At 48.3% G+C, this 143,269-nt stretch overlaps 1 protein-coding gene across 2 annotated transcripts; it reads right to left on the bottom strand.

Moving 5' to 3' along the window:
- Positions 1-30,427: 30,427 nt before the first annotated feature.
- WNT3A (Wnt family member 3A) lies at positions 30,428-132,452 on the bottom strand. Of its 2 annotated transcripts, none has more exons than XM_059838080.1 (4): positions 132,126-132,452; positions 78,274-78,515; positions 41,778-42,043; positions 30,428-38,648 (listed from the first exon to the last, which is right to left on the bottom strand). In XM_059838080.1, exons 1-4 carry the CDS (start codon positions 132,194-132,196, stop codon positions 38,169-38,171), a joined length of 1,059 nt encoding a protein of 352 aa, XP_059694063.1. In that variant the 5' UTR covers positions 132,197-132,452; the 3' UTR covers positions 30,428-38,168. The 2 variants fall into 2 exon arrangements, with proteins under 2 accessions (XP_059694063.1, XP_059694071.1); XM_059838088.1 differs by lacking the exon at positions 132,126-132,452 and adding an exon at positions 131,036-131,233.
- Positions 132,453-143,269: the final 10,817 nt, after the last annotated feature.

Genomic DNA, 143,269 nt, shown 5'->3' with positions numbered 1-143,269 from the left:
TGCCTGAGGAGCAGCAAACAGCAGCTGCAAAACAGGAAGGAAACACTGAATCCCATTAGGAGGTGATTTTTTGGGGTCAGAAATGAGGCACCAGGCCCGGGAACGAGGGCTGGAGGCAAAAGTTTGAGCAGTTCCCCTTGGCTGGGCTCAGCAGGGAGGAGAACACTCACTTGGGACCCTCCAGCAGAGCCTTGGACCCCGTGTCCTGCAAAGCCAAGCAATGGTGACACTGTCATTGTCCTTGGGGTGATATCTCTCTTCCCCAAACCACCTCCTCTCTCCCACCTTTTTCTGCTTCAGAGCCTCCCACCACCATTTTTTGGGAAGCACCTGTGGATTTTTCAAAGGGTGGTGGGAAAGGTGTCTTGGGGAACGAGCGCTGCCTGCTCAAAGGCTCTTCAGTCCGCCCAAAAACTGGCAGGGGGAGAGGGAAATGAGGATTAATTTGCCATAGAAATAAGGCAGAGGTGCCCCAGGAGGGAAAACCAGCCCAGCTGATTGCCTCTAGCAGAGAGAAAGATTTGGGACAATCTCCTTGGCCAGGATAAAAGTCCAAAATTTAAGCAGGTGATGTTTGGGATGACATTAAACAGCTAGGGAGAAGAGGCTGAAGCAAAGCTTGGGATCATAAACTGAGCCTTCCTCTGCATCAGCAGCAAAATAAATCCATGCAAAGTAGGGCTTGATGCTTGCCCAAGATCTGAACTTGGACAGGGGGGTCAGGACCACTGAAACAGGAATAAAACCAGAGCTGGTGTTTCAGGCTAAGCATTGATTTCTGCACCTCTGGAATGGGAGATGCAGGTCTGCCCCTCAGCAAAATTATTTGGGTTATTCCTTCTTCCAGACTGGCTGAAATGTTTTTTCCAGGCAGTGGGAACTCAAAACTTGGTATGTGAAATTCAGCTCAAGGGCTTAAAGCCCTCCAGAGGGAGAAGGTGACCAGACTGGAATGGTTTTGCCAACACTCATGTGGACACACCTGAGAGGGATTTTTCTGTACCAGCTTTTGGGAGGGCAGGAAATCTCCTGCTAGACAGCATCTAATCCCTGCTCCTGCACAGCAGAGACTTCCAGGGGAAGCTTTCTCCAAACTCAGAGCTGCATTTTGCCATTTTACCAGCAGGATACAGCTCGTACCTCGGATTTCAAGTGGGAGAGGAAAATCAGATTAAGCCTTCCCAGTAACTCCTATTAAAATTTGTTGGTTTTCTTTCTTTTTTTTTTTTTTTTAAACATAGATCTACACAGTGATGGAATTCCTTTGGCTTTCTGATAAATGCTTTGAACTTCCAGCTGTTCTTGTGAAGAGAAGAAACATCAAAGGCATTTCTGCAAAGGCCATTCATGTACCTGAGCAGCTCAGGGCTCTGTTCTTCTCCTGGGGTGCCTCGAGGAGACTGAGGGGAGGGACTGAGGGGTCTGAAAGTGTGGCTTCTCCTGGGAATTCAGGAGAATTCCCTCTTTTCTGTGATTGACTGGCCTCTTTAAAGCTTCGGTAAAGATCTTTTTCCATCCATTGCTGTTCTTCAAGGACCCACAACATCTCAGTACTGATTGCCCTCAGCCATGTGCTGAGTTCCTTTCCCAGGTCCTTCCAAAATTTGGAACAATCATGTTTCAAACTACCAAACAGCAATCAATTAATTACATGGCATGGATTTATGGGTGAGGGACCCTCAGATGGTGATTTGGTTATAAAAACAGGATCTGGCACTGCTCCCTTGTGGGAAATGGATTTGTAGAGACTCCTCAAAGGTTGATAGAAGGTTGGTATGGTGTCCATCTGTGTGCAAACCTTGAGGTGAGAAATGCTGACTTAGAAATGCCATGGAATGGACAGACATTGCTGAGAGAGAAATGGAACCAGCAACAAGCTTCAAAGGGTGGCCTTGCAAATAAGGCTGGATCCTTTGGAGAAATAGAACAGGGAAGAGGCATTGGAGTGAGACCCACGAGGGGTAATTTTAGATGGTGGCTTTAAGGCGTTTTCAGCACAGTGTGGATAAAGCTGCTAGGCCAAGAAACACTTATAATGTCTTGTAATTAGGGAATAGTTGGGTTCTAACAGTAATGGTGATGCCTTGTGCAGGCTGAGCTAGAGCAGAGGCTGGACAGAGCTAAAGAATAAAGCAGGGATTGATTCCAAGGATCTCCTCCATGGATGCACCTTGGACAGCACCAGAGCCCAGCCAGGGCTGCACCCAAGATGACCCAAAATGGCCCCAAAATGCACGAGCGCTCCCGGGGTCTCTCCCTGGGATCAGCTCTGCTCCATTTGCACCTTGCAGTTCATTGTCCCAGCCCAGCTTTAGCCCAGGCACTCCCACCCTGCTTGTTTTTCTCTCTCCAGCCCACGGGGTTTGTGCTCCTGGGCTGAGATTTGGCTCATTTGTCCTTGGTGCCCAGCTGGAGCAGGAATTGTTTTGTCTCCCTGCTCTGTGCACAGAGCTCACCATGCCCTGATGTGAAGCTCAGCCCCTCACCCTAAAGCAGCACAGAGTCTGAAAATATAAAACCTACACCTGAGGCATCAATGGTGTGAATGATAACATCTGTATTGTCTCACCCTTCACATGAGACTGAAAATGGAATAAAAGTTTTTAAAAGCCTCTCAGTTGCCCAGCTCTGGGGCAGAAAAGGGCTTAATCCAACACTCCCTCAGCCCAGAGAGTTTCCCTCATGCCCTGGTGAGGCTGGGACAGGGAGGGTGGAAGGGCTGTGCAGGGCTCTGGAGCCTGGAGGAACCCCCTCACATTGCATTCTTAATAAACTAAGTGAGTGGGGGGGAAATGGATCAGAAGTGATGGAGACAATGTCAGTTGCATTTTTCTTCTTTTTTTTTTGGCATTTCAAATTTCCATTTGAAAATAAATTTTTGAAACCAACCAAAAATATTTTTGATAACAAACACAGCATTGAGAAGATTTCTCCAATATTCTTCCAACTGAAGACTGGAAACTGCACATCTTCCTTTGGAAACACTGAAATAAAACAGTTCCATTTTCCTCAGACTGGTATTTTTATTTTGTCCTTTACAAGGCAAAATGAAGGAAAACCAGCAGTTAGACTGCCACAAAATCAAAATGAATTTCAGGACCAGGGATATGGGGCCAAAAAAAGAGATGATGGATGAAGAAAAGTGACTTTGCCAGGCTCTTGTTTTCACCAAGGAACCCCCAGAGCCTGTCTGGAGGAAAGCCAGAGCAGCTGGAGAAGGAATGGCACGGCCAAATTTTGGGGCAGCCCAGACAACTCTTCCTGCCTCATCCAGGTCAGAAAGACTTTCCTTTAGATTTCCCTGATAACAGGAATTTTTTACAGCTCTTGCACTGCCTCTTTTCTACAAAACCTGAGGCTTTCCCCAGGAAATGGGGCTGGCACCCCTGCCCTGCTGGGGAGGTTGGAGCAGATGATTTTTAAGGCCTCTTCCAACCCAAACCATTCTGTGATTTTGTGATTCTGTGGAATATCTGCCTGGGTCCCTCAGGAGAACATTTTGGTGGGAGTTTTCTCAGCAGCACACAGGGAATTATCTCCCCTTGGAAAGGGATTTGGTGTTTGAGCCGTGGCTGCAGCAGGGCAGGGAAGTGGATGGTGCTGTCAGGGGTGAGCAGGAGGCACAGTCCTGCAGTGGGGCTGGAGATACCTCTGGGTGTCATCTCAGCCTTGGAAACAGCCATGGAAGGTTCAGAGTCCAGTTTGCCATGACAAAACCCCACTGGGATAAAAAATTATTCAAGTCTGATTCTTCTCCTGCAGTGGGGGGATGCAGGAGGGGAGAGAACATGGTTTGCCATGAAAAAAACCCCAACAGGAATATAAAACTATTCAAGTCTTGCAACCCAAACCATTCTGTGATTCTGTGGAATATCTGCCTGGGTCCCTCAGGAGAACATTTGGTGGGAGTTTTCTCAGCAGCACAATGGGAATTTTCTCCCCTTGGAAAGGGATTTGGTGTTTCAGACAGAAAACAACTGGAATAGAAAATTATTCAAGTGTGATTCTTCTCCTGCACTGGGTGATGCAGGAGGGGAGAGAACATGGTTTGCCATGGAAAAAAAAAAAAAAAGAACAAAAAACTGGAATACAAAGTTATTCAAGTCTTCCAACCCACACCATTCTGTGATTCTGGAGGAAAACAAGAGCAATTTTGCTACAAAGCATGCGGGATGGAGATATCTTTATCCCGGGATGCAGAAGCAGCCGCTGCCCGAAGATGCTGGCAGACATCAAAGGCCGAATGACCCGCCCTGGGCTGTGACCCGTCCCGCTTTTCCTGGGAAAACAGCTCGGCAGGGATGGATATGCAGGAACGCCGTCCCCCCGGGCTGCTCCCGTCGTGGCCGGGGGGTTTGTGCGGGGCTGGGGGCTCGCAGGGAGCTGATTGCCCCCCGAGCCTTTTATATGGTCATTAGGGGAGCAGGAGGAGCGAGGTGCGGGGCCTCCAGCCCCTCTCTCAAGTACCTGCTAACAGGTCCCCTGCCTTTGGTCTCAGCCAGCTCCCAGGGCACCATTTCCTAAGCTAATAGGTGTGAGGGCAGCCAAGAATGTCACTCTTTTTTTTCATTTTTTTTCCTTTTTTTTTTTTTTTTTTATAGGGCTTTTCAAGGCAGGCTGTAAACCCCTTGTTTTCCTCCTCCTCCTCCTCCTCCTCCTCCTCCTCCTCCTCCTCCTCCTCTGGGTTTGTTGCTCTGCTTCCTTCCCCTCCTCCCCTCTCCCAGGTGGTGTTAAAAGTCAACAAGTTCCTTTATCTCGGGGCTGGCTCCTTCTGGGGGATGCTGGAGCAAATCCACATTGCTGAGGAGGTGGCAGTCCCACATCCTTTGGGATTTTCCAGATCACGACTGGGGCTTTCCCCAAGTTGGCTGTAGCAGGAGAAGGTGGCAGTCCTACATTCTTTAGGATTATCCAGGTCACAACTGAGACTTTCCCCATCTTGGCTGTGGCTGGAAAAGGTGGCAGTCCCACATCCTTTGGGATTTTCCAGGTCCTCACAGGAGCTTTCCCAACTTGGCTGTGGCTGGAGAAGGTGGCAGTCCCACATCCTTTGGGATTTTCCAGGTTACATTTGAGGTTTCCCCCAGCTTGGCTGTGGCTGGAAAAGGTGGCAGTCCCATTTTCTTTAGGATTTTCCAGGTCCTCACAGGAGCTGTCCCCAGCCTGGCTGTAGCTGGAAGAGGTGGCAGTCCCCCATCCTTTAGGGTTTTCCAGGTCACAATTGAGGCTGTCCCCAGACTGGCTGTGGCTGGAGGAGTTGGCAGTCCCACATCCTTTGGGATTTTCCAGATCACAACTGGGGCTTTCCCCAACTTGGCTGTAGCAGGAGAAGGTGGCAGTCCTACATTCTTTAGGATTATCCAGGTCACAATTGAGACTTTCCCCAACTTGGCTGTGGCTGTAAAAGGTGGCAGTCCCACATCCTTTGGGATTTTCCAGGTCCTCACAGGAGCTTTCCCCAACTTGGCTGTGGCTGGAGAAGGTGGCAATCCCATTTTCTTTGGGATTTTCCAGGTCACAATTGAGGCTGTCCCCAACTTGGCTCTAGCAGGAGAAGGTGGCAGTCCCACATCCTTTAGGATTTTCCAGGTCCTCACTGGAGCTGTCCCCAGCCTGGCTGTGGCTGGAGAAGGTGGCAGTCCCCCATCCTTTAGGATTTTCCAGATCACAATTGAGGCTGTCCCCAGCCTGGCTGTGACTGGAGGAGGTGGCAGTCCCCCATCCTTTGGGATTTTCCAGCTCCCCACAGGGGCTTTCCCCAGCCTGGCTGTGGCTGGAGGTACCCAGGCTTGGGGCAGGGTCCTTGTTGGGGAAGGTGCAGCCAAAAAGGGCTGGAAATTCTCATTTTCCTTCAGTTTGCAGTGGTGCAGCTCAAGCAATGCTGCAGGACTCGGGCTGGACTGGGTGATCCGAGAGGTGTTTTCCAAATTTAATGATTTTATGGTGAGCTGCAGAAATGCTGAGGACAGCCTGGCAGGGGATGGGAGCTGAGCTCTCCCTCCTGCCCTGGGAGCTTTCTGAGCTGGAGAAATCCCAGTTTGCCTTTTAGCTCCAGCCAGGATTCCAGAGCAGAAAACCCAGAGCATCTGGAGCCTGGCATGGGGCTGATCCTGCTTTATTCCCCCTGGGATAAAAGTGCTGTGAGCTCTGCTCCCAGTGCAGCACAGCAAGGAGGGATCAGCCCCAAATCTGAGGCTGTTTCAGTGGGTTTGGCCCAAATCTCCAACACTTTCTTTGAATTCCAACATCCCAGGTCTGAGGATTTTCTCCCCTCTCAGTGTAACACTGGGGTGAATATCCTTTGCTGTTACATTTTCCCTTTAGGAATTGCTGGATGGTGTTGAGAAAAATTCCTAATTTCCCAACCAGCTTTGCAAAGATCTTCCCCTTCAGAGGAAGTGGATTGGGCTCTGCTCTTTAAAAACCAGATTTTAAACCTGAGGCTGCTGGAAGAGTAGAAAATGTAGTTGCAGGAAAATCTTACAGGAAGAATCACTTTGGTTTCTCCAACCACCACAGTAAGAAAAAATGATATTTATGAGCATTTCTTCAGGTGACAAGGAGCAGGGTGATGTCAGAAGAGTAACTGTGAGCTGTCAGGGGTGTTCTCCTGCTGTCTGAGCAAATTCCCCTGCCTCAGTTTCTCCCTGGAAAAAGAAGGATGGAGAGGCAGAGCTCTGCACTCTGGGAGCTGCAATGTGGCTTTGTCTGAAAGGGCTTTGAGGTCTCTCCCCTCCTGCATCCCCCCACTGCAGGAGAAGAATCACACTTGAATAATTTTCTATCCCAGTGGGGTTTTTTCATGGCAAACTGCACTCTGAACCTTCCATGGCTGTTTCCAAGGCTGAGATGACACCCAGAGGTATCTCCAGCCCCCACTGCAGGACTGTGCCTCCTGCTCACCCCTGACAGCACCATCCACCTCCCTGCCCTGCTGCAGCCACGGCTGAAACACCAAATCCCTTTCCAAGGGGAGAAAATTCCATTGTGCTGTTGAGAAAACTCCCACCAAACTGTTTTCCTGAGGGACCCAGGCAGATATTCCACAGAATCACAAAATCACAGAATGATTTGGGTTGGAAGACTTGAATAACTCTATATTCCAGTTGGTTTTGGTTTTTTTTCATGGCAAACCATGTTCTCTCCCCTCCTGCATCACCCCACTGCAGGAGAAGAATCACACTTGAATAATTTTCTATCCCAGTGGGGTTTTTCCATGGAAAACTGCACTCTGAACCCTTCCATGGCTGTTTCCAAGGCTGAGATGACACCCAGAGGTCTCTCCAGCCCCCACTGCAGGACTGTGCCTCCTGCTCACCCCTGACAGCACCATCCACCTCCCTGCCCTGCTGCAGCCACGGCTGAAACACCAAATCCCTTTCCAAGGGGAGAAAACTCCCATTGTGCTGCTGAGAAAACTCCCACCAAAATGTTATCCTGAGGGACCCAGGCAGATATTAAACAGAACCACAGAATGGTTTGGGTTGCAAGACTTGAATAGTTTTATATTCCTGTTGGGTTTTTTTTCATGGCAAACCATGTTCTCTCCCCTCCTGCATCCCCCCACTGCAGGAGAAGAATCACACTTCAATAATTTTCTATCCCAGTGGGGTTTTTCCATGGCAAACTGGACTCTGAACCTTCCATGGCTGTTTCCAAGGCTGAGATGACACCCAGAGGTCTCTCCAGCCCCACTGCAGCCATGGCTGAAACACCAAATCCCTTTCCAAGGGGAGATAATTCCCTGTGTGCTGCTGAGAAAACTCCCACCAAACTGTTCTATTGAGGGACCCAGGCAGATATTCCACAGAATCACAAAATCACAGAATGGTTTGGGTTGGAAGAGGCCTTAAAAATCATCTGCTCCAACCTCCCCAGCAGGGCAGGGGTGCCAGCCCCATTTCCTGGGGAAAGCCTCAGGTTTTGTAGAAAAGAGGCAGTGCAAGAGCTGTAAAAAATTCCTGTTATCAGGGAAATCTAAAGGAAAGTCTTTCTGACCTGGATGAGGCAGGAAGAGCTGTCTGGGCTGCCCCAAAATTTGGCTGTGCCATTCCTTCTCCAGCTGCTCTGGCTTTCCCAGAAGAGAAACAGGGATTTTGCTGTTGACTTCCCCTGAATTTTTGGGCTGGAAAATTCTCCAAGTGGCCTCCATGCCTGTTGTGGAGGGCAGTGCAAGATTTGAGGACATGAAGCCTGGGCCAGGTCCCTTAAAAACCTTGGAAAAATTCAGATGGGCTCCTACAGCGTCTCTAAATTCCCACATGCAGAGGGGATGAAGGGCTGGATCATTCTCTCACCCTTTTTTTGGTCATGGATTGGGTTTTAGACACCACCCTGGAGGTGGTGGGGATGGGGTGGACCAGGGGGTTCTTTGGGAAGTGCAGCCTGGGGTGTTGGGGGTTAATTGTATCAGGACAAATACCTGAGGAATTAATAATGATTTGCCTCTCCAGAAATGTAACGCAAGAAAAAACACGTTGGGAAATGTCAGAAAAATGCAGAGAAAAAACAAATTGTGGGGGTGGGGGGGCTGGTGGTGGGAGGAAGGGGTTTGGGACCCGGTTCTGGCTCGGTCTAGGGGTCACACAGGAGGATTTTCCCTGCTGGATGAGGTCACCCAGAACCCCAGGGCCTGGATCTGCCCTTTGCCCACCTCTGGCAGAGCGAAGGTTTTGGGGGATTTCGTGCAGGGCACGACCTGTCTTGCTGTGGTGCTGCAGCTCCATAAAAGGAGCTGGGAGGAAAAAATCCGTCTGCTCTGGAAGGAGAGGCAGGGCTGTGGTATGAAAGGCATTCCTGGAGAGGATGGATCACCTGGGCTCCTGTCAGAGTGCAAACCAGGGATGCAAACCCAGCACAAGCCATGAACAGCTGTGGCGTTTTGTCCCCATCTGGGGAACTCCTTGCTGTGCCATCATAAAAAGGGAAAGGGGGGAGGAAAAAAAGGAGAAATAAAGTGATGTACAGGAGTAAAAGCATCTGAAGGAGTGCTTGGAACTCTGGAAGCTCACAAGTGCTCATGTTCCAGGGAAAAGTGGAGCAGAGTGAGATTTTTTTTTACAACCCCCCCCTAATTTTGCACATCAAGGATAAACAGCTGGCTTGGCATGGCAGCATCTCCAAACTCCTGAATTTTCCTGCTGCCATAGACATCCCCAGAGGGATGGCAGCGCCTGGGGAGGGGACCTGAGGTGGCTGAGCCATTTGGAATGACACAGGCAGACAGTCCAGGCCTGAGCCATGTCTCCACAATGGCCCCTTATTCCCTGGCTGGGACCTGCCAGGGAGCTTGGGTGTCCCAGGGTGGGGGCTGGGCAGCAGGACACATTCCTGCTTGGCAGCCTGGCAGTCCATGGTTCCCCACTGCTGGGATGGAAAACCCCACTTTCCCTGGAGGGTGAAACCCTTTGGTTTCTGTCATTCCCACTTGGTTTTCCTCATTGATTCCCACCATGGCTTTCCCCCAGGTGAGCCTGGGGTTGGTTTGGGACCTGGTGCTCACGGATATTATGGCAGCAGAAGAAGAGTTTTGTGTTGGTTCCAGCTGTGGGTTTCTCTGGGTCAGGACTGAAGGCACTGAGACAGCAGCTCATGTTCACACTCAGGTGTTTATTATTTCTTATCAGTAACACAGTCTCACTGCTGGGAGTTCAGCAGCTTTTCATTAGAAGGCACAAAATGGCCACAATCTCTTGTTCCAAGGGCTTTTAAGACTAAACTATCCAATGAAGAACTGACACCTGGATTATTTTCCCTTTTAACCCCATAACTGATCCCACAGAGCCCCCAGTGCAGACTTGTCTGCCCAATTACAAAATGCCACCCAAACCCATGGAGAAGGAGGAAGAAGGAGGATGAAGAAGAAGCCCAGGATGACACCTTGTGCCCTCCATCTTGCTTCCCTCCACAACATCCTAAAAACCCCAAACCCTCAATTTCTCACCCAGTGACACACCTGCACTGCTCTCTATCATCTATTTCACACTTTTGTGGGTTCCAGTCTATCTTGGAGTCTGGGAAACTTTGTCCATGAGTGAGGGTCAGAGTCAGTGCTGCCCTGGGGGTCAGGGCACCCCAGAGCAGGCACAGAAATATTCCTGGTGCCCTGAGTTTCCACAGACTTTTGCCATGAATTTCCCCGTGGGCACCAGATTAAGGCAGGGCTGTCCAGAAATAACAAGATTTAGGTGTTTTCCTCCCATTTTGGAGCCTTTTGGGATGCCCACCCTCCCTATTAAGCAAGCCACCACAATCAATGCAGTCTGCTGCTGTCAGCTCCACTGCCAGAGAATGCCACAGCTGGTTTGGGGGTCAGGAGGAGTTTTTTGATCAAGAAAAACTGGGAGCAGGGATCTGCCTCGTGCCCCTGACCCGGAGCCAGCTCCTTGATCCATGCTGTTGGGAGCTCGTGCTGCTGCCAAACAGCTGCTGAGCCACTTCTCAGCCACCACTTCCTCTGCCTCTTTTTGCCAGGAATAATTTTAGTCCTGAAGCTGTGGAGTTGTTGAAATGTGGAGAAGGAATTTGAGAAGAAATTTGCAGTCGTACTGTGCCCGATAAATACGGCATAGAAGGAAAATACCTGGCTGCTTCCCAGACATCTATTCCATTCAGCTTGGTGAATATTAGAATTAATTTATGAAAATCCAAGAACCTTCAGCAGCCTTAAAATGCAGAGATTGGATCCTGGCAGTTGGATTTTACTTCTGATATAATCCTGCCTGAATGACTTTTCCTGAAGCTTCAGTCCCTGAGAGGAAAGCAGGGGAAAAAAAAAAAAAAAAAAGGAAAATCAGGACAATTTGTGTCCATTTACAGATCTGTGGTTCAACACCCCAGCTCATTCTCTCCTTTCTAATTGCTGCTTTCTTCTCTTTTGTTTCTCTCTGCAAGCAGCCGCAGCTTTCAGATGTTTTAGGGTCATTCCTCCATGTGCTGCAATGCTCATTATTTCTCCTGCCCTAATTGGCTTTTCCATATCACTCCCAGGCACCCAGGACACCCAATTCACATGAGAAACCCTCCCCACAGCCACACTCAGGGCAACACACAACAACAACAACAAAAAAAAAAGGCACTGGGGAGCAAACCATGGGTTGTGTCATTTCTTAATTGTGCTGTCTTAATTAGGGGGTTCCAAACCTGCTGCAGCCATGTGCCCAATCTGCCCCATGATCACTTTGGACTGATGAAGGTGGCAGAGATGATAGCCAAGATTCCTTTTCTTGATGGTTTTTATCCACAACATGCAAAATATTCAAAGTGGAAACCACTCCAAACACTTTCCAGGTCATGAATGATTTGGGAAAAACTCTCTCTCTCTCCCAGACAATATGGGAATTGGTGCTGATGTCATGGAACAGATCCCATTCAGAAAAACTATTGACAAGAGTCCAAATTCCTCCAACTGTTAAATCTCCTTTAATTTCTTCTCTTTGTGGAGATATAAGCTGTGGGGGTTTTGTTTGTTTGTTTATTTCCCCCTTGTGGAGGGTAAGTTTTAATTTAATTTGCATGTTGGGTTGCTGCTCTTTTTGTGTTGCTTTTAATATATTCAGAGCATTTGGGGAGCCTGAGGTTTGGAGGCAGAGGAGGGGGAGATTGTTTTCATTGATGGATCTGGCTTTGACAAAAGAAAGAGAAAAATTGGGGAAAATAAATTCCACGAGTGCCAGCACAGGCAAGGAAATGGAGGATTTTTTTTCCACACATTTTTCCCAGGAAAAATAAGTAAATCCCTGTATTTCCTCATTTTTAAATAGTAAAGCTTTAACAGAAATAATTGCAGCAAGGACAAGGGAAAAAAAAAACAACCACCAAACAACTAGGCAGGGATTAAGGTAGATAAATTCCAGGGAAAGATTAATCAGAAGGATTCATAGGGACATGCAGATTTCAGCCAAAAACACGCTGGAAAATTAACAGAAAGAGGATTTTGAAGAGCTTTCCATGGACATCCTCGTGCCCTGCGTGTTCAGATGGAGTTTTGCATCCTGTCCGTGAGGATGAGGCTGTGTGGGATGGGGATGCACAGCTGTAGGATGGTTTCTCTTCTATAAAATATGTACAGATCCCTTCGTTTCCCTCCCCTCCCCACTTCCAGCTTGCTCCTTTCCAAAGTGGAATTCCTAATTTCGTGTTTTAGAGCCCGAAATGAGCAACCCCTTACAAAGAGGAGTTTCCCTTCAGGCTGAAGGAGGTGACAATGCTGAGGACCCTTGTCTCTGCTAGAGAAGGATTTAGTACTTCTCAAGGGTTTTAAAACACCCCAAAAGCAGCTGTGGGAAGGTTTGTAGCTGTGTAATCTAATCAGATTTTACTCCCCAAGCTGCTGAGGTTTGCTGTGGTTAAAACACAGGACCCGGAGCCAAGCTGGCAAAATCTCTGGTTTTGGGGATCGTGGGCCAAACCCATTTCAAAATGAAAGAGGAGGGTCCCTAAAGGCGCCATGGGGATGTTCATTTTTCTCCTCCACCCCCCAAAAATGCCCATTTAGTAACGCCAGCCACCCAAGGGATGCGCGGCCAGAGGCGGGGACAGGTGACACCCAGGGATGCTCAGCCAGGCTCAACCCTCGCCTTTTCCCACTCAGCGCCATCCCTCGCCCGATGTGAATTCCAGGAGACAATGAGAGCTGCCTGAGGCCGATGAAAGGCTCCTGCCCTGCTGGGTCTTGGGGGAGATAACCCCGACAAAACCCCCGCCGGGCTCCGCCGGGCTGCTGCCGCCCTCCCCCCGGGGTTGTGTCCCCGTGCTTGCAATTTGTGTGTGTGGCACCATTAAGAATTGATATGCTCGATATGAATGGCCATACTTCAAAACCCCTGAATAGACCCCGAGCTTGCCCCTACCACAAAAAAAAAAAAAAAAAAAAAAAAAAGAAGAAACCAAAAAAAAAAAAATTGATGGGGGGAAAAAAAAAAGTCCTCTACTCAGCCTGGGAGGGAAAGTTTGTGTATCAATCTAGTTTTATAATAGTGTAATTTAGTGTCTAGGCCCGGGCTCTGGTGGTGATATTGTACTGCAATGAATGAGCCAGAGGGCTCCAGGCTGAGCAGGAGCTCGAGGACCCGGCTGCTCTATTCAGGCCAAACTAATCGGCTTCAGCTCAGCTCTCCGCCAAAGCTCCCCTCTCAGTAGTGGGTTTTTCTCTGGGTTTTTGTTACTGTTTCTTAAAGAGCTCAGCTGGCTGCTGAGGCTGAAAAGAATCAAATTATTAAAGATTTTGTGGAAAATCCAGTGAGAATGGGCCCATGCAAGAATAATAGCATTGTGCCACCGTGGGCCATTCCCAGCTTCCAGTCGGGAGAAATTGTCAACTCTGTCTTTGTTTTCTTAACCCTTTCAATGGAAACAAAATAATATTTAGCTCAGCACAAAATACCTTCTTTTTAATTTCTAATCCTTTCAGTTTTTTTTTTTTCTCTCCTTCCCCCCTTCTCCTCCTCTTCCTCCCTCTCTTTCTCTCTCCCCCTCACCCTCTTTTTGTTGGCTGTCCTCTGAAATACATTTATATCCCTCATACATTCCCCTTTTCCTTGCCAGTTGGCCAGAGGGGCATCTGTTATCAGGAAAGCCCCTTCTTTTTTAAACAGGATGTAAAATGGGTGATTAAATCCTTTATTAACAGTTGCCACCAGAAAAGGGAAGAGGAAAGGGAAACGTTTTCTTTCAAGCTTCTATTTTTAACATTTAGAAGCAGTTAATAAATCATTAGAGTGTTGTTCAGAGGGCTGGTTGTAAAATGTGCCATGTTTTTAAATGTCACTACATTTTAAATGCAGAGAAGTATTTAATTAGCATATTGCAGTGGCATTAAAGACCTGTAAGGAAATGTCTGCCCGTCTGTCTGTCCATCCTCAGGCCATCAGGGAAGATACAGACAAGCCATTTAACCACTCTCCTCTTTCATTTAGGGACTAAGTAGCTTTTCCTGTGTGATCCATTCCTTTTCTGGGCTATTTTTCCTCTGCACACAGCAGTCCTGAATGCACTGAGAGAGGCATTGTCTGAGGGATGGGAGGAAAAGGCTGCTGGACACAGCGTGGATGTGGAACCTCAGCTCCCAGAGGAACTGGGGGTGGGCTGTGTGGAGCACCCCAGCTCTCCTGGGGGATGGAAGCCCATGGTCACAGCTCCTTTTTTTTTGGGGGCAACAAAGTGGCTGCCACCTTTTCCAGGCTTTCTCAGGAATGGAGGAGAAGCAGGAAAAGAGGGAAAAAAATTGAAATTATCAAAACAAAACCTCTCCATCCCAAGAATCCAGCACCAGGGATGGGGTGACAAAGCACGATGCCACATCTTCTCCTGGTGTAAAGCTGATGGCAGCAGAGCCAAGCTGGACTTAAACTGGGTGAGCCAGTAGCCCTCCAAGTTATGACACTGATCACAGCTCAGTACCAGGGGCTGGGGGTGAAAATTAGGGGACAAAAGGGCACTCCTGTCCCATTGTGGGACATCCCTCCAGTCAGGGTATTGTACCTCAGCTTTGCTCTGCTCTAACCTCTGGTAGCAGAACGAGATCATCTCAGTGAGTGGGGTGGGTGGGGGGCCACTGGTGTGTGCTTGGGGCTGGGAGGGACTGTGTGTCCTGTGCCACAGACTGGGCAGTGTCACAGACTGGGCAGTGTCACAGACCTGTGCCACAGACTGGGCAGTGTCACAGACTGGGCAGTGTCACAAACCCATATCACAAACTGGACAGTGTCACAGGCTGGACAGTGTCACAGACTGGTCACAGTGTCACCAACTGGACAGTGTCATAAACTGGACAGACTGGACAGTGTCACAAACTGGACACAGTGTCACAGACTGGGCAGTGTCACAGACTGGGCAGTGTTACAGACCTGTGTCACAGACTGGGCAGTGTCACAGACCTGTGTCACAAACTGGGCAGTGTCACAGACTGGGCAGTGTCACAAACCCATATCACAAGCTGGACAGTGTCACAGACTGGTCACAGTGTCACCAACTGGACAGTGTCACAGACTGGACAGACTGGACAGTGTCACAAACTGGACACAGTGTCACAGACTGGACAGTGTCACAAATCCATATCACAAACTGGACACTGGCTGGACAGTGTCACAGACCTGTGTCACAAACTGGACACAGTGTCACAGACTGGACAGTGTCACAAACCTGTGTCACAGACTGGACAGTGTCACAGACTGGTCACAGTGTCACAGACTGGACAGTGTCACAAACCTGTGTCACAAACTGGACACAGTGTCACAAACTGGACAGTGTCACAGACTGGTCACAGTGTCACAGACTGGACAGTGTCACAAACCTGTGTCACAAACTGGACACAGTGTCACAAACTGGACAGTGTCACAGACTGGTCACAGTGTCACAGACTGGACAGTGTCACAAACCTGTGTCACAAACTGGACACAGTGTCACAAACCTGTGTCACAAACTGGATACAGTGTCACAAACTGGACACAGTGTCACAAACCTGTGTCACAAACTGGACACAGTGTCACAAACTGGACAGTGTCACAAACCTGTGTCACAAACTGGACACAGTGTCACAAACCTGTGTCACAAACTGGACACAGTGTCACAAACCTGTGTCACAAACTGGATACAGTGTCACAAACTGGACAGTGTCACAAACTGGACACAGTGTCACAAACCTGTGTCACAAACTGGATACAGTGTCACAAACTGGACAGTGTCACAAACTGGACACAGTGTCACAAACCTGTGTCACAAACTGGATACAGTGTCACAAACTGGACAGTGTCACAAGCCCATATCACAAACTGGACAGTGTCACAGACTGGACACAGTGTCACAGACTGGACAATGTTACAAACCCATGTCACAAACTGGACAGTGTCACAAACCTGTGTCACGTACTGGACAGTGTCACAGACTGGACAGTGTCACAAACCTGTGTCACAAACCTGTGTCACGAACTGGAGAGTGTCATAGACTGTTACAGACAGACCTTCTGCCTTTCTGTCCCCAGCAGCTGAACCAGGGGACAGCTCCTGTGTTTTCCCCGTCACAAATGGAGGGTCCCATCCAAGCTGGCCTCGCCAGTTGGCTTTGGGACAGGGGAAGCTTATTCATGTTTTTAGAGCTCAGCCAAGCTCAGCCAGGAAGGCTGAGATGTTTTAAACCGGGGGAAGGGCTCAGGGACCCAGGGAGGTGCCAGCTGGGAGGAGGGAGGCGTTGCATTATCCCGGTGTGCTCTGGAGCTGAGCCCCTTTTGTGTGCACTCCCAGGGATAGAGCTGTCTCCCTACCCCTGGCATAAAGCTGGCTTGGGAAGGGACTTTTTGTGGTTTTCCTGGCACTTGCTGAGAGGACAAGTCCATCCCTGCTTGCTTGAATCACCTACAACAGCAGGAGAAGAAGGGAGGATGTGCTGCAGCACCCTGCTGGTGCTGAGGATCTCACCAGTGAGTCAGCCCGGTGTAGGTGGGGATTACACTGCAGCCCAAGACACTGACATGTCTGCTGATGAGCCAGACAGAGGAGCTGTTGATTGTCTTCCTCTGGACAAGGTGTTTGCTCCCCATCCCACCTCAGGATGTTTCCTCTTCAGTCTGCTCCGAGGAAGGAGAGAGCATCATCGTGCTTTCTGTCTGAGGTCATGGAATGTCCCAGAAAAACACTTGAACCACCTTGGTGTGATGCTGCTCCTGGCCCTTTTCAAGTGTAAAAACATCCCCAGATCTTTCAGAGCAGGTGATAAGAAGATCTTCTTCTAAGGAATCCTGCCCTAGAGATCCCTCAGACATTAGCTCATGGCCTCACACGCCTTTTCCTTCTTAGTCAAACCTCACCAGCACTGCTCTGCTCTCCTGGATCCTTCTCCACCCATTCAGGAATGTCACCCATCCCTCACTGAACACCACGTCCTGTGGATGACAGGAGAGAACACCCAGTGTGGGAATCCATAAAATCAGAGGGTTTTGGGAAAGGTGCAGAAGGCAGCCTCAGAGACAGCAGAACTGTGATTGGAGCTGAGCAGTGACCATGAGATTGGTCAGCACAAAAATTATGTGAGAAGTAGAAAAGGACAAATAGAACAATGGTCTGTGCATTAGTGCTTGTCTAGAATAACTCCCTGAGCTGCAGCAAAGTCTGTCTAGTGAGATATTAGGGAGTTCTAGGCTCAATAATGGAGCTCTGTGCATTGTGTTTAAGGCTCACAAGCAGGTGTTGTATTTGAAATAAGCATTGTTTAACCAAAGGTACCTGTGCTTAGAGTGGTTGGATGAGAGTGGATGTCAGCGTGCTTTTGCTTTGTGTGATTGGTCAAAAACCTTTTAAAGTGAGTTGTAACATTAAGTTCTTTGTCTGCTGCCTGGGATGCGAGCTGCTGGCATCTTCCCATTGTCATAACCATGGAATGAGAGTGATGCTGGAAAATAAATCAGCACAAGGCACGTTCCCAGCAGTCCTGTCCCGTTTGTGATCTGTACATAGACCCCAGCTGGTGATAACCCAGCACTGTCCATCAGGGTCTCCATGACTTTCATGCTGTGATTCCCACTCCTGACCCCACAGCCACACCCCAGCACCCTTTGCTGGACACCTGGAAGGGGCTAGGCAGGGGTGGCTGAGGGTGTTGGCTGGAACAAAACCTTCTCAAGGACATTCTCATCCTGCTAACACTCAGCTGTCCTCACCTCAGGCTTGGAGATCAGACAAGGAACATCACAGGGATCCTTCTGAAAGTGCCCTGGCTCTTGTGGTCACCTCTAACTGACCTCTTTGGTCTGCTCTTGGAGATGAGTTTTGCATCTCAGGGGGCCTTTGGCTGATCCTCTTCTCGAGCTGTAGGAGAAGAGGATCAGGAGCAGGTCCATGCTCATGGACCTGCTACAGCCCATGCTGAAGATGCTGTAATACAAGAGACAAACTTGTATTGTGTCCTAAACTTGGCTATAAGCCTGGATTAAAAATTAAAGGCAAATAAGGCAGCCTAAGCTCTGGAACTGCATCAAAGGCAAAGCCAGGATAATGGGAAGGATCCAATTTCACAGTAAAGTTTGTTAAACAGGTGGGTGGTGGCTGTCGGTGGTGCACACGTCTCTTTATTAACAATTTAAAAATGAAAGGTCCCTGCCTGGAGATAGCTGGAGGAGCAGAGCTTTTTTGGGCTGATCCTTCCTCATGCAAGGTTCCTGCTAAACCCAGCAGAGCTACTCAGGCACAAGGACCATCCTGGAAAAATGGAATGTAGAAGCCAGGACAGTAATAAACCCTTGGCAGTCACAAATCTCCCTCTTTCATTTGTGGGTAGTTCATGAGTAAATAAGTCCCAGACAGAAATTATTCATCTGTTCATTCACACAAATATGTTTTTTGCTTCGGATGGCTCCTGAATTTCCCTGGAATCTCTTATATCCCAGGGTGTTCCCCTTGCACTGAGCCTCTGACTGCTTTCCCTCAGGTAGACTCTGGTTAACGATGACAATTTGGCAAAGAGAATTTGCCAGATGAGTTTTTTCCTTTGGCTACAAGTCTTAATGTCATCATTACTGGATAATCATTAAAGTCAGAGTTGGAAGAGCATTTTTAGATCTCTTTGTAATGTAAAAAAGGCTTTGCATAACCTTAGACAAAGTTTAATAGCTTCATTCCAAGACTCTCCCATACATTTGTTTGCATTGTTCACTGGACAAGAATTATTAAAGGTGCCTTTTCTACCTACATCAGCACCAGGATGAACAAATACAATTTTCATTTATTTTTGTGCATAACTTCGTGTGCCCTGTTGAATTACTGCTACTTTTTGCCTGATTTTTTTTTCTTGCTTATGGGCACTTTCTGATTCAACTGCAGACCTTTTATATATCTGGAATTTCCTCACATTTACATTCTCAGCCATGTGACAAACGAGCTGAAAAAAACCAAAACCTCTTCCCTGGGTTTTTAGCAGTCAGAACCAGGTTGGAGAAACATCCCCGTGAGGACTCAAAACCCAGAAAATAAACTGCACAGATCCAGCATGAATTATTTCTAAGGTGTCACGATGTTTGAACAGATCTGATAATTCTGGCAGAGAAATGCCTGGAGAGGCTGTTGGGCTGCTTGGCAGGGCCAGTGCTACACGAAACGGCCCTCTAAGCAAAAGGGGGTAATTAAAATTGCCAGAAAGGAGCCCCAGATTTCCCATGCAACGTGGAAAACTCCAGGCAGCGGAGCTTTTCCTTTCTGTGCTCCCCTCAGCTCCTTGGTTTTGTCACCTCTCAGCCAGAGGCAAGCAGGACAAGAGGCATTCTTTGAGGAATTCTCTACAGGGACACCACGCCGAGGTCTGTGGTGCCAGTTTTACACCTCCTTAGGACTTGTCTTCATGGCAAATGTGACCAGAGTAGCTATTTTGGAATTAGCTTTCTCTGGTGTCACTATTCCAGAGGAAAGAGATTTTATTCCAGATGAATTACCCCGTTGAGGAGAGCACTTGCAACTGAAACACGTCGTGGGTAGAACAGCACATGGTAACCTGCAGAGATATCTGACACCAAGAGGGTCAGATGTGACAAAGCCACATCAATTCCATGCTCAGATCATGGTCTTATCTGCAGCATCGAGTGGGAAAAATACAGTATTCCTCCTTAAAATGTATTTTACTAAAACACCTTGTCCAGCAGGCGTTGCCCACCTTGTCTCTCTCACCAGGTAATGGGGTGAGAGGCTTCTCCAGGAGGATCTCAGATGTTTCTTCCACCCAGTTCTTCCATCTTTGGGTGGAAGAATTGCTTTGTGTAAAATTTTTACCCCTCTTTGATCAGAAAGGGAGCCAAAATTCAGAGCTTAATCTAGAACTGCAAGAGTGGTGATGAAACAAATCCTCCTTCAGGCGACCTCTCTTCTCAGACAGGAGGTGGGACTCATCCTGCCAGCCCAGATCAGGTACAGGTTGTGTTCTCAGGGTGAGAACACCTCAGACAAAAGCTGTTGCAGTGCCTGAGATAAACATTTAAGATGCCAGTAGGTCACCTGTGGACAAAATCTGTGCACCTGAGTTCAGTGGTGCACCTGAGTTTCTCAGAAATTGCCACCTTCTCATGAATTCCCCCACGCTGTCACCTCTTGCCAAGCATTGATTTTGTGTGTGGCTCAGGTCCCTCCATGTGCATGTTCTGCCCTGGATTTAAAATGTTTTTAGGCCTTTTGGCTCCACTGGGAAGCTTCCCCCCACTGCTTGGCACAGACCTGCCTGCAGAAATATCCATCCTGTCCATGGTGGAGGTGCTGATTCTGGGTTTTTAACCATGTATGGCCCATGGGGAGTGATAAAAACAAACAGCACATGTCCAGGCAGCGTCTCTGAGCCACAGAGCCTCCGTATCAACTGCCCCAGAGGAGAGATGTCTGCATGGGTTCTCCCAGTTTGATGGAAAATAAATAATCTTAGTGTTTTTAGGGTGGAGAAAGTGTGAGGATGTTCCCTCCAGTCAGGTATTGTTGGTGAAATTGGTCCAGCCCCTGATCTTATGCTGAAAGATGCTCCATAAATGCAGGGGAAAATCCACCCTACAATGGATTAAGGCCACTAAGGAATTTGTGGAGAGGGGGAATATCTTTTATTGGGCCATCTGATATGACCAGAGCAGAGAAATGTGCTTCTGGCTACACAAGATCTTCTTCTCATCTAGATTAGCAAAAATTAGGAGAGATCAGACAAACGAAGTCGTTAGATTAGATTGTGCCCTGTGGTGGTGAAGGGTTTACAGCCTCCAATCTGTGACGTAGGCTGAGCCTTATCTCATCAAGTTATGCTCAGAATGAACCTCAGGGGCCTCTTCCTGCTGCAATCATTTGTACAACCCCTAAGGATATGGATGGACAGCTCTGGAGAGCACAGGCTGCAACTCCAGTGTGTTGCAAGACCCAATATGTGGATCAAAAATTGGCAAAAAGCATCTTATAAGGGCTGGGCTGGCCCTTGGAATGTGGGGATTCAATCCCTGTGATTAGAGTGCAATGCTGGGGGAGTTATTTGCTGTGGGACCCATCTCACATTATTTACCAAAAAATTGACGTCTAATCCAAGGTAGTCCTTCATCTTCTGCCTAATTAGAGAGGTCTGGTTGTCTGGAAAGGGATTTACCCCATCAATTTTGGGGGTAGAGCAAGACTCTAATTCCTGGTGTGGCATCAGCCTCACTTCAGCAGCTTTTGCAGAATGAGGCATCTCCATCTGCCTCTCCAGAAGGCAGCAAGAGACTCAGCTCCTCAACTTCAGGAGACCAAAACCAAGTGAAACAAAGCATATACTGATTTCTTTGTGCTTCTGCCCCTCACTTGTAAAATAAAGGTGAGCAGGCTCTGCTCCGTCACAGGGAAGGTGTGGATGGAGATGTGTTAAAGGACGTGAGGTGTGTGCTGTGGTCACACAGCTGAAGCTGTGGCTGCTCATCCCTGGAAGTGCTCCAGACCAGGCTGGACAGGGCTTGGAGCACCCTGGGTGAGTGGAAAGTGTCCCTGACCGTGATTTGTTATCCAAGGGAATGGTGGTGGGAAGGAATGGAGGACTGCTGTCACTGGTGGGTGGTTGATGCCCAAAACTGACCTCGGACATGTTGATCTGAAAACCTTGTCCAACACAGAGGAGCAAAGAGTCTCTGTCTCTGTGGAAGCACCTCTGGTGATGGGCACTTCACAGCCCACAACAGCCACTGAAGACCCAGATACCTCAGCAAATCCCAGAAAAAAATAAAATAGGGATAATGGAAATGCTGCACTTCAGATCTTGAGGTGCCAGGAACAATGGGTAAAAAACAACATAATGTGGGGCCACAGTGCAGAATGCAGCTCATTTGGGTCACTTTTTCTTCCCTGCTATTTCATCCTCTGAGAGGAAAATTCCAGATCAAATCCCTGTGCTGGTGACTGTCTGGGTTTGGAGTCTGGAGGGATTTACAACCAGCTAAGGTGTCTGGATGAAGACATCAATGCCCTGGCTCTAACACCTGAAGTTCTTGAGAAGGTTTAATGCCATGAAAGTGGAGAACTTGGAGGGATTATTGAGAGGATCTGCAGGATTAAATTCCAGATCCTGTTTTTAGTGCTGCAGCTCTTCTCTTCAGACAGATTTTGTCTTAGAGGACTTCAGGGATGAACCAACCCTCTGCCCCACCTGCACCTCTGCTGCCAAGTGCAGAAGAGCTTCTTTTGAAGCCTAGTGAGAGAAAACCTTACTTTTTTCCCAATATTTTATTTTGAAAGGGACAAATCAAGGTGAGCTTGATCATCACCCTTTGCATGTCCTCTGAGCTGAAATGAGAGAGGACTGGGATGAGACATACAGGCTGTTTACAGCAAAATCCAACATCTGAGGCAACGAGAAGAGACCCATTGTGTCAACAGACACATTTTGGCACATTTTTTGCCCCAAAGAACAGCTGGAAGGTTTGCTGTTGAAGAGGGAGATGTGGCAGCACATGAAGGTGCTCCAGGCAAGCTCAGTGGTGTCGAGTCTCTTAAGGGACACGTTCTTCTGGAGACATCCCCCTTCCAGAAACACCTCCCCCAACACACATTTCCTGCAATTTTCCTTGCAGGAAACCATTCAGCCACCAGATGTCTCTCCGTGCTGCCCTGGTGAACGAGGAGGACAAAAAATGGGAGTCAAGTCAAATGGAGAAAATGCTTATTTATGGATTTGCACTCTTGTCTTTGTTAAACCAGTTGCTTGGAGTTGGTTTTTCACCACCTCGGTGGGTTTTGAGGCATCTCCATGGGTTGAGGAGGCTGGAATAAATTGTCTCTGGAGCTCTTTTGGCACATGGTGGCACTGTTGAAAGACTGGTGCCAACAAGGTCACTTTGGAGGTCAGAGGAGAATTAAGGAGGAGATGGTCTTTAATGAAGGGATTCCAAAGTGAGAAGTGTCCCAGATGGAGTCCCCAGAGAACATCCAGCCCTGAATTGAGAGCATGGAGAACACACCTGGAGAAGATTCAGTTCCAATCTCCGCTGTTTCTCCAAACTGATGATTCCCAAGCTTTTCATCCATCCAAGATTCAAACAATCCAAAGTCTGAGGCAACTTTTGCTTTCTATTTGTATTGAGAAGTTTAAAGTTAAAGACCATTGTGTGAACTGGGCACTTCAGAACATTCCCAACAAATGGGGAGTTCCCTATGGAATTCCACATTCCTGAGACTAAGAGGTCATGGACCTGGAATAAGTGCAAGCTCCTCTGTCCTCACAAATCATTTGATCATTTAATTCTGTTTGGTGGTCAGTCTGCAGCGGGTCAGGAATGAAATCTCCCAAATTTCCTCTCTTTTCCCATGGAAAATCCACATTTTTCTTTAAGAACAGCAGCACAGACTGAGTTTGTGGAGCTTGTGGACTTGCAGCCTCTTAAATTTACTCTTCAAAATCACCCCGAATTTGGATTTGCAGCCAGCTCCTGAATCCAACAGAAAAATCCAACAGAAATCCTGTGAAAGATGACAGCTCTGATGGCTTTGGATCTGGAAGAGGAGCCCACCCCCCACCACTGCACACTGGGAAAGATCCAGCAAGGAGAGGGTTGGGTTTGGACACCTCCTGAAAGGTCTGATTCTTCCTTGCAGCCACAGAGTTGAAATCCAGCTGACTCAACTCAAGCCTTTTGTGCTTCTTCAGCAGCTGTTCAGATTAATGCCATTAGGGATTTATTATTTCATGGTCTGGGCAGACATTGAGGGCATTTTTTGGTCAAGAATTGGGTTTGTTTTGGTGTCTTCAGCTGCAAGTTTCTCCCTAGTTAGAGGTGGCCTTCACTCTTCAGGTCCTGTGATTATCAAGAGGTTTTCCTTCTTATGGGAGGCATTGTAGACTTCTCAGGGAGAGCTATTTTTGGGCCAGGGGCTGACATGTTCAAAGGAAATTTCGATACCAAAATTTATTTAACCCACACAAAACCGTTCTGAAACATCTGAACATTTTCTTTAGTGTTTTATACCTTTTTTTGGATGCTTTCTCTAAGTTCCACCTCACAGTGGAGAATCCTGCAAATCTGAGGTGAGGCATGCAATTTTGGGAAGGTTTCATCAGCCCTAATTTACACCTCTAAAAGTGAGATGCCCGGGTCCAAGTCAGTCAGCCCAGGCTTGTTTTGTGGTCAAGGGAGAGGAGAGTCACCCCGAGGGGAAGATTCCTCTCTTAAAACAGACACCCAGGGTTGGTCGTGCAAAGCACTTGCTGGACATGTCCCGCTCTCTCCTTGGCTGTAAAGATTTGTCAGGCTTTTAATCTTTTCAAAGTCAGGTGGAATGACCACTGTCTTCATTTTTCCAGTCAGACCGAGAGAAGAAATCACATTTTCTGAAAGCCATTCCACCCCGAAGTGTTGAAGGAACAGGGGTCTCTCAGGATCTGTTTCATGGATATTTATGCCCACGGATTTATGATCAGCTGGGCTGGATCTGATTGTGCTGGCCCCATCTCTGTCTCTGACACTGGCCAGGTGTAGGGGAAGAGCAGGAGAAGAGGACAAACCCAGAGTGAAACTCCCACTCAACTCCCAGCAGCCCCCAGCTGGGATTTCCCATGGAAAACTTGAGTCTTTCAGTATAAAAACTCCTCACGTGCCCTGCTTCGGTGAACGCTGCCCAGCTGCTTCTTAAATTCAGATCAATTTAAATACCCACAGCTCCCTGTGGCAGAGATTTCTACCATCAAACCCCGTGAGCAGAAAACCTCCTTTCTGCTGCTCTCACCCTAATTACAGTGGCTGTCTCCTGGGTGTAATGGGATGAGAAATGGTGGGTATTTGATCCATACTCACCTCTCAGCACTCTTGTGTCCCAAAGCCTGGCTGCCCCAAGGATTTCTGTGGTGGATTGTGCCAGCTTGCACCACGTAACCTGTGCTTACAGAGCAGTTCCCACCTTCTTCATGCCAGCAAGCTCTAACCACCTGCTTGATGAGCTAGCAGAACGTTACGTTTTTTATTGGCTTGTACTAATTGCAAGCCACAAGGGAAAAAAAGTCATTTCCTTGACATTACAGGTTTGATAAATGATGGTGAAAGGTGGACCTGCCTTTTCTCTAGTTAACCAGCCATTGTGCTGTTAATAATCTGGTGTTTTTCTGCGTTTAGATGACTTGCAAGACACCTGCTTGATGTGTAGAGCTATGTGACCTCCTTGGGTACAGCTGTTTTTACAGACAAAGGGCTGAGGCAGTCCACAGCAATGCTTGAGAGCTGGTTTTATTTATCAGCATCCCTGTGGATGGAAACAGAGATAGCCCAAACCAGATCTCTGGGCCTGGAAGTTCTTTAGGACAGGGCACACCACCCTGTGCTGTGTTTGGGCATCACCCAGCACACGAGGGATGGTCTCAGGATGGTGCTGGGCCCAGAGGCACCCCCACAAAACAAGGATTATCATTGTGATGGGGGCTGTGATAGCAACAATGACACCTGGATCTCATTGTGCTCCCCAGCTATCAAAACATCCTAATTAAAGGGGAGGAAAACTAATCCATCCAAGTTGCACAGCCAGTCCTTTGGTCACATTTTATTCCGTGTTTGGAGTGCCTGCTGCCTTTTAATGAGTAACCTTTCTCTTCCCCCAGCAGGAACAGCATCTGCTGCTAAGGCAAGGTGTGCCCAGCAACCCCTGCCAGCCTGAAACAACAGCTGGGAGCTGGGGAACTTATTCAGGGCTCTTGAGGACCACTCAATTATCATTCATTAACAAGCCTAAAGGTTAGCTCCTTGCCAGCCCTCCGTGTGCCAAACTCCTCCTGTGTGACTGTGGTGCTTGGGGGGTGGTGTTCCCACTCCATGGCTGGACCAGGAACAAGTTTCCTTATTGATTTAGCTGTTCAATGCCAGCCAAAGTCCTTCCCTTGCCCACTTCAGGACTATTTACCAGTCCTGCCCTCTCCACTTCATCGAGACACCGCGTTGTCCCAAGGGACACTGAGGAAAGCACAGCAGAGAGAAATCCCCTGCAAAGTCCTGGCATGGCAATGTGGAAGGTAAAACCATCTGCAGGTGCTTGAAGGGGCTGTGTCTCATTAAATTCTGCTCTCACTGTGACAATTCTTGGTCAAAAAAACTCCCCCATCTTCATCCCAATTAACCAAAGGTCCCTTCTGGGACCTTGGGTCTGAAAAATAAGTAGGACCCAAGCTGCTTCTTTATTTTTGACAGCCCCTGGAATCTGGGTGTGTTGCTTGTGAAGGAGCAGCTTGAGGAACAGAAATTCCAGAGGAAGCATTTGTCCTCTGGAAAGCAGCAGTTTGTTGAAACTGGAATTCCAGCGGGGTTGCTCAAGACCAGGCTGGAGTTATCAGTCCCTGGTGACTCAGCCAGGGCTTCAAGCCTTTGTCTGATAGGGAGGGGAGGCTTGGACCTGGATTTCCATATGCTGCCACAAAGACCTTGGCATTGCCAGGATGAAAGGCACTTCCTGCACCAACCAGCTGCATTGATCAGGACAGAACAAACAGGTTCAAGGCTCTCCCCGGATTCCTGCATGAAATAAATTCTCACTGTAGTAAAGCTGGCACTTCTTCAGTACCACCACTCTTTCCCACACACAGAATTGAGAATTATCTCACATTTTCCAGGGAAAAAATATATCAGAGCAAGGGGATTTCTGAGAACTCAAGGGCTTGGAGAGGTGTAGTCAACACAGCCTTGCTGTGCCTCCTGTCTGACAAAAGAGTAGATGAAATTTAGGGTGTTGGGATGTTCCTGAACCAGGAGGAATGGCAAAAAGTTTCACAGGGTCAGGTCCAGACCACATATCTGTTTATAATCACCATAAAGTGATTTAACCTTGCTGCCCTTGCACAAAACCAACTTGAGGAGGAACTGAGCTGACCTCACCCTAACACCACCACCAAGTTCATTAGTGAGCACTTCACCTGTTGACACTGGCAGGCAAATCCCAGACCGGATTGTAGCCCTGTGGAATGCAAGTCTGGCTGTGTGCCTCCAAATGACTGCATGGTGGGGGCAAAAAACCCTTCCACACCTGCAAACAAAAGACATCAGTAAGCAAATTCCAAAGCCAGGCTGGGTAGCAGTGAGATGGCAGAGCTTTCAGATTTTACTGGGTCACGGTGTGTTTCTTTATGGCCTGGTGAGCTGCTGGACAGGAGCTGCTTTCAGCTGGATTTCACAGCTTCAAAGGATGGTGGGTTGGACTGATTGCTCAAGCGGGATTCAACTTGCAGATGAAGACATCATAATTTGTGTGGCAGGATGCAAAGTGCTGCCTGCTTGTGCTCAGAGCCCTGAGCTCCTGTTGCAGCTGGTGGAGATGGGATTTTCCAGGTGCCTGACTGAACACAGCTGTCCAGGGCCATCTGTGGTGTCTCACTGTCATTCCTCTGGGTATCCCCCTGCCAATCCAGAAGGACACAGACCCCCCAGAGGGTCTGTATGTGCCAAATCCATGTGACATCCAGATTTCCAAAGGGATACAGGCAGCGCTCAGCCCTAAAGGTGAAATGAATCCCTCAACTCATTGTGAACAATAACAGGAACTTGAAAGTCAGACCTCAAGTTCAGGCAAATTGGGCTCAGTCACTTGGCCAAAGTGTCTAATGCCTGGTGACACATCCTGGGGGATCTGAGACATCTCCCTGGAGCTCCCAGACATGACCCAGAGCCGTGGTTCTCCTGGAGCAGCACCCAGAGGACAGGCAGAGCCTGGAGGGCATCCCCGTGCCTGTTTGTGGTTCTGTGGGCACCTTCACTGGGGTGAGTGAATCCAGGAGCTGAGCCCCACTGCCTGCAGTCCATGAAGCCTCTGGGGCAAGGCTGTGACTTCATGGAGGCTTTGGATGCCTTGTGAAGGCTGGCCTAGGACAGAGACTAGATGGAGCTAAAGAATAAAGTATTTATTAGTAGAAGGTATTAAAGTATTAAAGTATAAGGTGTTTATTAAAAGGCCTCCATGGATGCACCTGGGGCAGCACCAGAGCCCAGCCAGGGCTGCCCCCAAGATGACCCAAAATGGCCCCAAAATGCACGAGCGCTCCCGGGGTCTCTCCCTGGGATCAGCTCTGCTCCATTTGCATCTTGCAGTTCATTGTCCCAGCCCAGCTTTAGCCCAGGCACTCCCACCCTGCTTGTTTTTCTCTCTCCAGCCCACGGGGTTTGTGCTCCTGGGCTGAGATTTGGCTCATTTGTCCTTGGTGCCCAGCTGGAGCAGGAATTGTTTTGTCTCCCTGCTCTGTGCACAGAGCTCACCATGCCCTGATGTGAAGCTCAGACCCACACACTGAAGCAGCACAGAGTCTGAAAAACATAAAAGCTGAAACCTGAGGCATCACTCAGACTGGGGGTGGTTGGTTTCCACCAGACTGGTGCAAAAGAACTCGGGTACAGAACAATCTGCACGGTTCCTCTGGATCTGGCACATCCCAGGCTGGTTTGAGGCGCTGTTTGCGCAAGGAAAGCAGGAGAGGGGATGAAGTGCTGCCAGAAGTGTCAACCTGGCCAGGGTTTGCTGAGGAGTAGCTCAGTCAGTGCTGAAGGGAAGGACTGAGAAATTTGAGGCTGTTCAGCTGGAGGGGAGAAGGTCACAGCACCTTCCAGGACCTGAAGCAGCTGCATGAAAGCTGGAGAAGGACTTTTCATCAGGAACTGCAGCGACAGGAGAATGGGAAATGTCTTCATTCTTGAGGAGGGGGAATTTAGGCTAGGTACAGCAGAAATTCTCTCCTGTGAGGGTGGGGAGACCCTGGCACAGGTGCCCAGAGCAGCTGTGGCTGCCCCTGGATCCCTGGAAATGTCCAAGGCCAGGTTGGACAGGGCTTGGAGCACCCTGGAATGGTGGAAGGTGTCCCTGCCCATGGCAAGGGTTTGGAATGAGATGAACTTCAAGCTCCCCTCCAACCCAAACCAATCTAATTCTAAATAATTCTAATTGGAATTCTAATTCTAAATAATTCTAATTCTAATTCTATGATTTTTTTTTGCTGGTGACCAAGCTTCACCAAGTTCAGCGCACTGCTCCTCAAAGGAACATGGAGCTCTCAACTGTTCTGTCAGGTACCTGGTAGCCCTCTGCAGCATCTCAGTCTGTAAATTATGCCTGGGGATGAGATTTGACTCTTGGCTCTCCTGTCAAATATCTCCCACGTGGTTGTGGAGCAGTTTTAGGTGACTTTTGTGACCTGGGTTGTGTTGAGCAAAGGCCACTGCCATGGCTCAGCGTGGCCATAGCTTGTGCTGCCTTCCCATGGGGAAATAACTCTTTGACTAAAACAAAAGAAAACTTCAAGAGTTTCCCTAATAATGAAAAGTCCAGGTCATGAGGCAGCAATAAGTTAACAAGACCTTGTTTTCTTTCATTCCTAAAAGGGTCTGGAGGGGCTAAAAGCATGTGTAAGCTGAGAGTAACTGAGATGTTCACTCATGTCTCAGTTTTCCCTATTTAGGTTTAAAAAAAAAAAAGGAAAAAAAGACTCTTGCTCAAACCTGGCAAAGCAGGCAACACAGCTTCACAAACAGGCTTATCTGAAGTGCTCTTTAATAAGAATGTTTATCATTTATTTCTGGAAAATATGCTGAGCCAGGAATGCTGAAAGCTCTCCGTGGTGTTTGACCTGTGTTGTTCAAAGCCAGGCATGGGGGTGTTTTTGGGAGGGGGATATTTTGTCCCAGTGTGCTGCCCACCTCCCTTCCCAGGGAAAAGCTGTTGTGCATTTACAGATGTGTTCATTTAGAGCCTCTGTAAGAAAACAAATTTCTCCAGAAGGTGATTTATACCAGCTCAGGTCTGTGGTTTAAATAATTGGGATCAATCTCTGGATGTGTTTAAATCCCTCTGTTATAAAGAAGTCATCAAGGTTGGCTTTAGAGGAGGTTCAAGGCTCCCAGCCTAAAGAAATAACAGAGGAAGGAAGGAGTGACTGGAATTGACAAAACCAGCATGAAATTTCTCATGGTCTTCCAGAGGCATTGAGAAAACCCATCCCTTTGCCATGCTGGGTTTTTAGTGCTCTGGATGTGAAAACCCATCCCTTTGCCATGCTGGGTTTTTAGTGCTCTGGATGTGAAAACCCATCCCTTTGCAATGCTGGGTTTTTACTGTTCTGGATGTGAAAACCCATCCCTTTGCAATGCTGGGTTTTTACTGTTCTGGATGTGAAAACCCATCCCTTTGCAATGCTGGGTTTTTAGTGCTCTGGAGGAAGAAACTCGTCCCTGTCCTGGTGATGCTCAGCTGAGAAATGGACTCGTGGCAGTTGAAGTGGATTTGTTTTATTTATATTTGTGTTGTCCCCTCCCACAGAAGCTGTGCATGGGTTACATGGTGACAGCACAGGTGACATCTCTTCTTCCAAAGCACACAACTCCTGTCCTACAAGAGGAAGGCATATTTATTATATTTATTTCTTATTTCTCCCCAGCTGAATTTCAGCCTGTGATATGAAATTCCATCCAGTCAAAACCAGGGAACAGTGGGAAAAAGCACCCAAACGCAGGTTAAAATTAATGCGCCTTTTTTTTTTTTTTAATTTTCATTATAAAGTTAACACATCTATCAAACTTAACTGGTAACAAAAAACAGTTACAAGACATTGCTAATGTGCTGTCAGTAGAAAATGGGGTAAAAGCCAATGAGGTCACAAGCACAACAGCAGAGCAACAACACTGTCCCGATGAGTTATTTCCGCAAATATATACTCTTACTAATATATACATTTATTCATAAAATAAATAATCATAAAAAAATCATCAGACTTAACAAAATACTGAGAGGGAAAAAAAAAGGAAAAGGTGACAACTCTACTTTGTACAATAGCTTTGGAATTTCAGGTTGTATCATACATGCAATCTGTACACAGGGGTGAGGGCAGGGGTTACAGACAGTGATGGAGCTTTGAAGGAGGCGATGTAATCAGGCAGACAGTCTGTGGGAAGGGAAAGCAACAGCAAAAAAACCCACTCACAAGAAGATACTTGTCCCTGACTGCTGGACAAGCATGTTTTGTACCGTGGGGGAATCCCCTGGGGTGCTACAGGTTTGTGTTTTACGTCTTCCACACTGCTGGTGGGCTTGTCAGTGAGTCCAAAGCTACAACAGGTCTTGTTCGGGCAGGTTTGGTCCTGGGAGTGACAGAAAGTGATGCCACGAGGGATTGATGGAGTGGTTCCCTACTGGGATGAGGAGGAGGAGAAGGCTGAGCTGCCATCAGCTGGGGACAGGGGCAGTGGGACAACCAGGGCTACAGCAGAGACTCGGGAGGATTTTATCTGGTTTTGGAGTTTTTGGGAGGCTGACCTGGAAAGACTCAGACCTCTGGTGCTTTCCAAGGGGCAGCAGCAGGTGGCAAGTGTTGGCAAGGAGCTCTGACACCACGGTGCCATCCCTCAAAGCCAGGGGTGACACTCAGCTGCTTGCCCAGCCCGTGTCTGTAGCAGACCTGCCTTCAGGATGTTTGGTGGAGTGGAATGAACGGAGAGAAATAAATAAATACTAATAAATAATAAGAAGAAACTCGGAAAAGAAAGGGAAATGGGGAAAGCTTCTCCTCACACTTTCCCCACTTCCATGCAGGGCTGTCCAAGACCTCCCTTGGTGTGCAGAGCATGTGTAAGAAAAGGTCTGCAGAGACAGAGGAGGAGATCATGTGGAACAGACCCCTGTGGCTTCAGGAACTTTCTCCACCTGGGTGGTGTCCACCTAAGAGCAGGATTTTACCCGTGGATGACTTAGTGGGACCTGTCCATTCCCATTATGTGGGAGCAGAGATGCTCCCTTGGGGTCAAAGCCATGACAAACCAGGCAGTGAAGTGGATTAAATAATTATTCTTACAGAGTAGCTCCACCTTCTGCTCCCCTGGAGACACTGGTACCTGATCTTTGTTGGTTTAAGTGAGAATTGAGACCATGACCAGTTTTCCACCTCAGAGAATCTAAAGGGAGTTTGGAATCTGGAGTGGGATCCTGCTCATGGATGAAGACACACACACCTGTGGACGTCCACAAGCCTGTGTCTGCATGGGAGTCAGACATCTAGATATCCATCTCTGATGGAGAAACATCTGCATGGGTCTGCCAGATATGCCCTGAGATCCAAGGGAAACCCACATTCCTCCAGAGTAGCTTTTAGGAGCCAGTGGGGTACCCTGGAGCATCCCAGCTGGCTCTAGACACCTATTTCAATAATTTAGTTCAGCCCTAAATGCTGAGTTTAGGCAAATGGAGCCCATAATTTGGCTTCTATGGGGGTTTAGGCACCTAGCACACATGTAGATACCTGCCTTGAAGCACCTCACTTTGTATTCCAAATCCCACTGTAGGTACCACTGCCTGGGAATCAACTCCTGGCCTCTTGTTCTTGAGGAAAACCTCCTCCTCCAAAGTGGAGATGCACCAAAGACCCCCCTGGAAAATGCAGCAAAGTGGGAAATGCAGCCAACTTAACCAAGCCCACAAAGCCACTGGGAGGAGCAGGAAGGAGGACTAAAGACCCCTTCTTTGAAATGGAGGCCAGAGGAGCCCCCATTTCCCACCAAGCTGAGGAATCTGCACCCCAGGGCTGTTTATGGGGACCTGAGGTGGGGGGGAGGAGCTGCAGAGCAGGAACTTTGCTGGAGAGCACAAGGGAGGGCAGGAAACAGGAGGGTGGAAGGGTTAAGCCGTGGATAAAACAATTCAGCCAGATGCCACTGCTGCTTCCAGTGAGAGAGGGGAAATCTAGAAAAAAGGGATACTCCCAAAATGAGAAATCACAACTAAAGCAGCCAAGATTTAGCTTGCAGGGAGGTAGAAAACAGGAAACTATAGGTATGAAGAAGAGATGAGGTCTTGTCCTGCCCAGCCCACCTTCTCTCCCATCACCCAACACCCTCTGACATCTCATCCCAACAGCTGCTGGAGCTCAGGAATGACAGACCTGAGCAAACAGCCCCCGACCCTGGCACTGCCAGCAGGGTGATCCCTTCCCCTCAGCCCTGGGGCAGGACTCTGGAAGAGCCAGGGGTTGTTTCCCTGGCTGATATCTGCAGGGCCCTTGGGTTTGGTGCCTTTCATGGCCCTGTTTTCATCCTCCCAAATGGATTTTGTTAAAGCACCAAGGAAAGTCTGGAGTAATTTCCGTAGTGCAGACCCTGGGACTGGATTCACAACTCCCAGCTTCTGCAGAGTGCTCATGCTGCAACCCTGAATATCCCAAACAACATAAACCACCAGATTTTCAGTACTGAAACCAATCTTTGAAGATAAAAAAAAAAAAAAAAAAAAAGTGACCCAAAGCTCAGAGTTTTTCTCCTGTATATTAATTTAAGGATGGGGGCATGATAAGAATATGAACACACAATGACAAATATAACATAACCCAGGGACATTTCTGTGGCAGTACATCTGAATGCAATGAAAACACAAAAAATATCTGAGATTGAGAGGCAGAAGAAACTGTTTTCTGAGATTTGTTAATACAGAAATTCTGCAATGCTCAGCTTAGACAACAGCACTGCAGGGCTGACGTGGTCGGTGCTGACTCAGGGATTTCTGTGCCATGTTGCATTTTGTGGTGTGGTTGTCTCTGCAATCCCCTCCAAAAATTAAATCCCAACTGCTTTAGTTCTGCACGTGAAGCTTCCCATAAGGAGTGGAAGCAATTTTGGAGACTTGAGAATGCTTTGGAGAAGACTGGGCACAACACTCAGCTGAGAGAGATAACTGGGGTCAAGCAACAAAAATGTTCTTCCCTCCCCATATTTTCATCTTCTCTGAGAAAGAGAAGCCCCCAAATTCTAAAATAAAACCAAAAGAAGGGCAAAAAACCCCCAACCCAACCAACAAAACAACCAAACTCCTAAACTTTCCATTTCTTTCATAGAAAGAAAAGAGATGAGGCCAAATTCACCCCTCGCAGGTAACGCCACTGTCTTTAACTCCTTGGATGTGGAACTGATGGGGCCCATCCAACCCATCTGTTCAGCTAAAAGAGAGGTTGGATAGCAGCATGGGAGAGGATGGAATTATGGTCCTTTTTCACTTTTATTTTTCACATCTGTTACTTTGTGGGGTGACACCTTGTCCCTTTTCCCCCGTCCTGCCAGACACACCCCTGGTACAAACCATCTGCCTGAGGACAAACCTCACCAGTGGGCACTGAAGGGAAGGACACCAGGGAGCACAGAGGTGAAGATGGCCAGCTCCCACCTGTGGGAAATCAATGATGTTTTCCTTTTGGTTATAAACTGGAGCATTACACCAGGGTGGGGGAGAGGGTCTGACAGAAAACCACGTCCAGAGAAGTGCCCCACTCAACTGCCTACACAAAGACATCTCGGGTCATTTTGGACACCCAGCAGTCTCTGGCTGCCCAGGTTTATGATCTGTGTGGGTCTGAGGCCATTGAAACAACATCTGGACCCCAACAGGACATTGTAGGGCACCTGTAATATGCCACCAGATGTTTGTGTTATTGAGTGAAATGCCAAGACCCTTCCATAAGTAAGGTCCTACTGTTTTCCCAGGAGAACCTGAGGCAGAAGGCAGCTCTGGGTGGAATTCAGACCATCTCCTGTAGGGAAGGATGGCACCTCACTCATCACTGACTAACTTTTTCTCACTGGTGCAGTGGAAACCCTGACTTGAGACACCCAGTGTAGGCAGTGGAGAGGGATCTCAGTTTTCCAAGGACACCTCCCAGATTCATGTGTAGCAGTGAGCAGTGGCCCAAGCCCCCTCTCCAAAACCATGGGGTCAGCCACAGGCCCAGCTCCCAGAGCCCTGACAGGCTCTTTACCCCCTCAGGAATGGGCAGAGTCAGATCCAGGACTGGAACCCCCCAGGTGTGCTCGGGGGGATGAACAGAATTCACGCAGGCATTTTTCATTGACTTTAGTAGCAGCTGCTCAACCCCTTACACTGGATCATCACAGAGATGATTAATTACATAACAAACCCAAACAAGCACCCACAGGCTTCGTTAAAATCCCCTTGAATGGGGGGGAGGAGTCCCCAGCCACTGAGCTGGTTCAAGCCTGATCCCAGCTTGGAGGGAAGGAGCACAGCTTCCAGCCCATCTCAGATGATGATCAGGTTGTAGCTTCACCTCCTTGACTCATGGTGGATTTCACGTCATCAGTCTGGACCCACGGAAGAGCTCATCATCTGCTCTGAGCTCAGCAGCTGAAGTCAGAGATACCCCCAGAGGGCCCTTAACCAAACATAACTTAGGTACCATCCTAAGTACCATCAATCACCTTCTGGATTTGTTTCTTGCCATTGATCCCAGCAGAAAATTAGATAAATAGCTTAGACTGGATGAAATAAATCCCACTCTTGCAGTCAAAATTTGTTCACCTCTAGAGGCAATTGCTCAGCAAATGCCCAGTTTCAAATTTTTTTTCCCCCCCAATTCCCAAAAAGCTTCACCTGCTGGCGATGCTGGGCTTGTTCTGGTGCAAAAGCAGAAATGGTGGATGTGAACATGCTGTGGATGGGCTGGGGGCAGATTCCAGCTCCCACTCATGGAAGCCAAATCCTCCAGCCCATTTCTTCACTGGTGTGGCATAAAAGAAGGAGTTTGAAACCACTTGGCTTAAAAATCTTAGGGTGGAACCAGCTGTGGGTGTGACCCCGCTGAAGTCAATGGATTGAAGGGACTGTGGCCTGCAGTGATTTGAATTTTCACTGTTGTGTCACCATTTATTGACAGAAGTTCCTGGTAGGACGTGTCTGACATCTCTCACTGTGGCTGCTTGCACTGCATCATATTAAGAAAATCAGATGTATCTTCCCTTATCCCATCCTCTCCAATTCATCAATGTCTTCCACCCCTTATGTGGCTTTCTGGAGCATTTGCTTTCTTGACAGGTTGTGTTTGAATGTTGGTTATAGGCGCAATCTCCCCCTGCAGTGGCTTCCTTCTCTATTTCCCATGATTAAGTTTTCCTTTTCTCCAAGACTGCACTATGTAAATCAGTCATGCATCCATTAATTGATCTTCATTTAAGTGTTCAGTGACCTATTGCCTTCTCCACGTGGTGTGTGGCCATTGATGGGGTGCAGTGTTTACACGGACAGGTGCCACAGATTGATTTTCTCCCCATATTTTTCTTTGCTTCTCTTGATCTCCTCTCTCTTTCTCTCTCTCCTACTCTCATTTCACTGCAGCATTTTTTTTTTTTTTTTGCAAAGCACTGATAAAAGTGCCTCCATCAATAAGCAAATCTTGCTTGTGCCCGTGGGCACAGCCCTGAGACAAATGGGTGATGCATAAACTGCACCAGCCTAGGAGTAGTCCCAGGAGACGCTGTGACTCAGAGCCAGCCCTTGGAGGCATCATTTCCTCCTGTTTTCTCTCTAAAGGGATTAAGCTCTGTTTGTTCCCTTCTTCTTCTGCATACTCCCTCCTTTGGTTCCTGGGAAAAGGCTGACACACAGAGAGGAGCACTCTGATTCCTCCACAAAGATTTCCAGGAGTGATCCAGCCAACGGCCATGATTCCATTGCCATGAAAGGGGAATTAACTCATGCCCTGTTTCCCTTCCTCTGCTGAAGAGACAGAATAAACACCCATCCATTGTCCTTTTTCCAGGATAGGAACCCAAAAGCAGGGGTGAGGCAAAGAGGACACAGGGCAAGTGCATCTGGGGCTAAAACAGGCTGTGACTGTGCTTGGTTCACCCCTCATTTAGCCCAGCACTGACCAGGAATAACCCAAGCAGGGTTACAGAGCTGTGAATACCGAGGTGGTGGGCTGAGCCCATGGAGGAGGTGAGACCTGGTTCTGTGAACTGTGATCCTGATCTGGAATTGGAAGCAGAGCAACATGCAAAGATGGGCAGTCAGGGGTGAGCAGCAGAGATGGGCCAGCACTGCAAAGCTGGGATTTGGCTCTGTGTCCAAACTTACCCAAACTCTGGGCTGGTTCAGACTCTGGGTTTTGTCCATTTTAATCTTTGCCACTTTTATAGGTGGGAATGGCTGTAGGAATTAGCTGTGGAACAAGGTTTGGCTTGAGCCTGAGACTGCTCCAGTTGTGGGGTGTGGTGGTGGCGGTGGGTTGCTTCACCCTCATGTCAATTAATGGGTGACAATGAGTCCTTCAGATCCATGTTCCCAACAGACCTGTGGGCTCAGGCTGTTGCCAAGTGCCTGGGAAGCCTGCATCAGGTGCAGAGAGTGGAAGAACTAAGTGCACTTTCCACTGCTGGTGACAGACCTCCCCAACCAGGTGGGAGGGGTGAACACTTTCCCTTGCCATCCTTTCCCTGGGGTGCTGAGGAGATGGATGTCCTGTGCTCAGGAGTGAGTGCCCAGACCCAGAGACTCACTGCACCACATGTTTCCAAGGAAGACTCACTGGCTGAGCCACATCCCAGGCTGGAGAGCTGGAGCAGCATTCCCAGTTGTGGGACTGTGTCCTTCTCAATGCACACAGAGTCCTCTTCACACACAGGACACTGAACTTTTCTGTACTGTGCACATCACCTGTGTGCCAACAGGGCGTTTACAGGAAGTCATCAGCAGTTTTCTCTCTTTTTCTCCCTCCTCTTCTCCTTCCTTCCCTTTCTACAGATGTCACAGGATCCTATGTCCAATCTGGCAGAAGCTACTACGCTAAAAATTTCACATCAAGAGCTTGCCCACTCTCCAGCTCTGTTAAATATTTGTAGACTTCTCTGGTTCCAAGGCAAAAGCAAAGAAGTAGTCATGTTCTTTATTTGAAAAATCCTTAATTTATCTGCTTTTATTTCTTTTGCTGCTGTTGCTCATTTTACACAGTCTGGCCACTCGGGTTTGCAGAGAGAGCTCTCAGAAAGCTCCGTGCCGCTGTTCAGCACAGCCTCTGCCTGGCTGAGGGAAAAGGAGATGCTTAGGAAGATGCAAGTCTTTCAAAGGACACTTAATCACACGAGTCACTTCAGGTGGGTGGGAGCAGAGCAAATCCATGCTTTTGCTATTGCTCTTCTTTCCAGCTCGGTGTTGTGGGCTGGTGGAAAAAGCCGCTCTCCTTCCGGAGGCATCGGCGTCGGGGCAGAACTTGTGTGACTGCCAGATGCACCTCAGGATAGCCCACAAGTCATTAGACCTATTCTATCCAACCAGTTTTAGCCTTTTTATTTTTAAATTTTTTTGTCCAGTTTTTATTCTTTTTAATATCAAAAACAGTAGACTTCTCTCACGTCTGCAACCTCAGAGGAAGTAGGCTCAAAATCCGTTTCTCCACTCGGAGCCCGGCCAAGGGGTTTTATGCCTGATTTATTTGCACGTGTGGACGTCGTAGACTCGTATGCACTCCTGGCAGCGGACGTAGCAGCACCAGTGGAAGATACAGTGACACTTCTCTTTCCTTTTCTCAGTCCTCGTGTTGTGCCCGCGGCCGCAGCACAAAAGGTCACAACCGTCAATCCCGTGGGAAGTGACGTTGCAGATCCTGTCGCGGGTCCCAAAGGAGCCTGTCTCAGGGTTGGGCTCGCAAAAGTTTGGTGAGTTCTCGTAGTAAACCAGGTCCTTCTCAGTGGGGGCCTTGAAGAAGTTGTATTTGGGCCGGAGGGTCTCCACCCAGCCGCGGGATTCCCGGTGTTTTTCCACCACCATTTCGGACGCGCTGTCGTACTTGTCCTTGAGGTAGTCGCCGATGACCCTGAAGTCTGGCTGGGACCACCAGCAGGTCTTCACTTCACAGCTGCCCGAGAGCCCGTGGCACTTGCACTTGAGGTGCATGAGCTCGATGATGGACTGCAAAAGAGAAGAAAGGCAAAGGAGAAGGAAAGACGTTAACCTGCAATTAAAACTCTTTATGACATTCTGCCACTTGGCCATGATTTTCCAAGGAATTGTGGATGTTTTCATAGATATATTTATACTCTTGTGAACAAAAATCCCCTTATCCCCCAGTCACTCCTGGGTCTAAGCCATAAAATTCTGTACTTTACAATTTTCAGTGCCTGGTTCTGACTCCCAGCTCAAATTTAAGGATTTACCAAAAACTTTCACCAAGGAGATTTAATAACTTCTGTCTTATCAATGTTCATGTGGGAATATTACTGTGCTGTCAACAGGAAAAGAATTCAAACAAATCTAGGCAGAGAAGCAAAGAGCACACAAAGCTACTCAAACAATGCCTTCATAAACGGAAAATGCAGCTTTTCTGTTGGAAGTAAAAGGAAGATGAAATATCCTGACTATCCAGAACAGAACACCATCCTTCACATATGTTTTGTGTTTACTTAAGAAAACAAGGTTCAAGCCTTGCTATGACTGCCTTCAGAAACTGAAAAAGGATTTATTTTTATTTTAAAGCCAGGGTTATGATTTTTCTAAAATCACTTCAGAGGGGAAAAAAGAAAAAAACAGCCCTACTTTTGATTTTAAAGGCTCAGGCTTCAACACAAAACGCTTTCCTGGGATAAATGGGAGGGTGATTATTGATCCCAGAAGCTTGCAACTTGTTTTTACCTCTTATATAACGAGTTTAAATAAACAGAGGTGTTGCCCTCCAGTACTCTGGGGTGGGAGACAACCTTATGCAACAGCTTGATAATCTGCATTTTCAGAGCAATCAGCAAATTTCTGGGTACGTGAATAGGCGAGTGCCAGCCTGAGCCCAAGAGATTTGCCATGAATCAGCACCTTGGTGTTCACCAGGTGTTTTCCTGTGTTATTTACGGAGCATCTCCCGCCACAAAGCGGGCTGCAATTAGCGAGGAGAGAGAACCGCAGAAGGTTTGGTTCCTATGATCACGCCGAGCTCAATCAAAACTCCTGGAGGAGCAGTGGGGCTGGAGTTCCTATGGGAACCAATATGAAACATTGCCCGTGGCTCAGGTTTAGCTGGGAACACTCGGGTATGGAGGCCTGGAAGAGCTGTCCCAAGGGTGCTGGTATGGTGGGGATGGAAAACACCAGTGCTTTCTAAAATACTGGGATTCAGGTCATGGTGTGATGCCTGTGGGATTTCAGGTCATGGTCTGGCACCTGTAAAATGTCCTAGAAGAACTCAGAGTCGAGGAAAATGACTTAGAGTAAAAAGACCTCTGCAGGCCTGTGATCACAAGGATGTTTGTGTCACAGACATATTTTATAAAAACTCCTTTTGCCAGGATTTTTTCTCCTGAGAAGCTGAGAGGCCTCAGAAACGAAATGTAAACAATAATTATCTGCTGCTGTGGAATGCAGCAGGTGCATCTTTGATTGGTCTCATGTGAATTGTTTCTACTTGATGACCAATCCCAGTCCAGCTGTGTCAGGACTCTGGTCAGTCACAAGATTTTATTCTTCATTTCTTTCTAGCCTTCTGATGTCACCTTTCTCTTTCTATAGTGTAGTTTTAATATATCATTTTCTTTTAATATAATATGTATCATAAAATAATAAATCTGAAACACGGAGACAAGATTCTCATCTCTTCCCTCATCCTGGGGACCCACAAACACCGCCACGTTTGTTTGTTTTTTTCCAAGGATTCTCACTTTAAAACAAATTCTCACTTTAAAGGAAAGCTCTCCTTTCCACTCCACACAGCTTCTCTCCAGCCCTCTTTTTCCCACTACATATCCCAGTAACTGCCACCAGCACTGCCCCGTCCCTGGGGGTACCTGGGATAATTTGGGCCAGAGCTGGAGGAAACCACATTATTGCTTGTGGTCGTCTGCATGGCAGACAATTTTGGTTTCTGGTGGTAATTCCCTTTCAGAAGTTGTATCCCAACAGCTCTGCTGTGGTGTGAGGTGGGATAACACCACGGGGAATTCACAGTATCCACTTCAGGAGCTCTCAAGAAACCCCAGCCTGCCGGAGGACGTGTCCCAGCACAGCAGCTGTGGTGGCTTTGGTACAGCTCACTGCACAAACGTCCTCCTGGATATGTGCAAGACCTTCTGCTGTGGGGACAAGACCACATTAACCTGTTCTCTCTTATCTCAGAGAAGCTGTGGCATAATCTCTGTTAGAAAGGGCTTTGTGGTTCAGTTCTACAAATTATTCCCCACAAATTGCATTCTTCTGGATTTATGGGTTATTCTTGAGATAAAAAAAAAAAAAAAAAAAAGAATATCCCCCTTTTGGGATTATTCCACCTAGGGAAAAGAATGATTGTATATATGGCAGATTTTGTGCCTTCTTTTCCTTACAAGTTTTGTTCCAGGATTGTTTGAAGTAAAAACAGCTTCAGGGCATGATCCAAGTTTAATCAGGAGGCACCAGAGCTACATTGCCTCTAATTTTGTTTAAATATTTCCTGGCAAATAGAACAGGGTTGAGAAGACGGGTTGTGGGAAAAGCTCTCCTGGCTCTTCTCCTCCCTCAAGGCTGCAGAGAAGGGGAATGGACAATTGTACTCGAACTTCAGGTGCCCCACAGTCAATGGAAGGGAACAGGCACAATTAGGACATTATTAACTGAGTTAATAACTCTAACAGTGGAATCACAGAGTGATTTGGGTTGGAAGGGACCTTAAAAATCGCTCAGTTCCAACCACCCTGGAATGGGCAGGGACACCTTCCAGGGCTAGCCCTGTCCAGCCTGGCCTTGGACACTTCCAGGAATGGGGCATCCATAACTTCTGGGGGTAGATATCCTCGTAAGATGGGATGAAATCCCATCCTACACCTGCCTTGATCCATCCTCTATAAAAGAGATCTGGACAGCTGACTCCAAGGCAGGCGTTTACATCTGTGTGGGTGAATTCATGTGGAGCTTTCACAGACCGGGCACGTTGATCTAGAACTCTCACAGGACAGGTGCTACCATTTTGTGACAGAAATGTGCCCAGATTTAGGTTTTTCGAGCCCCCTTAATCCCTTCCCACCACTCATCCTATCAGCTAAGAAAATACCAACAGGAAAGGAGGAAGTGAAATGTCCTTACTGTCCTTCCAGCTTCGTTGTTGTGCCTGTTCATGGCCGAGCGGGCGTCGGGCCGGTTCTCCCGCGCGTCCGCGAACTCCCGGGACACCATGCTCCCGAACTCCACGTCCTCACTGCAGCCTCCCCACTTCCAGCCCTCACCAGGAGAGCCCTTGTGGCGCGTGTCACACCCGCAGATGGTGGCCGAGCCCTCGGCACAGGACCTGGTGACAGCGAAAGCCACCCCGGCGGAGGCGATGGCGTGGACGAAGGCCGACTCCCTGGTGGCTGCGAGAGAGAGGAGTCAGTCAGGAAGTGTCACTGGGATATTTTATGAAAAATCCCTTCGCCAGGATTTCTTCTCCTGGCAAGATGAGGAGCCTCAGCTTCTCCATGTTTTGCTCCTCTGGAATGTGATCTGGAGAGTTGTTTACCCAGCATGTGAATTGTTTTTACTTAATAACCAATCCCAGTCCAGCTGTGTCAAGACTCTGGTCAGTCACAGGTTTTTATTATTCATTCTTTTCTAGCCTTCTAACATCTCTTTCTTTAGTGTAGTTTTAGTATATAATTTTCTTTTAATATATTATCATAATATAATAAATCAAGCCATCTAAGAACTTAGAGTCAATGCTCATCTCTCACCTCGCCCCTCACAATACTGCAACAAGGAAGGGCCAGTGAAGGATGGATTTGGTCAGCCCTGTCAACACCTTCTCTGGAGGGCATGGCAGAAGGCCAGGGAATTCTCATCTTCCCTGTGGTCTAGCTTGGACCTGCTCCAAAAGATGTTTCTTTCTGCTAGGAAATGAGCTCCTGCGCAGACAGGACCAGGCTTGATTCAAGGCCACTGAGGTCAGCCAAAAAGTTCTGACTGGGGTCATCCTCAGGTCTTTGGATAGGGCCATGGCACCACAGACAGCTGTGCAAACCTGAATTTCAGGGGGCACAGGGAATAGTCTATCTGGTAGTGTGCAGTCAAGGCACCACACAGCCCGACCCTGAGCCATGGGCTTCGCTTCAGAATTTGGGTATGCTCCCAAAAAAATAAAAAATGCAGGTTTACACTTAACAACAGCCTCATGCTTAACCTGGTGATGGGACCAGCACCAGGTAAAGCTCCTCTTCCTTGACAGGGAGAGGTGCTGGCGGCTGGAAGGCAGGAAAATGCCAGGATGGTCACATCCTCCATCCTCAGGATGTAAACCAAACCTTGTCCCCTCCCTCCATCCCTTTTTCCCTGAGGCTGTGGCTCTCAATGGGTGACAGCACTCAAGGTACACCTTGCACCTGCCCCAAGTTTTCCTCCCTCACCTAATGAAGGTCCCTGCCAAGGGGACTGGAAATGAGGGAAATGAGCTTTCCTTTGTGCCCACTGCCTGGGTGGGATCAGCCAGAAGATGGCACGGCTAAGGACTGAGGAGTTTTAGTCTTTTTGGAGAACTTCCCTCACAGCCTTCCATCCCAGGGAGGGCTGGGCAGGGAAGGGGAGCAGGGAAGGCTTTCCTGGATGGCAGAGCTTTTTCCACGCTGTGCCAAAATGAAAGCCAATCTTTTCAAACTGCTTTGCAAGTAGGGAATACCCCAAGATATCAAATTTATTTCCCTTTCTCCTCGCACTTTTGATTTCTTCACTCACAAGAAATGACCCCACAGTTCAACACCACACCTCAGAAAACACCAGTAGGGTAAAAATGGGATTTTTACCATGAACAGGGCTGTTCTCAAACCCTTGGGGCAATTCTAAGCAGGTACAATGATTCTGATAACTGGCCTCTCTTAACCTCCTGTATTATTCCCCACTCACCCTGTGCTGATTGACCAGTTATCCTAGAAATTGTGTTCTTCCTGACACTTTTCAGATGATTCCACTGGGACATTGAAATAATAATGGATCCATAAAGTCACAAGGTCACATTTTCAGTTGATGCAACTTCACCAAAACTTCTACTGAGCTTTGTATCACCCGACTACTCAAAAGCCACTCAAACCTTCCCTGCACCATATTTTGCTGATCTGAGCTTTCTCTGGGCATTTTGGCTCAATCTTTGCCTTCCAGATGCTTCCAGGCTTTACTAATGTGAAGAGAGTTTAATGCACCAAGCCAAAAACTCAACATGTTTTTGGGGAGCAATCACAGCTGTGGAGCAGTCCTGGCTGGATCTTAGGCTTAAGCAAGAACTCAAGCTTTGCTTTGGGAAGGCTACCAAATACAACAATATGCAAATCCCATAATGTGCATGAACTTACAGGCTGAAGGGATGAGCAATGTCCTGGAACATGTTTGCCAGGGCACTTGGGGAGGTTATTAAGTCACTGAGGGCTACAACCAAGAAAACAAAAAGAAAAGGAAAATGCAGGAACCCTCAGGTCCCCAGTGTGATTTTGAAAAACGCTTGTTCAGCATCTGGCCAGCCTGGAGGATGCCAGCATCCTGCAAATGATGACCATGCAGTTCTTGATTGTGAAAGCTCAGCTTAGAGCATGGACAGGAGAGTCCTGTTCACACAGGACTGGGGACTCTGCATCTTGCGCTTGCCTAAGTCCAGGTGGGATCCAGAAACCAAATTTTGGGGGTGGAGCGCCTCATATGAGGTCTCCAAGAACATTTCTGACCAGCCCTGGAGTCTCTGAAGAATGAAAGGCTGCTCACAAAAGCCAGTGAGGTGAGGTGGGGGGATGGATGCCATTATAATCTGGCAGGGAGGTAGAAGGGGCAGTATCTGGCCAGGGAAAGGCTGACACACCTCCCACCCCCTCCCAGCGTGGCCCAACTGATCTTGAAACCTTTCCATAACATCACAGAATGGTTGGATTGGAAGGTCCTTAAAGGTCATGTGGTTCCAGCATTCCCAGTTTTCCTACTCAGGGCTGCTTTCACCCCATTCTCCACCCAGCCTGTGTTTGGGATTTGGATTGGCCTGACCCTTGTGCAGGACTGGATTTGTAAAGGGTTCTCCAAACCTGCCTGAAAGCTCACACAGCCTTGCTCATCTGTGTGCAAACTCTGAGAGAAGGTGTGCTGACTTAGGAAGGCCATGGAATAGAGATGGCATTGCTGAGAGAGAGATTGAGCTGGGAACAAGTTTCAAAAGATGGCCTTGCAAAAAGACCAGATATTTTGGAGAATCAGAACTGTGAAAGATGCACTGTAGCAAGACCACATGGGGTAGAATAATAGGTGATTATAGGTGATTAAAATAATGGGTGATTGGTGTTAGAAGTATTAGCAGCATTGCCTGGCAAAAGCTAATAGGCTGAAAAATATTTATAAGGTATAGATTTATAAGGTAATATTTATAAGGTAATCAGGAGATAGGTTGGCTTCTGATGGAATGACGTTGAGTTTTTCATCACATGTCTCACCCTTCATCAAGACTGATAATGGAATAAAATCTTTTAAAAGGCCTCTCAGTTGCCCTGTCTCTGTAGAGCTGGGATTTTCCAACACAGGAAGCACCTTGCACTTGGCCTTGTTGAGCTTCATGAGGTTTGCACAGAGCCACATCTCCATCCTTCCCTCCAGCACCTGCCTCCACCACTCAGCCTGGTGTCACCAGCAAAGCTCCTGAGAGTGCCCTGGATCCCACTGTCCTTGTCACCAGCAAGCAGTGCCAGCCCCAACCCCCAAGGAACACCACTGGAGTGCCACCATACAGATAATTCCTGACCCACCACCAGGTGGTCCATCCATCAAATCCAGGTATCTCCAATTTAGAGACCAGGATGATGTGCTTTCCTAAAGCTCCTTGGTCAGGCCAGCTCTCATCTCTTGGGAATCACCCTTTCCTCTGCTCAGGAGAGATCTGATCCAGGTCTTTGGCTTATTGAGAAGGAGCTGTGGGTGCTGAACTGATATTTGCAAACCTCGTGGAGAACCCTTGTGCCTTGCCAAGCTTGGAGCAGAAAGAAAACGTCTACAGCCGTGGTGTTTGTGCAGGAAAACTTCTCCTGTGTGGGGATGAGAGGGGTGGCCTCGGCTTGGGAGTCCACAGCTTGTGGATCCCAGCTTGGATTCAGCAGGAGCCATCAGCTCACTGGTGCTTCCCTGGGCATTCCCCTCACTACAAGAAAGACCTGGAGGGGCTGGAGTATGTCCAGGGAAGGGAATGGAGCTGGGAAGGGAATGGAGCACCAGGAGAAGCTGAGGGAGCTGGGAAGGGGCTCAGCCTGGAGCAAAGGAGGATCAGGGGGGACCTTGTGGCTCTGCACAGCTCCTGACAGGAGGGGACAGCCGGGGGGGTTGGGCTGTGCTCCCAGGGAACAGGGACAGGAGGAGAGGGAATGGCCTCAAGTTGTGTCAAGGATTGGATATTAGGGAAATTTGGATATTTGGGTTGGGTATTAGGGAAAATTTCTTCACTGAAAGGGTTGTCAGGCACTGGCACAGCTGCCCAGGGCTGTGGTGGAGTCACCTGGAGGGATTAAAAGGATATGGCACTTGGGAACATGGGATTCCAGTGGATGTGGCAGGGTTCATGTTTGGGCTCAGTGACCTTGCTGGTCTTTTCCAAGCTTAAGGATTCTACAATCCAGTGATTCTGTCCAGGTGCAGAGCTCAAACCCCAGGGAGCTTCAGGCAGCACAGCCTGGAGAATTCCCACGTTTGCCAGGCCTTGGCCAAGCAGTCCCAGGCAGACAGTTTTGGCTGCAGACACCAAACCCTAAATCTCAGGTCCATCACCTAAACCCCGCACAGATTTTAGCCTTCGTTGAAAGCCAGGAGGGTATTGATGGGATTTGCCTTAAGAAGCACCAATTACAGCGAGCTCTGCTCTTCCCAGAAACCGCCGGGTGCCTTTTACAGCCTGGACAGGACTCAATCACTCCCCTGCTTTTGAAATGCAGCCACCACTTAAGAGCACACAACAGGAAGCAAATCGCCTTGTATCTGATCGTAACTACCTGGGGAATGCAGGCAGGCAGGGCAAAGGAGCTCAGCTCTGGCCCCGGGGCACCGAGGTGAGGAGTTTGTCTCTTGAGAAAGTCGCAGCCGGTCTCTTAATGACTCCAAGAAATTAGGGCACTGGGTTTAACATCTCCTACCCCCTAAGTTAAGGCAGCGGGTTCAATATTGACGCAGATGGAGCCGTGCCATGGTGTGAGTCACGTCCTGCCACCTCCCAAGCCATGGGACATGTCCTGCCTTCCCCGAGCATCCCCGACCCTGCCGGGCTCCCAAAAACCTTCCCCGGCTGTAGCCGGGGGCGGTGCGGCTGCAGGAATGGAGCAGGAGCGCATGGAGATGGAGATAAGCAGAAGGAAAGCATGCACTTGTAATGGAAATGAGGGGTTATTAAGGTGCCATATAAAAATGCAAGAGATTTGGCGAAGATAGCAGGAGAGTGCCGTGTGTTTGTCGGGTCGCCGCGTTCCTCTCTGGGTGGTTCTGGTGGCAGGAGGCAGCAGCTGGTTAGGGCTTGGAGAGAGCTTCTGGAAAGTCACCTGGCGGGAGGAGGTTAGCAGGGACCAATGTCTCACGGGGATGTTGACTTCAGAGCATTTTAACCACTTTATTTTGGTCACCAAACTCTGGCTTCAGCTCGTTTGATTCCTGCCTGCTCCTGAGTTTTCCTGCAGGGCGCAGAGACTTGGATAGCTGCTGCTTCTCCACAATTCCCTCTCCGTTCTGGAGGGACTGAATGGCATTGAAAAAGTGACTTACAGAGGGCCTTAGGGGTGTCCCCTAAAGCAGAGCTCTCTCTGGAAAGGGTTTCTAAGAAGCCCAGACTGAAATCTGAGAAACTGAATGTCCCCTGAATATTCTGGGCAGAACCTCTCTGACCACTTGTCCCAGCACCAAACCCACCTCAGATACAAAAACACTTGGCTGAGTAGTTTAATTTGACAATAGAGGCCTGAGGATGATGTGACCCAAGATTTGCTTTCCTGCTGTGACAGGGCTGTTTTATGTGACTTTGGGCAAATCCTTCAGTAGCTCTGTGCTTCTCCTTCCTTATCTGTACACCCGAGGACAATCCTGCTTATCTCCCCAGGAGCCTGCAGTGCTGAATTCAGTGATGCTTTCAGAATTGCAGGCAGAAGGGACTGGAGCCCAGCAGAGGGTTTTCAGATTGTGGGATGAGGAAGGCAAATGAATAACTGCATAAATATCTCAGCTGTCTGATATGTGGAAACTGCTCTCGTGTGCTCTTCTGCCCAGACAGTGAGTTATTTTCCCTGAGTCTTTCCCTGAATGATGAAATGATCAACCCCAGGTCAGGTAGGTATCCAAGATATGTGGCAAGATGGACTGTGGTGACGCAGCAGGATGAATGGAAGGGTTTATTTTGCTCTGAAAATCCCTTTTTACCACATCTGTATAGCAGCACCGAGCCCTGCCATCCCCATTCCTGAAACCCTAAATCTTTCCTTTTTGAAACAGAGTGCTTGGAGTGAAGCACTGACTTAGTGCCTCTTGGGGCTGGATAATGTACAAACAACATGGAAAAGAACAGAAATGTCCCAGACAATGAAGGAAAGAATTCCCAGCCATGTCTGCCCTTGAGGAGAGGCTCCTGCTCCTGTTCCATGATTGGAAAGCCATTGGAAAGGTGTGGCTGTGAGCCCTAAATTTCTGACACCACGGACCTCTGGAGTGCCCTTGGGAGAGGCATTTGGCTAAAAATGGAGTGAAATAGAGGAAATGGTTTATCTGTTTAGCAGGACTGTGGGGAGGAGTCGTGCTGGCTCCTCTGAGCTTTGTTTTTCAAAGCTAAGAGTCTACAGAAAGGTACCTCTAGCTCCAGCTTCCTGAGACACCCATCCTTGAGGGGTGGAAGGTGCCAAGGCTTTCCTTTCTGGTAGGGCAGACTCCCTGGGTACACCAGGGAGTGTGAGAAAGGGTTTCAACTCCCTCCTTGGCTCCAGGGGATATAAACCCACAGCTGTCAGCTAAGATTTGCACAACAGTTGACACTACACTGACTCCTGATTAAAATGGAAAAAACCAACCAAATAAACTAAATAAACCCTAAGAACTAATAAACTGGAAATAAAGCTGGGAACAACCTGGTGTTTGTGGTGTTTGGAGCAGCACAACCCAGCCTTTTACACTGGGGGCTCATCCTAGCTCAGTGTTCCCTGGTTCCTGTGGTCCTTCTGCACCTTTGGCATCCCAGGCATTGGAAGGTGCTGCCCAATGGAAAAAGGTGGTGAGGAATTTGTGAGGAGCTTTGGAAGCCCAGCCTTGACTGAGGTGGGGTGAAGCACAAACCCTGAGAGGAACCCCTGAGGGAGCTGGGGGTGCTCAGCCTGGAGAAAAGGAGACTCAGGGGTGCCCCCATCACTCTCACAGCTCCTGAAAGGTGCCTGTGCTCAGCTGGGGCTGGGCTCTGTCTCCAGCAGCACTGACACAACCAGAGCTCACAGCCTCCAGCTGCACCCAGGGAAATACAGGTTGGATAGCAGGGAAAAGTTTTTCCAGAAAGAGTGATAAAGTTCTGGAATGGCTGCCCGGGGAGGTGGTGGAGTCCCCATCCCTGGGTGTGTTTGACAAAGCCTGGATGTGGCACTGGGTGCCAGGGTTGAGTTGAGGTGTTGGGGCTGGGTTGGACTGGATGATCTTGAAGGTCTCTTCCAACCTGGTCATTCTGGGAATTCTGTGGATTTGGGTTTTGACTGCAGTACAAAGATCACCACCCAGCTGCTGTCTTTGAATCCAGCCAGAAACATCTCCATGAAGATAAACCAGAAGGCTTCGAATGAAAGCTCACACTGCATCACTTTGGATGAAAAAGAAGAATCCCAGAAAAGATTAATACAGAATGAGCCAGCTCAGTTGTTGAGGAGCTGGTGGCCCCTGGGAGAAGGAGTTTCTTTAGGCTCTGACAGCCTTGCAGGCACAGCTGCTTTCTGAACAGCAGGAGTGAAATCCAGAGGGACTGGTGAGTCAGAGCTCGCAGGATTTGCAAAAGCACACGGAGGCATCACTGCTGGCTTATACCAACACAAATGGCAGTGCCTGCTGGCCCTGAGATCCACGTGCAGGAGGAGCAGGGCAGCCCAGCCTGTCCCAGATTCCAGCAGAGGATACTCCAGTCCCTCAGCACAGCTGGGCTCTGCTGAACTTGCTGGTCAGCAGCTCCCTGAAAGCCAAAAACAGAGAGTTCAGGAGGTGGGGATGGTGTCCCCCACCTCACAGTGCTCTTTGGGAGCTTGGAAGTAAACTGGGGAGAGTCTTCTCAGTAGGGCCTGCTGAACTAAAACAGGGGCAATGGTTTTAAACTAAAAAGATGTGGATCCAGACATAAAGAAGTCATTTTTTATGATGAGGGTGGTGAAGGACTGGAGCAGGTTGTCCAAAGAGGTGGTGGATGCCCCATCCCTGGAAGCAGCCAAGGTGAAGTCAGGTGGGGCTCTGAGCAAGCTGATCTATTGGAAAGGTGTCCCTGCTCACTGCGGGGAGTTGGGCTAGATGAATTTTAAAGGTCTCTTCCAACCTCAACCATTCTAAGAAATAAAGGTGCACATTTTCACAGGACATATTTCTCCTCAGGGAAAGGAGTGAAGGTGGGGAAAAAGGAAAAAAAAGAAAGTTAAAAGCCTTTTTTTTTTTTTTTGAATGATCACCAAGCAGGAAATCATTTGCCAATCAGAACTATTAAATATTGGCCCAGCACCAGGGGAAGGCAGAGAACAGGGAACTCCTTGGCACAGGCTGGCTGACAGATCCATCCACAGGCTGTGCCCAAGTGCTGGAGGGCAACAAGCTCTGTTCCCATCGCAGGGGAGGAGGAGGAGGAGGAGGAGGAGGATGATCACAGGGGTGTCACGGCTCCTGGGACCCTGACAGTGCTCAAGGGGAAAACACTGGGAACGTTGGAAACCAAATATTGGCTCTGGCAGCCTCGGAGGCAGCTGAGCTTCAGCTACCCCACATTCCTCTGGATTGTAGCAGGAGAGGATCCCATCTCAGATAAAGCAAGCCAAATGTTTTACACAAGTCTGGCTCAGCCTCCAGCTCCCCTCAGCTTCCCTCTGGAGAGGTCCCTGTTTCCAGAGCTCCCATTTCCCTTGACCCATCCTCACCATCTGCACCTCCTCAATTATCCCTTTACTCCTTTAAAAGGGGCTCCTTGTCCCACAAGGGCTGTTTGCTTTCCACCCATTAGGATGGAAAATTTCCACCCTTGGATGTTCTCAGCACGAGGACTCTAAAAGGAGAGGACAAGCCGGGATTCCTGGTGGGAGGGAGACTCGTTCCCAAATTCTGCAGTGTGAGCAGTGCTCATCCTGCTTATGTTGGAAAATACCTTCCTAAGTGAAAGCTAAAGGAAGAGGTGCTGAGATTCTGAGATCTTTAAAGCCTTTGCTTCTTTCCTTGGTGTCACTCCCAAGCCTAAACCACCAAGTGCCCCGACCCTGATTTTCTGCTTGACCACAGGGAGCCCTTATGGAGCTCTGAGGAGCCTCCAGAGGCTTTGGGAACATCAGAGCCTGGTGACTGCACAAAGGGTCTCTGGACACGGGTGACTCCAACACTCTGCCTCAGTTTATCCATCTGCAAAGCAATGGGCAGACAGCTCATCTTACCCTCTCCAGCCTGAGCTTGGGGCACCTTTTCAGCCTGCACAGGGCAGGGGTGAAGGACAGGAGTGTTCTCCTCAGCCAGAGCTACGTGATGCCTTAGCACCCCATGCGTGATGCTGCTGCTGGGGTCACTGTTTATCCATGGAGCCTTCCAGAAGATTCTCAGCACCTGGAGCTGCCTCTGGGCTGAGCTGTGGTCACCTCATTGCAAAGGGGTGGGACTAGAGGACCTTAAAATGTCCCTTCCAACCCAAAATATTCCATTATTCTATGACACGGAGACTTTCTAACTGGTTACAGGTCTTGGCAGCAGCTCCAGGATGTTCCAGAGCAGCTCTGCATTGCACTGAGATATGCCCAGGGTTACATAAACCCCATCAATCTTATCCTGAAGACCTTGATAACTTGGGAACCTTTGGACAGGAGCAGAGCCCAACTGGCTGCCTGGATCCCTCGGGTGCAGAAGGATCACTAATGGCATTCCTCAAAGATCTCTTTGTGAGACTGCAATCAGAGAATTATAGAATCACAGAATGGTTTGGATGGGAAGGGACCTCAAGATTGTCTCTTTCCAAGCCCCTAGTGGACACCTTCCACAAGCCCAGGTTACTCAGAGCCCCATCCAGCCCAGCCCTGACCATTTCCAGGGATGGGAATCCACAGCTCCAGCCTCCCTGCAGCTCTACAGACTGGCCTGAAAGATCCAGAGTCATTCCCCAAGCTCCTGCTGCCATTGCCTTGTGTCACATCCCCTCCTCTTCAGCAGCATTCCCACGTGGGTTTATCTCCAAACCCAGGGAAGCCCACTCCACCAGAGCAGCAGTCCTTGGGGCTGCAGGTAACTGAGGCTTTCCCTGGAATGGGATGAGGGGGGCTCCAAGAGCAGCTGCAGCTCTGGCAGAAATGCAGCACCCACAGCACAGCAGGTGATGCCAACCAGGAGCTGTCCCACAGCTCAGTGTGACACCACAGCCTGTCCCCTTCCTCACAGAGAGCCCTGTCAGCTCCATGCCCAGCTGGTTCTGCAGTTTCTCATCAAAATCCAGCTCCAGGGTTTGCCTGGCTTTTTTAACCACCAAAAAATCAGGCCCCTAAATGCAAAGACTTATGCAAATGCATAATAACAAGAAGTTAACCACACTTTTGCATATCTTAAAGGAAAGGTTAGGTTTGGGTCCCATCTGTGTTTTGAACGGAGTTCTGATTGAGTTCTTGTTTCCTCTGAACCAGCTGTGCTAGTGTCAACACATCCCTGGGAAGATGAAAGGCCCCAAAAAGACATTTGATCAGATTAGCAGTGATTCAGCTCATTGGAGGGAAATTATTAAATGGGCAATCCCTGCCAGGGAACATGAAGGAGATCCAGATAAGAGGGAATGTTGGATTGAAGGAGGTTGGATTAGCGCAGCCTGTAAAACCCTGACGGCCAAGTTTCCCCAAAACATCTGAGTGATGGGGGTCTTTTCTCATTCTTTTTCTTTTCACTTTCTCCCTGTTGCTTGCTCCTGGTTCTCGTTGCACAACAGAGCTGAAGCTCCAGCGTGGTGCTCAAACCTCCAAACCTTTCTTGCACTTTCAAACCCTTTTTGCACTTCCAAACCCTTTTTGCACCCCCAGACCTTTCAGGCTGTACCTGGAACAGGTAGAGGCAGCTTGCCCAAGGCCAGGGCAGCCTGCAAACCTTGTGCCCTGGGAGCAGGGCCAGTGCTCCTGCTGCCCTCCTAGCCCAGAGTGGCTCAGAGGCTGGAATGCTCTCGTTAATTAGCGACTGTCAAAACAACCCCAGGTGATCTCGCAGGTAACCAGACCCCCAAGATAGGCAAATCAGCAGGACGGTCTGGTATCAGTAACCCGAGTCTGATACCTGCAAAGCAAACACCCCCTTATCTCTCTGCCTATCGCCCTATCTCTCTGCTGATCTAATCATTACCGTGTATGTCTCCCTACCTACCCCGCTTAATGCTTTATCTGTCTTTCTGCTGGCTTGGTCATGTGTGAAACGCTCTGATCCCCCCTCCCTCCATCCCTTGAATGCCTTCTCCTGAATATTCCATCTTCCTGGTGCAGCACGGTCCTCTCGATCCGCCCCGAATTGCCCCTGGTCTCCCCAACATCCCTGGGAGGCTCCGGACAAAAGGAAGCTGTGTGCCAGTCGGGGGTGATTAGCAGAGATACAGGGCGCTCATTGTGAAACGACAGGGTCCTTAATGAAAGGGGAAGGAGGAAAAGGAGCGGGGAAGGACTGGGGTGAAATCCTCCCGGGTGCCTTCCAGGTTAAAGGATCACTGGGGTCCCTCCTGGCTTTGGGGGGAAAAAAAAAAAAAAAAAAGGCAAGAAAAAAAAAGGCAAGCCCCAAAAACCACTATGCAAAACAGCCCCAATAATCAGTAGGATACAGGGGAAGAAAAAAAAAAAAAAAAGAATAAAATTGTATTCTGTTATCAGAAGCAACATGGTTGAACAAAAGGATCTCCTTCGCCCACCTGAGAATGGAATGTGAGGCTCCATTTCGCTGCTCTGATCGTATTTGACAGCCCCCCTCGAGACTGCCTGGTTGGTATGGCAAATCGTCCTTATTACCTGCTGGGGGGAATGAATCCCCCTTTGTGCTGGCACTGTCACGCCGCATTAGGCTGACAATGGCCCGAGATATTTTATATGAAATTTGCCCTCACTTGTGATTAGCCAGCACCAACTAAGTCATAGCAACCTAGAACTATGCATTGGCCGGGCCCCGTTGTCGGCCGAAAGGGAAATCCCTATTCAAATGGTTTAATAAAACAATCTAAAGGGCGTGTGAATCGTGAAAAGCATTTTCACTTTTCTCTTTAGCTTAATCTCATGGTCGCTGGGATATTGTGCTCCGAGCAGACCCCAGCAGGGTGTGGGCTAAGGTCCCCCATCAACTTCTTTTACAGCCTCCTTTTCTGCGAGTTAATGATATACCGGTGTGATTGCCTCCCGCAGCAAGAAGAAACACGCATTTGATGAAAAGGATGGACCTCCTAACACATCCTAAATGGCAACAATTTCTCATCCAAAGGTCACAGGTCATAACCTGGATTTTGAATCACCACCCAGATCTTTTTCAAAGCCCTGCTAAAGCTGGGGGATTCGGCGAGGCCGTTTTACACACACACACACACAGACACGGCGTTATCTCCAGAGGTTCCTGCTCTGCTTGAGACCCGAGCTAAGAGCTTGGAAACAATTGGATTTTCCCCTGGTTTGGGGGCTACAGTTTGCTGCTTTTCACATCCTCTCAGCCCTGGGGAGAGGTGGGCAGTGCAGAGATGTGCAGCCCCTGAGGGTCTCCCAGAGCTCAGCAGCGCCTGGGGTACAAGAAACACCCTGGCTTGAATCACCAGCTGCCCATTCACCCCAAACCTGTCCCACTCCCAGCCCCAAACATCACCTCCAGCAGGGCTTTGAGGTCTCAAAACACTCCCCAGCTGCTTGAAGGTGTGGAGAAGCTCCCCCAGTGCTGACCCCTCCATAGATGAGATCTCCCACCACGGGTGAGATGCAGCCACAGAGGTTTGGAGTGGGGTGGGGTGGGAGGAAGGAGAAGGAGACACACAGGGCTCCCCTTCTGCATTTGTGCTCCACTTCCTCACTGGGGCTGAGAGGAAGCAAGGCTGGATCTTAGCATTTACCTAAGCAGAGGAAAGCTTTGCCTCTGCAAGACAGGGCTGGAAATCCCCAGGATAACAAGCTCCCTCATGAACCTCCCGCAGCCCAGTCCCCGAGCACAAACCAAAGGGGAAGGGGAAAGCAGCACAGGAACCTGCTCAGGTTTCCCCACTTTCCTCTCCTCTTGATTCCCCTCACAAAGCCTTAAGCCAGGTGGGGAGTTCATCTCCTGCTTGAACATCAAGACTCTCCTTCCAGGTTTTCCCACTGGAGCCCAGCAGGAAGAGTGGGGCTGCACAGGCTCTTGTAAGGGACCCTCTTGGCTTCCAAAATCCACATTAACCTCTCCCAAAAGGTGCTCACATGAGCTGTGCTGTGTTTCCACTGCAGCTCCCCACATAATTGCAAGCTATCTGGGGCAGGGAATGGTTCTGTTATTAAGTGCTTGTACACTATTTAGCACAATGGGGCCCTGATCTCTGCTTGGGGCCTCAGAGTCTACTGTAATACAAATAATTAACCATAATAGAGCTGGGAAAATATCTTAATAAAACCATGGAATCAATTTGAGGCAATTAAGCAATTTTTCAGCTTGCAGAAATTTTTGCTTTACAGGCTCCATTTGGAGAAAGGAGGGGGTCTGGGTGCTGGAGGAGCTGCTTACCTCCCTGCAGCAGGCTTGGGCAATCTGGTTTTTTGGGGCTTTTTGGGTTTGTTTTCTTTTTTTGTTGTTGTTATTTTTTTTTTCTGTGGGTTCCAGTTTCACCCAGTTGGGGAAGCAGAAAAATCTGATGTAGCTCCCACAGCATAAAAGCCACTTTTTATAAATAGCTGGTGAGAGGAAGCATGGTTTGGAGGCTGGATCTGTGGTCCCTAAGGGAGAAGGGGCTCAGTCCTGCAAAACAGGACTTTCAAACAGCTCCTCTGCCCCAGCTGCCCACCTGTGAGGTGGAGAGCCATCATTATCTTCCCACTTTCTAATCCCAAACACTCGAGGACAATGCTGGGGAATTTCAGATCTATTTAGACACCCAGGAATAAGGAAATTGCAAAGCCCCAGACACAGGCTGGATGATTTACAAGCAATTTCAAATCAGCAGATAAGCTGGGGATGGCAGATATTCTGATTATAGTTGGAGCTCTTGTATAAATCTCAAGCAGAAAAGGGAGATAAATACATTGAACACTTGTCTGAAACTTCTCCATCACTGGGGGAGTGCACATGAGGGCACTGCTGAAGGAGCTCAGCTCCTAAAGATGGGAAATCCAAAAAATCCCCTGCCTCACCCAACGAAAGCAGGAACCTCAAAAACTGAGCTACAGCTCCCTTTCCAGAAGGAAACAGCTCCACCTGCCATGAACACATCTGCTGGCCAGGTGGATAAAGAACTTTGTCATGCAGAGATTTTATGGCCCTGGGCAGGAACATTTATCATAGAACCATGGAACCACAGAGGGGTTTGGGTTGGAAGGGACCTCAAAGTCAGGTTTAAACCCCTCTGCCATGGAAGGGACACCTTCCACTGTCCCAGGCTGCTCCAAGTTCCACCCAGCCTTGGGCACTTCCAGGAATCCAGGAGGACCCACACCTTCTCTGGAAAACCTGTGCCAGGGCCTCTTCACCCTCCCAGCCAAGAATTCCTTCCCAAAATCCCACCTAACCATTCCCTCTCCACCTTAAAACCATCTCCCCTGTCCTATCACAACTCGCTCTTTCATCCTGACCAACAGCTGAGTTCTGAGACATTCCCTTGAATCTTGCAATCCTAAGAAGACACAATCAAAATAATCAGAATAGAAAAAGTGGAAAAAAACCAAATTTCCCCATTACATTGTGCATTGCCAGCATGGCTGAGAAAAGTCTGTGAGCTGGTGGTCAGCCTGGTGCTGATCCCAGACATGGAGAAATGAGTCCTGGAGGTTAAAAATGGAAGAAGATTATCCTGACCACAATTTCAAAGTAGACTTCACCCTCTACTGCATCAGGTCCTAATAATGTTTAGTTTCAGCCACCATGAGGAGCCAGCTGCCATTGTGTTGGGCTGAAAATGTCACTGGTTGGGTTTGGGAAGGTGAGCAAAATGCAGAAAGTGAATACATGGCATGGGGACCCCATGGGAATCTGTCACACCCTGAATAAGACATGAGATCTTGTGCTCTTGGTGAATATCAGACCACAGAAATGTGATTTGTGGATGTTCTCCACTGGCTTCACTGTCAAATCATAGACAGAGGTTAAATAATAATAATAATAATAATAATAATAATAATAATAATAATAATAATAATAATAGCAACAACAACAACAGCACTAAAATAGCCAGAACTTGTATCTGCTTGTGATTTAAAACATGAAGCTCTCACCTTGCCCTGGTCAATATAAATGGGCTATTTGACCTCAAAAACAACCCCAAAAAAATCAAATAACCTGCTGTAGAAGCAGGGTACCAAACACCTCTGAATCTGTCACACCCTGAATAAGACATATTCATAAGACCTTGTGCTCTTGGTGAATATAAGATCACAGAAATGTGATTTGTGGTTGTTCTCCGTTGGCTTCACTCTCAAATCATAGACAGAGGTTTAACAATAATAATAACAGCACTAAAATAGCCAGAACTTGTATCTGCTTGTGATTTAAAACAATGAAGCTCTCACCTTGCCCTCACCAATAAAAATGGGCTACTTGACCTCAAAAAAACCCCAAAAAATGCCAAATAACCTGCTGTAGAAGCAGGGGATACCAAACACCTCCAGATAATTTTCTTAATCAGTCATCATTTGTATTCACAAGACAAACCAATTTCATTCATCTGATGCTTCCCTTGTTTTATCCAGGTTTCTTAAGCTCAAATAATGACCACCTCTAATTAGAGAGATGCCCTGTGCCACCCACTGCTCATGTCCAGGAATCCTCTCTCCTCTGGAGATCATCTCTTCCAGCCTGAACTGCACAGGGGTTTTGCCCTCTCAAGCAAGGAAAGCACTGGGCACCCAGACTGGGAATAACCTCTGGGTTGGGACTGGGGTGTCTCTGAAGGGACCAGGGCTGTGGGAGAATGGGAAGAGCAGGGAGCTGCTCTGGGGTTTGATTCACCTTCAGCCTCTGGCTCTGGGCTCACCCATTTTAAGCCAAATGATAACAGATCCTTTGATGAACCCTTCCCTTGCTCAGGCTATGTGTCATTTCAGTATGTTTTCTTCTTCTCTTTCACATTCTGAGGGTTTTTCAGAGCTTTGCCAACCTGACTGCAAGAAAACCCACAATTCCAGCTTTGGCTTCTCATTCTTGCTGCTGTCAATTCACCAAATGCCTGCTTGCTCTTATATCAACCCTGCCTTCGTATTTGAGGACTGGTCATGATTTTATTCCTGATTTGACATCTGGTGTTCTGTTTCAGGTTCTTGAAGAGCATCCACACCCCCCAGCTCTGGGTGTGTGCTCTCCAGAGTTGGTGGGAACACTCATGGCTCCTTATCCATGATATTAACTGGGAGGGGAGGTGATGACCTGTTCTGCCCACACTGATTTTGGTGACTTGTGGGAGGGAAAGGCACTTGTCAAGCTGCTGGAGGAACCCAGCACCTTAAGGATTTCCTGCCAGTGCACATTGCTTTCATCCCTGCCTATCTTAGAGCAACAAAATCAAAGCTCCGCATCCTGCGGTCCCTCGGGATGGGAATTGCTGAAGATTCCTCTCTTGCTGTTAAATGTGAGCTCCCTGGGTGGCAACACTGCTGCTGCCCTGTGTAATGAGTGGGGGGGAGATGACATGTGAAGTGCAAAAAAACTGGGGGGAAAAAATAAATAAAGAACAACCGAGCAGCCTTCGGAAATGTCTATGCAAATCAGATACTGAATAAATCGAGTCAAGTAAAAATAGATATTTTGGCCATCAGCAGAAAAACACGTGGGCTGATTCTCCTCTTGGCCTGGTGTAATTTATATCTAATTCAGTGGAAGTGGTAGAAAAGTTAAGTCAGTGTAATTAGGGGTGCAGCTTGGTATTAAAATACTCCTTATTTCCTAGAAAAGCTTACTTTGTTTATGATACACTTTTGACTTTGCAATGGATAGTCTGCCAGGCTCAGCCCGTGCCTGCAGGAACCCAGGACATCCCCCTGACTGCCCTGGAGGGCTTGAGCCTCTGGGAGGGGGCTCAGAGACCTTGGCACAAAGCCAAAGACCCCTGTGCCTTGGATTTTAGCCCTTGGAAACAATTACCAACTTTGTGTGAGGAGTTACAGACCACGAGAGTTTAAGCAGAATGACAGTTAGTTTGTCACAAAGTAGAAAAGCAGAATTTGGGGTTTTTAGAATGGGGGTTCAGAAGCCAAGATGGAAGGATTTGGGCGTGCCTTGTCCTTCTTCCTTCTTCTTGTCCTCCATCTTCAGGTGATGGTGGCACTTCTGGATTGGTTTAGAGTAGAGACAGACTGTCTAACACAGTGATGGGGATTGGAAAATTATTGAAAATAAAGAACATGTAGGTTTTAGTAGGAGAAGATAACACCACCCCAAGGTGGTCAGTGTGCCATGAACCAACCTGCTGGACAGACCTCAGCAGGGCAGAGAAAGAATGTTATAAATAACAGAAAATAAACAGCCTTGAAAACCACAGTCAAAGAATCCTGACTCCTTCTTCGATCTCAGGGCTGGGAAAAAGAGACTTTCCTGACCACAGAGACCCTGAGATGTGCTCCAGAAACACTTAAAATCACAGATCCCAGACTTGGACCTCTCACCCTGCTGCCCAAAGGCAGGACCCAGTGTGCCTGAGCCACGCTGACAGATGTTTGTCTGACCTGTTCTCCAAAACCTCCCAGGTCGGGGCTCCCACCCCATCCCGGGGCCATCCCTGCTCAGGCCTTGCTGCCCTCCCCGTTACTCTGCTCTTCCCAAACTCTGCCCTGCCACGGGCTGGACGTGGAGGAGAACTTGTCCAATTCACCTGGAGGGGGTGGGAGTGAAGGGGAGGGAAGGATGGAGCTGTGGAGTTGTGTAACAGAGCTCAGCTCCCTGGGCTCTGTGAGTTATTCCTGCGTAAGCAAGGGAGCCCTTAATTTCTAATTCCACTGGGAACCTCGCCTTTCTCCTGGCCTTTTTTGAATTTGTTCCCTCTCCACGCTCCTCATGCTAATTTCCCTTCCCTCTCAGCATCTCTCACATGTGCCCTCGGAGGGAGAGGCTGCTGTAACACGAGCAGTCCCTGACTGAATCATCCCTTGGCTTCTGCATGACTAACACCCCTGCTATTTGTCTAACTATTTCCACTGATGTACATTTAATATGTAAAAAGTTAATTAAAGCCTTATTCATAAAAAAAAATATCTGGGCCAATTTAATATTTTTTTTATAAATACCTCAAGGTAATATTTCAGTTAGGGACTAAAGACCAGAAAACACTGTCAGATTCACCACCACCACCTCCCCATCTCTAATCAAAGCACCAGGTTTTGATATTATAAAGGAAAAGCCACCAAAACCACAACAGCATTTACAGGAATTCACTCTGCAGGTGCAGAGATCAATCCTGAGAGAAGCTGAGAAGGTCCAGCTCTCATGGAAGTCACTCTGAGGAGGATCCAGTTCCATGCCCAGAGCTCCTTCCCAAGTGGATCTGTGCTCATGCTGGGCTTGGAGAACCTGCTGAATCTTTCTAATCAGTTTGGTCCAGCAACCTTTAATCATGCAAATGGTTCAAGTCTTCCGTGCAGCTCCAGACTTGCCAGCAAAAGGTTTGCAGCACTGAAATTGGGATTTGTCCTGGCACAACAAAGCTGATGATGGTTCCAAACTGGAAAATGCATCCCAACGAGCAGATGCTTCTCCCTGGTCAGCTGGGAGGAGTGGAAATTCTGAAGCTTGTGAATCACATGGTCCAAACAGTCTGGTCAGTGGGCAATATCACCCAGGAGCTCAGTGGATGTATTGGTGCTTCATGAGATCCCAGAATGATGGAATGGTTTGGGCTGGAGAGGAACTGGAAGATCACTCAGTCCCACCCCTGCCATGGCAGGGACACCTTCCACTGTCCCAGGCTGCTCAAAGCCCTGTCCAGCCTGGCCTTGGACACTGCCAGGGATCCAGGGACAGCCACAGCTTCTCTGGGCACCCTGTGCCAAGGCCTCCCCACCTTCACAGGGAAGAATTTTTTGCCCAATATCCCACCTGACCCTCTTCCCCTTCAGCTTAAACCACTGCCATTTAACCTATGAATGTCCCATCCCCTGTAGGTGACCCCAGAAGAGATGGCAAAGCCACCTCCAGAAAGTGAATTCTGCCAGAGTCAGGAAGAAGTTCTTTACTCAGAGGGTGGTAAGGCTGCCCAGGAGAATCTGGGGAGGCCCCACCCCTGGAAGAATCCAAGGCCAGGTTGAACAGGGCTTGGAGCACCCTGGGATAGTGGAAGGGAGTTGGAATTGGATGAGCTTTGAGGTCCCTTCCCACCCAAACTATTCCAGGAGTCTGATTCTGGGAAACCTCAGAATCTGCCACACCAAAGAGGAGCCCAATGAAAATGCCACGTGCCACGTGGAAGGAGCAGTCCCCACACTCTCCAGCAAAGGCTGAGCCATGAAATTCATTCTGCAGAAGATCTCCAGGCCCATTTACCCCAAGTCTTCATTTCAGGAATTTTTATGGGATCACTGCAAAAGCTCCTCTATCTGTGCCTTCAGAGAGGGACAGTGGGATTCATGGAGGAGCTGCTGGTAGGTGATTTCCCTCCATGGAGCCTTGCAGGGCAAGTCAGAAATGCTAATATGGGAGCACAGGCCTCCACTGGAAATCTTAAAGAGGGGATTAGAACAGATGAGTCCTCACTGAGCTCTCCAGAACAACAGCAGAGATAAATCTGGCTGCTCCTTTGGAGGGTGTTAAAGGAGGATTTCCTGGGAGGTGGATCCCCTCAGTGGGGTGTTATTGTGTGGGCTGTGGGGAGGGAAGGAATGGATTAAGCCACTGGCAAAGGGATGTGGGGCTTTTGCCTGTGCTGACAATGGATCCGAGCTGGGGAGGGTGGAAAGCTGCCCATGGGTGGAGGAAATCAGGGGTGGCTCCTGGCTTTTTCCTGGAGGCCACACTGCTGCTCTGGAGCTGAGGATTAGTGCTCAGATGTTCAGCCACGGCTCTGCTGGACCTCCTGGAGTGCAGGAGGCAGAGGCTGGGTCACCCACACGCTGCCCAGTCCCGTCCTGCAGCAGAACAATGCCAACGCTGAGAGGAAATGTTATAAATGTCATATCCTGCCCATAAATCACTCCTAGGCCTCACCATCCTCTTGACTTTCTTGAAGATGCACAATTTTTTGTGCTGTTTCTTGGCTACAGTGGGAATTTTGGGACATTTTCCTTCCAATCTTCATGTTTGATCTATTGTGGGTAATAGTGCTTTGGGCACCACCACCAGCCTTGGTGCTTGTTTTGGGGATTGGTGGAAAGCCACACAGAGCTCAGGAACTGAGAGCTCAGGTGAGCAAAGCAGAGAGAGATTTTGGTGAGGAACTGCAGGGATTCTTTGAATTTCAGGGTCTGTGTTTGCCCTGATTTTAATGCTGAGAGCAACACGCAGCCTGTGATGCTCAGAGTCCTCTTGAACAAATACATTTTTTAACCCAAGACACAAAATGCCCACTATCTGCAGATCCCCACAGTCTCACAGAGCTGCTTAGAGGTCAAGCACTGAGATGAAGAGCTCCCAGTTCTACACAAGGAAGACAAATCTTTCACCCAAGCTGGTTAACCTCAGTTGGGTTAAATCAGTTTTTATGGCAGGGCAGTCTGTGCACTTTCCTGGGCGAGGTTCAAGGCAGGTTTGGGTTTTATCTTGGGTGAGGAGCTGAATCCAAGCTGTGAGGGCTGGAATGATCCCCAGCAGCTCCTGGATCCCTCGTAATATTTTGCTGATGGTTTCTGCAATATTTTGCTGATGGTTTCTGGGCTGGCTGTGGCCTGTGGGCAGCAGGGCTGTGCCCAGGGGGTGGTGGAGCCCAGCACCACAGGCTGGGTCACTCTGGGATGTGGTTTTCCTGCTCAGATCAGCTCCAGAGGAGCCACCCCCACCCTCTGAGGGAGTCCTGGCACACCACCAGGCTGATGTGCATCACCCGTGGTGATGGCAGGAAGAGGAGCCACCATCCCACACTGAGGTTCATCCCAAGCTGCCTGATCCCCATCAGGACCAAGCTTAGCTCCTCTGTCATTTTAAGCCAGCCTAACCTCCCCCAGCCTGAGCTAAGAGCACCCTCCTTATTCTGGCAGCGTCGATGGAAGCAAATAAAAGCCAAAAGCACCACGAGTCAGTCCCAAACCTCACAAAAGAAGGTGCAGCCCTGCATTTACAAACCACCTCCAAGCCTCTTAAATATCAGAAGACCCATCCCTACCCAGAAAAGCCCAATATACTTCCAGCTTTTAGCCAACCACAGCAGTGGTCAGCCCCATAAAGTGGGTAAGTGCATGCAGGGAATTGTCCTTGATGCAGTGACCTCACTGAGTCACAGCAGCAGTGATTACAGGCTCTTTTCCAGCTGGAATGCTGATCCTTATGGTTTTAAATTGCATCCACCCCACTCTCCAGACTGGGAAGAACTAATATTTTGTAGCCAGCACGAGTGTAAGAGGCTTGTCCCACAACTGGTGGGTGTTGGAGCAAGGTTTATGTGAAGAATCAGGTTAAATATGGAAATATGTTTGGAATCCTTAAAAAAAATCAACTCACGAAACAAAACAAATGCTTTTTGCCCTTCACTATTTCTTAAAAAAAAAAAAAAAAAGACTTTATGGCTTTATGTCAGGTTGGTGTGAGGATTTCAGGGATGTCACAGCATCTTTAACATGCACTGGAAATATCCAAGGTGAGGTTGGATGGGGATCTGAGCAACCTGACCCAGTCCAAGGTGTCCCTGCTCATGGCAGGGCTTGGACAAGGTCACCTTCAAAGATCCCTTCCAAAAATCACCTCCATTTCCCTCCTTTTTTCCCCAGTCTTCTCCTTTGGATCCTGACCCTTTTCCTGCTGGCCCAGCTGGCTCCAGAGTGGGAAGAGGTAAAAGCTGGGAAGAGGGAAAAGGAAGAAAATGGAAGAGCAGGAAAAGGGAAAGGCAGGAAAGATCAGGAAATTATTCCCACAAAAAAACCTGCTGACATCACCTCCATTTTCCTCCTTTTTTCCCAAACTTTTTATTTTTCATCCCAATCCTTCCCAACCCTTTTCCAGCCAGCCCAGGTGGCTCCAGAGTGGGAAGAGGGAAAAGCAGGAAAAGGGAAGGAAAAGAGCAGAAAACAGAAAGGGCAGGAATGAGGTAAGATCAGGAAATTGCTTCCACTAAAAAAACACTGTCATCACTCCCATCTTCCTCCTTTTTTCTCCAGCTTTTTATTTTTCATCCTGATCCTTCCTGACCATATTCCAGCCAGCTCAGCTGGCTCCAGACTGGGAAGAGGGAAAAGCTGGGAAGAGGGAAAAGCAGGAAAAGGGAAGAGCAGAAAAAAGAAAGGGCAGGAAAGAGGAAAGATCACGAAATTGCTCCCACTAAAAAAACACCAACACCACCTCAATCTTCCTGCATTTTTCTCCAACTTTTTATTTTTCATCCCAATCCTTCCCGACCCTTTTCCAGCCAGCCCAGGTGGCTCCAGAGTGGGAAAAGGGAAAAGCAGGAAAAGGGAAGGAAAAGGAGGAAAAGAGCAGAAAAAAGAAAGGGCAGGAAAGAGGAAAGATCAGGAAATTGCTCCCATTAAAAAACCACTGTCATCACCCCCATTTTCCTCCTTTTTTCCCAAACTTTTTATTTTTCATCCCAATCCTTCCTGGCCTTTTCCAGCCAGCCCAGATGGCTACAGAGTTGGAAGAGGGAAAAGTTGGGAAAAGAGAAAAGCAGGAAAAAGAAAGAGCAGGAAAAGGGAAGGGCAGGAAAGAGGAGAGGTCAGGAAATTGCTCCTGCTAAAAAACCACTGACATCACCCCCATTTTCCCATTTTCCTCCTTTTTTCCCCATCCTATCCTATGGTTTTCCCAAACTATCCTATAAATGAACAAAAGTGTTAATGACTGATGGGGCAGGAATGTTTTGGAGGTCAGTGGTTGGCATTGCTTGAAGTGAGGAGATTGCAGGGAGAGTTTTTAACTTTAAATTTGTTGTATTGCAGCTGGACATAGATGATCTTTAAGGCCCCTTCCAACCCAAACCATTCTGTGGTTCTCTGAATTCATTCTTCTCAGAATTATTTTATTCACTTAAAAATAATTTTAAATAATACCATCAAATAATCAATTGGTTATTGATTATTTGATGGTATTATTTTAAAATATTTTTAAATTATATTTAAGGAAATTATATAAAATTTAAAATTTTATTTTAAAATTATTTGGTATTATTTTAGTTACTGAAAACACTGGAAACACAGACCTGAGAACTGAGGTGGTGATTTTCTGCTGGTTGGGAAGTTCAGAAGTTCTGTCCTCATGAGAACCAACACCAGCAGACAAAATCCATTGTCTTTCCCCATGGAAAAACAATGAGATAGAGAATTTGATGATAAAACATTTGTATCCTCCTCAGTCTTCCCTGATCCACAGAGATCAATGGCATCAGGGCGTGTTTGGGCCAGGGTAATAATTAATAAAGGCATAAACAAAACTTTACAGAATTTAATATTTGCCCTCAGAGTCACCAAATCATGTCTGAAGTGTTCAGGGGCAAGTGGTGGATCTGGGAGGAGAAGACTCCTTTTTCAGAGGAGCAAAATGCAAAGAATATTCTTAATTTTAGGCACTTTCCAAGGATATAACTCGAATATAATTCTCACCAGAATGTTTTCCATAAAAACTGGGCTCCACAGAGCTCCCATCTACCCCCTCAGGATTCATTTACATCTTCAAATTCACCTCTCAAGGAATCTACATCTGGAATCCAATCAGAAAAGCAGACTGGAGATCCTGGGTGAACAGAAACAAATTTCTCCACCAAACCCAACTGCACTGAAATAAATTTTCACCCTTTATTTTCCTCTAAGGAAAATCTGTGCAATTTCCTGGGGGAGCATCTTCATGTCAGGACTCAGCAGCTGTAACTTGAGAATAAACCACAGATTTGGGTTTATCTCCTACAGCAATCTTTTAGAGAGCTGTGAGGCTCTGTAAATGAATTTAGAGGGGTGTCTGGGTGACCACTGCTCAATTTTAATTCAGGATTTAGGCAGAATGAAGGAGTTTGGAGTTCATACCATGGCTAAGGTTAGTAACAAGGGTCAGAAAAAACTTAATATATCCTAGGAAATTCTGTTCTGCTTTATTTTTAAGAGTTGAAAATCTGATGGACCATGTAAGAGTCTGAATTTTTGGGCTGATTAAGTGTTTTATCTTGTTAATGTCAGATTTTTTTTTTTTTTTTGTTTGAGAAGATAAAATCATTCAGCCTCAATAATATAAAACCCACTTCTTTATTCTATGAAACACTAAAGGTGGGAGTCTACAATGGTCTAATGATTTTATATTTTACTATAAGATCACATTTAAATTAAAAAGAAATAAAATGCCTGACTTTCAATAATTCAAACAAAACTATCTAAAGTGTGCACAAATAAAAAAAAATTTAAAAGTCAGGAAAAAAAACAGAGTTGTGATTTTTTTTTTCCCTGGAAATTAAGAGAAATCTGCAAAACATCTCCAGTTTGGTGCAGCTTCTTTTTCTGCTGGAAAACTGGCTCAGAAGAATAAACAAACACACTTTTTGACAAGATACAATATCTCCTAGGCTGAATCTGCTGTGCTTAGCCTAAAGGGTCTCCAACTTTTTCATGGCTCGGGGTGAGCAGAAACATCTCCGGGTGCCCTCCCCACCCATTCACACTCCCACAACATCCCTGTGGCAACAGCTTCCCTGGGAAAGCAGCGTGATTAGGAAAGGATAAACCATAATTATTAGCTATCATTGAATGTGATTTAGCACCTGGAAATAGTGGGGAGGAAATGGTGCCAGGTGCTGAGTCAGCAAAGTGCAGCCTTAGCAGGGAAGTGTTGCTGCCCCGTCGATCAAACTGCAAGGGAAATGCTCGTGGAGGCCAATAAAAGCTCCTGGGTTGGGTTTCAGGAGCTGCAGGGCCCTGCTTGTGACCCACTCTGGAATATCCAGGTGGCTCCATGGGAAATGGAGAGGCAGAGGAAGGAGGATCTGCTCTGCTGGATCCAGAACCAGAGCCAGAACCTCTCTTCTCTGCCTTGTTCCCCACCCACTGCTCCTGGCTGGGTCGTGAGTGCTTTGTGAACTGCTTTTCTTCGCTGGGAAGGGTGAGATGAGTCAAAATGAAACAAAAAGTGAAAGACACCTTCTGTTTCTCCAGTCAGGACCTGCTCCCAGGGCTTGAGGACAGCTCTGCATTTCCCTGGATCTGGTGCCTTTCTGCATTTCTCTTTGTGTTTTCACAGCAGCATACCAACATTTGGGTTGGAAGGGACCTCAAAGAGCATCCAGTTCCACCCCTGCTGCGGGCAGGGACACTTCCACTGTCCCAGGGTGCTCCAAGCCCCATCCAAGCTGGCCTTGGGCACTGCCAGGGATCCAGGGGCAGCCACAGCTTCCATGGATAATCTGTGCCAGTGCCTCTCCACTCTCTGAGTAAAGAACCTCCTGACATCTCTAGAATTCACATTCTACAGATGGCTTTGCCATCAGATTTTATGGTCACTGTCGCTCTGATTTTTGAAGTTTTTCTGAGCCTTCTGATGTTGACATTCTTGTAATGAACTTTCCCATGCACTTTATGTAAATAACTTATTGTTTTGCATTCTTTTATAGAAGAGAAGAAATTTGATGGACTGTTGGTTTGTCCAGTGTCATTGGAGAGGTGGCACTGTCACCCTCCAATCCACTGCCACTTTTGGAAAACTATAAATGTTAGAGTCAGAAAAGAAACTTCCCTTTCCTTCACCTTGAGAGCAGTGGTGTGTGCTCGTGTTGTTTTGTGTCCTCCAGTGAGAGGTCATGTCTAGCCAAAGCTCCAGAACTTCCCTGAGGTTCCTCCCACCTCCTTAAAAAGCCTGCCCAGACCAAAACCAACCCACAAGAGTTTCCTTCAAGCCCTTCCCCGGAGCATTTCCAGACTGTGACATATCCACATCCCTCTCTTATGGGCCCACCTGGCAGTGGCCTCTCCAGGAGCACCTCTGGGAGCCCTGGGAGCACAGGAGGTGGGCAGGAGACAGAGCACCACACACTGCAGGGCTTCGTGTCTTGGGGTCAGCTTCACACAGCCCTCAGCTGCCTCACCTTCACCCATCTCATGCTGTTCCCCAAAAAATGCCACTTCTGGGCACCTCCTTTGCACAGGAGAACTCCCCACCTACATCAGGTGGAGCTCTCCGACCCCTTGGCATCCCCCAAGATTTTGGAGCTCCAAAACCTGCTTTCCTCCTTTGTCCTCACTGCTCAGCCTCAAATCAGCTGTGCCCTCATCATTCCTAGGAGCACAACAGAAATCCAGAGTCACACCAACCCTCCTGAGCCATTCCCTCTCCTGGTGACTGATCCCTGCCTCTCTCTTAACCCTGTGGATCCTCGCAGATGGGCAAGTCCTCACTTTGAAGGAGATGCTCCCAGAAAGATCAGGGTGAGGAAACAAGGACTGAGAGAGGCTGAACCATCCAGACACAGGATTCCTCTTGCACCAGAGCTCAGCAGGGAATGTGTTAAGCAATATCCTGCTGGGAAACTCGGTGGTGCTCTGCATCATTCCCCTGCCAAGCAAGTCCATCACAGGAAAAACCAGGCAGGGCATCTTTATCCACCCTGGCTTTCCTTTATCTCCTTGAGGATGGAGAGGAGGAAAATCTCTGCTGGTAAAACAAGAATCCAGCTGATGCCTCAGGTTTCAGCTTTTATATTTTCAGATTCTGTGCTGCTTCAGTGTGTGGGTCTGAGCTTCACCTCAGGGCATGGTGAGCTCTGTGCACAGAGCAGGGAGACAAAACAATTCCTGCTCCAGCTGGGCACCAAGGACAAATGAGCCAAATCTCAGCCCAGGAGCACAAACGCCGTGGGCTGGAGAGAGAAAAACAAGCAGGGTGGGAGTGCCTGGGCTAAAGCTGGGCTGGGACAATGAACTGCAAGGTGCAAATGGAGCAGAGCTGATCCCAGGGAGAGACCCCGTGCCCGGCCGTGCATTTTGGGGCCATTTTGGGTCATCTTGGGTGCAGCCCTGGCTGGGCTCTGGTGCTGCCCACGGTGGATTGATTAGGATTAATAAATCCCTGCTTTATTCTTTAACTCTGTCCAGTCTCTGCTCTAGATCAGCCTTCCCAAGGCATCACACCCAGATGATCCCACAGCCCCTTCTGGCCTTAAAATCCCCTCCTCCATTCAGCACTGCCAGCTCCCAACTCATCTCCCAGGGAAGAAAAGCCACATTCACGGGCTTGGATCCCTCTTTGTCAGGAGGGAATAGAAGACACATTTTCCACTCCTCTTGGCTCTTTGGGACGTAGCAGACACATTTATGTCCTCAACCAGCCAAACCCACCCAGGGCACGGCGCTCCCTGGTTCCGGAGCCATCCCAAAGCAGCGCCCAGCTCATCCCCCTTCCCCCCAGCATCCGGGTGAAGGCGACCAAGCCTTTGCTGTCGCTGTTTCCCCGCTTGGCTCCCGTCCATTCCTCTGTGTGTGTGTGTGTTTGTGCCTCCCGTGGCGCGCCAAGGGCCCGTTTGGGGCCGGGATTCTCCCGGGACAAAGGGATGCTAATTCAGCTCCCTCTGCTGTTCCCTTTTGTCTAGGGCTAGCTCCCACGCTTGGACTTGGCACTCTGGGGATGCGGCAGAGGGAGCTCCTTGTTGCGACCAACCTGAGCCCGCTCTGGGGAATGTACCCAGCAGGGAAAGGGGAAGGAGGGCAGGGGGGGAGGAAATAAATCCGTAATTCCGCGCAGCGCGCTCCCTGCCAGCGCGGCGCATTGTGAGCGCAGCCCGAGGCTGGAGTTTCCAGTGCCGGGAGAGACGCCACCGGTTCTCTAGCCACGGGCTGTCTTGCTGCTTTTCCCCCTCCCTTGATCCCCTGTCTAATGGTTAAGTAGCCAGGAGAAAAAAAAAAAAATCCAAAAACAAACAAACAAACAAACAAACCCCCAAAAAACAAACAAAAAAACCCAAATAAAACAAAACCAAAAAAACAAAACAAAAAAAAAAAAAAAAAAAAAACACCAAAAAAAACCACCCCCAAACTCAAAAAACCACCGCCAAAACCAATACAAAACAACAAAAAAAGAAAAAGAAAAAAAATCCCAACCCCCCCCAAAAACACCAACCCCCCAAAAAAACCCTTAAAAAATCCACAAAAAACCCCCACCAACCAACCAACCAAACAAACAAACAAAAACAAAAACGAAAAACCAAACCAAACAAAAAGCCCCTGCGTGTCAGTGTTGACAGATGAGTGGGAGGTGGAGGGAGCACAGAGAGCAAACGGGATCGGCTCCTGGAATTGCTGCCATTTCCTTTTCCCCATCACTCCTCTCAGGGTTTGCAGCCTGTGCAGGGTGTTGGCTGTTTCCAGCTGTTTCCAGCTGTTTCCATGGGCTGTCTCCTCTCCAGATGCACGGGAGCCAGATCTTTATCCTGGGCTCACTGTGCAGGTAGGGAGGTCAGAGCCTCTAAGAAACCCCCAAAACCCGAGGGCACTGGGGATGCAGAGGCAGATGCAGCCAGGTGTGATGTTAACCATGGTCTCCTGGGTGCCACCCTGCTCAGGGCTTGTCCTTGCACACCTCAGAAGTCACCAGAGGATGAAGTGACCCCTCTGATGGTCCTACCAGGCTCCAGCAGCAAGAGGAGGAGCTCTTCCCCACCTCAGTGCACTCCTGCTCCCAAAAGCTGAGGGATAACACCTTGGCACCTCTCCTCAGCATCTCTGTTTGCTGCCCTTGCAACCCTGCAGCTCTTGCCAAGGCTCAGGGGGAGCTGCAAATCCCCCAGGACTCTGTGGGCTGCAGCCACAGCTCCTCCAGACCTCCCCAAACTGCTTGTCCAGCGTGCTGCAGCTCCAACACGCTGCCAGCACTGAGCTAGCCACCCAAAACCCAGGTCAGGAATGCTGAATTTGGGCTGGAATGGGCTCAGCCCATGCAGCAATCTCCACTCCAAGCTCAATTTCCATGGGCTGGAATGGGCTCAGCAGTGCAGCATCCCCTCACCCTGTGCAGCAATCCCCACTCCAAACTCAATTCCCACAGGCTGGAATGGGCTCAGCAGTACAGCATCCCCTCACCCTGTGCAGCAATCCCCACTCCAAGCTCAACTTCCATGGGCTGGAATGGGCTCAGCAGTGCAGCATCCCCTCAGCCCACATAGCAATCCCCACTCCAAGCTCAATTTCCGTGGGCTGGAATGGGCTCAGCAGTGCAGCATCCCCTCAGCCCACACAGCAATCCCCACTCCAAGCTCAACTTCCATGGGCTGGAATGGGCTCAGCAGTGCAGCATCCCCTCAGCCCATGCATCAATCCCCACTCCAAGCTCAATTCCCACGGGCTGGAATGGGGTCAGCAGTGCAGCATCCCCTCAGCCCACACAGCAATCCCCACTCCAAGCTCAATTTCCACTAAACCCAACAGGAGCTCCTGTCAGGAGGCAGAACATGCCAGCCTCTCCCCCAGCAGCGCTGGCAAACCTCTGGATTTCTGCATCCTGCTGGCTGAGCAGAGCTTGCACAGTCACATTTTCAATCCTGATCCTTCCAGTTTCCTTCCCCGTAGTTACAGGGCAGAGTTTGTAGATCTCCGTTGTTGATACCAGGGCAGCTGCCCAAATTGCCATTAGCGGGGAGGTAGACGGGGTGGGGCTGGAAATCAGATCCTCTTGGGAAGAGTTTCATGAGAGAGAGAGGAGAGAGAGTACCTCCTACATGTAACAAACCTCCTGGATGGATCAGTATCTTGTGGCTTTCTGCTCATGCCTTACTTTATTGCAGAAGTGGAGAAGGATGATCCACAGCAGGGAAAAGGAGGGGGGAAAGTCTCCAAACTCCGTTTGGCTGGGAGACAACTGAGATGCCAGAATGCCATCAGGAAAATATGATGAGATCTGCTAAATGTCTTAATTTTAAATCATTATGAGATGTTGTTATGGCTTGAGTAGCAAAGGACTGGCTGCACTCAGTGGTCCAGGAGATCCTTTCCATGTGCCATGTGGTTCCATTATTAAAATCATGGAATCCCCTCTCCAGCTGGGGCTGGATGTCAGGATTGCTTTCTAACAGGAGAAATGTGAGGGGTGGGAACAATCTGCCCCCAGAATGGGCCTCTAAGAAGCACCCATGGAAGTCTGAGGCTGTAGCCCTAGGCTCCCTCTATAGTCAATGGAGAGAAATAAACATCTTGCTATGATTCATGTTATCCTGAGATAGGTGTCTGAGATAGGTCAGATGAATTGCTCCCCGGAGATGCCGACTGCTCTCCACTGACTACAAAGGGAGCCTGGGGTGACTGCTCAGACTCTGACAGCTAACTCTGGGAGATGAGATCAGGCCCATCAGGGAGCCTGGGGAGTGATGCTGTTATGACACAGCAAGAAAGAAAAAAACACATGGAGGAGACTTGTGACTCCAAGGGATTATACCTGAATTTAAAAGTGTGGTTCCATTCTCGCCTGATCTGGGGAAAAACTCGCATGGATTTCACCAGACATGAGATGAGCTTCCTCATCCACAATGGTGAAGAGTCAACCCTTGAACACAGCTTTGTTTGGGCTTTCTTGAGAGAAAGAACACATGGGGCTCATCCCCAAAATGTCTAGAGTCCAAAATAAACCAAACTTCACAAATGAGCCGAGCCCAAAGTCAGCCTGGCAGCAAAGGTGACAGTGCCCAGCATTCCACAAGGAACTGGATGTGATTTGAGTCCCACCTCTCTCAGGAGCTAGACAGATGCCTGCTCTGCCCTTCATGTAGTCCCTGGGAGCAAGAGCCTTCTCATCCAGGGCCGGTCTCCCTGGATTCCCTCAGTGATTGATGGAGAGATGTAGAAACGTCAGGGTGTGAATAATTTAATCCAAACTGTCTGGAATACCTCAGATGAATCATGCCCTGGAGGACCCCAGCAACAACTGGAACTACCTCGACCTGTCTCGCTGTCTGGCATCAAGGACCCAAAGTTTTGCTGACCCACTGCTCTTCTGCAGGCCCCAGTTTCAACTTTTTAGGAAGAAGCAAAGAAAATGGTCAGTGCTAGAAGAGAAGATGGAGGGGCTGGTTGTCAACACCAGAGCGGTGGAGGAGATTTGTAAAGAGGAGGCTGTCTATCTCTTGGTGATATGTCAAGGCAAAATGTCCTTTGGGAAGAGATGTTGCAGTCAAATTCAGATTTTGGTTTCCTTCCAGAAGTCTCGAGGGGAAATTCTCCAGTCTGGATCACGCAAGGAGCCTGCTTGGATAATAACAGTCACGTCAGGCCACGAACAGGCACTGTGTGCTCTGCTGTGGGAAGGAGTGAGGCACTGGAGATCCAGGGATTTCAGATCCCTGCTGGTAACACGCTCTCCTCTGCCAGGAAACCTTCAAAGGGGTTATTTGGTGTCACTTCCTGAAGGGCACTGTAGGAGAGTGTCATCTACAGGAACGTGGTGAGGGAAGACAAGAGGAAATGTTTCGGCTTTGTGGTTATTCTGGGGAAGAAAACAGGGAAATCCCATCCCACCTTGATTTGAGATGGAAGTGCTGGAAGGCAAGACACCCCCCCAGGTTAATAGCAAAGCCATGCAGTGGTTTGAAATACCCCACATTTCATCCCATGCTCAGCCTGGTGGGAGCACAAACAGGAGCTGCACCAAAAGGAGACTCAGGAGAAAAGGAGACTCAGGGGTGCCCCCATCACTCTCACAGCTCCTGAAAGGTGCCTGTGCTCAGCTGGGGCTGGGCTCTGTCTCCAGCAGCACTGACACAACCAGAGCTCACAGCCTCCAGGGAAATACAGGTTGGATAGCAGGGAAAAGTTTTTCCCAGAAAGAGTGATAAAGTTCTGGAATGGCTGCCCGGGGAGGTGGTGGAGTCCCCATCCCTGGGTGTGTTTAACAAAGCCTGGATGTGGCACTGGGTGCCAGGGTTTAGTTGAGGTGTTGGGGCTGGGTTGGACTCGATGACCTTGGAGGTCTCTCCAACCTGGTCATTCTGGGAATTCTGTGAATTCCATGAATTCTGTGAACTCTGTGAATTCCGTGAATTCAGTGAAAGGACATGGCTTTGCTGGACACAGACAGGATTAACCCTGGGAGACACGAGCAGAGGGTCACTCCAGCACTGCTGTGACTCTCGACATTTGCCTGGAGCGGGCTCAGCAGCCAACCATTATTTCCGGAGTGAATTTATGCCTCCTGGGCCTTGGTCACCCATCAGGCTCTCATTTGTCCGCTGGGGAATTTGCAGTACATCCTCACAGGGCACATCCCATGGGTGCAGAGCCACGGGACACCCCTGTCCCAGCTCTTTCCCACCCCCTCGTGCACGCAGGAAGGGCAGGAGTGGCTTCCCAAGGCTGCACACGAGTGTTAAAGTCTAATAAACAAGCCCTGCCGGCCGGGGCTGAAAGAATCCGAGCCCTCTCCAACAAAGCATTTAATCCAGTTTGGCGTAACCTTTGACATTATTAGGGATCTCAGTGACCCTAATCCAATCAGATTGATTAACTAAAGCGGAGACCCCATCAGCAGACCCCCCTCTGGCCTCTGCTATTTAGTCCTGACCAAACAGTGGGAGAGACGTGCCGTATTTACACCACAATGGGTCGGCGCTGAGAACCTGTTTCATTACAGAGAGACTTAAACTCCCATTACTCCATCAATGTATCATTCTTCAATAGTTCATTAAAAGCTGCTCCTCCACAATAACTATTAACCATTTCTCAGCCCAGCTGGCAGGTTTAAAGCCCTGGCCAGTCTTTAGCAGAAGGAGGTGGGAGTGAGTGAAAGAAATAGATAGACAAGGGCTCCCTTTTTGAATTTAAACGAACAGCGGGCTTAAATAGTTGGAGGTAATTTACTTTTATTGAATGGGGGGGAGGAGAGAGAGGAAACTTTTATTTTGACTTAATTATGTGCCGAGGTCCTTTAAAGAGACAGGGCCATGATAAGCTTTAATTGTATTACTTCTCTTGAGATTGGTTCATATTTCTGCCCAGAGGAGTTTCAAAGAGAGCTCGCGCGGCACTGAGAGACTCTAAACTCACAGCTCGAGCATGAACAGCCTCTTCAGGCCACAAAAGCTAAAATAAGGGCAAAAGGCACAATTCCCCATGCATGGCACTTCAGCTGGAGATGGAAAATGCCTGCCAGGTTGCACTGCTCACTTTCTGCTGTCAGTGATGGGTTGTCCTTCTCCTACGTCCTCCAAAGTTTTGTCTTGCCTCCTTTGGAGGCAACTCAAAAATCTCCCCTTCTCCTTGGTGAACTGAAAGGAGCAACAACTGCATTAAAAACTGCCAGGCCTCTCAGGCAAGTGGCTGAGCATGAGCTGTGGCTCAGGTGGTCACTTCAGGTCATGTGGCCATTGCCATGTTTTTCTCCACTTCATGAAACACAGGTGAAGAAACAAATAACAATATTTTCCCTTTCAATACTACAGCATTTTTCCTTTTGATGTTACTGTTGCAAATATTCAAGTGGGAGGATCTTTCTACTGTCCAGCAGTTGAGACTTGGGCTTCTGGGAGATTAGACATGAGTTGTAGTGTCTTTATATCAGAAATGATAAGCAGATTAAGTCCAGGTAGAGAGAAAGAGATCAGACTCAATTCTTTCCCCATACAGGAATCCTGCTTTTTTGCATTCCAAGTAGTCCAAACTGACCAAAACTCCCATTTCCTGGGGATTTGCAAGGAAGACCCAGCAATGGCACCTGTCTGATTGTTTCTCCATGAAGCTGCACACCTGCCCATACAATCCCAAGACCACAGAGAAGGAGAAAAACCCTGTCCCACAGCCCTGACCCTAAAGCTCATCTCATTACACCCCTGCCATGGGCAGGGACACATTCCACAAGCAGGGACACCTTCCACTTTCCCAGGTTGCTCCAAGCCCATCCAACCTGGCCTTGGACATTCCCAGGGATAGAAAGTCCACATCTGTCTGGATAATTGAATAAATAGGGTGGGATGGGGGATTTCTGCTCTTCCTCTGCCCTGGGTGACATACAAAGGGCAAGAGGGATTTAGGGTCAAGTGTTGTCTTCAACAGCAGCAGGTCAGGATCCCCTGGACATCATCATTCCCTGGTAGCTGAGCTCATCAGTGCCATTCCTGTCTAATGTGTGATTCACTCCAAAATCCCAGAATTGTTAGGGCTGGAAGGGAAGATTAGGCCTGGCTAAAAAAGATTATGCAGAAGTATAGTCTTAGCTAAGAGATGTGGGATCTTTCTCCATAAAAAGGCTGACGGGGGAAAAGAGTCTGGTTTTAGATGAGATATCAGAACATGGCTCTTAACAGGACCAGAGTCTGGTGACAGTTTGGCACTGCTGAATCACAGCTCAAGGCCAGTCCTGAATAAGAAATGAGCTACCACAGCAGCAAGGGCAGCCCAGACAGTGAGGCAGCCTCAGCGAGATTTGGGCCTGGAAAGGATTTCCTGAAGGCATTAAAACAGATCCTTTTCAGTGAAAGGAGTGCAGATAGTCTGGGAGGCAAAGGGGAGATGCTGCAGGAGCTGCTGAGGGAGGATGGGGTCCCCACTGACTCCCAGGGGAGCTGCACTCAGACCCTGAGTGACTTAAAATCCAAGCTACAAACCAGATTTTTGCTTCCTTGCTTTCTCTCTCTCCTTTTCCCCTTCTCTCTTTCTGGGTAGGAGCTCAAGTATGTTCCTACCCTGGGGGATCTGCCGCACAAGAATGCGACTGAGCTGTTTTTTTTTCTCCCCCCCCCCTCCTGCTGTAGGTGAAGCAAAACTGAAGGGTGGTTTGATTCTCCCTCAAGGAACAACATTCTTCAGTTATGAAATCGTCCCAGTCTCCTCTCCCTCCCTGAGCCTGGCTACCGAGAGCCTCCAGTGTGGAGCAGGGACAGACCCCCGGTGCCGGCCCCGCTGGGAGATGAGGGAATTGGGCAGATTGTGGGACTGGGGTTCCTCCGGTCAGCAGGGAGGTGAGGAGCAGTTTATCCACGAGGATAATTGCTGCAGGAGATGTGGGGTGTAAAATCCCAGACTGTCTGGGAGAACATTGCCTGGGGAGGTCGTGGACTTCCCATCCCTGGAAGTCCTCAAGGCCGGGTGGGATGGGGCTTGGAGCAACATGGTCTGGGGGAAGAAAATGCCCAAATCTGTTCTGATTTGGGGGAAAAACTGAAAAAAAAAAAAACAGATGGGAAGCACTGCAGAACACACCCCAAGGTGGGTATGGATCAATAACATACACCAGATTGCCTGAAAATATTGCAAAGGCTCCTTCCTCTTTTACATGAGAGAAGGAAGGAAGGAAGGAAGGAAGGAAGGAAGGAAGGAAGGAAGGAAGGAAGGAAGGAAGGAAGGAAGGAAGGAAGGAAGGAAGGAAGGAAGGAAGGAAGGAAGGAAGGAAGGAGGGAAGGAAGGAAGGAAGGAAGGGCCCTTTTGTGCTAAAGGAAAGGTAAAACTTATCCCAGACTTAGTGAGACCAGCAGGACCAGGCTGGGTTTTAAAAGACACCCAACAAGTTCAAAGAAGGATAAAAGAGCTCTCACAGGCCCCTACCAACTTATAAGGGAAAAAAACAGATATGTAAGCTTAGCTTAGGGCTTAAATCTCACAAGATTCAACAACATAGGTAAAAAAATTTCTGAGAATTCCCACTTCTGTCAAGGGGTGCAGAAACTGTTTCCTGAATTGAACACTGTCCTAATTTACTATGTTCACAACGAAGGAATGCAGAAGCATTAATTGATGGTGATTTCCCCAGGCCTTCACTGTATTTCCCCTGATCTTCCTTGTATTTCATAACAGTATAAAAACTGCTGTTATCTGATAGTCCAGTCCCTAGGAACCATCCCCCACAGCCCATCATTTCCCCTCTGCCATCCTCTAGAGAGCTGAAATCACAGCACGGGCTCAGAAAAGGAGCCAGGTCCAGCTTGAGCGCTGCAAACACAGAAACCCTCTGTGCTCATTCCCAGCATTCAGGATCATGGGATAACTCATGCTGAAAGGGACTCAGGGAGGTCTCCAGTCCAACCTCCTGCTCCCAGCTGGAACTGAGATAACCCCACTCCTTTATCCAGCTCCAGCCCTGTCTCTTGCAGGACATTTTTCAGAACATTTTTTCAGAAGGCAACGAGTTCACAGGAGGTTTCTCAAGACTTCTGCTGCCAATTCCACCACAGATCTTTCCAAACCCGTAGCTCCTCACTCACCTTTATCCAGCACGGGCCCAAAGATGGCCAAGCTGTCGTTGACAGTGGTGCAGTTCCACCTTCTCCCTCGAAACTGGTGCTGGCATTCCTGGATGCCAATCTTCACTCCTTCTGCCACGCTGGGCATGATCTCCACGTAGTTCCGACAGAAGCGCAGCTGCTTGGGCACCAGGCCCGGGATGCTCCCACACAGGATGGGCTGAGTCCCCAGGGAGGAGTACTGGTGACCAATGGCCAGGGACCTGGGCAAGAAAAACAGGGGAAAAGAGATGCTGTGAGGCTGGGTTTCACCTTTGTGCTTGGTTAAGAAGAATGGGGACAGGAAATCAATGTCTTTAGTTCCTCGGCATTCCTCCTCACCAGAAAACACCATTTTCATTGTTATTCTTCCCCAAAACAACATTTCCTGCAGTTCCCTACAGGTCCAGCAAGGCAGCAAACTCTGTTTTTAATATATTCCTTTCATTAATCCCCCCAAAGCCTTAATCCATCACTGTGCTGTGAAATCCATCCTTCCTTCCTTCCTTCCTTCCTTCCTTCCTTCCTTCCTTCCTTCCTTCCTTCCTTCCTTCCTTCCTTCCTTCCTTCCTTCCTTCCTTCCTTCCTTCCTTCCTTCCTTCCTTCCTTCCTTCCTTCCTTCCTTCCTTCCTTCCTTCCTTCCTTCCTTCCTTCCTTCCTTCCTTCCTTCCTTCCTTCCTTCCTTCCTTCCTTCCTTCCCTTCCTTCCTTTTCCTTTTCCTTTTCCTTTTCCTTTTCCTTTTCCTTTTCCTTTTCCTTTTCCTTTTCCTTTTCCTTTTCCTTTTCCTTTTCCTTTTCCTTTTCCTTTTCCTTTTCCCTTTCCTTTTCTTTTTCTATTCCCTTTCCCTTTCCCTTTCCCTTTCCCTTTCCCTTTCCCTTTCCCTTTTCCACCAGGGGGTCACACATGGATTTCTTTCTTTGAGACACAAACACACCCCTAAAAGATGTTTTATAGGAAATTTTGGCAGCTGAGTCAAAAGGACTTTTGGAGCTACCCAAAGGAATAACTCCAGCAGCTGAAACCATCAAGCTCTGAGTCTTTGGAAAGGCAGCACCAAGAATTTGGGAAGGGGAACATCATCATTCTGTGGGGCTTTGGTTAAAGAGAGGGGAGTGAAATTAAAGCCAAACCAACAACCAAAACCCAATCCAAATTAAACTTGAGTGCAAACTGTGCTCAGCCCAGTGGAAGTCTTGAAAGGAGTGTCCATGAACCTTTATGTTGGTGAAGCCTTGGAGACAAACAAGTCAGCTCTGCAGGGAGATCAGCAGATATGCACCTAATTAGATAGATTTTTAAAGTGTTTTTTACTGGTGCTTCTAATAATAACCTTGATTACTAAATCTGAAGGGATTTTTAGAGTATAATTTCCTTTTCTTCTAATTAAATCTCTTGATTGTCTTTTCTGCCCTGAATTAATGACAAAGAGGAACCTGCCTGGGCAGTGTGTATTTCTGTTTACATTCATTTTTTTGCTGTGTGGTTTTCATTTGGGAACAGCCTGGTGTGTTTAAATTACCAACAGGGCTGTCAGGGAATAAAGCCTTCACTCTCTTTTGCTCTGACTTGAAAAATAACACGAGAATTCCATCGTTGCCAAAGTCCAGAAGAAAATTAGCTTGACTTTAGCAGTTCTCTAGGCTAGGATAAAAATTATTTTTAAATTACTTTGTTTTAAAAAGAAGGGTCCTTGCAGCCAATTAACTCCTCTCCTGGAGGGGACCTGGTTAGAGGGGACAGAAGTGAGAAGAAGGTGACATTCACATGGTCAGGAGCCACATCTCAAGGGCTTTGCCAACTGCAGATTAATCCTTACAAATCCATCCTTTCCAGGCAAATAAGGACATCCATTTCTGGATCCCAAATGGCTCCAGCTAGGAGTTTAGAATCAGGATTAATCAGCTCAGCCAAGAGCATGCCCTGCACTAAATGAACTTCAGGTGGACAAGGTGGAAGGTGAGTGGGAAAGCAAAGGATCTCCAGCTGATTTCCTGAACTTGGGTGCCTCTTTCCACCTCTGCTGGACTTCTGGGAGATGATTAATCTCAACATTAGAGGACAATTCATCCTGCCCCAGGCAGGGAGGCTGAGACAAACAGCATGAACTGCCCTCCAGAAGTGCCCCTTCTCTCCATTGCATTAAAAGGGGGAAGGAGCTCACCCTGCCCCGAAATTGTGTCCCTGTCACCCACACTCCAATGCTTGCTGGGGTGCCCCAGCTCACCCCAGGCTGCTCTGCAATCAGAGAGCAGCAGACATTTCCATGCCCCTGCCCAGCTGAGGTGTGTGCTTTGGGCTGGGGTGAATCATGGCCTTGCCCCCACTGGCTGTGCTGGCCAGACTCAAACTCCCCTGGGTGGCTGGGGCATGTCTGCACCCTGGAAGTCTCCAGGTGAATCACTCCATGATCCCTGACAACGAGGATGGAGCAGTTCCTTGAAACTGTCCCACCCAGGGAAGTTCAGCCCTGGTTGAAGGCCACGCAGAGACCTCAGCTGGAGGAAGGAGATGAGTTCCTGCAGGCACCTGCAGGAACCCGCAGGAGAAAACTGAGGAAAGGACCCATTAAACTCATTTTCCTTATCTCAGTGGCTAGATATGGGGTTTTCTGAGCTTTAGATTAATTCACACAGCTGGCAGAAAGCCATCTGTTAAATGGAGCCCATGCCAAGTGTACATTTTTGTTTCGCTGGTAAATATTGTACAAAGCACTGGACCAAAATTTCTAGACTAAAGATACCTTCTAAAACATTGTTTCAGGCTTCAGAGGACTTGTTGAGTTGCCTCTGTCACCTTGTTGAGTTTTAGGGTGCCACATACCCAAATTTTAATCCTTTGAACTCCCACAAGACTGGGACTTAGGAGGTATTCCCAGCTTTAGGATTGGGAGCTAAGTGGTCCTCTCTCTGTAAACCATCTGGAGATGCCTTCCTTGAAGTCCCCAGGGAAAAACATCAGTTTACTTGTTCCTACTCATCCTCCAGCCACTGATGACAGAGAGTACAAAATGTGGATGTTTTCTGATGTCTGAGGTTAACTCTGGTGGGGACATCTGTAGAGTTTGTTTCCACACCAACTGCAGCCACCAACATCCTTCCCAAAGCTTTCCAAAGCCCCTCACCCAGTTCCCAACAAAGATAAAGCATCCACTGTGGTACCATCAACCTGCTGCAGGCTCCATCCACAATGCTGTGAGGCCAGAAGGATTTTCCTGAGCTGTATCAGTAGGACCCTGATGGAGTTTGGGATTCCAACCTCATAAACTTTAATTATGTGAACACCAAACTCAAACCTGTCTCTGGGTTGTATTTTTTGGTGGTTACTACAGTGGTAAAATGAAAACACCAGTCATAGGAAGAGGAGTTTGTAGGTTGGTGCCCTCAACTATTCGTTTCCATTGCTGGGAAGATTATCTAAGATTAAAAAAAAAAACCCCAAAAACATATAGAAATACCTCTAATTGCTTTTTCACACTGCTCTCTGCTCAGTACAGCAGGGAAACAGTCACACCTCACTTTGATCTGTGTTAGAGTCTGGAAAGTTCAGTCTGCAAAAGACAATCTCCAGCAAGAGCCTTGTTCTCAAGGTGTCATCAGGCCCCGCAGGTTGATGGTGCCACGCAAATCTGGCATTTCATGGGGCACTGTGGAGTCACTTGACTCTCAGCTGGAAGTGCAGGCTGGAATCTCAAAACATCTCCCCGTGAGCAGTGGCTCTGCTGCAGAGCAGAGCTGAGCACCTTCCTCCTCCTGCTCCTCCTCCTCCTCCTCCTGCTGCTGGCTCACTCGCAGCTCCTGGAGTGTGATAACATCTCCCCAAGCACCCTCTTTTGGTTTCTACTTTGCTTCCAGGTGTAAACACTTTCTCCCTCTCTAAAGTCAATTTATCTTTAGGAGAACCCAGTTCTTTCAGCTCCCTGTCATTATTATTGATCATCAGGTGGGAACCTTATGAACCTTCCAACCTTCTCCTCCACCCAGAAAAAACCCAACAACAACCCAACAACCAAACCTTTAGAAAAGATTGGGAAAGTCTATAAAGATCAGAATCTCTTTTCAGCGTTGCTCAACTCTCTCGTGGCTCCCATCATTCATTTTTTTTCTCACTGTTTCCAATGATCAAACCTGGCATTTGCATTTTTCCACCCTCCTGAGTTCTCCTCCTAAACAATCTCCTTCATGTGGGCAGTTTTGAAAATGCGGTGTCGAGAAATGGGCCGAGTGTCATCTCCTGTGGTCTAACCAGGCATCACCTTCAAATTCCCTGAGCACCACCACTTCCTGGATGCACCGACCCCAGCCTCTCCTTTTCCATGGGGAATTCCTGCAGCTCTCTATTTTACAAACACACTCATGCCCAGATCAGGCTCTGCTCAAGTCTGAACCAAGGGAAAGGGTCAAAGAGTTGTTCCTTTCAAACCAACCAGGCTTTTCTTCCCATTAGCACAGGAGGAGCAGTGAAAACATTGCTCTGTATGTCCACAGCCAAAGTTCTTAGCTTATCTTTCAGCCTTGCATGCCCTGAAGTGTTTAATTCAACCTCCAGTGAGCATTTTTCTTTGCCAACACACCTAGAGAGCTCTTCATTTCCCTTATCTCAATCTATCTGCTCCTTCAGCAGAGCCGTTGTAAATAAGTACCTGGCCACCTTCTTAATAAATTACATGTACCCTCCCTCTTGGAATGGACACCCCAGCCAGCTTTGGAGGGAGAAATATGCAGGAAATACCTGCTCAGAGCTTTTTTTTTCAGAAAAATAGAAGGTTTCAGCTCTGGATGACCTCACTGTGCAGCACCACTCTGCTGACTTTTCAAGGTCACCACCTTCTCAGCATGTCAAAAGTCCCTGAGACATCAGGAGCAGCGTGTGGAGGCTCCTACAGCTGCTTGCTTCTCCCTGAATTCTCTCATTCCTGAGCTTTGTTTTGTTGTTTATCCTGGAGAGGCTTTTAGAGAGCTTTCTCCAGGGATGTCCTTCCAGGATCCCAACACAGGGAAAATAACTTCATTTATTAATGCTGAACAGCAAGGCTGCAACTTACCAAATGACCCAGGGTAAGACCCTGAGGGCACCTAAATCCCACCAAACATTACAAACTGAGCACCAGGAGTGACTTTGCTCCTTTTGTCCAGCTAGTCCTGGTGAAGAAGTCCAATCAAAGGATGTCCATCTGCCCATAACAGAGGGGATTTATGTTCTCTTGTAGGTGCCTTCAGTGCTTTTCCTTTTGCAGGGAACCCCCTAACAGCAAGATGCCACATCTCCTCCAAACCCTTTCCTATAATCCATCCAGCTTTCCAGAGGTTCAGCTCAGCCCCTGCTCCTTTCCAACTCATTTTGGCTGCCACTCTGTGGTGCCACATCCCTTAGAAGAATCTCGGCCACGTGATGAAAGAGGGGACAAATTGTGAAAAGTGGTTTCTCTAAAAAAAAAAAAAAAATAAGCATTTTCACAACACATCTGTGGTATCATGATCCTAAAATACTGAAATTGAGCAGATGGCTGGAGACGTGTCCATAGGTTGTGAAAGGCTGTAAGGAAAACCCCTCCAGGGCTGTCTCACATCTCCTGGCACCACAGGGGCTCACAGGGAAGCAGGTGAGGAGTGGGCAGCCCCCACTCCCCCCTACAACATCCCAAACTGACCCTCTCTCATCTCTCACCATAACCCTTCAAACTGACCAGCAAGAAATCCATGCACCTGAGGCTGCCTAAAACCACTTTTTTTTTGAGAAATGAGCAGCTGGAAGGCTGTGAAGGCTCCAAAAATGGGGGCTGCCATGTATGGTTAATGGCTCTGAATGTCAAGAGGCTCCTGGGGCAGGTCTGTAAGTCAGTTCCCAAAACCCCTCACCACACAGGGCTGCCACAAGACAGATGGAGTGTGGTGTCCATCTAACATGGACAACTGGAAGCTGGGAAGGACATCCCAGAGGTTGAGACCAGGAAGAGGAGATGGAATTTTTCCTGTGTCTTTTCCACTCTGGACACACAAATGCTCATGAGACTCTTGGGTAGACACGTGGGGAGGACATGGACCTGCTGGGGTGAGCCCAAAGAAGAGCTGCAAAGTTGATTTGAGGGATGGAGAGTGGTTCCTACAAGGAAAGGCTGAGAGAATTTTATTTGTTCAGCTTGGAAAAGAAGACTTTCAGGGTGTCTTCACTGTGGCCTTCCTGGACATGAAGGGACCCACAAGAAGGATGGAGAGACAAAATTTATGAGCCTGGAGTGGCAGGGCAAGGGGGAATGGCTTCAAACTGCCAGAGGGGAGGGATAGATGGGATATTGGGAAGGAATTGTTCCCTGGCAGGGTGCTGAGGCCCTGGCACAGGTGCCCAGAGAAGCTGTGGCTGCCCCTGGATCCCTGGAAGTGCCCAAGGCCAGGCTGGATGGGGCTTGGATCACCCTGGGACAGTGGAAGGTGTCCCTGCCATGGCAGGAGCAGAATGGAATGATCTTTAAGGTCCCTCCTAGTCAGGCCATTCATTGATTTTATGATTCTATGGTTTGAACCACCAGCCCAGAGGCCAGGTGGGTGGACAGGCAGGAAAACTTCTAATTCTACATTCACTGAATGGCCTTATTTTTCACAGAAAATACCAATATTCCAGCATATGCTGTGATTTTTTTCTCTGTTTTACTATGAAAACTAAACCTAAAGGAATTTTAGAATGAAAAGAAAAGAGGAACTTGTCACACCCCATTATTTTAAACGGAAAAGGAAATCCTTCTGCTCACTAACATCCCTCCTGCATCAAAGTGGTTTTATTCTATGACATTAAAACTAACCTAAACCCAAGCAACTACAAAATGTGGACAATAACAAAAATTTTAATTGTTGTTTTAGTTGAAAACTTGGAAACCACCTTTACACAGATCAGCAAAATGATAGGTTTGGCTCTAGAAGACATGGATCAAGTAACTGATTGCAATGAAAGATGTTTTTTCAGTTTGGGGGTTGTTTTTTTGTTTTGCATGGACCAGTAACAATCAAGCTTAGGCCTAAGCAGTCTAATTACAGAAGTGCCATACCTTAATTCAGAAATTACGACTCTCTGCAACATTGATTGCACTGGGGTCTTCAACATTTGGCTCTGGGGATCTTGCTATCAAGACTAAGACATTTCAAAGAGGCTCACAGAAAGAAATCTAAGCCTGTTAGACAGCACAAATTCACTGTACAGCTGTCCTTCCAGATTTTTTTTTCCACCAGGGTAGAGAAGAAAAAGGCTGCAACCTACTGGGTTAACTGTTCTTGCTGGATAATTCTTCATTCATCTCCAAGAACAGCACACAGGCTATATTTAAATCCTTTTTTCTCCTCTAACCCCTAAAGTATGCACATAATTTTGCGGCCGAGTCCAACCCTGCAAACACCCAGAGGTTTGGAGGTGACTTTTCTCCCATAATAATTCCCTCACCCTTGCCCTGTATTAATAACAGCAGTGCTGATGGTGATGATGCAGCAGCCCTGCGTTTCTGCAGCACCTTTCATCAGAGGATCTCTGAGCGTGGGACTCACCTCACCCCGCTTTGACCATTTGGAAGTTTGGAATCTCGGCCAAGCTCGCTGTCTACCCGAGCCCATGGAGCAAGATCAGCATCTCCAGAGGGCAACTCAGCCCATCCTGAGAGAGATGCCTCAGATAGGTGGGCTGAATCACTGGAGATGCCCAGGAGGCAGCACTGGCTGTGGAAAAATGAGGAGCATAAACTGGACACCTTTTTTTTTTTTTTTTTTCCCCCCAAGCTGAAAGCAGGAATTGGGAATTTCACTTTTTTTTTTTTTTTTTTTTTGGCAGAATCTCAGAAATCCTTGGAGAGCTGGAAGAGGAGGCCAAGGAAGGTCTTTGCTATCTCTAATGTGGAGCACGACAGATTGTTTAGAGTGGTTTGAGGCTGGATTTGAAAAATAATAAGCTCAGTGGCAGCTTCAAGTGGGTGCTAAGAAAGCAAAATTCCCTGAGCTGAGGTTTGGCCGGGACAGCGAATTCCCACAGGAACTAAGGCACACCACAACACTCAGCACCTTCCACTCTGAGTGCAAGAGATGTTCCTTTGACTTTGTCTTCCCTTAGGATCTACAGAACAGAGGAGGAGAGAGAATACAAGTATTAACAGCCCAGTTCCTTGGAAAAAGTCCTTGGAACTCTTTAATTACCCAAGGCAATTAACTCCTTTGCTACACATGTCATCTGAAAAACAACCCAGGCAGCAGAATAATGGCCCCTCAAACCACGTTTTCAAGCCTGGGTCCAGGTCCCAGTGACCCTGGTGGTGCTTCCATGCCACATCCTACACTTGGAGCTGCTCCCTGGAGGTCTCCCCACCTGGGATCTGCCTCCATGCAGCTCCATTTACCTCCTGAAATGTGCCAGGATGGCAGTGCAGGGTTTTAGAGATGTATAAGCCTTAACATTTTAATCTGCCACCTACACTGCACTTTATGAGTGCTGTAAATCTCGTGGTTATAATGAACTCATCTAATGATATTGCTGATGGATAAATTTACCTGGGACGAGGAACAACAGTTACTTGCAAATGAAAGGGGAGTAATTTAAAGTTTCATGTAAACACCTTTGCTGCCTTATTTCTGACTTCTCCCAGCCTAACCCCTCTCAGGGTTTCATGACAAATGGAAAGAATGTGTGTTTGTGAGGCAACCGCTGGCTGGCCTGGAAAAGAACCTGCCTCCTTCTCCCCAGCACAATGCTTATATAACTTGGGCACTGGAATGAAGTTTTAGGTGAAAATAGCTCTAATTTTCTGGGTCAGGTGTGCTAAATTAGGGGAATGGAGGGAAGGGATAAAGCAACATATTAGGCAATGAAAAATGCCTACACAATGCAAAGATATTTAGACTCCTACTCTGAATTTCAATAATAATTAGGACTGTGGCTAGTCCTAATGCTCCCAGTTCTGCCCCCCACACCCCTAAAGCATCCCAACTTGAACCTTTTTTAAATGCTCAGCAATATAAAGAACATATTGTGGTTTCAAACCTCTCATTAAGGCTCATCCCCCTGCGCTGAGGTCTGGCCTGGGCTATGTCAGTGCTAAATACCTTGGAGGACTGGGCTCAAAGACCTCAGATCCCTGCAAAGATTGGATTTGGACTTCTAAATTGCTTAAGTGCTTAAGTGCTTGGGGGAATTTTATCCTGAAACTCCTCTGCCATGAAGCCAATTTTGAAATGAGGACCACGGATGGAGAGCGCCGTCGTTTTGAGGTTTTGGGTAAGAACAGCAGGATTTTCACTGTCCACTGCTCTGATCATGCAAATTACTCAGATTTCTCACCCTTTCCTTGGAGACTCTCATTTCTCACCCCTTCCTTGGAGAAGGTGCTGTGAATATGCATGGGGTGGTGCTGAGCACACACAGACCCTCACACACACACACACAGGGCTGCGAGTTCCTCCTCTGGCTTTCACTGACTCATCAGGCTCACCAAATGTGTGAACTCACGCTATAATGTTCTCCCAGAAAAATAACAAATTGATTTCATTTTTACAGGCTACAGCATGCTATATAATTGGAGACACTGCCTTGTCAACTCAGACCGGTCTGACCCGACCAGAGACATTGCTTACAGCTGTTTACGGAGCCATAAAGTTTCCTCCTCTTTGTTTTTCCTTCCTTTTGCACTCTCTCTCTTTTCTTTCTTTTTTTTTTTTTTTAATCTTTTTCTTTTCCCCTCTAACAAATCGTCCAACTACTTTTTGTTCTGGTCATAAAATACTCCTAAGAAAAATGCAGGAAGCCTTGATTTAGAGAAGCACTTCAGCCAGTGCCTCGTGTTAACACTGGGGCTTGAGCATGTATTTAAAACTGAGCAAGTGTTTAAGGGCTTTTATTGCACCCAGTCAGTCAATAAGGAACTTGTCACACTGTTATGGGCTTTTTTTTTTTTAATGTAATTATCGATACCAAATTAGAAGCTTGGATTGGGCAACCTCAGGGATTGTTTCCTTTGCAGACCCACAGCACAGCTCCAGTTTCATCGGGAATTTTGCCATTTCTCGTTGTCACTGGGTCCAAATCTTAAACATCAGAGGAAGGGCAAACTCCTACATCATTTTATCAACTCCACTGAAACTGCCACCCAGGACTGGGCACAGTTTTGTTACAGGACAAAAAAACCCACCCTGATTTCTTCTGAGTTTGGCATATTTGCCAAGCACTCACAATAAGCTCAATTTTTCTGACCAGTGTAAAAATAACAGTTTTATTAAGGATGGATTTGCAAGCAACTGTATTTTGTGTAAAAATCTTTTATGTTTCTCTTACAACATTCAGAACCTCAAAAGCTAAGTGAAATGTTTTGATTTTTTTGGAAAAAAAGGTTTTCTGATCACATGCCGGATTTTGCTCCCATGAAAAAGTTGCTTCACTTTGAACTAATGAACTGAAAAAAAAAAAAAAAATCCCAAACCCAAAAGGGCTTTTCATCTACTTGCACTATCCATCAAAATACCTTCTAAGTACTTGGCAATAAATTATGGCTGTGCTTCCTTTCATATCACTCATTCATCATGGAATCTGCTCCTCCTTTGGCCTGAAATGTCACAATTCTCCTCTCATTGAGAGCCTCTGAGCCACTCAGGGGCTGATCAAGAGGGAATCAGCTGTTCCAGAGTCACAAACAGACAAAACCACATCTTAAACCTTCTCTGAGGACCATTTCTGTCCCAGAGTGGACCAAGGGGAATATTTGTCTGGATCCTGGTCCTGCCAAATGGGTACGGAACATGAGAGGAGGTCAGGAAGGACAAACTTCCCTCCAGAAAGAGGTTTCAGGTCTGTATTCCAGCTTTTGGAAAAATGTGGAAAGCAGCAGAAGGCAGAGAGCTCCTTATCCTCTCCTTCCCTCTCTTTGGGAAGAGCTGCAGCAAAAGATGACCTGGTGTTAGAGAATAAAAAATCCACATGGAGGAAGGGCAACACCAGAGCCCAAAGAGAAAAAACTTACTTAGCACTAAAACAGCAACAAGAGTGCCATGAGGCCAAAGCTCAAACTTTACTGCTTATAAAATGTTGGGTTTTTTTTCTTCAAATGAAAGTGCAATTTGCAATTTCTGCTGCAACAGAACAACTGGATTTTTTTTTTTTTTTTTTTTTTTTTTTTTTTTTTTTTTTTTTTTGCAAAGAAACTGCTTTGCATGGGAAAAAATCCTCATGGCTCCTTGACATGTTTCAGCTAGATCTCAGTAAAATTAAAGAGGTACAGACTGATGAGTCGCTCAGAGGTACAGGAAAAATGCCAGTGGATGTCCTGGCATTTGTATACACCTTGAGAGAGAGAAAAATTCTCTCTCAGAGATCACCTCTCACAACAGAAAGAATAACAACCACAGTAAAACCTGGTGCAGAGAAAGAAGGGAAAGGTTTAATTTGCTTTACAGCAGTGACTTTTAGCATTGTCTGCAGACTGCTCCTGTTCACTGAAAGGGATGTGCTGGATCTCCTGCAGCCCAAAATTCATTCTGCTGGGAAGGGAGCAGGCAGGGAGGTTCCAGCCATAAGGCAGCTTCATTTTCTTGGGTTGCTAAGAAAAATCCCCCCATTTGGCAACCCCTGAACAGTGACAATGACCTAAAGTCAAGGTTTTGTAATCTGTTTTGGAGAAAGGAAGCCATATCTATCTATCTATCTATCTATCTATCTATCTATCTATCTATCTATCTATCTATTTTTATTTATTTATATTTATTTATATACATTTAGACTAGGTGTTCACAGGAATTCTTCCCTGTGAGGGTGGTGGAAGGCTGGGATGGAATTCCCAGAGAAGCTGTGACTGTCCCTGGATCCCTGGAAGTGTCCAAGGCCAGGCTGGATGGGGCTTGGAGCACCCTGGGATGGTGGAAGGTGTCGCTGCCATGGCAGAGGTGGCACTGGATGGGCTTTAAGGTCCCTCCCAACCCAAACCATTCCATGATTTTATGACTCTCAAGCAAGAGGCCACCCACTCTCCAAATCTCTTGGGTGAAAAAACGGTGATTTATATGCAAGGTTCTTCCAGATCTGAATTCCAAAACCAGAGCCAGAGCATTGTGGCACCAGGTGTGCAGCACCAGAGAGCACAGGGAAGGACCAAGCCTTCCTCTCCAGGCTCCTCTCCCTAAACCTGCTGGGCTCTGCTGCTCTCACACCAGGAGCTGTGGCTCAAAGAGTTTCTTCTGCAAGTGGTTTGGCAGATGTGGTGCCTTGGTGCTCCTCAGAGGAACAGAGCTGCTCTCCAGGATGGAAACTCCTTGGCTGGTGAGGTAGTGCCTGGATGGAGAACATCTGGAAGGGGTGAGGCTGGTGAATGCCAAAGAAACTGGGGAAGGAGGAAGAATCATGGAACAGAAACACAGAATGGCCTGGGTTGGAAAGGACCTTAAATCTACTTCCAGCCCCCTGCCATGGCAGGGACACCTTCCACCATCCCAGGCTGATCCAAGCCCTGTCCAACCTGGCCTTGGACACTTCCAGGGGCAGCCACAGCTTCTCTGGCCAACTTGTGCCAGGGCCTCAGCACCCTCACAGGGAAGAAATCCTTTTCAATATCTAATCCAGCCCTCCTCTCTCTCAGGGTGCAGCCATTCCCCCTTGTCCTGCCCTTGTAGATAGTTTATCTCCATCTTTCTTGTAGCTCCCTTCAGGTCCTGGCCACAATTAGATCACCCTGAACCCTCCTCTTGTCCAGGCTGAACCATCCCCATTGCAGGCAGGAGGGGAAGGATTTTGAGGAAAGAAAGTGGGTCAGGACTTGTCCTTGCAGCAGCATAAACTACCCCAAATCTCTGACTAGGGGGATGGAATAAGATTTTGGGTGAAGAGCCAACAACCCCTCAGTGCTGGGGGCACGGAGCCTCCGTGGAAGGATCTGGGAATCTCTCCAGTGGCAGCAGCAGCAGCACCTGCACAGCTGAGCAGCATCCCAGCCTTAATGATTTCTGTCTGAGAGTGGCTGGGAGCTGCAGACAGGCTGCCAGATGGTGATCAGCTCGTGGAGGGGTGATCACTGCTAGGCAAAGATACCAGCTTTGACATGCAGCAAGGGAAGCAGCCAAGAATTTGGGAAAGCAATCCCAGCTTTCTGCTGCAAGCTCCTCTGCCAAGATCCCTCCTGTGTTTACTTTAGAAACCAGAGACGAGCCCTCCTCAGCATAATAATAATAATAATAATAATAATAATAATAATAATAATAATAATAATAAAGCTTCAGGGTCACTCAGCTTAGCAGATGGATTCCTTCCAGCTTGGATTTCTCTGCAGAACTGAAGCGCTGGTGGATCTGGGGGATTATGCAATGTTCATAATTGGGTTTCACAGGAGATCTGAACGGTGACAAAGCCATTCTGTGGGAAGGGAGCTCCACTGGAGACAAAGCAAACCCACCCTTGGATCTCACATGGGGCCTGAGTGGCCACAGGGACCCTGCAGCCTCTGCAGAGGCAGCTCTGTCTCACCAAAGAGCTGCTCACTCCCTGCTCTTCAGCTCTCCCATGCTCCTAGATCCCAAATACAGAATCAGAGAATCATGGAATGGCTTGTGTGTGAATGGTTTGTCTGGGGACTTCAAAGGTCACCCACTCCAACCTTCTGGTCATGATCAGGAATGTCTTCAACCAGATCAGGCTGCTCAGAGCCCCATCCAGCCTGACCATGGATGTTTGCAGGGATGGGACCCACCACCTCTCCAGGCAACCTGTGCCAGTCAAAATGCATCAGAATGTGGGAAAGCAGGGATCTAAAGGAGATATTTTGACTGGCCAGGAATATTTAACTGAACAAATCACTCAAGATTTTAGGAACTCTTTTTTTTTTCTTTAAATTAAACAATATAGGAATTTTCAACTGCCCGTACTGCCTGGACAAGAGAAAGTTCAGTTTTAAAGGAATTTTACAGGAATAACATTGTAAATGGTATAGAGGCTTTACAACTACTGTCTTAGAGCACAACCCTGGGGTTTATTACAATGCTGAACTAATTAATTAATGGAACTCAGTTCCACAGACTATCACCAAGGCTCAGAGGAACAGAAGGGGATTTAGCAGCAATAGGAAGGGCTCAGTTATTTCACACAAAGCAGGAACACCTGGAGGTCTGACAGCACAAAGACACCAGGGGTCTGAAGGTCTTCAAGCTCTTCACCTACAGGACATCACCCCATTTGTCACCAAACAGGAGGGCAGAGAGGGCACTTTCTTTGGAGGGGATCGCTCAGCTGCAGGGCTGAAAATGGCAGTGGAAGCAAAGCCATGAGCATGAGGAGTGTTCACCCCCGATGCCACCATCAGATGTTCTCTGCCTTGTGCTCCCTTCCCTTCCCACGTGTACCCACGCACGGACACACCTATTGACACATCCCGGGGTTTGGAGGCTCAGCTGAACATTTCTCTGCTCTGGTGCACCCAAGCATCCACCAGAAACATGGAGAGTGCCCTCAAGGAACTCCTTCTTACTCCTCCTTTACCTACTAACACTGACTAATGATGTTTGGAGACCGGAAGCTCAGGATAAGGCGGGTGAAGTCTCCAAAAGCTGGTGAGATATCTCAGGACATGCCAGGGTCAGTTGGGTTGAGACACAGCGACATCTCTTGGGGCTCAAACCTGGCTCCCAAGTGCCACAGGTTTCCTGCAGGACCCATGCAGTGGCTTCCAGCCCTGCCTGGGTGTCTCAGGTACCACTGGGAATCTACACCAGGATTTGGAGCCTCGATGGGGCCCCCTCAGCTGAGGATGGCCACAACACAGAGCTGAGCCAGCCATCCCACACGTCCCAGGTGTGCAGTGGGAAGAACTGGACACAATTAGGAGACAAGCACTTGGCCTAGCCAAGATAGCAATTTCAATTAGAAGTCATGGAGTTAAGTCCAGTTCAGTGCTGGGCTCCACTGGCCATGAAAGGATAACGCTACCTGTGCATCCCTGGCAGTGTCCAAAGCCAGGCTGGACAGGGCTTGCAGCACCCTGGGACAGTGCAAGGTGTCCCTGCCTACAACGTGGATGATCTTTAAGGTGCCTCCCAACCCAAACCATTCCATGATTCTGTGATTCCTCAGCTGTGAGTTACTGGCAGTGCAGGTGTCCAACGGGATGAATCCCACCTTGATCTCAGGATTATTTAGTCAGGTGATGAACAAGAGGTTTGTGTTCACCTGTACTGAACCCTCTGGCCGCAGGTCTGGCTCTGAGCTCCACAGAGACTTGCTGAGAGCAGAAGGGGGGCTGCAGTGGGGTGGAAACCCCCTCCATGGGAATTATAACAAATACAGGAGCAAAGACCCAAGCCCAGCAATTCCCACTGTAGACCAAGCCAGGGACATCCTCACGAAGACACAAATTCTGGACTGAAGATCCAGCATGTTCCACTCATTTGCCTCCCCGTGAGATGGTTTTTCCTCAGCTGGGGCAGGGGAACTGGTGAGAGGCAGTCACAAAAGCTCAGGAATCCTGCCGAGCTCCCTTCCAACAACACTGTAATCTCATGGATTCATCAACGTGTGTAATTACCAGGTTAGACCACCCATTAACTCATCTCCTCTACACCACTGGCCTGAATCACGTCCTCCAGCAAGGTGCCCACTCTTGATCCAGAGATATCCAGAGACAGAGAATCTGCCAGTTCTCCCAGGGATGTGCTGCCCCTTCCTCCCTGTAAGAGCTGCTGGAGCCACTCTCTCGTGGCAGTGGTGGCAGAGAGGTTTGTGCAGAAGGACTGTGGCTTTCCACACATGGCACTTGCAGGTGCTAATTTTGACTCTGCTGAAATCACTGAGACCTGAATCCTGCCTAGAACAGGAAGCAAGAAGAGGAAGACAGCCAGTCCCCCATAATTTTTAACCTGGGTTTGGTTTACGCCCTTAAAAATAATAATTAGAGGCTTCCCCCTCTCCCTGCAAGAGATAATTTCTTACTTCTGCTGTAAAAATGAGTTTGTAGGTGAACACACTGGCTCTCTCCTGAAGTGCTTGTGCTGGGTATTCACTGCAATGAGGCTGATCTCACCAAGTGGGTGGTGGGGAGGAGGGGAAGCTTTGGGGTTTTTACAGAGGCTGCTGGGGGAGGATGGGGACCTACCTGCCCTCCACCCCACGCTGCTTTCCCCTCTCTCCCCACCACAGCTCACCTCCTTTTCCTTTCTGAGCAGCAAACTGCTGCTGCTGCTGGTGTTATTGACACATATTTCAAACAAGCCCGTGCAAGGGACTCGAGACACATTACATTGCACATGGTGCCCCGGGCCACACATTCGCCTCCTTACACCGACAGCACGTTTTGCTTCATAAAGAATGTGCAGGCCTTCACCTGGAGCTATTTATCTGCTGTGCTCCAAAGAAAGGAGAGGGGGAGAAAGCCCCACATGCCCACGTTGGCTGTTAACCCCAAGCTCCAAACCCCATAAGTGGCCAAGCATTGACCTCTCTGGCTGTGAGGTCTGGGCCACTGTCTGCTGATGGTCCTGGACAGATGCCTGCAGTCCATTCCCAATCTTTCTGAGCACCTGAATTTAGGAAAACTCTTTTTTGCACCCTGACTGACCCACACACGCAGCTCCCAGCACTTGCTCCATCAGGGAACACAACCAGAGCTCCCAGACTCCTGCATCACCCCACCCTGGAAGAGGAAGCCTATCTGGTGATTAAAAGTTGCTGATACACACCTCTTTCCAGGATCAGGGTAATCTTCCCTTGCTGTTAGCAACATTTTTTTTCCCCCTGCTCTCTCTAAATCTTTCCATCATTGTTATTACAACGATAACAACAATAATTATTACTATTATGCCTTGAACCTGAGACTGAGATTAGGGCTCCCATTGTGTTCAGAGCTCGGTGGAAAAGTGTCAGGGAGATGATTCCTGCTGTAAAAAGCTCATTTTCTGCACTCAGGCAGGACATGAAGGGGTGGAAGAAAGAGAGAAGGGGCCAGGAATGAGGTAGGATGGGAGGCAGCAGCAAGGAGAAAGTGAAGAGCAGTTAGCAGAATAGCAGGAGTCAGCACTGGTGCATTGCCTAAGCAAACCCCACTCCTTGTCTGTGTCCACACATGTCAAATCTCGACAGGGAGAAGGGGAATGCTCCCTTCAGTCTCCCAGCTGCAGAAATGTGGATTCTATTATTTTTCTTTTTTTTTTTCTTTTTTTTTTTTTTTTTTTTTTTTTTTTTTTTTTTTTTTTTTTTTTGACACAGCAGCAGGAGAGCACTCTTCAGCAGCTGCTCCCAGCCATTGCCTCTTCTCTGGGAGACCCCTGCTTCAAAAGTGCCAAATTCCCAGAATAAAAACCCCTTCCTCTGTGGCAAAATCAGGGTGGAGAACTTTCCTCCACAAAACCCCCTGCTCTACTCTTACCTTGAAAAGAAATACCTGCACTCCTGTCCTTTTGGGGGCTGGAAAGCTGCCAGGGATCCGGGGTAAGGAGTTGCTAACACCGTGCCATACTAATAATTCTTCATTTCACCCACCTTTTTTTCTGTCTCTTTAGATTAGATTTGAAGTGCTGCAGGGCAGGGACTGTCTCTTGCTATGTGCACACACGGTGCTCAGGACAAGGAACCTTTCCACTTCCTTGGAACTGGCAACTGACTGCTAAGGCATAATCATAAATAACAGGGAAGGTCTTGAAAGGCAAAATGACAACAGGCTGGCTGAGAGGGGTCTGAAAAAGTTTTGAAAGCTTTTTTTTGGTTTGGTAAATGATTAAAAACAAAAGGACATATTTGCTGGTTCTAAGAAATCAATGATTCTACTGGGACTGTGATACAGGAGCACTGAACTACAGGGGGAGGGTAAAAGAAAAATCTGTCCAGGTAGAGCATGAGAAGTTTAAGAAAAATGAATGCAATTCCTTAATTCACCTTTGCTCTTACAAAAAACCAAGAAAATAAATGTAGGTGCAATCCCATGGGGTGGTTTAAAAGCCATCCATCAGCTCCCAGCACTGCTCATGAATCTCACTCACCCCAATCTCACTCACCCCACTCCTCTGTGCACTCAAAGACCAGGTGAGAAGAAGGGGAAATTGTGAATATAAATTAGGACACAAAAAGGCAGATAACTGAAAAGGAAAGCCCATAGTGGATAATCCATGGTCAGCAGTGCTGAGCACATGAGGGTGACCAATAAATAATTGTTTAATGTGTTGTTAGAGAACATACAGAGATATTCAAACACACATTTGTAGTCCCTAATAATGTATTAACCTCCTGTAGATGAACAAGGAGATAAAGAAGGAAGGGAATCTTGGATATTTCTGGATAACTACTGTTAACATTTGTAATAAATCTCCAAGTGATGATGGAAAACAAGGGAATGCCAAATAGGTTAGGAATCCACTGTGTTGTTAAAGAGCAAATGGATAACTGTAAATCTGTTATCTGGCCCAAAAGGGAATTGGATGATACAAGACTGAACCCACAGAGGATGGAAAAATTGTAATATAATTAGTGGTAGCAACCACAGTTCTATGGAAAACTAATTTCGTGCAATTTTTAAATGAGACTGTTACAGAGAGGTGATAAAAGTGATGTTGGTACAGCATTTTTAGTCAGAAAGTAAAGAAAAAAAGGGAATAAAGAATTCAACATGGTCATATTTAGGATCAGCATAGTACAAAAGAAATACATGGGGTGTTGACAACTCTCCAGTGTCACTTTGCCAAGCAACTGCCATCAAACAAAGCTGTTTATAACTGGAACTCCCTGAGATCATCTCAGTGCTACTGAACTTTGTTACCAACAGCCCAAAAACCTCCACCACATCATCACTGAGAGAGACTGAAGGATGTGGAAACATCAGAGGGGTGAGAGTGAAGGACACGGGCAGGGCAGCAGCGCAAAGAGAGGGGTCAGGATGTCACCACCCAAAGCCACCTCCATGCCCCAGGTGCCAAGGCAGGCTTGTGGGAGTGACAGGAGCCACGGCAAATCCCCAGGAGGATGTGGGGATCTGGGGACTGACCCCCAGGATGGTAATGCTGAGCGCAGCAGGGCTGCAGAGTGAGCCCAAAGGAGGAGGGAAAAACCCAGCACTCAGCACAGGGGAGGACTGATCCCTCAGGTTTGGCTTTTATATTTTCAGATTCTGTGCTGCTTTAGTATGTGGGGCTGAGCTTCACATCAGGGGATGGTGAGCTCTGTGCACAGAGCAGGGAGACAAAACAATTCCTGCTCCAGCTGGGCACCAAGGACAAATGATCCAAATCTCAGCCCAGGAGCACAAACCCCGTGGGCTGGAGAGAGAAAAACAAGCAGGGTGGGAGTGCCTGGGCTAAAGCTGGGCTGGGACAATGAACTGCAAGGTGCAAATGGAGCAGAGCTGATCCCAGGGAGAGACCCCGGGAGCGCTCGTGCATTTTGGGGCCATTTTGGGTCATCTTGGGTGCAGCCCTGGCTGGGCTTTGGTGCTGCCCAAGGTGCATCCATGGAGGAGATCCTTGGAATCAATCCCTGCTTTATCCTTTAGCTCTGCCCAGTCTCTGCTCTAGGCCAGCCTGCACAAGGCATCAGGACAGGACCTAAACTGCCACATCCAGATGTACTGACAAGCTGGAGAAGGCCTGGAAAAGCAGGAAGATATCCAAATCTGAGAGGAATGACTGATCCACACCATCTGCTACATCATCCTTCCCTTCAGAGGAGGATATTGGATAGGTGGGACTGAAGTCACACACAGAGATTCTTTGAATATCACCAAACTTTTCTCTGGTGCTCAGAACCAGCATTTTAACCAGAATTATTCATTCCTTTCTTGATCTTTCACATCACAGTGTGTTCCAATAAATTCCTCTGAGGTTTAAGAGGTCTGAACCGAGAGCCACAGGAATTTTAGGAAATGCCACCCGGGGCATCTCTTTGAATGCTCTAACTCAAACAGAGGTTGTTAGACCTGACAAAGGAGCCACCAGGTGTAGCCCTCATGGTCCTAATGGTCCTGAAGATACAGAGTCATACCGAGATTTCCTTGGAGGTTTCCCACCCAAGCAGTGACTCAAGCCCCTCATTGTTTTCGGGAAGGAATCTGACACGATCAGGCCAGAGATGATCCACGGCTCCAGGCCACAAAGTCCCCTATCACCGAGTGCTGTAAAATTCCCTGATCAGAGGAGCATTCCCCACGAGCCCTCAAAGGGCTGAGCACCGCGTTCTGCCTTAGACAATGGGATGCAATATATCTACAACCATATAAATAGCGAGCTGGATGAGACTTGGATAAGATCATGGCTTTACAATGCTGCCCCTCCTGCTTTTAACCCATCCCAGTGTCGGCTGAAACCGGGATGTGGCAAGCCTCAAAGGGATTTATGCCTTGGAATTAGCAGCCTTCTCCAGCCTTACAGGAATAAGGATGTTGATTCTCACCAGCAAATTGCTCCCACTCAGCACCGACTTTCCTCCTTGATCCTTTTAGCACCACCTTTTGTTGAGAGCATCTAATCACTTATCAGCAAGGGTCTTCAACTAAAAACCATTTGGGAACACCTCAGCTGTGGCCCTTTCATTCATTGTCCAGCAGCATCCTGCTCAACAAAGGCTTTTGCACCGAGGCTTTCCTGTAAGTGAGACCGGACCCTGGGTCCCCGGTGTTGTGAAAGACACCCTGTGCCAGCACAGGGGAAGGGATTGCCGTGCTGCAATTCCCATGCTGCTTGCTGTGACAGGACAGAAATGTCTCTTGGGTACCCAGAATTTGGTTGGCGCCAGAGCTCTGGGAACAGACTGCAAGGCGTGGGTTGTTTTTGGATGAATCATGTTTTTAATCATCAAACACTGCCAATCAGAACTCCAGCAGATTTTCCCCAGAATTCTTTTTTTTTTTTTTTTTTTTTTTTGGTGTGTGTGTTTTACCTTAAGAGTGATAATTTCAATTTCAGGCTCCCAATTCTCGATTAAGCACACATAGGAACCTCCTGAGCACTGAGTAACAAAAATTCTCAGCCCTCTTGTTGGAGATGGAGAACCTTCAGCATTGACAGATTGGGTGGGTTGTGAAACTGTCCCAACACTAGACTGGAGATAATAATCATCCCAGTGTGCACATGGATCAATTCTATCAGTAAATTACCTTAATTAGAAGAGAAGGTGATGTAGTTATTAAGGTGTGAGCATGGGACTGTGGACTGGGGGCATTTTGGTTTGCCTCAATTTCTACCTGTGAAGTGGGAATAATATCACCATCCCCATCCATGGAAACAGCCATTCCATTAGGGAATTAAGGACAAAGCTGTTGACACGTAGATGATGGATTGTTAATGAATGAGCTGTATTTCAGTGGTGAACTGCTGATGGATCACTGGGTGGGTGTTCTTTAGAGGAGCTCCAGAGGTGCACATCCTGTCTCTGCCAATAACCAGATATTTGTCAGTGGTTATGAAAACCTCACTTCCACTGTGGTAAGCCTATAAACACAATTTTGGGTGAGGGAGGCTTCACTTCTATTTAGGAATCTCCCCACTTCATCAATAAATTTTATCCTTTTAATCTTTGGAACAACACCAAACGCTGTTGTTTTCTGCATTTCCACTCAAGTCTTGTCTGATCACTGAGGTTTTTTTAAGTTTTCAACCTTTCAACTCACTCTACTAAGTAGGGCAGGTGGCAAGGGGCTGGAAATTTCCTTTTCCCCCTCCTGGGTCAATTCCATTTGTTCCTGATTTACCCTGTGCCCCAGCTGAGAGATGGATCAATGAGACACAGGCAAGAATATAAGGACAGGATGTCCCACGTGCTAAAACATGTGGTTAAGTGTTTGGCTCAAGGAAAGTTTTCATAAGGATTAGATTTAATGCAAGGAAAATGAGTAATCCCACGCATGACCAGGTTTCCCTGTGTTAGGTGCTTCACACTGGACCCCGCTCTGAAGAAATGTCTGCTCCAAGTCTTTTAAGACTTCCATAATTTAAAACCGTGAAAAATCTCAAAGAATTTTAATAAATAAATAAGTAAACCAAAACCAAAACCAACAAAACCCCTCTCAGGTCAAACTTCCAATAAATCCATGTTCAGCTCTACTTTACCAACCAAAATTATCCACTGAAGGATTTCATTCAAAACTTGTTTACTGAGGGCATTATTTATTCACATCAGTTGCTAAACAAAGATCTACAGGGGTGCTCTAGCAGGAGTGGACAACACTGGGCATGCAGGAGGAAGCCTTGATCCATAGCCTGATCCAAAATCTATTCCAGAGCAAGAGATTTCCAATAAAAAGACCTCCAGGAAGCCTCAGCCTCTCCAGCTGGATGGAGCTGACTCCAAGGGGAGCCCAAACCAATAAACTGAGATGGGAAATGAGAGCAGGGAGGTGACACAGTTGTGTCTTTGCACAGCGTGTATATTTAACATATTTTCACCCATTCTTTCTATTTCTGCAACTTCTTAAATGATGGCCAACAGGAAAAATCCAAGACAAAGCACAGGTAGGAAGCTCAGGTGAACCCAGGGAAGACTCAGACAACAATTGTCTAAGACATGGCACTCACAAAAGCAGATTTGCCTTAAGAGAATCACACAAACCTGACCCAGATCAGATCCCTGAGCCTCCCACCCACTTTAAACTTTTGAATTCATCCACTGTTGCATGTGGTTTGTACATTATTAGTGTCTACTTTTATCAGCTCCCCTTTAAAACCACTTGGGAGCTTCTGTTTGTGGGTTTTTTAGGATAGGTGGGAAGAAAAACACTGGGGCAGCCAAGTCAAACCTCTAATTTTTGATAATATCATTCTTCAGGTTGTTTTTTCTGCTATTTCTCCTCTTTTTATCAGAAAAAGGTGAGGAATTGTGGTCAGGCTGTCTCCACCTGGAGCTCAGCTCCTGAAGATTGGAAATCAAAAAGCATTTTGCCATTTTGCCAGTTCCCTTCACTGGACGTGCTTCACTTCAATGAACTTCCAGTGAAATCAATATTTCCTGGAAAGATCTGGCCTCAGAGGGCTTTGGATAAAGTACATCAGGATTCTGGTCATGGTTTTACACCCTGAGCCCTCTGCAGAGCTGCTGGCAGCTTTTGGATACCCCGTGCAGATGAGATCAACTTAGTGGGCAACCAAGATTGGGGATTTGATCCAAGTGAGGAGATAAGAATCCCAAAGGCCAGCTTTATGGCTTTGTTACTGATAAGGTGGCAGAGCAGGGACTAATCTAGATACCAGCATAATTGATAATAACCTTGGAGCTTCTCAGAGCTGTTTAATGACCCAGGAATCTGGGGAATGCTGCTGCATGGCAGAGCTCCTGCCCTGTGCCTGACACAGTTCCTACCTGGGGCTGTGGGAGCAGGTATTGGGTCAAGACTGAGCAAAAGGATTTCTCCAGCCCCAAATGTTGCATGCCTGAGATCTTAACTCCTCACACGCCCCCCCAACCCTGGGATACCACACCACGAAGGTGAAGAAAAATGTGCTTCTCTCTTGGATAATTCAGCACCTGGGAGACAATCCAAATCCACCAGGCGAGCTCCCATCCAGGAGCTGGGGAGCTGCGTGTCACACCTCAGCCTGGAATCAAACAGATTCCAGTAGCTATGGGAAAACATGCAAACAGTGACTTCCAGCTGAGACAAGTTCAGCACAGCTCGGCCAGCGGGGTGGAGGCTCCATTTTTTGACTCCCTGATGGAGCTCCTGCCCAAGGACCACGAGGGTCCCTGTGCAGGGAGCCACGAGGTCCAGCCAGGGCTGGGGGAAGGAGTGAAGAGATCTCTGGGTGGATTTGGCTGCCAGCTGGATGGGAAGTGTGAGATCCTGCTGCCGAGCTTGTCTCAGCTGGAAGGAGCTCAGCACAGACATAATCCATCCCTGCTCTGTCCTTTCTGTGCAAATCTCATCCCAAGGCGTTTTGCAGCAGCACAGGGTGTACCGTGGCAAGGCTGCTGGAATCCAGGGATCTCTGTCAGCTCCCGGGGATGGCAGGCCCTCAGGTGGGGACAAACAGCACTCCTGGACTTTTAGAAAGCCAGCACTCAGGTCCTTAACAGCATTTAGTATGTCCCTAAGGATACCAACCCCACCTTGGCTGTGATGGCAAAACCCTTCCTCCTTCCTTCCTTCCAGCTGCATTTACACAGGGATCTGATGTAACTCCACAGCCAAGAGCACACTGGGATTCCATCACACTCATGGACACCCCCAAAAATTAGTTTGCAAGTTCCATATGCCCTCCTCCTACCAGTGTCTTGCCAGGTCAGTCAATAAACCCTGACTGTTTGCTACATTTATGTGCATTTTTGGCTTTTTCTGTGAGGAGCCTCTTCTTAAACACCAGATCTTTGATTAAGGAACATGCTGGCTGCTTATCAGCAGGGTGCTAAAGAGAGAAGCAGCACAGCCCTTAAACAATGCTGATCCTGAGAGTCTTTGTACCTGGGCTGTGGGTACAGCCCTCTCACACCCTTTAATAATGGGGAGTTGAGAAATGACCACCTCACACACTGAGGGTGTGTCCAAAGGAGGGGAATATCTGTGTCCTACTCCTCTGAGTGGCACCAGATCAATTCTTCACTTCGTCCCCCCTCAGAAAAATCTAAAGGAGAGCACTGGCCTGAGCTGAGGGGCTCTGACAAAGAATTCCCTGTTCTCATGCACTCAGGAGCTTCTCAAAAGCTCATTTGCAGGGGGTAGGACCAACCTCACTGAACATAAACCACCTAAAAATGCAGTTACCTAAACGTAGCCTGACTATTCACCCACAGATCTGATGAAAGGAAAGGTTCTTACAGGCAGCAACTCAATCATAACTCAGCTATGGCAACCTAAGTGAGAGAATTCCCATTTGTGGAATGTCAGAATAGTTTGGATTGGAAGGGACAAGTTCCTGTGTCCAACCCCCCTGCCATGACCAGGGACATTTTCAAGCACGTGGGGCTGTTCAGAGCCCAGACCAACCTGGCCTTGAATGCTCCCAGGGATGGGTGATCCACATCTCTGTGCCAGTGCCTCACCACTTCCATCATAAAAAATGCATTCCTTACATCTCATCTGGATCAAGCCTTCCCTAGTTTAAAAACACTGAGCCTTGTCCTACCTCAGCTGGTCCTGCTAAAATGTTTGTGCTCCTCTTTCTTGCAAACCCCTTCAGGCACTGGAAGGGGCTCTAAGGTCTCCTTAGACCTTCTCTTCTCCAGGCTGAGCAATCCCAGCCCTCTCAGCATCTCTGTGGCCTCCTCTGGCCCTGCTCCTGTGCTGAGCATTCCAGAGCTGGATGCAGAATTCCTGGTGGGGGCTCCTGGGAGCAGAGAGGAAGCATCACCTCCCTCACCTGTGGGGATGCAGCCCTGGATTTCTGGTCCCAGTGCATGTGGCCAGGTAATGTCCAGCCTCTCACCCACCAGCACCCCCAAATTCAGCTCCCCAGGGCTGCTCTCAATACCTTCATCCCCAGCCTGGACTGATCCCAGGGTTTTCCCAGGTCTTCCTAGAAACGTGCCCTGGCCTTTTTGAACCTCTGGAGCCTGTCCAGATCCCTGAGGTGCCACCTGCACCACCCAGCTTGGTGTTGTCTGCAGAGGGTGCCCTCAATCCCACTGATCCACGTCACTGATAAGGGAATTACACAGCACTGGACACCACACAGACCCCTGAGGGACCCTGGGGGTCACTGATCTCCACGGGGACATTGAGCCACCACCCTCTGGATGTGACTACCCAACCAATTCCTGACCCTAAGCAATCCTCCCATCAAATCCACACCTCTCCAGTTTAGAGGGAAGGATGTTGTGGGCACTGAATACAGTGACTGATCAGGTTAAGATAAATTTCTTAATTAACTTGAAGGCACTCAAACCTGGTCACAGCGAATTATGGCAGTCAGCAGGGAGTTATAATTGTACAGCTGTTATCCCTGGTACACAGAGTCACAAACTGGCAATTTCACCATTTTGTATCCAAACAAGTGAATGTCCAAGTCCTGAGGCTGAGGCACAGATAAATGCCTGGAGAGTCCATCCAGCCATATCCTGAATTCCAACCCTTCCATCACCTGTCTCATTTCTTTGGATTCTGCAACGACTTCTCTTGACCTCTGGATATTCTCACCAGCTGAAGACAAATCCTGACTGAATTGCAGTAAAATATCACTCATTTGGTACCACCCAGCCATAAAATGGAAACCTCCATCACACATTCCCATGGTCTTGCCTGGGATCACATTGAATAAATCAAATTATGATACTTCCATCACTTTAACATCACTCCTCTACACTGTCACTCTAGATTCTAGATTCTAGAGCATGCAGGCAAGTTGTTTTCTCTGATATTTCACTGGTATCCCCCTTTCTTTCCTTCTCCAAGTTGTGCTCCTGGTACCCTGCAGAACGATCCCTCCTTGCTTTCCTCTAGTACACACATCTAAGCCTTCTATCAAGCCTTAAGAACTTTCTATAAATCCATTTCCCACACATACACTTGACAAATGCTTGAGACCCATTATCCTCTCATTCTTTTGCCCACATTAGTACGTAGAGCCAATCCTTGTCCACCAGCACCAGTCCTTCCAACCCTCTGGCTCTTTGCCTGCCCTCCAGTTCGTCAACACTTTCCTGTCATGGGCAGGGGTGGAGCCCTGCAGTCCAGGCGTGCTGTATCACCCCACCAGCCCCATCCTGGGCTGGGAGCAGTGTCTCCTGTGGGTTCTGCTGGCCTGCCACCCCTCATTTCCCACTCAGCTGAGGGGTGTGTGCCCGTGCAGAGCCCGTTCCCTCCTGTGGGTCTGCATGTGCATGTTGGCACGGCACCCCTGCAGTCCAGGCGTGCTGTACCACCCCACCAGCCCCATGCTGGGCTGGGATGTGTCTCCTGTGGGTTCTGCTGGCCTGCCACCCCTCATTTCCCACTCAGCTGAGAGGTGTGTGCCCGTGCAGAGCCCGTTCCCTCCTGTGGGTCTGCATGCGCATGTTGGCACGGCACCCCTGCAGTCCAGGCGTGCTGTACCACCCCACCAGCCCCATCCTGGGCTGGGAGCAGTGTCTCCTGTGGGTTCTGCTGGCCTGTCACCCCTCATTTCCCACTCAGCTGAGGGGTGTGTGCCCGTGCAGAACCCGTTCCCTCCTGTGGGTCTGCATGTGCATGTTGGCACGGCACCCCTGCAGTCCAGGCGTGCTGTACCACCCCACCAGCCCCATCCTGAGCTGGGAGCAGTGTCTCCTGTGGGTTCTGCTGGCCTGTGACCCCTCATTTCCCACTCAGCTGAGAGGTGTGTGCCCGTGCAGAGCCCGTTCCCTCCCGACAGTCCGCATGCGGGTGCGCGCGTCGGCACGGCAACGCTTTTCATAAACGCGGAGGCCGCGGCTCTGCCTGCCTCTGTTTGCTCACCAAGGTGATGAGAAGCAAGGTACTGGCACACAATGAATGAGATCAAGTAATTCACAAGTTGCTGCCTGCCAGCAGAGCTGCTGCAACTGTCCATGCGTGTCCTCCGAGCCTCCACCAAGACGGCGAGGCTTAAATCTCTTCCTTTGCCCTTGACTCTGGATTAAGCTGAGGTCATGCACAGGTGTTGCAGGGCTGCTGAGGGCTGTGAACGTGTCAAGCCACAGCAGCTCTGCTGCAATCAGTCATCTGAGGATGATGCATTTTTTTTGCTGCAAAGGAAGTTCAGCGCTTTGATAACCTGCCTGTCTTTAGCGCAGCTGCTTCTGGTGGTAAATTGAAGATTATCCCGTGTAACGCCGTGACTTATCCTTCTAGGTAAGGTAAACACCTTAATTTTCCTCTCCAACAATAATCAGACCCAGATCTAAATCAGTGCTACTTGATTACTCTTGAAAGTGAGAACTACTTAAAGTCAATTTAGGGTCAGTGGCAGGTAGTAGGCTACCAGTGTCAGGAAAGTGTGGGATTCCTTCACCTCCACACATCAAAGTGAGCTTCCACCTCCCTGCACATTGGCTCAACCCGATCCAAACCAGCTGAACCAAAACACAGGGGGTTGGTCATTCTTTTCCTTCCTATTTTCGGGTTGCTTGGGGAAGCTGTTGATGCCCCAGCCCTGGAAGTTCTCAAGGCTGGGTTGGAAAGGCCTGGAGCAGCCTGGCCTGGTGGGAGGTGTCCCTGCCCGTTGTTGGGGGGAATATGGGACTGGAGGATAATCCTCCAGATCCATCCCAACCCCTTAACATTCCAGAATTCCCTAATTCTGTATTTCATCCCCCTGTCTCCATGATCAACAGCTCCCTGTGATGGCCAAGAGCTCCATGGCCAGGCTCTCAGCCATCATTCCCATTATTCCCAGGATAAATCTTCACTGCTGCACAGAAGTTACCTGCCCTTACTTTACATAACACCATTTCCAGCCAGGCAGCAGACATTCCAAAGCAAACCTCCCAAGTGCTGCCTTTTGGGAGAAATTGTACTTGCCTGCTTGAAATTCTCTGGATATTTTTTTTTTTTCCCCCCATAGTTTATCACATGTTGAATTCTCAGGCTGGAATTCAACTGCTTGAGCACAGGTGTGTTGAGTACCATTTGAGGTGCTTTCCAGCACCCTCCTGGCTCCAGCCTGCCTCCCTAAATCATGTGGATTCCTGGGGTGACACAGAGCACCCCTTTGGATGGCACTGCACACTCCTGCCTGCACAGCTACAGGGAGCCTTAAACCTCCACTGACTTGGATCACTCGCTAGGCACTGGTAGAAATCCAAATAAAAATATCTGGATCTGAAGCTCAGGAATCAATAAAATTAGCTAAATATTTCCTAAATTTTTCCATGTGAAAACCCCTCTGTGAGATACACTAGAGAAGATCATGAGGGACCTGTGGGAAAGCTGCACATGGACTCCAGGGAAATCTCAAATGGTTTTAATCACCTGCACTCAGCTAAATGTATCAAACTAGGGAGTGTTATCACTGTTCTCTTTGGAAATTCACTTTTTCCACAGGATTAAAGTCTTTCAATCCTTTTCCCTGCTTAGCATTGTACAGGAAATTAGGAATCCCAAAACTGAGATTATGGAAAGGACTTTTTGTATTAGGGAAGGAAACTTGGAAAAAGTTATCTATGTTAGGGAAAGGAAACTTGCAGCATTGTACAGGCCATTGGAAGATACTGATTTGAAAGAGTAAATAAGTGCTTGGGTCATTATTTCTAAGCTCAAAGCCTCTTCATTCATCTCCTGTGCACTCAGCACCTTGGAACTTGACCAGTTCTATGATTTTGGCTCACATGGAGGCAGGAATTGCACCCTGCAGAGAATTCCCAGCTCTCTGACTCATCATGAACACCCATAAAATGTATTGAAATCACTAATGATTTACCTACATGGGACAGCATCACAGAGCAACCAGGAGTGGAAGAACATTCCCACCTGCTCCTCACAAACCCTGAAACACAAACAGTCAGCAGCAATTGAATAAACTGTAACAGAATGCCTCAAAGTAAGCAATTCTTCTCTGAAAGGTGCTCCAGATCTCGGCCATAGATTCTGAGATATCAGCAGGTCTGACATGGGATCTCTGGGAGACCTGAGGCCTTCTGAGAGGCAGGTGGAGGCTCCTTGGATGGCACAAGATCCTCATCATCTCTGACAAAACTGATTGCTCAAACTGTAATTGGGGTCCATTTGTCATCCGTTTGTCCATTGTGATCCCTTTGTCATCCAGCTCCTGACCTCCAGGAGGCATGGAGTGGTCTCCATCTGAGACAGCCATCCAGCTTTCCCTCTCAGCACTTCAGGGAATAAAGAAACACCATTGGAGGGCACAGTCCAAGGTGTTTTCACTCTGTTTTTTTAAAAAGATCTCCAGGGTAAGAATCATGTCTCACTACAATCACCCATTTCTCCACCTTATCCACCACAGAGGAGACAGGAAAAGATGCCTCTGCTGCAGAAGTCCTGGAGCACATCCTGAAGGAATCACTGCTCAGACACCACAACAAATCCCACTTAGGGCTCAATCTCATGGTCAAGCAAGAGAGGAGCTCAAATTACTCCCTAGTGCTAGCTGACCCACAGCAATCCTACATAAGTGAATCCCTAGCCTACAGCAAACGCTGGCGAATGTGATTTAAATTAACCCTTTTTTATTGTGGGTAAGCAAAGTCTAATTACCTCAGTAGCTGCAGGCTAGTGAGCACACAGACAGGTACCAAGGGTCAGCTGATGTGTGGTAACTTGCTGCACCGCAGAAACTCGATCAGGACTTTAATTTGCTAGGACTTCCACACACAGGCAAACCCTTAGACCTGGATTCTAATTTCTCCCAAGGCCTCGGGCAGTACAAAACTGACTAAAAGTTGTATTGAGGAGAGGGAGAGGTCACAGAGATGCCCCGACAAGGTGGACTTCAGTATTGCTCCAAAGCCCTCGACTTTGTACAAATCTAACAGTGGGAACAATTAAAAAAACCCCTTAAATTCCTAATTTTTTTCCAGCTGAAAGCATTAAAGCTGCTTGTATCAAAGAGCAGCAGATCTGTTTCACCAGAGCAGCCAGCATCCCTTACAACAGAGCCATGCCAAGTAGAAAACAATAAAATGCCTCTATTTCTCACAAATAAATCAGTTTTTAGGTAAGTTAATGCCTAAATAGGACTTTCACTTCTGAGGCAGGAAACAACAAATTAATGTCACCAAAGGTCCTTAATCATGGGAACCACGAGAGTCCAGTCAGGTCTAAGTCACAAACTCAGCCTCTGTATTGTTGGAAGAGACAACTTTCAAAACAGACACCAAAAGTTTTACTCTCCCACCCCACCTCTGCTCTCTGCTCCCAAGACAGGTGTGATCAGCAGTGTTATGGCCATGAGCAGGGTCCATGAGCTCACCTCACCAGCCTGGGACAGAGCACAGGAATGCTTCATTCCAGACCTCCAGTGATCCAGAGGGTCCATAGGACACTCCTGAATTATCTGCTCCAAGCATTCTTGACATGACAAGCTCCCAGGCAGATACCTGGATTACACAAAGCATTTTTTTCCAATTTGGAAGTGAAATGGGAACCAGCTCACTGAAAACAGACTCAGCTCAGAAACAGACCTGAAGTGTGGTGAAGCTGATGAATCCCCAACTGGCCAAATCCCCCAAGAGAAAGGATGGATTCTCCCAGCCTGCTGACATCACTAAGATCTCAGCTCAAAATTCTTCTCAAAAAATGCATTTCAGCCCAACTATTTCCCCAACGGAGGAAAAATGTGGTGGAATTCTCATTGCAATCCTAAAAAATGAGCCCACAGACTTCTACATCTCATATCCACTTTCAGATGGGTTGAACTATCAATCACTAATGCTGGAATTTCCTGGGATGGGACTCAATTCACAGACTGAGACAAACACAGAGATGGATGGATGGATGGATGGATGGATGGATGGATGGATGGATGGATGGATGGAAAAATAATGTCCAGCAGGGCTAATTCTGCCTTTACTCAATTCACTGTACACAGAATATTTGGTGATTAAACCTTATCCATCCAGGGCTGCAGGGAACCCCAGTCACCTGTGGGATCAAGCTGTCAGTATTTATAAGAAAGCCCTGGAAATTTGGACCTGTTTTATGCTAAAGAGCTGAGCTGGCTGCTCCCACCTTTCCCTCTGACTTCCTAAACAAGGCATGGATTGCACTGCACAAAAAATGAAAGTTTCTCAAATCCTAGGGGAAACATGATGCAAAGAACAGGAAAGCAAAGGGAAAGGTGTCCAGACATTGTGGAGTCACAGGAAAGCAGATGGATGTTTCAACTGGAGAAAAAAATAGGTAAATTCTGTTTAAATTTTGCAGAGCTGAAACTTTGCACTAACTTAGAAACACAAATGTAATCACTTTTGGCATAAAGGTAAGAATGGAGAAAACATCATGAAAACCAAGTTGCCATGGAGCTCTGGCAATCAGTGGAGACCAGATGTGATGATATCCCTCAGATCTTAGGATGTTTTGGGGGAACCTCCCCGTTCCAGGTCACCTCCTCCGAGCACACATCCACAAAAGCCTGATGAAACACCCAGGCTGGCTCTTATGAAATCAGTCTGGAGACGGAGGCTTTCTCACTGGAGAGGTTTGCAGCAGAGCAGAGCAAGAAGGAAGCTTCCAGAGCGTGGTTAGAAAGTTCCCTGGAGTCAGGGTTGCTGGAGGATTAGCACAATTAGATTTTGGGAGGACGTGTAGGTACTAGCAAACTTCTCAAGGCATGACTCTGTGCAAGCAGCAGCTCCTGCAGCTTCCTCAGCCACAGAGGAGCTGAGGGCTCACCTCTGAGCTGTAACATCGTTAGTGTGACATTTGTCACCTGCTGTCCCCATCCTCCAGGCTATGGAGCTGTGCCAGTTCACACCATTCCAGCTTTAAACAGGTTCTCAAGGCTGCAGGACTTCAATAGATATGGACAAAAAAACCCCTCTGGATTCACCAGGACTGGAATTTCACACATGCTCATGGCAGAAACCAATGTTCAATGGAGTTTGTCTGATCTCTCTGGAACACCTTAAAGTTAGGAATTCAGATAATGCTATCACCCCAAACCTCTCTGACCTTGTAACAGAATCATCAGGGCCACAGAAGATCAACTTGCTCTGTCCTAAGATAGATGGCTAGAATAGGTGGGGTTGAATTGCCCTCTGGGGGAGTTAGTCCCTAAAAAAGGGTTCTACATGGAAATTGTGAGCCAGAGGTTTCATTCTGGGTGACAAAAGCTTGCCATGATGAATCTTATCCTCCTGAGCCATAGGCACACACAAAAAATATTCAACAGCAAGTTCAGGGGAGACGTTTTTAAATCAACTCTCAGCTTGATTTTAAACCAAAAAAGAAGAGATTTAGATGAGATATTAGGAAGAAATTCTTGGCTGTGAGGGTGGTCAGGCCCTGGCACAGGGTGCCCAGAGAAGCTGTGGCTGCTCCTGGATCCCTGGAAGTGTCCAAGGCCAGCTTGGACAGGTCTGGAGCAACCTGGGATCATGGAAGGTGTCCCTACCTATAGCAGGGGGTTGGAATGAGATGATTTTCAAGGTCCCTTCCAATTAAACCCTTTCTTCCAATTAAACCTCTTCTACATTTCCATTATTCCTGTGATTCTGCAGTTAACAAACACTGTCAGCCACTCAAAATTTCTCCAAATCACTGTCAAAGCTCTACCCAGCCACTGGCCAGTCACAAACCATGAGCTGCCCTCTGAAGGGTGCTGTGATGAAAAATTGCTGCTGTTTTCTCAACAAGGTCTTGGCTGCACCCCTCACAGCCACAAATGGTTATACTGTCCTGGTAACAATGCTCCAGTCCTAAAGAAAAATGTGAATTTTCAGACCTGAGGTCAGCAACCCTTCCCTAGAGTGGCCAGAACCAGCTGCTCCACAGAAAAAATATAAGTGCCCTGCACAGGATTTTCATGGAACATCATTTCCTTGCAAAAATCTTATTCTGGTCTTCATTAGCCAGACTTCACTTTAAGCCCAGAAATGAAAGTCCCAAAATACTCTTTGTTATTAACTACGACAGTCCAGAATTTTTTGCAATAACTGCAAATATTTCCTGGAAAAAAATGTATTGAAAACCACCTTGTTTAAATCAGAAGAGTTAGAAGAAGATTTGGGTCTTTTACCTCTTTTCTCCAGGCAAAATCAAGAAGGAAGGTCAAGGACCTGACAAACACCTCAGGTTTCTCATCAGCCTCTCTTGAAATAGGGATAAAAACCTCCCAGACACCAACTGGCATCACATCAATGATATTTGTGGGGTGCCCAGGCACCCAGTCATCCCTCCCAACTTTACCTGTCTAAAAGGGAGGCGTTTAGGCTGTTTCTGGAGTGGATGGAGAGAGATAGGCAACTCCAGACAGTGATTCATCACATCCACTAGAGAGATCCCAATCTCAGGAAGGATGAATCGCCCTCAGAGGGTGCCCAGCTTTCTAAGATGGTTGGCTCAGATAGTTGAGCATTACATGGCTAAAATTAAGTGAATTTGGTCCAGAGGTCTCTTAGGGAAGGTTCTGTCACCCAACAGAGCAGAGATACCACTCCTGGTGTGCTTGGGGACTCAAGGTGTGCTTGGACATCCTGAGAAAACCCTGATTTCAAAGCAGAGCTGTCCCCAGTTGGCGCAAGGCTTCCTCGAGGATGAATGGAATCTTCCCCGTCTCACCTGAAAGGAGATGCCTCAGATAACTTGAGTCAGCCCTTGGGATCATCATGAGACAAAGTCCCAGCCCATAAGCAAGTGGGTTGTGAGTTTGGTGGGTATTTTTATTTGACTGGAACATTCAGTCCAGTTCTCGGAATATTTTAAAGGCGTTTTCCCTTGCTCAGTCCTCGGGCTCGTGCACGGTTATGCTGTGCCTGCTCCTGGGCAAGGTTTCTATCTCTGCAGCACTGGAAGACTCACAGACCACTGCCCCAAGGCCTTTCCTTCACAAAATCCAGGTCTTTCCCTCAGAACACTTTGTGGCCATTTCCCAGATCTATGGAAGGTGACCTCAAGGCAACCTGGGAGCATCGCTCATCCCACAACCACACCACCCCTTCTCCACTGGCTGAAGAGCTTTTAAAGTGCCTGAATTCATATCTCCACATGTTTAAATCTCTTCAGGGCTCAGGAGCTGGCTGTGAGAAACAGGAGTCTTAATATTCTGTCAGTGCCCAGAAGGTCTCTGACTATGAGGCAAGAAAAGCTGGTGTGGTGTCTGTAGATTATCTGCCCTTGTTGGCTGGCCCTGGCCACCAGGACCTCAAGGACCTCAAGTTCCCTGCCAAAACAGGAGCAGTGGAGTAATCCCAGCAAATCCTTTCTGGCAAACCAAAGATGAACCGAAATAATTGCCATTTGAAATGAAGAAATGGCAAAACTGTGGTTTATGTAAAGCAGAGGAGTTTGATTTTTCTTTTTCGGGATGGCTTTTCAAGGGTACTGAGGTTAGAGGCACAGGCCCAAGTTACTGGGAGTCAAACCAGGGTGTGAGCCATGTGAACAGCCATGTGAACGTTCTTACCCCCTGGTAAATATGAACCATCTCGTGTTTATTGCAGGGAAAGAGCATTCACACGGGCAGTTACCACAGAAAAACTGGCATCTGATGAGTTCACACCCTAACTTACCTCGTGGTAATTTGTTCAGGTGCCCATCCCCTCAGGTGCCATTCCCAAAGTGAAGGTGGAGGACGCAATGTCCCCTTTATACTCAGAGTCAGCAACTCCGTGGGTATGGCACCAGCCCACGGGATGGAAAAATGAGCTTCACCAGCTTCCTCTGCTCCATCCCAGGCAGGGTTTTGAGCCCAAGCTTCCCAAATCTCAGCAGCACACCCTAACCAACAGATTCTGCCATTTCCCAGAACCACCAAATCAATTATTCACATTGGCTGAGGCTTGGCCAAGGCTGGGGACTCAGCCAGGAGCCTGTGGAGCTCCCAGCTCCCACCCCAGCCAAGAGCTGGGTGCACAGATGGATTTTGTGAGTCTGAAGGTTACCAAGGTTCTGCAACTCTGCCTTTGCATGCCCCAAAACCCCATCCAGCTCCAAGCCAAGTTTTACTGCACGTTGTCAGATACGTACAAGCCTTAACTGGGCTCCTTCTCTGCCCTGCACTGGGTTAGGGGAGATGGGACTGAGATACGCCTCTAATTTCCATATATTATTACTCTGTGTCCCTGATAGCAGGGATAATAACGTGCTGTGCATCAGCCCAGCACAGGAAAACTCTCCCTGCTCCCAGGCTGCACCTCAACCCCTGCAACCCAGCCCAGTGCCCAAGCACAGAAAATGAACAGAACTGCCCCGGTATTTAGGGATAAACACAAAGCAAACCTGGCACTTTCCTGGCCCAGAATCAAAGGCTGAAGCAACTGGAAGGATCAAGACCTAAAGGAGCTCAGAGTCTTAAGCCACGAGACAAAGGAATTGCTCCAAAGCAGAACTTTCCTGGCCCAGAATCAAGGTATGAAGCAACCTGGAGGATCCTGAAGGATCTCAGAGTCCAAGACACAAGGCAAATAGGTTGTCCCAAAGTTTGTTACATCAAAGGAAGATTTTCTATGGCTTCCAACTGACTTTGGAGCAGAAGCCAAAGCTGAGAAGAGGGATGTGTGATCTACCCATCTATGCACACACATGTAATCATATTTATGTATTTCTCTACCTTCCTTCACAATAAATGCTTTTTCTCCCCACAGAACTCTCACAGGAGGGGTTCAAACTTCTGGACTTTTCTAGGACACATCACTGGGAGCTGCCAGCACCAATCCACCAGGGAAGAAGGGAGTGGCACACAGCTGTGACCGGGAACCACGGACCCCCAAAGTATGGGAGTCCTTCATCCTCCTTAAACCCAACGGGGAGGTTCCTCCTCTTCATCCCTTCCTCAGCCACACAGAGCAGTGAGGAGATCCCTGGCATGGCCCATTCCTCTCCTAAATCACATCTCAGGATGAAGGGAAGGGGAAGGGGAGGGGAAGGGGAGGTTTGGGAAGGGAAGGGGAAGGGGAAGGGGAAGGGGAAGGGGAAGGGGAAGGGGAAGGGGAAGGGGAAGGGGAAGGGAAAGGGAAAGGGAAAGGGAAAGGGAAAGGGAAAGGGAAAGGGAAAGGGAAAGGGAAAGGGAAAGGGAAAGGGAAAGGGAAAGGGAAAGGGAAAGGGAAAGGGAAAGGGAAAGGGACTCTCTGATGATCAGAGGGCTGGAGCAACCATCCTGCAAAGACAGGCTGAGAGAGCTGGGATTGTTCATCCTGGAGAACCGGGAAGATCTCACTGTGGCCTTACAGTAATTAAAGGGGGCTTATAAAAAAGAGGGAGAGAGATTTCTTACATGGGCAGATAGGGATTGGACAACAAAACCAGTTTTAACTAAATGACAAGAGATTTAAATGAGATGTTAAGAGGAAGTTCTTTACCCAGAGGGTGGTGAAGCACTGGATCAGCTTGTGGATGCCCCATCCCTGGAAGTGTCCAAGGCCAGGTTGGATGGGGCCCTGAGACACCTGAAGCAGTGAATGACATCCCTGCCCATCACAGGGGGTTGGAACTGGGTGACCTCAAAGGTCCCTTCCAACCCAAACCATTCTGTGCTCTGTAATCCTGTGAAACAGGGTGAATTGAAGAAAACAAACAACAGAACAAGGGGTTATTCTGTGGGCACTGACACTGCTGAGCACTGACTCTTCTGTCTGGATTTAGGATGTCCAGAAACACGGATGCACACACACTCCTCCTCACACCCTCCCGCCCCTGGCAGGACACTGCTCATGTTTCTACCCCATTTCACTGCCCATTTTGGTGAGATTTGTGGATATCTAACATTTTTCAGAACCTCTGCCAAATTAAGCTCACGGGGCCAAGAGGTTTAAATGTCATTATGGGGACAAACAGGCAGCAGGATTGCTTAAGCCTTGGATCATGTAGAAACCAGTTCTGAGAGATGGATTAGGGCAGCAGTGGATCTGAGAGCCCTTCCATGAGCCCCTCCTTGCCCCCAGCCTGGGTCCCTCTCCAGGGCCTGAAGGAGCCCTTTGCACAAGGCAATTTCACTTTTTACTGCAGAAAAACACACTGCAAAGGCCTGAACTTCACAAAAAAAGGGTCAACGTGGCTGAAAATTACACAAATTACACCTGAGATGTCTCTGTCTACTCTTTCCTAAGAAAGAATTATTATTTTCCTAATAATAAAGTCTAACTTAGCACTTAGTAATGCCCAAGGCTAAGTTCATGCCTAACTTAGCACTCAGACAGATTCAGAACCTGTGTAGAGACCTGAAGTTTAGTCAGTTCAGAGTTCACATCACTTCCCTCCCTCTTCCATGATATTGATGCCACTGTACTCTTCTGGCATCAAAGAAAATCCCAGGCACCTTTCCTGACATCTCTAAGATCAAGGAAATTTGAGATAAACCCAACTCTTCCTCATTCACAGCAACAGAAACAGTCTGGGAATTCGAGGAGCAGACAGCACAAGCATATGAATAAATGTGTACAGATCTTATCAGCAAGGTCAGCAGAACCATGAACAGGTGAAGCTCAGAAGGCAGCAGGAGCTGGTGAGTCCAGCTGCAGGGATTTTGGGATCAGAACCATGATTGCTTTGGAGGGTGCTCCCTGTCAAGGTGCCTCCACTTGGCAGCTGGTTGCAGAAAATCAGTCCAAATGACCAAATCTTGGACAAATGATGCTTTGGCAAGAGCATTTTTCCTGAATCAGCCTCTGCCCTGAAACACCACAGAACCCAAAAAGGAGAGACTTTTGCAGGAATACAAATTCCTGGTCCATGGGAGCCAAGGGCAGGATGACCTTAAGGATTTGGGCACGATGGAATGAAATCATCTGACCTAACCTTGCTGACCCAGGAGTCAGGCTCCCAGTTGGTCATCTGGATTCTGCTGATCCCCAGCAGAGAGAGATCCTTTCCTCCTGAGAGGGACCCTGGCAGGGCTCCTGAGCCACAGCCAGGAGGTGCCAGCCCTCCCTGGAGGACTGCAGAGGGGGCTGGGGTGACCCCCTGAGCTGGGATGAGCAGCTCTGAGGCAGTGCAGGGTGATGAACCCGGCTCAGCAGGGCTGCTGTGTGTCAGCACTGCGTGTGCACAGCCCTGCAACAGAGAGGACAGCCCTCAGCTCCTCGCTCCTGCTCTGACTCACACGTGTCCAGCTGCCCTGGCTCTTATCCTCACCCAAAAATTGCTGGTTTTTTTTTTAACAGTGAGTCAAAGGTAAGTCTGGCCCAGCTTCTCCTCCTGGCTCTGCTCAGTGAGCCCACACTGTCCCTTGGAATGGGACACGAGCAGCTGCCCCTGCAGGAAACTCTCATTTTCCACCTTTCTGATTCTCCTCTGGCCAGGACAGCCAGCTATTTGTTGAGGCTTGTGAAGGGCAGAGAAGAAATATGGCCAGAGCTGCCAAGGATGTGTTTTGGCTCCTGAACTGCCTCGTCCCCTGGTTAATCACAAAGTCTGCAGCTCGTGAGATAATCAAGGTTTTGCAGGCTGCCCTGCCCCTCTGGTACCAGAGCTTGCCAAAATGGGCTCTTGCATGCCAGAACCCACCAAGAGCCTGGTTTGCCCCATTTTGGAGCCTGTCTGCAGGACAGAATTCCTCGATTTCTTCTGAGTGCCAGTGCTGGGGCAGCAGGAGCCACCACCACCCTCACTGCTGCTGCCAGACACCACCAAGGCACCCGTGGCTGCAGATTTAAAGCCTACACAAACACAATACAATATCTACAACACAATAATACATACAATAAAGCCTATGCAGCCTACACAAATCCTGAATTAGTTTCTCTGTTAGAATTTGGAGACTCTCCTGGCCCATTGCAGTTTTAGTGGCTCTGTTAGGAAGGTGTGCTGGGAACAGCCTGGGTTAGGCTGAGCTTGACCCTCTCATTCACCAGCAGACCAGACTACACATGAGTCAGCAGGACAAACGGACTCAGTGCTCCTGGGGATCACAGACTTCCCATTTGCCTGTGGGCAACTTACACCGAGGGTTTCAGTGGCCACGGAATTAGCATTTCCCTGTCTGATGCCCGATCTTCTGCTAATGTTTCTTATCTGTTCCCTTTCAGCTGGGCTGTTTGCCCCATCTGTCTGGGCCGTGTACTCTCCCAGGCAAAACCCAGTTCCCTCTGTGCCCTCAGCTCTCTCTTGCGAGTGACTTTGAGGTTTTGCAATCAATCCACTAATGCCCATGAGCCATCCTGCTAGGAAAAAGCAGTGATGCAGTAAGCTCCTTCCTTCCCCAGATGATATTCCTGTTAGCAGTGACTCAGAGTTAGCTGAGTGCTCATATCCATGACTTCTTCACAATTCTGATTTAGGCAGATTTAATCCAGCCTGGAGCACGTGAGGATGGATGAGGTGATTTCTGGATTTAACGGTGGTAGATGTGGTTACACCTATTTTTGCAAACCCACAGTGGGATGGATTGCAGTTCACCCAAGGTGTTTGAGAGTCAGACAGCTAAATCTGTGCTGCTTCAAGCCTGTCCTGTGAGAGGAACTTAGACTTTCCCTACAGCCTCCTTGTGTGTAGAACAGAGGCATTTCAGATAAAGCAGGACTCATACTGACTGACCTGCAACCCGGAGAGCTGAGAAGACACATAAAAATACTGAAGGTATGTGGCCAAAGAATGAGAGGAAAAGCTCCCTATTCTTTGTCTAAATATCATCTGAGCTGTTACTACAGACAACACCAGCGAGGTTTAGAGGTTTTAGAGGTGTTAGCAATCTGTTAAGGCAGCCTTCCTCAACCAGTGCCCCATCTCCCTTGAGCAGGCAGCACCATCCTCACACCTGCCTGCAAGCTCAAACACAACACCCCATGCAAAATCAATACAGTGGCACAGCATCCCCTTTGCCATTTTTTTTTTCCAATGGAAAACTCCCAGAGCAGCTACTTCAGATTTGGACAATCTCCTACCATATTTCACTCTCGTACTGTAAGAATAAAAAAAAAAAAAAAAAAAAAACAAAAAACTTAAAACAAAAATTAGAGAGCAATAAGAATAGCTCAACCAATAGCCTGTTCTGTGAGAGGAAATAAGCACTTCAAAAAAAGCAACAGAGCTAATCCGCTTTTCCTCACGCTCAGGATGAGCTGAGGGTGTTCATGGACCAGTCACTGCAGCCCACTGACAGGGGGCAGCTCAATAAAATCAGCCAGCTGTCACCATCAATAAATCTGAGGCATAAACCACAAATTACGTGTCCAAGCAGCCCCACACTTCCCTCCTGTCCTTGCCACCCAGCCTGTTGATTTCTCTGAGCCCTTCCAGCAGCAAATCTTTCCAGGGGATGACCCAAGCACAGCCCTGCTGATGCTGCAGCACAGCAGCTCTCAGGGCATGGACACTGGGCTGCCAGGTCCTTTCTCTACAGATTAAAAATCAGCACGCATTGCTCCAGCCAGCTGGGAAAGGGGATGGGCTGGGCTGAGCTTCCCAGCCCCTGAATCCTTCACTGAGGGAAAAGAATAGAATATATCAGAAGGGTGGATGGGGCTCTGAAGCACCTGGGGTGGTGGGAGGCGTCCCTGCCCACGGCATGGGGTGGGACTGGATGGGCTCTAAAGTCCCTTCCAACCCAAACCACTCTGGGATTCTGGGATCCACAGGAGGGCTCTGCCCTCAGAGCCTTCAGGATGGCTCTTCAGCATCCCAAATTCATGGGATCAGGGTGGTGCCCAGCCCCCCTGGTCTGGATCACTAATGCAGCTTATTCCACAGCAAATCCATCCCCATGGCTGCTCCCACAACGTGCAAGAAATTGAAAGTTCACAAGAGCTCCTTTCAAAAGCCCTTCTGAGAGATGGGGTTTTTGCTCAGTTCCTCTACACCCGTGGAAAGCAACACCAGACTTCAAGTGAAGGGTTTTTAAAGGTGATTTTGTCACCAAAGATTCACATGGAAGGGTCCCCCAATGGAAACCTCCCCTTTCAGCACTCCACGTGTCTATGGAGGGCATAAAATGCCCAAATGCAAGTTCACAATTCCCTTCAAAAGCCCTTCTGAGAGATGGGATTTTTGCTCAATTCCTTTACACCTGTGGAAAGCAACACCAGAACTTCAAGTGAAGACATTTTTAAAGGGAATGTGGTCACTAAAGATTCACAGTGAAAGATCCTCCAATGGAAATATCTCTTTTCAGCATTCCACATGTCTGTGTAGAATATAAAATGCCCAGATGGAAGTTTATAAGAATTCCCTTCAAAAGCCCTTCTGAGATATGGAATTTTTGCTCAGTTCCTCTATAGCTGTGGAAAGCAACACCAGGACTGCAAGTGAAGAGTTTTTAAAGGTGATTTTGTCACTGAAGATTCACATTGAAGGATCCCCCAATGGAAACCTCCCCTTTCAGCACTCCACGTGTCTGTGGAGGGCATAAAATGCCCAGATGCAAGTTCACAATTCCCTTCAAAAGCCCTTCTGAGATATGGAATTTTTGCTCAGTTCCTCTACACCTGTGGAAAGCAACACCAGGACTTCAAGTGAAGAGTTTTTAAAGGGAATGTGGTCACTAAAGATTCACAGTGAAAGATCCCCTAATGGAAACCTCCCCTTTCAGCACTCCACATGTCTATGGAGGGCATAAAATGCCCAGATGCAAGTTCACAAGAATTCCCTTCAAAAGCCCTTCTGAGATGGGATTTTTGCTCAGTTCCTCTACACCTCTGCAACACCAGGACTTCAAGTGAAGACATTTTTAAAGGGAACACGGTCACTAAAGATTCACAGTGAAAGATCCTCCAATGGAAATATCTCTTTTCAGCATTCCACATGTCTGTGTAGAATATAAAATGCCCAGATGGAAGTTTATAAGAATTCCCTTCAAAAGCCCTTCTGAGATATGGAATTTTTGCTCAGTTCCTCTACATCTGTGGAAAGCAACACCAGGACTGCAAGTGAAGAGTTTTTTAAAGGTGATTTAGTCACTAAAGATTCACATGGAAGGTTGCTCCAATGGAAACCTCCCCTTTCAGCACTCCACATGTCTAGGGAGGCATAAAACACCCAGATGCTCCAGGCTTTTAGGGGCGTCTCAAAGCCAACCTGCCCTGTCTAAAGGGAGGCATCTTTGTCCCAGTCATCCAGGATCCTCTCCCAGGCAAGGGTTGGGAATCTGGGATGGGATGGGACTCACCTCATCCCAAAGGAAATGTCTGACAGGTGTCAGATGAGCTGGATCTCATCTCTCACCGCGAACCCTGAAGGAAACTCCACCATTTTTCAGGAATATTCAGGAAGATTCTCCCTCCAGAAGGGATAGAAACCAATCATAGGTCTCCCAAAAAACAGCATTAACCAGATTTTTGTGTCTCTGGAGGAGATGTGGCTCTCCCAGTAAATTCTGCAAATCTGATGCCCAGTGGGGTTCCCCTGACATTCAGGGGGTTTTGGATGGACTCCCCCCTGTCCAGACTGCCCCATTTCTTCCCAGCTACAGCAGGCTCAGGGAAAAAAGGGAATTCTCCCTTGTGTCCCTCAGCCTGCTGAGGATTTAGATTTGTTTTTTGTCACACCACAGAGCCCTGTCTAGCAACAGGCCTCACTGTTGTTCTCCTGGGGGCAGAGGGACAGACTGAATGGAAGGCTTGGCAACCGTTCAAGGAGGCCCACTGCTGCTTCCCACCCCTCTATCAGACACTGGAAATATCTCTATTAATTGGAAATATCTCTATTAGACATTGGAAATATCTCTGTTAGACAAGGTGCACCCCTCTGGAGGCACAAGGAGCTCCTGCTCTGCCCAGTGAGGTTTGGATTTGTCTTACAGGCTCAACTGCAGCAGAGATGGGCTCTGCCTTTTCTCCCTGGTGGGAATTCTGTTGGATAGAGCTGGCTGCCCTGGAAAGAGGGGTTTGCATAATTTTTGCCCTAAAACTGCATCTTCCAGCAGAAATACAAACCTGGAAAGTGAAATTAAGAGGCATGGACTGGGAAAAGGGGAAAGGGTTTGATTTCAGAGAACTGAGAGCAAAGCAAAGTCAGAGGAATTCCTGAAATGCTGAAACGTCTGTGGCTGTGTCCCTCTGCCAAGATAACTGCCAGGACAGGGCCACAGGGAAATCACTTCCAATCTCTCCCTAAGAAGTTTTGAGATAAAGTTCAATCACAATCTCGTGGGTGTGACTCTGGATGTGCCCAAGAGCACGAGGAGGGTGCATTTGTTCTCTGGAGCGTCCTGGATTAAAGGCAGGATTAAATGTTTTACAGAGGAAGCTGCAAAATCCTCAAAACCCCCAAAATATTGAGAGCCTCAATATTTTACAGAGGAAGCTGCTGAGGCTTTCAGCAGCTGGGCTGAGACAGGACAAAAGATGAATTTCCAGAGGAGAGGGGTGGTCTAGAAGATTTTAGGACCAGCCTGGATGTCATGAAGGCTCCTGCACCCATTCCAATACACCCATGAGCACCAAAGAGATTATAAAATAAAGGGAAATTATGGATAAAAAGTCCATGACTTGATTTGACCCATGGGAACTTATGCCTGGCAACAGGAATGATGGATTTAACAGCTAGGAAATGGGCAAGTGTGCAAAGACTTTTGGTTTTTTGGGTATATTCTGACCAAAGCTGGATGGTGTTGGTGGAGGCACCTCTGAGCTGGTCTCCTCAATCCAGCTGGCACAGAGGACTTCACCAGCCAAGCTCCATCAAACACCTGAGAGAGGAATTGCTCCAGAAGAAAGTGCCCAGTTCTCCTCAAGGAAAGGAGCCAGGAGCCCCTGGCTTGGATGGAGAGATGGGAATTGCAGCCACGGGCTGGGTGAAGTGAATTCCACCCCGAGGCTTTGCCTGCAGATGGACATGGAGTGATGCTGAGGTGCTCTGGGATTCCCCCAGCTGCTGCCAAGGAAGGAGCAGATCACCAGGGGGTTGTGTGCAGCCCCTGCCAGGCCCCTGAGGATGGCCAGGATGTCACCCAGCCCCTGAACCTGGCTGGGCTCCTGGTGGGAACCTGGGCATGCCCATCTGTGGGCTGGATGCCATTCCAGGGAGGCCTGTTTAAACTGGGAACACTGGGAGTGGTGCCTGGAGACCAGGAAAGCTCCTGAACCTGTGATGAACCCCAGGGCAGGCTGGAAATGGGAGGGTCTGCCATGCCCTGAGTTCCAGGAACAGCTGAGGCGCTCCCTGAGCCTTCTCCAAAACACTTTGAGCCTACAGAACCCATGGGAGAGGAGAAATGACCCTCCCAGACACCTGGAACCCCTTGCAAGGCCAGTGATGGGGAAGGGAACCAGCCACGTGCTCTGATGTGGCCTTGCTGGCCAAGCCTGAGAGCGCAAAGGAGAAAAGAATTTCACAGCATGAAGGAATATCCACCTTGGGAAAGGGCAACAGCATCCCTGCTAATAGTTATCACTGAATCCATGGAAGAATAACTGACTGGTTTGACACCAGGACAGAAACCAGGGTGAGGAGGAGACCAAAGGCACCTGGGACTCCTTTGATGGGCCAGTCTGTACAAATGCAAAGCTCCCTCTGGGCAGCAGCAGCACCCAGATGGGAAGGGGGCTGTGAATATGCAGGTGACAAACCAGGAAGAGGGACAAACACCACCTTTGTGATGCAGAATGCTCTCCCCTGGCTCCCAGGCTGCCTTTAAAGCCGTGCCCTATGTTAGGAGTTGAGAACAAGGGAGTTAATGTATCAGCTCTCCTTCCCTCCCCTTGGCTTTTGGGAGCTCCTGGAGAATCTGGAGTGAACTTATGAACTGATGGATTTTTAGAGGTTGTGCTAAGACAACAGGAGTTAAATCCTGCCCCTTTTAAAGGGACAAAAGGGGAAGAGAGCATCATGAATGGCACAGGACAGATGGAAACAGCTGGCACAGACATTTTCATGAGTGGCTTTTCTGCAAGACCAGCCCCAGAGCTGCTCCAGCAAAGCTCTGATGGATACCCCATGGGAAGGCTCCCGCCTGAGTGCTCCTCCAGTTCCAGGGTTAAACCCCACTGAACTGTCCTGCTCTGGGCTGTGACAGCAAAGCAGAGATGGGTTTAGAGAGACCTTTTGGGCTGGGGACATTCCTGCTGCAGCACTTGGCTGGGAAATGGCCACTGCTTCTGCCCTGCCATTTCCCCTTCCTTTCATGGAATTCCCAGAATTCCCAGAATGACCAGGTTCGAAGAGACCTTCAAGGTCATCCAGTCCAACCCAGCCCCAAAACCTCAACTCACCCCTGGCATCCAGTCCAACCCAGCCCCAAAACCTCAACTCACCCCAGTGCCACATCCAGGCTTTGTCAAACACACCCAGGGATGGGGACTCCACCACCTCCCCGGGCAGCCATTCCAGAACTTTATCACTCTTTCTGGGAAAAACTTTTTCCTGCTATCCAACCTGTATTTTCCTTGGTGCAGCTTGAGGCTGTATTTCCCCCACATTCCAGTGGGTTTAACCCCAGTTTAACCTGTCTGGGCAGAAATCACTGAGCTCCACACCACCAGAACTCCGTGGGTGCCTCTTCAGAACCTTCTCCTTCCCCGCCACCTCCTCCAGACCTCCTCATCCTCCTCCCCTCTTCCCAGCAGCACTGTTCATCCCACAGTGGGCAGCAGCATGACTCCAGTCCTGCCCTGGGAAGGGAATCTCCCCGTGGATGGGGTGCGACCTGTCCCTCCCTGCTGGCGGGACGAGGCTGTCACCCCCAGGTGTGCCACCCATGCCGGGAGCAGCTCCCAGGGGCTCATCCTGCCTGGCTGCCCGCAGGATTCCCCGGGCCCTAGGTGCTGTCATTGTCCCAACAAAGCCCTTTGAAATGCAGCCGGGCCCTTTGAGTGGCACTCGAGGAATCCTGAGCAAGGGCACAGCCCAGGGACAACCCTGCTTGTCCCTCTGGGATTTTCCTGCCCTCCCGTGTGGCATTCACAGTCTCTGGAAAAATCCCTTTGCCCAGGATTCTTCTCCTGGGAAGCTGCGAGGCCTCAGAGAAAAATGAAAACTATAATTATCTCATTTGCTTCTCCTGTGTTTTGCTGCCTCGGAATGTGTGTGGAGATTGTTCACACACAGGTGATTGTTCCATTGCATTCTGCTGGGAGTTGTTTTCACTCTTTGGCCAATCAGGGCCAGGCTGTGTCAGACTCTGGAGAGAGCCAGGAGTTTTCATTTTTATCTTTTTAGCCTTCTGTCTGTATCCTTTCTGTATTCTTTAGTATAGTTTAGTATAGTATTACAGTATAGTATTTTTTATATATATTTTTATATATATATATATATATATATATACGCACACACACACACATATATTATATATATACACATATCTATTATATATATAATATTGTATCTATATTTTATATATACCATATATTATAATTATATATATTATATTTATATACATATATAATATAGTGTATAATATGCAACACTATGTTTATATACTATAAATATAGTTTTATATTTTATTTATATAATATATTCTATAGATAATGTAAAATATAGATTATATATAATATAATATATTATATATTATAGTATATATAATGTATTATAATTATATATTATATATAATATGGATAATACATATAATATATATATTTTATATATATAGTATTATAGTATAGCATTCTTTAATATAACATAGTGTCATAAAATAATAAATTAGACTTCTGAGAACATGGAGTCAGATTCACCATTCCTCCCTGCCACGGGGCACCCCGCAAATACAACATTCCTGTGCATGCAAAGGAAATAATCTGCTCCTCCTGAGGTCTAAGGTGGAATAATCCCCTCCTCCTGCGCTCATGCTGAGCACCAGAGGTGCAGGGATTGGTGCAGGGGCTGCAGGAGCAGCAGTGCTGCTGCATGGCTGCAGCTGGGTGGGAGGGAACTGGGATGCAAGCAGGAAAGGGATCCCACAGGGTTGGGATGGAGGCACAGCAAGCCTTGACTTCCTTCTCTAGGAGACACCACAGTAAAAATCAAGGCTCCACCAGCCTGAATCTTTTAGAAGGAGTGGTCAAAAAGTCTTTTTTTGGCCACCAGAAAGCAATGTGATTCCCATCCCTCAGTCCAGCTACCCTGGTTGAAGATGTCCCCGCTCACTGCAGGACCAGATGACCTTTTAAAGGTTCCTTCCAACCCAAACTGCTCCAAGCCCTCAAAACTTTTCCAGTGAGAATTCTCAGAGGTGTTCAAAGGACAGGTTCCACCTCCAGGGCTACCTGGAAACAGCTGGGGAGCAAAAGGATTCCCTTTTCTTTATCTGAGTTAGGAAAGGCTTTTTGTTGGATGCAATTCCTTCAGCCAGTGCTTTGAATATCGAGTTGCTGATTTTCAGTGTAATTTCTCTGATAAAGTCCTCTCAAAAATGGAAAGGAAAAATCAATTAATACGTAGCAGAACAAGACAACTTGATAAAATGAGTCTGAAAGCTAAGCAGATGAGGGATTTGGGATTTTCTTTAGCACACACTGGGCTCTCTGGGAAGTCCCAGCCCTCCTTTCCAAAAGGCACTTCTTGCTAAAACCTTGCAAAATTTTCAGTTCCTGCTGAGAAAAAACCTCCTGGTGTGATCCTGGTTATTAATCTCACCACAACTGGGCAAAAAGAACAACCCAAACACCATCAGCGTTTGTTTCTTCAGTCCCACCAAAAAGATGGAGATGGGAAATGGGAAATTTCCCTTCCCCTCTGCACACAGCATGGGCAAGAGCTGGTTTTTACCACTCAGATCTGCACAGAAAGATCCCCTGGAGCCTTTTCCCTGTGCCCCTGGGCTGCTGCTGGGGTGCAGAGCACCCATCCCAAATCCCAAACTGGGGGAGAGCTGAGAGGGGCCTAAACCATCACTCTGTGATTGATCTCTGCCTGAAAAACAGGGCTGGGGAGATGCTGCTGTCATGCAGATAATACAGGTAGAAAAAGGCAATTCCAAGGCTGGGGACAAAGGTAGGACAGGGATGGATGCAGAGCAATTGCACTGCTCCACTTGCTGCAATCCAAAATGCAGGGAACTCTCAGAACTTCGGGCCTGGGAGCCAAAGCTGAGAATTAAACCCAGGATTTGATCTGAGACCTTGGAAAAGGCTTCCAAACTGAGGGGCTGGAAGGGAGAATGTGGATTTATAGTTTAAAGCAGAGACACAAGGTAAGTAGAGGGAAGTTTAGAGTTTTAGAGTTCAGGATATAGAAAAAAATAAATGTAGTGACAAAGGTAAGGAGAAGTTTTTGTAGGTTTGTGTGCCATAACATGAGTGGCTGAGAAAGCTCACGCTGAGTCCATAAGACAAAATATTTAAAGATTGGGTCAAAAGCATAAATATCCTCGTTGGCAGTGTTTTGTTGGTCAATAATTCCTTAGAAGGCCTTGTAACTGAGGGTGTTGTGACCTTCTGAGCCGTGCAGTGAAGGTGTGAGCTGAGCTCACCCTTCCTGCCTACGTAGAAGACAAGAAAAATAAACCCCATCATCAAAACCAACTCAGAGGCCCTGCCTCTAACTCATCCAAAATTCCCACACACCCTGATGGATTTTAACATCTCACCTCAACCTGCTGCAGCAGGGGAGGAGGCACAGGTGAATTCCAGCAGCTCAGCCCAGCCAAGGGAGCAGAGCAGTTGGGAGATGCAATTCATACCTGGGAGCTCTAGAGATGGCTGCAGGAGCCCTGGTGCCAGCACCTGGCTGGGCTGGCCCTCAGGTGACCTCCCAGGGCTCTGCCTCCCCCCTGGCCAACCAGGGGCCATCACCCCAAGGCAAGCAGGGCTGGGGTTGGCTCTGCAGGGTTTGCAGCAGACCAGGGATGGGTTTCTCACAGGAGCCAGGGCCTGGCTTGGGTTTCTGTCACTTTAAAATGGGGGATGTTCCACCCCCATTGAGGGGGACAGATCCCAGGAAAGAACAGAGAGCAGCAGGCAGGAGCTCATCCCTGCACTGCTGCTGCTGTGGGGATGCCACAGGGTGGTGGTTCCAGCTGTGGGTTTCTCTGGGTCTGGACTGAAGGCACTGAGACAGCAGTTCATGTTCACACTCAGGTGTTTATTATTTCTTATCAGTAACACAGTCTCACTGCTGGGAGTTCAGCAGCTTTTCATCAGAAGGCACAAAATGGCCACAATCTCTTGTTCCAAGGGCTTTTCAGACTAAACTATCCAATGAAGAGCTGACACCTGGATTATTTTCCCTTTTAACCCCATAACTGATCCCACAGAACCCCCAGTGCAGACTTGTCTGCCCAATTACAAAATGCCACCCAAACCCATGGAGAAGGAGGAAGAAGGAGGATGAAGAAGAAGCCCAGGATGACACCCTGTGCCCTCCATTTGCTTCCATCCACAACATCCTAAAAACCCCAAACCCTCAATTTCTCACCCAGTGACACACCTGCACTGCTCTCTATCATCTATTTCACACTTGTGTGGGTTCCAGTCTATCTTGAAGTCTGGGAAACTTTCTCCATGAGTGAGGGTCAGAGTCAGTGCTGCCCTGGGGGTCAGGGCACCCCAGAGCAGGCACAGAAATATTCCCAGTGCCCTGGGTTTGCACACCACAGAGCAGGGACAGGCTCAGGTGCTGCACTGAGCATTGCTGGAGTCATGTCCCTGCTGTTGGCAGGGCCCCCCCCCGAGCTCACAATTCCTGAATTGCAAACATTACAAAGGAAAGAGCTGCTGGATCCCTCTCCCCAGCCCTCTCAGAAAGGGGATCCTGCAGGACATCCCACCCTGCAGGGAGGAGGAAATCCATGGAGCTGCTGGGGAATGAGAGCAAAGCCAGGCCACAGCAGGGCAATACCTCCACACACATCCCCACCCTCCACAGGCCTGGCACCTCCAGGAACACTCCTCACCCTGACAATTCCCAGCTTCTCAGGGGGCTGATCCCATCCCAGCCCGCTCTGGGGGTGACACAGGAGCTGTGAGTGGGACAGGAGCCCCAGCAGGGCAGAGGAAGGGACAGACCCTTCTGCCCTGGGTGATGCCACCACACCAAATCCTGTTGTTCCACTAGAGCTCCTCTTCCCATCCCTCTCCAGGCACAGAATTTACCCACACACACCCTGAGCCACCTCAGACCCAGGAGAAATGATGCCAGTTACTTTTTCCTACACAAAGGGTGTCCCTGTACTTGCAGCTCAGCCCAGAGAGCCTCTCCTGGGATCATCTCCCCCAGGAGCACCATCCTGGGCTGCAGCAGAATAACATTCCCATCATGGAAGCTCTGTGTTAATTGTTATTGACCTTTTTTTTCCCCTTCTGAATCATTTCTGCCCACTGGCTGTGCTCAGACCAAGTCAGGCCACTTAGCACGGATTGAAAAATAAATAAAATAAAATTAAAGGGTTTTTTTTCCCCTCCCTCATTGCATGTGGAGTCGGTCAAGGCAGTGCAAGCCAGCTGGAAAAAAGTTTCAATTCTGCTCCTGTGACTCCCCACAGACCCCAGACTCCCCCAGGACAGGGACAGGTTACATTTAATCCTCCCTCACCCATGAATTTTGCTGCAGAATTCCCTCAGCCTTCTTTCACTCATTCTAATCTCTTTTTTTATTATTCTTTTTTTTTTAACAAACCAAAAAATGAACAGCACTAACTTAAAAAAAAAAAAAGCAGCAAAACCCAAAAACTATCTGATTTTTGCAGGTAATCTGGCCCCCTGGGTGTGGGAGAGCCTGCTGCTGCTCCCAGGAGCTGCTCTAGGTTGAGCAGCTCAGGGCTGCACTGCACTGGGGCAGGTCCTGGGAGGCTCCTGAGGCACAACAAACCCTCCAGCACATCCCCAAACCCTGCCTCCTCAACCCCAACAGCAACCAACTCCTCTTCCTGGATTATTTTTAAACCATCATTTCCAAAGCTTCTTTTATCTCAGTTTGTAAATGAATTATTTGCTGCTTTTTTTTTTATTTTTAGGGTTTTAAGGAACTCACAGAGCCTCCCCTCCCACCCCCAGCATCATCACAGAGAGCTCTTTTCCTTTTCCCTCCACTGAAGTTTTCCCAAAGCTGCCAGGACTGTGGGAATCTGCTCGGTGTGGCTCACACGGGTGCCCTGTGCCACGCTGGGAGCAGCACTGGGAGCAGCTCAGCCTAAACAGGAGCTGTGAGAGGGCAGACAGAGCTCACAGCACCCGACCCCCAGAGAAATTCACATTTCCCCCGGTTTTGGGACAACAATTAAGCAAAACTCCCAGGAAAATATCATTTCTCAGTCCCTGCTTTTTTGCACTGGTTTTCCCCAAGTGTAAATATCCACAGGATGAGTTGATGCTTCAATTAGAAACCATTCGTGGGGAGGGAGGGGGCACAATCTGGGGCTGGAGAATGACAGACTTTCTGCTCTCAACACCCAAATCACCGTGAGCTGATGGAGGGGAGATGCTTGGGATGGGAGAGGACCAGACTAAAAAAATTCCAGGTTCTCTCTACCAGAAAAAAAAAAAAAAAAAGGAGAAAAACAACAACAACAAAACAACAACAACAAAACAAAGGGAAGAGCGGGACACAATGAAATGAAAATCAAACCAAGCAGCAGGGTGGATTTGGGTGAATTTGGGACCAGCTGGGCTGGCCTGGGAGAGAAGGAATTTGGGATGTACATCCTGGGGAGCCCAGGGCCACCTTGCAGACCCCAAATCCCACATCCCCAGGGCTCTCCAGCCACGGTGGGGGGGGGGTTCATACCTGGCTTGGGGATGAATAAAGAGGGAAAGGTTGGAGATAAATCAAGAGGGAAAGGCTGAGGAGAAATCAAGAGGGAAAGGGCTGGGAGGGCGAATTTCGGCAGCCAATGCAACAGCTCCGGGCCTCTCCCGCGACTCCCCCAGCCCAATCCAGCCCTGCTTTGCATTTCCATGGCCTAAGGGGGGCTTCTCCTTGCGAAAGAACCGTCTGAAAGCGCTGCTGGCACCGGGCAGGGACGGGGGGGAAAAGCCACCCCGGAGCCCGCAGTGTCACCGCTGCACACCTGAGGATGCCCCGGCTCCCGCGGGCACCTCCTGCCCCTCTCCCCAGAGCCTTTTCCCGTCTTTTCCCGATTTCCCGCAGCTCCGGGGACAGGAGACCACAGGGACCGAGGGGACCGAGGGGACAGGGGGGACAGGGGGGACAAGGGGGGGTCGGGACCGCGCTCCCCTCGCCGGGTGCCAAGCGAATATTTATGTCGGTATTAGAGGAATGCGTTTCCTTCTCCAATCAGGAATGCGAGCTGAGTTTCTAATTATAAGTTAGATGGTGGCTGGGAATAAAAGATTGCTTTTTAATGACTCCCGTCCAGGTGCTCTCGCTGCCTGTCTTCCCAAGCACACATTTGCATTTTATTGCTTCTTTTTTTTTTTCTTTTCTTTTCCTTTTTTTTTTTTTTCCCTCCCATCCCAACGAATTCCCTGCTTTCAGACATACCTGAAATAGTTGGAGAGGCTGCTGCCTTCACCACCCTCACCTCTGCACCGCCGGACAGGGGGGACCGCGCATCCCGCGCCCGCGGAGGGCGGCGGGGGGGAGCAAGGATTAATTAAAAAATTAATTACCAGCACGGGGATGATTGAGGTTTTGTTGTTTTTTTTGGTTTTTTTTTTTTTAAAGGGGGGCGTTTCGGAGCCCCCCCCGGCTCAGCCCGCGGAGCCTCCCTGCGCTAGGGCTTCCCCGAGCCCAATTAGCTCCGCGGGGTAATTAGAGCAGATCGTGCGCTTACATGCCTTGCCCAGCACCATTTGCTTTTCGTGGGGGAGCGAGCGAGAAAAGGCTCTTAAAGGCGTAGGGTGCAGGGCGCGGAGAAAGGAGAAAAAACGGCGAAACCCCCCCAAAAACCAAGGTGCGCATCCCCGCGCAAGGGGCGCGCGGGTTTTGCGCGGGTTTTGCGCGGATTTTTGTCTCCCCCAGCCCCGACCTTGCTCTGCCTTCCCCCAGCCCGGCTTGTGCAGCTTCACCTCCTTTTTTCTTCCCGCTTCCCACCCCTATTTTTTTCTTTTTCTAATTTTTTTTTTTTTTAATTTACCCCTCAATATTCCTTAAAGCGAAAGGGGTGGGGGGGAAGAAAAAGCCACCCAAAAGTTTTGCCGCTTTCCCCCCCTTCCTTCCACCTGACTAGCTCGAAATCACCTTGAAATGCTCATGTCAACTTCTATCATTATCTCTTTAATTCAGGCAGCGCCTTTTGTTCTTCCCAGGAGAGGATCAAAGCGCTCAGGGAAAAAAAAAAAATAACTTTCCGATCGCTCCCTCTCGCTCTCTCTCTTTTACAGTAGGAGAAGGAGAGATCAGGTATAACCCAGTCAAAATAAACAAAGTGAATGCATAAATAAAAGAGGTGAAATGCAGGTTCTAAGAACTTGCTGGCGCTGGAACAATCCCACCTCTTTAGCTGAGTGGCAACGAAAGGAGAATTTCAAGTCATCTTAAGCGCAGGGGTTGCAGAGAAAACAGAGGAGGGGAAAAATAAATGAAAATGAGCGAAAAAAAAAAAAAAAAAAAGAAGAAGAATAAAACTTACCACCAGATTGGGTAACTTGACAGAGCCTGACTCAACCCACAAAGAAACAGGAAATATCCAAAAGAGGCCATTGATGAAAAGTTGTCTTTCTTTTTTTTTTTTTTTTTTAACCAGAGTTGCCAAAAACCTTCCTTTCTTCTGAGGCAGGATGATTATTTTAATAATAATAATAATAACAATAATTTAAACAACAACAACAAAAAAAAAAAGTCAAATGAAGTGAACTCAACCCGACCAGGTAAATCCTCTCTTGCTTCCTCTACTACTCTCAAGGAAAAAAAAAATCTCAGAGAGGTAAAAAACTCTTCTCTCAGCCAAGACACTGAAGGCAAATATTAAAAAAAAAAAAAAAAAAAAAAAAAAAGAAAAAAAAAAGTTTGAAGTAGCTCTCTTAAAAAGGACCCAATCAGCACTTATTGCCAAAGGGAGAATTCTGATGCTTTGGCTTGTTCTGTCAATCAGGAGCGTGAAGTCAGGAATGAGCTAATTGCAAGGAGATAGTGTTTTAATACTCATTAGGGGGCACGTTGGCCCACAAGCCGAGGGATAAAATGTAGTTTTAAAAAGGGGAAGGAAGATTTAGGGGGTTTAAATAGACAGGGGGGACCCCTGTGGATTTGGGTAGCTATAACAACCTGCCCGGATTTCACTCCCTGGGTCGAAGCTACTAAAATGCAAAAAAAAAAAAAAAAAAAAAAAGTGTGAAAGGTTTTTTTTTTTTTCTTTCCTTCTTTTAAAAATTAGTATTTTCTCAATTTTCTTCTTCTTGCCATTCTGTCTTCTTCTTCTCAAAGCCCCGTTTCCTCACGGGGACCGTTGGGATGCATTTGAACCAACTTTCTAGAAACTTTCGGTCGGTGTCTTTTTGGGGGCTTTTTTTTCTCCTTTTTTCATGGGAAAAAAAAAGAGGATTTCCACCCAGGCACGCAGCCCCCTTCCCCACCAGTCCAAGCAGCCGCAGATCCAAGAGCTCCACTGAAGACATCTGCTAAAAACTCGACTTTTTCCATGCAAATCTGCAAAGGGCTCCTTCAGCTCATCCCAATTTCCAGGAATCCCAGCCCGGACATTGGGAAGGCGCCGCTGCAACGACTTCATCCACCAGATCCACCCCACAGGGCACCAGTAATTGAGCTCTTTTTTAATTTCTCTCTCGACACATTGTCCCAATTTCTCTCTTTTCGGCGCCGGTGGTGGGGGGTGATTTCTGCCGTCCCAAAAATTCGGATTTTTTTTTTTTTTCCATTGGGCAGAAAGGACAAAAAAAAAAAAACCAAAAAATAAAACCAAACCAAAAGGGGAGGGGGGATCATTATTAATATTATTATGAAGATGTAGCTCCTCGACTGCCGGTCCGTGGTGGGATTTGCTGCTCCTCTGGAACATATTGGTTAAAGCTGGCTGGGGCTGGGAGCAAGTGTCACCCACAGCTGACAGGCGTCCCCTTCCCTGGCTCATTTGAAAGGGGCTGGAGAGGCGAAGAGAGGGGATGGAGGCATTGCCTGAGCGAGGAGATATTTCTCCCGATCCTCTTTTCCATGGTCATAGATATATATATATTTTTTTTTTTTTTTTTTTTTTCTGGTGGTTGTAGCTGCTTGCCGCTTGGGTTTTTTTTTTTTTTTTGTTTTGTTTTTTTTTTTTTTTTTCTGGGTTTTGCCGCTTTTTTGTTTGTTATTTTCTAAAGGATTCAGCGGGCTGGAGGAGATTTTTATTCATTTCTTTGCCTGGCTTTTATTTTATCTGCGAATCAGAAAATTTCTGTGGCTCACAGGGAGCGAAGAGAGGCACAGTTCACAGTTTTTAATGACTTTGTTGGGGGAAGCCTTGCAACCCCGCATTAGCTCAAATCAAAATGCGCTTTCATCCTCATTAAGAGCCGCATTTATATTTTCCCTTAGTAGGGAATATTTCTATTTACACACACAGGGCTTTACATGCATATATATAAAGATATGTTTGTGTGGAGCGAGATGGAGAGATATATTCATTCTAGTGGAATTATACTAGAAATGCAGTTCATTCGGGGATATTTAAATCACCGGGAATTTGGCAGGGGTCGGGCCCTGATTATTTTCTTTCGGCTTGGATGACAAGCGATTGCAAATGTGAGCTCTGGCAAGTGCTCCGAGATTTAATCGCTGCGCGGAGCCGATCCCAGCGCCTTCCAGAGGGGGAACGGATGCTCTGCGAGGCTCTCCCAGCAAATCCCCGCCGTGTTGATGCTGCAATTATAGCCAGGGTATTAAATTTAAATCCATTCCCCCCCCTGCTCCTCCTTGGGCAGCTCCCCCAACCCCCCCGGAGCAGCCCAAGGGGTTGGAGGAGGGAATTTTATTGCATAAGGTGGGATGAGGGAAAAGGAGGAGGGGTGGTGGTGGTGGTGGTGGTGGTGTGTGTGTGTGAAAAATCATCTTAAGGACTTTCCCTGTGTATTAGAGAAAATCCCATCCAATTATGGCATTACTGGAAAGAACCAAACACTGCGACTTTCAAAGGAGGGGATTTCTCTGTCTTTTCAAGTGGAATTGCTCACGCTGCAGACTGGAACACACACACACACACACACTCGCACACACTCACAGCCAAAGGGCAGCACGGACGGACGGACGGACGGACGGGGCAGGACACACATCCCTTCCAGCTAATCTCCCCTCCTTTTGTTCCTGGGGAGAGCTGCAAACCTCTCCCAAAGGCTCTGCCCCTCCCTGCAGGAAGCAGCTTTACCTGCAGGTACAAATTCAGCCACTCTCCCTTTTCTTCCCCCCTCTTTGCTCTGCAGCTGCCGCTGGCTCGGGGAGGAGGAGGAGGAGGAGGATGGAGATAATCCACTTTGTCAGGGGCGGACAGACACACAGACACGGCCCGGGATGGGCTGCCTTCCCTCTCTCTGACGCCAGCAGCTTTTAATGAGGCTGATCCCAAAGTTCTGGGCTGGCTGAGGGTTATTCCCAGCCCCGGGAATGCTCCTGGGATTGGATATCCATCAGCAGAGTTACTTCTGCCCCTCCAAGGGCCGGGTTTTGCATTGGAATCGGTAAAAAAGGTGCCACCACCCCTGGGGGTGCAGGGCAGGTGGCACTGCTGGCACTGCCCAAAGCTGCAGGGCTTCTCCCAGGGGATGATTTCAGGCCAGGCTGGTCCCTTTTCCCCAAATATTTGCACGTCATTCAGACACGCGTTGGGATGGGCAGGACCTTTGGCTTCTTCTCTCCTGGATCTGCTCATCAATATCCAGGGAGTTCTGAGGGAATTTTGGAGGGAGGAATTGCCCAGAGAAGCTGGGAAATTGTGAGCACTGCTGCTTGCTCTGATGTCAGCAGCTTTAAATGCCACTGATCCCAAGGTGCTGGGCTGGCTGAGGGTTATTCCCAGCCCCGGGAATGCTCCTGGGATTGGATATTTATTAGCAGAGTTACTTCTGGACCTCCAAGGGCCAGGTTTTGCATTAGAATCAGTAAAAAAGCTGCCAGGAGCCTCGGGGGTGCAGGGCAGGTGGCACTGCTGGCACTGCCCAAAGCTGCAGGGCTTCTCCCAGGAGATGATTTAGGGCCAGGCTGGTCCCTTTTCCCCGAATATTTGGGAATATATCAGACACACGTTGGGAGGGACAGGACCTGGCTTTGGCTTCTTCTCTTCTGGACCTGCTCCTCGATATCTGGGGGGGTTTTAGGGGAGAAATTGCCCAGAGAAGCTGGGACTGCCCCTGGAAGTGTCCAAGGCCAGGCTGGACAGGGCTTGGAGCAGCCTGGGATGGTGGGATGGGGTTGAAGGTCCCTTCCAAGCCAACCCATTCCAGGGTTCTGTAACCCCACAAGAACCCTGCTGCAGGAGCAGGAGCAGGAGCTGGACACCTCCAGTGGCCCGGCTGGCACAGGGAAAAGGGGGTGGGAGGACACAGGGGGCTGGAATGTCTCATGGAGGCAGTGCTGCTTCTGTCCTGCTTACTCACCCTGGTGGCCCAGCTGGCAGCTCCAGGGGCCACTTGAGCCTGTCAGGAGGGCTGGATTTAGGAACATGAGGCAGCCAGCACAGGGAGCAGCTGCTCCCAGGACAGGCACATCCAGGCTGCTGCCATCCCACAGGAGGGAAGGGATGAGGGAGCTCTGGAGGGATCCAGACTGGTCACACTTCTCAAATAGGCCCTGAGTCACTTCTCCTGCTCCCCTTGCCCCTGTGCCCTCCACGGCAGAGGCTGCAGGGTGGGAAGAGCAGCCTCATGGAGACCCTCCCAGAACCAGGGAAGAACAAGCTCCTTGTGGGAAAGGAGGTTTGGTTCATTTTTAGGAGGACACCCGTGATTCACCCCTTCCCTCCTTCCCATCTGAACTCCCACTGGCAAACTCTGATCATTTTGCTGCTTCTGCAAATTTCAGCTGGGCTGAAATTTCAAAAATTCCCAATGCTCTGGCTGGGCTGTGGTTCATCTTCCCAAGTCACAATTTTCTCCCTCTGTGCCCCTCTCATCACCCTCTGCTCTCCAAGGATGGTGCAGCCACCCTGGCACAGTGGGAGAATGGCACAGCCTGCTTTTCCTGCTGTGCCCACAGGCCCAAACTGGCTCGTGGGGAGCACTGGGAGCGCCAGGAATGCCCACCAGGCAGCTCTGCAACCCTCCCTCCCTAAAGGCAGCCCTGCTGTGGAACCCCCAGAGCACGTGGGAGACACAGATATTAAAAAAAAAAAAAAAATTTATATATATATATATATATATATTTATTTATATTTATATCTATATTTATTTATATATATTTTATATATTTTTATATATTTATATATCTAATATATTACATATTTTAAAATATATTATATTTATATATTATATATTTTATATATAACCTATATTTATAGTATAATATATATAACATATTTATTTATGGTTTTAAATTATATAAAAATATATATAATACATAAAATATACAATATAATATATATTATACATTTATATATAAAATATATATAATATATCTTTTTATATATTATAGAAAAAATTCTTTCTTTCTTTCTTTCTTTCTTTCTTTCTTTCTTTCTTTCTTTCTTTCTTTCTTTCTTTCTTTCTTTTTCTTTCCTTCCTTCCTTCCTTCCTTCCTTCCTTCCTTCCTTCCTTCCTTCCTTCCTTCCTTCCTTCCTTCCTTCCTTATTTATTTATTTATTTTTTTTTTATTTATTTATTTTTATATTTATTTATTAAAAATACATAATGAAACTTCTTTCTCTTATTGACATGAGATGATCCAGATGCTGGGGTTCTGGATTCCTGGCTGCTGGGGTGAAGGAGGCCAGGGTTTGCCGTGGCCCTGTTGGTTTGTGTCTTTTTTCATCTGTCCCTTTTAACATCCCTGAAGACTGAGATCCATCTCAGCCGTGCCACCCGCACCCCCAGCAGCCACAGCAGCACAGAAAGTGACAATTTGGTCTCCATGCAGCTCACCAGAGTGGGGCAGGAGGCAGGGATGGGCACGTGTGGCTGGGGAGGTGGCTCTGGGCAGCCCTGGTGACACGGTGGCTCTGGAGCTCCATCCCTGTCCCCCCACCAAGGCAGGTCTGGCCATGCTGGAGAGGAGATTTTCCCTAAAAGAATTCCACCTTTCCTTCCCCCTTGGCTCCCCCCGGGCTCAGGGGTGACCTGAGCAGCTCATGCAGCCCGTGGAGGTGGGGTGGGCTCCTCCTGGAGCTCCTTCCTGCCTTGGGATCTGCTCTGCTCCCATCTCCTGGGAGCTGGAGCCGGCTGAGGTGCCCACAGGCCCTGAGGAGGAGGCACTGATAGCACTGAGCAGATCAGGGCAAATTGGGCTGTGCTTCTCAGCTCCTCAGGCTTCAAAGAGGTGTCCTCAGCAGGCATGAAAGGCACCAGCAAACACTGGACATTGCCCCCACACCCCTGGGGATGTGCCCGGGTTATTCCCTGTGTCACTGGAATTTTGTCATTTCTGTGTCGTTGTGTTATCTTCTGATCTCAGGGCTCCGAGGGGAAATGGGGGATGGCTGGCAGTGCAAAGCCCAGGGCTGGAATGAGCCCGGGAGGGGTTGGATCCATCAGCTGGATGGAGGCAGAGCAGCCAGGGCTGCCCTGGGCTGCCCCAGACCTGTGGCACAGCAGAGCAGGTCTGCCGTGGGTGCTGATCCTTTGCAATTCCAGACACAGCCTTTGCCAGTCCTGCTGCCCAGCCCTGGGTGGCAGGAATGTCCTTTTGAGGAGGGTCCCCTCATGCTTTGTGTGCCTCCCCCTGCCCCACGGGCACCGGTGCTGACCCTTCCTTCCATCCAGGCTCTGCCACACGTCCTGGAGTGTCCTAAAGCACCCAGGAGCTGCTTGAGGAGGACAGTAGGTGACAAAGACAGGGGCTGAATGCGTGCTGGTGGCTCTGCTCCTGCCTTTGCCACCACTCTGTGATGTGGCTTTGTCCCAGCTGGGTCCCTGTGCTGGGAGGGTCACTGCTTTAGGGCAGGACACCTCTCCTGATGGGGACAGCGAGACTCAAGGAGGAACCTGAGGCCCTCTGCCGCCTCTTTTGTCCCTTCCCTCCACCTCCTGTCCCCTAGGATGGGGCAGGGCCACCTGCCCCGCGCGTGGCACTGTCACCCGTGTAGCTTTGGCCCACCTAGTGGTGCAGAGGGAGAACAAACCTGCCCAGGGAAAAGGGAGGATGGAGAACACAGCCCGAGCACGGGGATCTGCAGCTCCTCAGCCGGGCTCTGCTCCCCTTCCCCAGCCACCAAAGCAGGGCGTGTGTCCTTGTCCCCTGTGGAGACACAGGGTGCTCAGAGAGCTGCTGGATTGCAGGGCCCTGCCCTGGAGGGTGAGAGAGGAGTGGTGGGTGCTGCTCTTCTCTGCCTCCTCCGTGCATGGCCACTGCTCTGGGCTGGTGTCACCAGGCAGCTCCCTCTGTCCCCTGCCCAACAACCACGGGGACATCAGCCAGCCTGTGCCCTCAGGCAGGGCAGGTTCCTGGGCTAGGAAACATCTTCTGTTGGCCACTGGACACAGCAGGGCCTCCAGCCAGGTGTCCCCTGGCAAGTGACAGCAGAAGGGGACCCAGCATGGCTGATAGCAGTAGGGGACCAAGCGTAGGTGACAGCAGAAGGGGACCCAGCATGGGTGTCCAGCTCTCTCAGGAGGGTTAAAAAGTCCAAGAGCTCAGTGCCAGACCTTGTCCAGATGGACACTCCCTGTCCTTGTCCCTGCCATCCAAACCCACTGGGCTGTCACTGCTATCCATCACAGTGTCCAAGGCCAGGCTGGACATTGGGGCTTGGAGCAGCCTGGTCTGCTGGGAGGTGTCCCTGGCAGGGAGGTGTCCCAGGAGGTGTCCCATGGTGGCCCAGGTGTCCCTGGCAGGGAGGTGTCCCATGGTGTCCCGGGAGGTGTCCCAGGAGGTGTCCCATGGTGTCCCAGGAGGTGTCCCACGGTGTCCCAGGTGTCCCTGGCAGGGAGGTGTCCCATGGTGTCCCAGGAGGTGTCCCATGGTGTCCCTGGAGGTGTCCCATGGTGTCCCAAGTGTCCCATGGTGTCCCAGGGGGTGTCCCATGGTGTCCCAGATGTCCCTGGCAGTGAAGTGTCCCATGGTGTCCCAGGAAGTGTCCCATGGTGTCCCAAGTGTCCCATGGTGTCCCTGGCAGGTGTCCCATGGTGTCCCAGGAGGTGTCCCAGGGGGTGTCCCATGGTGGCCCAGGTGTCCCTAGCAGGGAGGTGTCCCATGGTGTCCCATGCTGTCCCATGGTGTCCCAGGTGTCCCAGGAGGTGTCTCATGCTGTCCCATGGTGTCCCAGGTGTCCCTGGCAGGGAGGTGTCCCATGGTGTCCCAGGAGGTGTCCCATGGTGTCCCTGGCAGGTGTCTCATGGTGTCCCAGGTGTCCCATGGTGTCCCAGGAGGTGTCCCATGGTGTCCCTGGCAGGTGTCTCATGGTGTCCCAGGTGTCCCATGGTGTCCCTGGCAGGTGTCCCATGATGTCCCTGGCAGGTGTCCCATGGCAGGGCATGGGACAAGGTGATTTTTTAGGTTCCTTCCACTCCTTCCGTGATTCTGTGACTCTGTGATCTTCTCCAGAACTTTCCATGACCTCTTGGGGTGGTGGCAGGGGGAGTCAGAGCTTGGCTGGTGGTGAGGGACACCTTTCCAGGTGATCTCCAGCATCAAAGTCACTTTGTGGAGATCATCCTCTGAGAAGGGAGTGCTGTGAGGATAATTTGGGATCTTCCTTAGAGGATGAGGTTTGGGGGAAACTGATTTATTTTGAAGGCAAAGTGACCCTTTGAAGGCACATCTGAGTCCAGAAGGAGCAATCCTGCTTTTCTGGCCCGCTGAAAACTCCAGAATCATCGAGAAAATAACCCAAAATTTGAGCTGAGGACCCTGATCAGTGGCAGTGGGGCCCTGAGGAAATGCAGTAAATGTAGACATGACCTGAGCCCTGCGTGTGTGGTGTGTGCTTGCTCCTGTGGAACTTCTCCAGGCCAGATTCAGATTAAAATCCCATTAATCAGCAGTGGAAGTTGATCATCTCCAGAGCCCCAAACCTGCTGGGAAGTGTAGGAACAACCATTCACAGGAGGCTGGGGGCCACTGACTGAGGAAATGAAATCTTTCCAAGAGAATAATAATAAAAAAATTTAAAAAAATAAAGTAACTGCCTGCTTGCTTTGAGAGAAGCATTTTGGGGTCAGGTATTTTGGCTCCTGGGGGCAAATCCTGCCCCCCTTTCTGGATACATCCCTAGGGCCAGTCTCAGGCTCTGAAGGGAGGGCAGCTTGGTGAAGATGCACCTCCAAAGGGCTTCAGTTCCTTGGGAGGGAAGAGATTTTGGTGAGTGGAATAAAACATCCTTTGGGGGCCCTTGTTTTCTGCCCCTCCTTCATCATCTACTTCATTAACTACCTTCACCTAAATGCCCAAAATCAGGAAAGCTGATCAGCATTAATTGGAATTAGATGATTTTTAATGTCCTTTCCAACCAAGATTATTCTTTGACTTTATTAAGAGTTCCTCCAAATTCACACTTAGATTTTTAATGTCCCTTCCAACCAAAAATTCCAACCAAATTCTATGATTTTATTGAGTTCCTCCAAATTCACACTTGGACTTTTAATGTCCCTTCTTCTCCAACCAAAAATATTCTATGATTTTACAAAGATTTCCTTCAAATTCACACTTAGAGTAAGGGCTGGCTTTAAAACTGCAGTTTCTTTACTCTGCTCCATCTGATTTCTCTTCATTTATTTTGAGGGTGGAGATAGACATTGGATTCAGGGAAGGAAAAAGAGAGGAAAGCCAAGTGTTTGTGAGCCAGAAAGAACAATGAGATGAACAGTTATTTATTAAATCGTGGATGCACTGATGTTGAAATTTTCTAATCCCTTTCTAACACCCAATTCAAATCACTCCTTTTCAAAGGGCTGGCCACACTCCTGCTGCAGGTGCAAACAAAGGAAAAAACAAATTTAAAATTTAAACCAGAATTTGATCCCTTTGTGAACTCGCTCCTCACCCCCCTCTTTGAAACTCAAGTGATAGCATCGCTGGGATGAATGTTGGGATTCAGCCTCGTGTTTGCAAATCAATATGCATTTTAAACAGGGATTACTCTGGGCTGCTGACAAGCACTGGACTGAAAAACTGCCCAGACTGGAGTGTCTTCTCTTCAGCCACAGAGCAAGTTAATTGAGATACATTAAAATCACTAATAGGAGCACAGGGTACAACTTGAGAGCACGGGAGCATCTGCAGTTACTGCCTGATATTGCACTAGTGCCTTGGTCGAGGTCTTCAGAACTTTAAATGTGTTTTTAAAGTGCAGAATGTAATTTTTTTAGATTATTTTTTTCCCTTTTTTTTGGCTTTAGGTTTGTTTTAAAACGGCTTAATGGGAAATATCCCAGTGGCAAAGTTGTGGTGTAGCCACAGGATGGGAAAGAGGAGCTTGGAGGGGGCCAGAGGTGAGAAATGGTGAGATAAGAAATAATGAATAATGAAATAAATAATGAATAATGGAATAGCTCCCCTGCACCCCGAAATCCCCTGCCAAGGGCTGGCTGGGGATTGCCTGGTGCTTTGCTGCAGGAGAATCTGGTGCCAGGGGGAGAAGAGCTCGTGCAAAATTCGTGGAAGAAAAGATCTGCCTGCACCCAGGGGAGGACGAGACCCGCACGGTTTGGCCGAGGCAGTTAAAAAAACCCACAAAACCCCACCAAGGTGCTAAAACCTCAGTCAAGTGAGGTGTTGACAAGGGATCCCGGTTGATAAATAAACAGAAAGGAGCTCTCCCTTGCAAAGCCTGAATGACAAAGAGCGAGAACCAGGAGCTGGAGAGTGTCCCTGACCATTTTCATCACAAAAGCTGATGGTGGGGGGCAGGTTTTAACACGGCAACAAGTCTGACTTTCTCTCCCTTTCTCCCTCCTTTTTTTTTTTTCCCCTTTCCCCCCTCTTCCCCTCCCTCTTATAAACACAGAGGACAAGAGGTCATATCCCCAGGGTTTAAAGAGCCACTTCTCCCCCTTCCAGGGAGGGTGGATGTTCTTTCAGCCTGTTTACAAATTAGTCCAAGTTATGATGTCTTCATGCACTTGCCGGGTGGCCACCTGTCCCCAGCTCCCTCCTGCTGCCTGCACTCCGTGTGCAGGAGTGACACCTGCAGATGGTTTCTGGCCCAGCAGCCAAACCCGTGGGTTAAAATGGGGCGAAAAGCCACGAATCCGGTTCTTTGCTGCAGTGCCTGGAGCTGGGATGTCCGTGGGATGATTTGGGGAAGGGCTGAGTGCCCAGGCAGGGATGTTGATGGATTTGATGCCGTTCATTCCTACACGGGGGAATGAATTCAAGCTGAAAAAAGGTTTCGATTTGATATTAGGGAGAATTTTTTTTTGGCTGTGAGGGTGGTGAAGCCCTGGCACAGGTGCCCAGAGCACCTGGATCCCCTGGCAGGGTCCAAGGCCAGGCTGGATGGAGCTTGCAGCACCTGGGACAGTGAGAGGTGTCCCTTCCCATGGCAGGAGAGTTGAAACCAGATCATCTTTAAGGTCTTTTCCACCCCAAACCATCCTCTGGTTCCACTGAGGGAATTTTGCCACGGAATTTGGAGCATTTTGGAAGCAAAAGCTGGGGCTGCACCTCTCCGGTTTGCTCTCAGCCTCGTGTTTACAGGAC

The sequence above is a fragment of the Haemorhous mexicanus genome, chromosome 1, assembly GCF_027477595.1.
Source record: "Haemorhous mexicanus isolate bHaeMex1 chromosome 1, bHaeMex1.pri, whole genome shotgun sequence".
NCBI lineage: Eukaryota > Metazoa > Chordata > Aves > Passeriformes > Fringillidae > Haemorhous > Haemorhous mexicanus.
This window is presented reverse-complemented; position numbering and strand designations above follow the sequence as displayed.

Coding starts and splice junctions, on each gene's coding strand:
- WNT3A (XM_059838080.1), bottom strand. CDS start 132,196: ATGGCCTCTTTTGGATATTTCCTGTTTCTTTGTGGGTTGAGTCAGGCT. Junction 78,516..132,125: donor TCAAGTTACCCAATCTGGTG/GTAAGTTTTATT, acceptor TTTCTTGCCCAG/GTCCCTGGCCATTGGTCACC. Junction 38,649..41,777: donor ACAACGAAGCTGGAAGGACA/GTAAGGACATTT, acceptor TCTCTTTTGCAG/TCCATCATCGAGCTCATGCA.